General features: G+C 43.6%; 7 protein-coding genes across 18 annotated transcripts; 5 read left to right on the top strand and 2 right to left on the bottom strand.

The window, feature by feature from the left end:
- Positions 1 to 10,139: 10,139 nt before the first annotated feature.
- Positions 10,140 to 14,806, top strand: gosr2 (golgi SNAP receptor complex member 2). The gene is made up of 6 exons (XM_080857266.1): positions 10,140 to 10,265; positions 11,028 to 11,092; positions 12,140 to 12,248; positions 12,954 to 13,086; positions 13,467 to 13,607; positions 13,797 to 14,806. Exons 1-6 carry the CDS (start codon positions 10,237 to 10,239, stop codon positions 13,956 to 13,958), a joined length of 639 nt encoding a protein of 212 aa, XP_080713392.1. The 5' UTR covers positions 10,140 to 10,236; the 3' UTR covers positions 13,959 to 14,806.
- Positions 14,807 to 16,767: 1,961 nt separating this feature from the next.
- On the bottom strand, positions 16,768 to 52,588 carry gpatch8 (G patch domain containing 8). Of its 9 annotated transcripts, none has more exons than XM_080856584.1 (10): positions 52,506 to 52,570; positions 43,569 to 43,646; positions 40,578 to 40,612; positions 35,207 to 35,279; positions 30,959 to 33,211; positions 26,799 to 26,866; positions 23,835 to 23,921; positions 23,433 to 23,576; positions 23,144 to 23,274; positions 16,769 to 22,742 (listed from the first exon to the last, which is right to left on the bottom strand). In XM_080856584.1, exons 6-10 carry the CDS (start codon positions 26,823 to 26,825, stop codon positions 18,653 to 18,655), a joined length of 4,479 nt encoding a protein of 1,492 aa, XP_080712710.1. In that variant the 5' UTR covers positions 26,826 to 26,866; positions 30,959 to 33,211; positions 35,207 to 35,279; positions 40,578 to 40,612; positions 43,569 to 43,646; positions 52,506 to 52,570; the 3' UTR covers positions 16,769 to 18,652. The 9 variants fall into 9 exon arrangements, with proteins under 9 accessions (XP_080712702.1, XP_080712703.1, XP_080712710.1 ...); XM_080856583.1 differs by having other exon boundaries at positions 30,959 to 31,000; XM_080856581.1 differs by lacking the exon at positions 40,578 to 40,612 and adding an exon at positions 35,648 to 40,382 and having other exon boundaries at positions 30,959 to 31,000; positions 52,506 to 52,567.
- Positions 52,589 to 56,371: 3,783 nt separating this feature from the next.
- On the top strand, positions 56,372 to 73,696 carry map3k14a (mitogen-activated protein kinase kinase kinase 14a). Of its 3 annotated transcripts, none has more exons than XM_080856353.1 (15): positions 56,372 to 56,479; positions 62,761 to 63,032; positions 63,137 to 63,209; positions 63,568 to 63,784; positions 63,998 to 64,315; positions 65,468 to 65,599; positions 66,044 to 66,176; positions 68,079 to 68,207; positions 70,327 to 70,431; positions 70,558 to 70,715; positions 71,036 to 71,186; positions 71,493 to 71,977; positions 72,122 to 72,260; positions 72,357 to 72,457; positions 72,618 to 73,696. In XM_080856353.1, exons 2-15 carry the CDS (start codon positions 62,771 to 62,773, stop codon positions 72,810 to 72,812), a joined length of 2,598 nt encoding a protein of 865 aa, XP_080712479.1. In that variant the 5' UTR covers positions 56,372 to 56,479; positions 62,761 to 62,770; the 3' UTR covers positions 72,813 to 73,696. The 3 variants fall into 3 exon arrangements, with proteins under 3 accessions (XP_080712479.1, XP_080712481.1, XP_080712480.1); XM_080856355.1 differs by having other exon boundaries at positions 56,374 to 56,479; positions 62,758 to 63,032; XM_080856354.1 differs by lacking the exon at positions 56,372 to 56,479 and adding an exon at positions 61,355 to 61,465 and having other exon boundaries at positions 62,758 to 63,032.
- A 2,119-nt stretch (positions 73,697 to 75,815) lies between these two features.
- Positions 75,816 to 82,270, bottom strand: LOC308379456 (apoptosis regulator BAX-like; the record flags this gene model as incomplete). 2 transcript variants are annotated; one of them, XM_080856604.1, is made up of 6 exons in its annotated part: positions 75,816 to 77,067; positions 78,652 to 78,756; positions 80,422 to 80,557; positions 80,937 to 81,095; positions 81,404 to 81,452; positions 82,176 to 82,270. In XM_080856604.1, the coding sequence occupies 6 exons, from the start codon at positions 82,246 to 82,248 to the stop codon at positions 76,969 to 76,971; spliced, it is 621 nt and encodes a 206-aa protein (XP_080712730.1). In that variant the 3' UTR covers positions 75,816 to 76,968. The 2 variants fall into 2 exon arrangements, with proteins under 2 accessions (XP_080712730.1, XP_080712729.1); XM_080856603.1 differs by having other exon boundaries at positions 81,404 to 81,455; positions 82,176 to 82,248.
- A 273-nt stretch (positions 82,271 to 82,543) lies between these two features.
- On the top strand, positions 82,544 to 84,760 carry rps11 (ribosomal protein S11). Its single transcript, XM_080857155.1, has 5 exons — positions 82,544 to 82,571; positions 83,419 to 83,559; positions 83,798 to 83,873; positions 84,173 to 84,302; positions 84,571 to 84,760. Exons 1-5 carry the CDS (start codon positions 82,557 to 82,559, stop codon positions 84,692 to 84,694), a joined length of 486 nt encoding a protein of 161 aa, XP_080713281.1. The 5' UTR covers positions 82,544 to 82,556; the 3' UTR covers positions 84,695 to 84,760.
- A 19,734-nt stretch (positions 84,761 to 104,494) lies between these two features.
- snrnp70 (small nuclear ribonucleoprotein 70 (U1)) lies at positions 104,495 to 113,719 on the top strand. Its single transcript, XM_080856127.1, has 11 exons — positions 104,495 to 104,685; positions 105,392 to 105,545; positions 105,840 to 105,902; positions 106,171 to 106,225; positions 106,849 to 106,913; positions 107,151 to 107,213; positions 107,298 to 107,379; positions 111,600 to 111,701; positions 111,831 to 111,930; positions 112,029 to 112,572; positions 112,654 to 113,719. Exons 2-11 carry the CDS (start codon positions 105,399 to 105,401, stop codon positions 112,990 to 112,992), a joined length of 1,560 nt encoding a protein of 519 aa, XP_080712253.1. The 5' UTR covers positions 104,495 to 104,685; positions 105,392 to 105,398; the 3' UTR covers positions 112,993 to 113,719.
- A 416-nt stretch (positions 113,720 to 114,135) lies between these two features.
- lin7b (lin-7 homolog B (C. elegans)) lies at positions 114,136 to 117,999 on the top strand. The gene is made up of 6 exons (XM_080857130.1): positions 114,136 to 114,239; positions 114,702 to 114,820; positions 115,501 to 115,572; positions 115,757 to 115,966; positions 116,626 to 116,789; positions 117,240 to 117,999. The coding sequence occupies exons 1-6, from the start codon at positions 114,164 to 114,166 to the stop codon at positions 117,259 to 117,261; spliced, it is 663 nt and encodes a 220-aa protein (XP_080713256.1). The 5' UTR covers positions 114,136 to 114,163; the 3' UTR covers positions 117,262 to 117,999.
- The last annotated feature ends 13,220 nt before the right edge of the window (positions 118,000 to 131,219 follow it).

Raw genomic sequence — 131,219 nt, 5'->3', positions numbered from 1 at the left:
TTTTTCCCTCCAAAAATCAATGTTTAATTTTAGCCATATAACAGAAAAACAGTATTTCATGAAGCAGAAAACAAGGAATTAGGAAGGTTTTGATGAGACCCCAGTCAAGTCAATGGAAGACTTGCCTCTAAAAATATCCTTCGTGAAGTCAAACAGTGTGAAATAAACTATTATTATTATTGCATTTCTAGTGAGAAATCAATGTCAAAATTGAACAATATAACAGAAAAACAGTATTTCATGAAGCAGAAAATACGTAATTACAAACATTTTGGTACCATTGATTTAATAGGAAGCGCTCAATCCAATATGGCGGACAAAGACGGATTGAGCGCTTCAGAGTTCAGAGTTTTGTATATTCAGACTTCGTTTTGTATATATATTCAGACTTTTGTATATATATTCAGACTTTTGTATATATATATTCAGAGTTTTCTATATATATTCAGACTTTTGTATATATATTCAGTGTTTTGTATATATATTCAGACTTTTGTATATATATATCCAGACTTTTGTATATATATTCAGAGTTTTGTATATATATTCAGACTTTTGTATATATATTCAGAGTTTTGTATATATATTCAGACTTTTGTATATATATTCAGACTTTTGTATATACATATTCAAATGTTAATTTCCTGAACGGCATGCCATAATATATATATATATACAGTACTGTGCAAAAGTTTTAGGCAGGTGTGAAAAAATGCTATGAACTAAGAATGCTTTGAAAAATGTAAACGATAAATGTTTATTTTTTATCCATTTACATGGTAAGACTGAGCACAGCAACAAGACACAACGTAGTTATACTGCATCAGCAGGGTCTCTCCCAGACAAAGATTTCAAAGCAGACAGGGGTTTCAAAATGTGCAGTTCAAGCTCTTTTGAAGAAGACGTTGAGGATCGTAGACGCAGTGGTCAGCCAAGGAAACTTAATGCAGCTGATGAAAAACACATCAAGCTTGCTTACCTTCGAAATCGGAAGATTTCAAGCAGTGGCATCAGCTCAGAACTGGCAGAAACCAGTGGTACCCAGGTACAGACATTTACTGTCCGGGGAAGTCTGGCCAGAAGTGGTCTTCATGGAAGAGTTGCAGCCAAAAAGCTCTACCCTGACAAGGAAACAAGGCCAAGTGACTGAACTAAGCACGAAAACATAGAAACTGGGGTGCAGAAACATGGCAGAAGGTGCTCTGGACTGATGAGTCAAAATTAGAAATATTTGGCTGTAGAAGAAGACAGTTTGTTCGCCGAAGGGCTGGAGAGAGGTACAATAATGAGAGTCTGCAGGCAACAGTGAAGCATGGTAGAGGTTCCTTTCCAGTTTGGGGCTGCATTTCTGCAAGTGGAGTTGGAAATTTGGTCAGGATGATTGGAGTCTTCAATGCTGAGAAATACAGGCAGATACTAATCCATCATGCAATACCATCAGGGAGGCGTATGATTGGCACCAAATGTATTCTGCAGCAGGAACATAACCCCAAACATACAGCCAATGTCATTAACAACTACCTTCAGCTTTAAGAAGAACAGAAAGTCCTGCAAGTGATGGTATGACCCCCACAGAGCCCTGATCTCTACATCATCGAGTCTCTCTGGGTTTACATGAAGAGACAGAAGAATTTTAAGAAGTCTACATCCACAGAAGATCTGTGGTTAGTTCTCCAAGATGTTTGGAACAATTTACCAGCCGAGTTCCTTCAAAAACTGTGCGCAAGTGCATCTGGAAAATTGATGCTATTTTGAAGGCAAAGGGTGACACACCAAATTTTGATTTAATTTAGAATTTTCTTCTGTTCCTTCACTGCATTTTGTTAATTTATGAAGAATTGATGAAAGCATTCTTAGTTTACAGCATTTTTTCACACCTGCCTAAAACTTTTGCACAGTACTGTATATATATATATATATATACAGCCGCGGAAAAAATTAAGAGACCACTTCAAAATTATCAGTTTCTCTGGTTTTACTATTTATTGGTATGTTTTAAAGTAAAATGTACATTTTAGTTTTATTCTATAACCTACTGGCAACATTCCTACCAAATTTCAAATAAAAATATTGTCATTTAGATCATTTATTTGCAGAAAAATGACAATTGGTCAAAATAGCAAAAAAGATGCAGTGTCTTCAGATCTCGAATAATGCAAAGAAAACAAGCTCATATTCATTTTTAAACTACACAATACTAATGCTTACACTTAGGAAGAGTTCAGAAATCAATATTTGGTGGAATAACCTTGATTTAAAATCACAACTTTCACTTGTCTTGGCATGCTCTCCACCAGTCTTTCACATTGCCGTTGGGTGACTTTATGCTACTCCTGGCGCAAGAATTCAAGCAGCTCGGCTTCTTTTCATGGCTTGTGACCATCCATCTTCCTCTTGATCACATTTCAGAGGTTTTTTATGGGATTCAGGTCTCGAAATTGGGCTGGCCATGACAGGGTCCTGATCTGGTGGTACTCCATCCACACCTTTACTGGCCTGGTTGTGTGGCATGGAGCATTGCCCTGCTGGAAAAAACACTTCTCAGAGTTGGGGAACATTGTCAGAGCAAAAGGAAGCAAGTTTTTCTTCCTGGACAACGTTGTACTTTGCCTGGCTGAGGTTTGTAAAAGACCATAAGGATTGAAAAAGCGGACTGGAGGTTCTTCTAAGTTCGTCTTCTCTGATGAGTCTGATTTCACAGTAGGTGCAAGACTCTCTGGCTTGTAGGCCTCTCCAGGTCTCCGTCTAACCATCAGATGACCATGTGTTGGGCAAAGCTGAAAATTGGACTCATCAGAGAAGACGAACTAGAAGACCCTCCAGTCCGCTTTTTTCAATCCTTATGGTCTTTTACAAACCTCAGCCAGGCAAAGTACAACGTTGTCCCGGAAGAAAAACTTGCTTCCTTTTGCTCTGACAATGTTCCCCAACTCTGAGAAATGTTTTTTCCAGCAGGGCAATGCTCCATGCCACACAGCCAGGCCAGTAAAGGTGTGGATGGAGTACCACCAGATCAGGACCCTGTCATGGCCAGCCCAATTTCGAGACCTGAATCCCATAAAAAACCTCTGAAATGTGATCAAGAGGAAGATGGATGGTCACAAGCCATGAAAAGAAGCCGAGCTGCTTGAATTCTTGCGCCAGGAGTAGCATAAAGTCACCCAACGGCAATGTGAAAGACTGGTGGAGAGCATGCCAAGACACATGAAAGTTTGTGATTTTAAATCAAGGTTATTCCACCAAATATTGATTTCTGAACTCTTCCTAAGTGTAAGCATTAGTATTGTGTAGTTTAAAAATGAATATGAGCTTGTTTTCTTTGCATTATTCGAGATCTGAAGACACTGCATCTTTTTTGCTATTTTGACCAATTGTCATTTTTCTGCAAATAAATGATCTAAATGACAATATTTTTATTTGAAATTTGGTAGGAATGTTGCCAGTAGGTTATAGAATAAAACAAAAATGTACATTTTACTTTAACACATACCAATAAAAAGTAAAACCAGAGAAACTGATAATTTTGAAGTGGTCTCTTAATTTTTTCCGCGGCTGTATATATATATATATATATATATATATATATATCTCATTCATATTTTTAATCTCTTGAATTAAACTCATCATGTTGTTACCGACACACAGGCATGTGTGTGGTACTGCAGACAGAACCACTGGTTTAGTGCTGGTCCAGTCAGTGGTTTAGTGCTGGTCCAGAATCAGTGGTTTAGTGCTGGTCCAGAATCAGTGGTTTAGTGCTGGTCCAGAGTCAGTGGTTTAGTGCTGGTCCAGAGTCAGTGGTTTAGTGCTGGTCCAGAGTCAGTGGTTTAGTGCTGGTCTGAAGTCAGTGGTTTAGTGCTGGTCCAGAGTCAGTGGTTTAGTGCTGGTCCAGAGTCAGTGGTTTAGTGCTGGTCTGAAGTCAGTGGTTTAGTGCTGGTCCAGAGTCAGTGATTTAGTGCTGGTCTGAAGTCAGTGGTTTAGTGCTGGTCTGAAGTCAGTGGTTTAGTGCTGGTCTGAAGTCAGTGGTTTAGTGCTGGTCCAGAGTCAGTGGTTTAGTGCTGGTCCAGAGTCAGTGGTTTAGTGCTGGTCTGAAGTCAGTGGTTTAGTGCTGGTCCAGAGTCAGTGATTTAGTGCTGGTCTGAAGTCAGTGGTTTAGTGCTGGTCTGAAGTCAGTGGTTTAGTGCTGGTCTGAAGCAGAACCACTGGTTAAGTGCTGGTCTGTAGTCAGTCCCTGCATGAGCAGAGTGGGATGCTTAGGTACTTCAGGTCAGGAGACTTTTTCATTTCATTCTGACCTAATGAAGAAGTGCTGCTGACGGACCGGACACAAGTACAGTATATGTCTCTGATTAGGTCCTTTATTCAGGAGATGCTCTATCCGAAGTGAATTAACATACACATGAGAAAAATATTATTAATAATATTAAAGCAGCACTAAGTTACAATTCGACACTTTTTGAGGTATGGTTTTATAGGCAACTACTTTTGGTACCATCCTGAAAATCATTTTGATAGCATATGGTCATGTGAAGGACAGATAAACACCTGAGTCTTTCCAAATAGCCATCCAGGATATGCCCTATGTAGTTCTGTGTTCCGGGCTGTTACATCCTGCAAAAATTGAAGAAAACCCTTCACAGCATGACATTGCCAGTTATACTGCCATAAGTTGGCAAGGTTCTATCAGTGCCAACAGAGGTGTTGGTGGTGTTTGCAAGGTATTTGCAGTTTTGGAACCGAACTACCTATTGCTGCTTTAACGCCAGCATTAAAATCAACAATAATAATTCCAGTCATGACCATATTAGATTTGATGCTTTCCAGTGGTTGGGAGAACATGGACTCTGGGATGACTTATTTATAGTGGTCCGTCATGATGAGACAGGGGACTGGTCTTCACTAACAATGACACAACACCCCTCTATCTTGCTATGTAGAAATACTGGTCCATCACAAAAGAGGGCTGGTGTAGGGAAAGGCTGTGTCGCTGTTGGCCTTTTTTATCACCCAGAAAAGGGAAGAAAGAAAGAGATGGAGTGAAACAGAGAGAAGCAAGCAAAGAGAAAGGGAAAGAGAGAGAGAGAGAGAATGGAATGAGAGAGAGAGAGAGAGAGAGACCTGCATGTCAGAGTGATCTCTCACTCCTGTTGAGAGAAGAGATGCTGTGGGGGCCCAGATGTCATGACTTCCAGGTGGTCTGGCCATGGGCTGTGTGTGTGTGTGTGTGTGTGTGGGTGTGTGTGTGTGTGTGTGTGTGTGTGTGTGTGTGTGTGTGTGTGTGTGTGCCTGCATGCGGCAGCTGCTTTTCACAGACAGACAGACAAAAAAAGAGATTCCGTTTGTTTCTTAAGGGCAATAATTTTCCTCTTACGGTGCACACCCTTTTTTATCAACACAAACACACAGTAACATGGTTAACACACACACATGCACTTTCTCTCTCTCTCGCTTTCGTACACACGCATGCACGTGCACACGTGCACACACACACACACACACACACGCTGTGGATTTTGGTTTTTGATATAGGGACTCACGTTAAGAAAAAAGTGATGCAGAGCCACAGTAACATAGGGCAGTGTGTGTGTGTGTGTGTGAGAGTGTGTGTGTGTGTGTGTGTGTGTTTGTTTGTGTGTGTGTGTGTATGTTAGTGTGTGTGTGTGTGTATATATCTCCCTCGTAGCTTTGCAGTGCTCCTTAATATCCAGGCTGGTACCTTCATTACCAGGACATCTCATTCCGTCTGGAATGCAGCGTGCTCCAGCGCTCCAAACACAAGTGATTTAATAACATATCATTTTCTCTTCATATGGGACACAAAGAGGAGGGCAACACGTTTAATGAGCAAGGGGTCCCCAAACAGTCTCGTTGTTATGGTACCTCTCCGGAGCGAAGTAGGGAGAGAGGTAGGGATAAGAGAGACGGTGAAGCAACGTGCTTTGGAATCTTTTCTTTTTTCAGATGCACTTGGACTCCCCCTAAAGGCCTTATTGTTGTAATTACATATCACAGAAACATGGAAGCTGTGTCTCCTGATGGCAAGTGAGAACTGAAGGTTTGAGCTAAGTGGGAATGGCAAGAGATGACTCCAGTCTAAATCCTCTTTAGTGTGGAGGAGGCCTGTGTTGCCCTCAGTGATTGTTAGGCGTTCTGCAGTTGAACTCTGAAATCATTACCTCATCTCCAACAACTCCGGTAGCAATGACCTTTGTCACTCGCTGATACACACACGCACACGCACGCACACTCACACGCACAAACACACACACACACACACACACGCACACGCACAGAGACACATACGTACACATGCAGACAGTCTCTGTAGTCCAGACTAGGCATGAGGCAAGGCAAATGTGGCAATCTTTTTCATATTTATCACTTGTTTCTGAAATCACACCATCAGTGGATGTACTCTTTTATTCTTTCACTTTCTACCTCACACACAGACACACACACACGCACACAGAGAAACACACACACACACACACACACACACACACACACACACACACACACAGAAACACACACAGAAACTCACACCACACACAGTGAGAGAGGAAATGATGCTACTGGATGAAAATGATCATTATCTGACAAAGTAATGTTTGTTTGCAGACAGGAGACAGGTAGGCTGATTGAGGAAATGTTGGCAGGAACGCTAGAGTGTTGTTCCTGCGGGGCTGACGATGAACTGGGGCATTAGGGAAAATCTCTAACTCCATCTAGGGAGCTGAACTTACAGTATGTATAATTTCCCATGGTTATCAAGTGCATAAAATGAAATACACCCAGCTTTCCTACAAAGTTGTACACACACACACACACACACACACACACACACACACACACACACACACACACACACACACACACACACACACACACACACACACACACACACACACACCAAACACACACATGCAGGCACATATGCACACTCACAAGGACACACACACTCACACACACACACACACAAATACACACACACACATGCACATATGCACTCACAGACACACAGAGCGCAGGTGTAGATTGAGTTGATATGCACAGCATTGGCCAGCAGCAGATTGGCACAAATCAGCTTCTTCAGGACCACACACACTCATGTGAGACAGGACAGAACAGTTCAAGAAACCTTAGAAAAGGCACAACCAGCATTTAGCTTTCTCTCGTCTCGTTAAAAGGTCTCTCTCTCTCTCTCTCTCTCTCTCTCTTTAAGTCTTCCTCCACCCCAGTTCCATACCCTCCTTTAGACCCCTCACATTTCCCACCTGCCCCGAGGAGCTGTTATGACAGCCAGGATAGAAGGAGTGGAAGAGAGAGAGAGAGAGAGAGAGAGAGAGAAAGAGGGAGAGAGAGAGAGAGAGAGAGAGAGAGAGAGAGAGAGAGAAATGAGAAGAAATGGCTTGAACTTGAATATCATAGGGGATGGGGTGGGGTGCAGAAATGAGAGTAAACTTAAGTATGTAGGACAGTCTAACACACAGACAAATAGCGAGTGAATGTGTGTGTGTGTGTGTGTGTGTGTGTGTGTGTGTGTGTGTGTGTGTGTGTGTGTGTGTGACAGAGCGTGAAGGTGAATACAACAAGGTAAAAGTGTGTGAGAGTTGTGAATGTGTGTGGGTGGACTGATTTATAAAGGTCCTCTGTTAAAGGGGGGTAGCCTGGAGACAGACATCATCCAGCAGGCATTAGGGGGAAGAAGCTGTCAGCTACACAACATGCCAAAGGTGAACATCAACGCCAATCAAAAGACACACTCTAATGCAGGGACACCATTGTTCAGTCAAACAGAGACATAAGTCATACACATATATTCCACCACACACACAATTTTACTACAAACACAGATGAAGACACAAACACACAAACACACACACACACACACACACACACACACACACACACACACACACACACACACACACACACACACACACACACACACACACACACACACACACAAACACACATACGCAAACAAATGCGGCACAGATATGCAAACTGAACTCATGTGCCTACCCAAAATTGAATCATACATCTCTGTGAAGCTCAGAGGGGGCATTGTTCAGGAGTATGTCAAAAACAAACAAAAACAAAGAAAAACAGTGACTTATTCCTGGGAAATGTACCTGCTCAATCAAGTCATCATGAGGAAGACCTCATTGACAAACGGACCATTTTTGCAGGCAGGACAGACCTCACTCACCCCACTTTGGTTCCCGCCTGTCTGCCGTGGAAAGTTTGATAGCATTATTGTCGGTGTCTGTGACTGCAGGCACTGGAGTCGGTGAGGTGCCTGGCAGGACACCACATTCTGATACCGAGCGGCGGCGGTACTCACAGACGAAATTCCACAAAGCCGCACTGGTGAGTGAACGTGGGAGTTGACAAAACCTTGCCTGGAGACGTCTTCTCATTAAGTCTTTCCTGTCACTGACGCCACTCCATCAGGGGATGAGTCGACACACCTGACCCAGGCCCACAGGCGGCTTCACCAGGGGGAATGATAGCATGTGTTGTTACAGAGCCCAATTGTTGGTGATTCAGCTGAAGGGGAGCTATGCGGTGGAGGAACCATTTAAGGCACCTGTCAAATAAGAGATCACATTTGGGGAGTTTTCCTTTCGTGGGTGTGTGTGTGTGTGTGTGTGTGTGTGTGTGTGTGTGTGTGTGTGTGTGTGACAGGGCGGAAACGTCAGACGAAGCCAAAGGAAACACACTTTAAAGACATCACTCACATCCATCACGCTAATTTCCCACCACATCTCAACAACACAAATGCTATCAGATTAGTGCTTAAGCCATCGCGGTGTGTGTTTCTCCCCTGTGGGAACATTAGGGACATTTTGAAGGGGGAGAAAGCGGCTTTCATGGGACTTGCCCTGCATCTCTCCACGGTCACACAACAGGCCTGCTAGCTTAGCTGCTTTTGGGCAGAAGTTCGGCCACTACTCTACTAACAGAATTATGCTTTATGAAAAATAGTCCTTTTAGTTTCCAGACTATCAATTTACTATAAAAAAACAATGACTCTCTCAATGGACTTCACACAATAATTGAAACTGGAAAGTCGACAAGTCAGCAGTTACATATGACAACCATTCAACATTCAAATGGTTTCCAGGTGGTGATCATGTTGAAATCACATACTGAAGATTAATAATAAAGTTTGTATTGTTCATAACACCATAAATAATACTACATCTTCTAAACTGACAGGCCACAACTACTTTCCACATTAATGCCCATGCTTTTGTCATCAATTTGAAGGCAATGCCTGTTTATATATTTACTAATTTTGTGTAATATGGTGTCCATGTCTTTTACTCATCAAAGGTGTGCGTGCAGCCACTGGAAATATCTACTGACAGGATCACTGTCAGGAGAGCAACAGTGCTCATCTCTGGCTTCGACAGCAGCTAAACACATTTCAGCCTGGAGCAAGCAAGATGGGTGGCAGATGGCTGCTTCACTGAGATGGGGATTTAAAAAAGACATCTTGGCTAGATATATCCATTCAAGCATTAGGTGAGGTAGAGCTCTGGCAACACATTTCATAGGTCAACACCATTAAAATAATTCTACTTCCATACATTTTACAGGGGAAACGATTCTACTAGACCTTGACTGACTAGAAGACCTCTAATAGGTAAACAACCATTTTAAATTAATGATTAAGACAACAAGTCTACGGGAAGACATTTTTAAATACTATTCAGAACACCAGAGTATGCAATCATTCGTTTAGTACTACCAACATGGTAGAATGACTGACAACATGGTCATGGATGGCAGGCTCAGAAATAATCTGCTTGGTTTCAAATGGACTATTGTAGGAACCTCCTAAAGTTATGGTACACAAGGCTACTAATTTAAGTAACATTAAAGTGTCTGGCTCACTACTTTTAGTGTGGGCTTTACACCTTGGCTTATGTAATTTTAAAGACGTAAAACGTTTACTATACTTGCTTTGATGTGCTGCTGGTAGACTGTTACTATAATTACAACGGCTAGAAGCCCATTTCTGGATAGGCAGCATTCACAGGTTCTGTTACAACTAATTATGTACAGGCAGTCGGAAACGGCCTTGATTCCATGAGACGGGTCCTGCATGGGTGTGACGTGTACAACGAACGGAAGTGAAACTGCATAGTTGACGTAGCGACAAATATCTTTGAAGCTACTATATTCAAGACATTAGCACAGCTGTTTAAGAAAACAACAGAAACCATGGAGACTCTGTATCATCAGACAAACAAGTGAGTTACAAGTGGGATCATTCTGTTAGCTTAGCCATCTCGCTATAGCACGTTGTCTTTTTTTTGCCCTACTGTGATTCATTTAATTTTCGGCAGCAAGCTAACAAGCTAACACAGAATTGTGTTAGTTGTTTTATGTTAACGTTACAAGTAGCGCGAATTTCTTGAGAGTTAGGACAAGTAGATGTACACAAGTATACAACATTTAGCATGCATGAACCATACTGTCAATGTCATTAACTTCACCGTTAGAGCAGAGACGTGGCAACCCAGGAATGTGGTGTGTGGAAGTAACGGTAGCTGTCGTGACATTCGGCTCTTCTGTTTAAATAACGTTAACGTTAGCTATGACGTTAACCACATGTATAGTTGTTGTTATTGTTTTATTAACAGTGATAAATTCCTCAATTGTACTCAGAATCAGACCATGTAACTCAAGGACTTGCTGTTATCAGAAACATTAAAGGACTTAAATGTTATTGATGTATTGAATGAGCAGGGAGCGTCAAGCATCTATTAAATACTTATCTCTTCCGAGATCACCTTCTCTCCTAACACCTCTAACATGCTTAGTTTACATATGCTGTGCTCTTCCTTAGCTGATTTTGCATTTAGTCTCATTGAATAGATTCAATACTCTGTGCTTTCTCTAAGGTTTCCTACTGCACTGAAGCTTGTACTGAAGTTTTGTCCCTCACTTGTCAGTCGTTTTTAATAATGGCATCTGCCCAAGGAGTAAGTGTATGATTTTTCTGTGACCAGGCAAATCCATGACATCCAGTCTCAGATGGGGCGACTGGAGATGACGGACCGGCAGTCAGTTCACCGTAAGTCGTCCATGTTTCAGAGGGCTCATGCTTAACAGTTCCTCAAGCAGGCGTCTATAATCTCCCTGTAATCCAGGCCTGTTGTTTGTGGTCAGGCGGATTCTCCTTTGCCCCCTCGGACTTTGTCCCCCAATTACCAAGCATTGACATAATTACTTTAATCAGTTTCTCAAAGCATTAGTCATAAGATAACAATCTAATAAAACTGGTTACAGTGGCACTGCCAGGGTGTCAGGTAAGGTTTTACATTTGAAGGTATAACCCATTCCTCGGGAGGGAAGTGTAAAATCACTCCCAGTAAAGCACATCAAAGTATGTCATAAACTGGCCCTGTTCATTTCTGATACTATTTAAATCTTCGTCACCTAAACAGATTTATGTTGTCAGCTCTGTTCATAAAAATTGGAATTGTATCAGTTTAAATGGACACCATACAGAGCCTCCCATGTGAAAGATGCACAGCACTTTTACAAAACAACACAGGTTGATCTGTTTACTGAGAATAAAAACAGAAGATCATTTATTTTAGACAAAATATTAAATTGGCACTCAAAGCATATTATACCGTATAAACTTGGGTATAATATGTAGATCACGGGGTAAGACGTGACCAGCACATAAGCCCAGCATCTCAAGGCAACAACATTTTTTGAGTTGCAATCGCAAGTAACAGACCACATTACAGATTTAAAAAGAAAAGGCAGTCAGTTCTGAACTGGCAGAAACCAGTGTAAAGTGTGATTATAGACTGGAAAAGACAGCCTAAATACACAGTGGCATGTTGTCAAATAATGACCTTAAAACGTGTAAATGTATCTTGAGGTGAAATGATGCTGTTTCAAAGACAAAGGGAGGTCACAGTTACTACCCTTTGAATGTTATTTGAGTAGTAAAAACTATTGAAATTATTATTTTTGAAAGCACCCTCACATTACAGCATTTTTTGACAAGTGCCTAAACCCTTTGCCCTGTGTGTGTGTGTGTGTGTGTGTGTGTGTGTGTGTGTGTGTGTGTGTGTGTGTGTGTGTGTGTTTTTGACACGAGTAGTGCTGGAGAATGAGCTGCAGGCCCGCATCGATCAGATCTTCAGCCACCTGGAGCGATTGGAGATCCTGGCCAGCAAGGAGCCGCCCAGCCGCAGACAGAATGCCAAACTGTGAGACCTGATGCCGCTGTTGTTAGAATTACCTCCCTCCCAAAAAAAAAACATTTCTCATGGGTCTGCTCTGCTCCTGTGACGTACATCAGTGTGTCACCACAGCGGAGGGTAGTGGGGAAGGCTGGAGGGGTCGAGGCTGATTGAAAGGGAGGGGTTGAGAGATGAGATGGCACCCAGGTGAAGGGTTTTCCCTGGGGGGGTGTGTGAGTGGCTGTGTATCTGTGTGTGTGTGTTTGTGTGTGTGTGTGTTTGTGTGTGTGTGTGCGCGCGCACGTGAGTAAGAGAGAAAACATTCCCTGAGAGAAGGTGTCATTGCTGGCATTCTTGCTCCTGTGGCTGCAGAGCTGCATAAACACCCCGCAGGCCACTGCACCTGAGCGACCAGACACACACACACACACACACACACACACACACACACACACACACACACACACACACACTTACTCTCTGTCAAAACTTCAATTGCTCACCAACTCAAGCAAACACACACTCACAGACCCACATACATATACTGTGTTCATGCTCACCCTCACATACACACACATACATGAAGGCCCAGATGTTGGCTTAGCTCACTCCCAAATACACACAAGCAAGAACCAGTGGAGGATCATTAGGGGAGGACAAACAAAACTCAGAACTGAGTTAAGATTGTCCTTCCTAAAGTATGTGTCTCACTCTCTCTGTCTCTCTCTGCAGACGTGTGGACCAGCTGAAATATGACGCCCAGCATCTGCAGACGGCCCTGAGGAACTTTCAGCACAGACGCTATGCCCGCGAGGCCCAGGACCGGGACCGAGAGGAGCTGATGAGCAGAACCTTCACCACCAATGTCAGTCCGCAGTCGCAGTCGCAGTCACACACCAGAGGCATCTTTCACAAAACAGGGTTAATGAGTGATCTCAGTTTGGGAACTGCTTTAGTGCGTCTTTGAGGTTACGTCCATGTATTCCCATGACTTGGTTGGAGGATTCTAGGTTTAACTAGGCCCAGTTGCTGCTTTATGAAACGCTACCCTGGCTCCTCCTGCTGACCTACATCTAATCAAACAGCTTAGATTAGTGGAGAATCCAAATTAGTTTGAAAAGTAAGTCATCAGTAAGTCAAAGAAAACGAATTTGAAAATCTCCTGTCCTAATGCCTTGCCCCAGTTTAAGAGCCCATTGAAATGAAACTGTTTGTTTGTTTGTTTGTTTGTTTGTTTGTTTGCAGGATGCAGACACCTCCATCCCCATCGATGAGACCCTTCAGCTGAATACCAATCTGAACAACGCCCACAGAGGCATGGATGATCTTCTGGGCAGTGGCTCCGGCATCCTCAATGGCCTGCGTGACCAGCGCGGCACACTTAAGGTGTGTGTGTGTGTGTGTGTGTGTGCCTGTCTGTACCCACTGATGTGATTCAGTCGTCTCTCACCTGACCTTACACAACTTGGTTGACCTGATCAGCCACATCAATCTCTTTCCAACCTGTTTATTTAAAGTATTTGTTTTATCACCTACTTTACGTATAAAACATGGTTTTCATTGTCATTATTGTAGGGCACCCACAAGAAGATGCTGGATGTAGCAAACATGCTGGGCCTGTCCAACACCGTGATGCGCTTGATTGAGAAGAGGGCGTCGCAAGACAAGTTCATTATGGTGGGGGGAATGCTGGTGACCTGCGTGGTTATTTTCCTGGTGGTTAAATACCTGGTCTGACCTGACCTCGTGACCTCTGCCGCCTTACCTGACACTCGTTGACCTTGGATCAGGACCACAAGCTCCGAACGCTAACGCTCCTGAGGTCATGACCCCCATTCTCCCTGCTTAAAAGGCTATTGTGTCCTTTTAGCCCCCGGAACATGGATTTAAAGAGTTCAAACTTGGTTTCAATGGAACATTATTGACACAGTTCCTTCACTGTGGGACAAGAGGACCTGGGGTTTTGCGTCAGTGGCTGAATCTCTTATTTCTTAGTCTTTCTTTCATACCAATTCCCTCTTCTTTTTATCGTCCTCTCTCTGATAGTTTGTTTCCCCTCTGACGGTCTCAAGGAACAGAACCTGCCTAGCCGGCCACAGTGTGAACTAACAACTTAACTTGGACATCCTGAAGAAAAACAGAGGCCAGCCACAGTGTGAACCAACAACTTAACTTGGACATCCTGAAGAAAAATAGCCACTTGTTCACATGGACCCACACTTAGGAGCAGAAGAGGAAGTGCGAAGAAAGACTTTTAAAGGACCACATGACTTATCCTCTGTACATAACGCATAGAAACGGATTCCTTCCTGTGTGTAACAATAACAGATTTAAACTGCCATGGTTGTACTGTAACTCTTTTTGCAGGCCCTTCATGAGGACTGAAGGGAGAGTTTTTCTTTAGGGTGTAAACTTGTTCACCTGCCTTTTACTGTCTGATCAGCTCCTTGTTAGTCTGCTGCAACCCCTAGCATGGAAAGTGCTTCATCACCAAGGGTCATTTGTTTTGTTTATAATAAACAGTCTTCTCTACTCACTGGTGAGTTTTAGCCCAAAGGGGCTGGGCCAGACACACAAACCCTTCATATCCAGTGCCTTTTCTCATCTTCATGTTGTAGTTGTGATCTATTTGAACATTGAAGTTCTATACACTATATACACAGACTGGATCTTGTGGCTCCGTGGTTGTGTATGCTTGCATCTGCTTAACCAGGGGTCAGTAACGCTTAAGCCAACAGGAAATGACAACTTTTATTGACTGGCCCCAGGGAACCTGTCTGCCTGAGCGTCATCTTCCCCAAGGAGGAGATCTGCGTAGTCTGTCTTGCAATACACTGTACCTACAGTGGTATTTGGAATTCATTGAAAATGACACAAGTAACAATTACAGTTAGGATCAAAAAGGTCAATTTTGGATGTCCTTTTGAGGTTTATTTTTTTTTGTCTGGAGAGGCATGGTGGGGTCTGGTCCTGGAGCAACAATATACCTGGAGGTCAGGCTCCCGTGAAGATTTTATTTAGGTTTGGTAACGTTAGGCCTACTCATGGCCAGACTTCCAGAGACTGCCCCGCCTGAAATGGGTAACAAGCACAGACCAGAAATACCTTAAGTTGAATAAGTTCAAAGTTAACATGGAAAGCAAGGGTCTATTGGTAGAATGAGTCCTGAATTTATCCAAGGACTTAAGGGGTCATATTGAACTGAAGAATTGTTTTTTATAACAAAAAACTGAACAGCCAAAAATAAACCTGAAATGAATGAGCATTGAGGCAGAGTGGTTGTAGTGGTGGGTCGTTTTTTTGTAGTCAAGAGGCCATTAGGTTTTTGGGTTCAGATCCTCGTCCTTCCCCTCTTTATCAACCTGAACAGACTCCTTAATATGTCTGGCTTTGCTTCAATGATTTGTCGTTTGAGAAACCTTAAAGACCATGAGCATTTTGGGTTACATTGGGGAGCATTGTACAACCATCGAACAACCATAATCTACACCTAACGAACACTAGAAAACTATTTCTAAGAGAGCACAGAAAACCTCTTCTGAAGAGCAGCTCACCAGGGGCTAAGGTTGTCACTTTCCTGGTGGCAGCAAGGCACAGTCAGTATATTTAAATAAGAACAAGTCGGTGAATTTCCAGTTCATTATGAGGATGAGAGGGGGAAATGGTTTAAACGAACGACTAACCTATCTCCTTACAACCATCATGTGATCAAGTAACCCCACTTTATTTTGTTTCCAAACCTTGTGAGAAGATAATGGACAATTCATTCTGGCACTGTAAGATGAATCATGTTCAGTTTTGAACCCTGATTTATGCTGGTAATTGGACTCAGATCTGATCCCATGCTGCTGCTCTTACATACCATCTTCATACCCTACGGGAGAGTCTTACACCCTCTGGTGTTTTTCTGTGCAGGTGGGTAAGCATCAAGTCACAATCAAAATGACTTTGGCATAGAGGGAGGCAAAACACAATCAACACATCTCACCATATGTCAATAGAAATATTCTACTAACATAAATGTACACTACCCCTCACCCTTAACGGTTTTCAGGTCAATGTGGCTGAACACGTTTCTGATTCCACTGAAGCCAAACGTATCTAATCATGTGCAACAGTACTGTAAAACATGCAGACGTATCTAATCATGTGCAACAGTACTGTAAAACATGCAGACGTATCTAATCATGTGCAACAGTACTGTACAACATGCAGACGTATCTAATCATGTGCAACAGTACTGTAAAACATGCAGACGTATCTAATCATGTGCAACAGTACTGTACAACATGCAGACGTATCTAATCATGTGCAACAGTACTGTAACACATGCAGACGTATCTAATCATGTGCAACAGTACTGTACAACATGCAGACGTATCTAATCATGTGTAACAGTACTGTACAACATGCAGACGTATCTAATCATGTGCAACAGTACTGTACAACATGCAGACGTATCTAATCATGTGCAACAGTACTGTAAAACATGCAGACGTATCTAATCATGTGCAACAGTACTGTAACACATGCAGACGTATCTAATCATGTGCAACAGTACTGTACAACATGCAGACGTATCTAATCATGTGCAACAGTACTGTACAACATGCAGGCGTATCTAATCATGTGCAACAGTACTGTAAAACATGCAGGCATGTTGACATTTGTTGTAGCATTAACTGCCAGTGCCCAAACAAGGGTGTTTCTGAGCAGCAAAAGCATCCAGACATTGAGCTGATTCCCTCAAATGTTCACTAATAACCTTGGCTCTTCCTGCTCATAAGTCCCCTCAGATCCATGGTTGAAGCACTGTGTGATGGTACTGGAGTGGCTTTCATACAGTGTTTTAGTGATGTGGTTTTGATTGTTTGTCATCATAATGAATCAAAGACTAAAAGGTACATTCGTTAACAGGTCCCCTAATTCAGGTAGGTAATATATTAATTATGGAGGTCGTTATCTGAACTGGAAATGGTTTATTTTGATGACTCATTTAAGAAATTATAAAAGCAGATACCAATACTGCCCTGTACAGAGTATATTTCATATAAGCACCCTCCCCCTCCAGAGACAAAAGTGGACACCGTTTCCCCCTTTTTCTTCCCATCCCTCAGAAATACATGCCTTTTAGTATTTTTTCCATCATCTTTTATCTTGTACAGGGTTTACAAACCTCTAGAACTTTACATTTGACTTCAACTACAGCAACCTTATTTACAAGGAACTAAATTACACCAGAAAGGGAAATCCTGTTTTCTTAGGAGAAGATACATCATAAAAAAACAAAACAAAACAAAAACAAAGCTTCAGAATAGAAAATAAAATTATTGCAGTATACTACAATCATTACAATTGTTACATGATGCGGAAAAACAGCATCTCCATGTGTAGATTTCAGTGCAAGTTCGAGTAAAATAATCTGATCGTGGTGGGAGAATGACTACAAACCCAACAGTGACCTTTACGCACTTCATTCATTGCACAAGAGGGAAGTGGTTTGGTACTTCCTGCTTGTGACTGACATTCAGAACGTCATAACATTTTGAATCAGTGTAACCAGTGTGTCCCTGGGTGTCCGCTGTACTAATGGAGGACCTTGGGTCCTTAGAATTTCATGGAACCATTTGTTCAGTCAGCTGTAGAACGACATTTTAAGACTTTGAAAAAAAGAATGGCTTTTGTTAGCTAAATACTCTACATTAATATTTTTTAGAATTGACAAATTCAAGTACCACATAATGCATCTGCTGAAGTGGCCTGGCCTGATGCTTCAGCGTGTGACCGTGATTTGAGAGGAGAGACGAAGAGAGAAAATGTCGCTGACAGGGAGCAGGAGAACAGTAATATTCTTTGAAGCTTAGAAACCTTATTTTATGACAAGATATATTATCAATATGCCACACAAAAAAACAAGCTTGTTATTCTCCAAAACAACCTCTTTCCCCCCATACCTCATGGCTTTAGCCTACCAGGTTTCCTTGGGCAAAAAAACAAAAAAAAAAAAGACACAAAACAGGACACCAATGTCAACTGCAGGATTTGAAGTCAACAATAAGAAAAATACTCCAGTGGATTCCTGCTTTGTTTCATCTTGCCTCTGGGACTCAAAGGAGTCCTTACCCTGCCCACCACCACCACCACACCTCTGCCCAGCCAAAGTCCCCGTAGGTGAGGTCAGGTGATGGGGACCGCAGCTGTTCCTTTGCTTCCGCCCTGCATAGACAGTGCCCCCTAGTGGAGGATCATCAGCTGGGGAGTCGCACCCCATCATCTGTCTGAGCAGCCTGAAGGAGACAGCCCTGTTACCTGCCCTCTGCACTTGGACTGGGCGAGGTCAGGCCGCACAGGAGAAGGCAGGCGTGAAGTGGATTTGGCCTCTTCCTCCTCCTCTCCTGCTGGAGTCTATTCTCCAGTAGAGCGCCCCCCTCTTAGGAGCCGTGGTTGGGGGGATGCTGGAGGTCCTGACCGGAGAAGATGGGATGCAGGAAGGGGTGCAGCTGCAGGGCGGACGCCGCAGAGGAATGCCGCGGGGCAAACAGCGTGGGGTAGATGGCGTGGGGCATGTGGTGTAGTGCAAGGGGCGAGTGGTGCAACGCAGAGGCAGGGATGATGTGGATGGGCTGGCCAGACAGGAAAGCCGTGTGGTGGCCCTGGATTAAGCCGCTGTGGCCTAGTGAGTGGCCCAGTGAGTGGCCAAGATGTTGACCCAGGTGTTGGCCGAGGTGCTGGCCGAGGTGCTGGCCGAGAGGTGAGAGCGAGATGGGGGTCAGGTGGTGCTGGGGGATGTGGTGCACCTGCGCCAGCTGGGCGTGGGCGTGGGCCTGCAGCTGGTGGTGTGGTGTGTGTGGGTGCATGCCCATGGCAGCGGTGGCGGCGTGGTGCTGCAGGATGGCGTGCTGCACGGTTGTGATGGAGGTGGCCGAGGCGGACGACACCGCCGGCTGCTGCTGGTGGATGTGGATTTGCTGGAGAGTAGGGGGAGGGGGAGGCGCCTGTACGAGGTTGGCGGCGGCAGCAAGGTTGGCCGCTGCCTGCGCGGCCGCTGCAGAGGGGAAGGTCTTGACCTGCTTGGCCAGCAGCTGCTGCTGGATGTGCTGCTGGGCCGCCTGCTGCAACTTGCCGTACTTCTCCATCTCCTCCGGCGTGAAGGTGATCGGCTGGCTCTCCAGCGGCGCCAGTCCGTCCTCCTCAGGTTCCATGAACTCTTCCTCATCCATGTTGGGCGGGGCGTAGCCAGAGTAGGGATGCATGGTGGGCTGCGGGCCCATCAGACGCTCCATGATAGGGGAGGAGGGGTCAGGGGCCAGATCTCCTTGGAAAGGTGGAATCAGAAGACCAGGCTCCGGCTCAAACAGCTGAGGCTCGGGATGGACCTGCAGCTCTTCAGAGTTGGTTGCCAGAGGGGGATTATCTTCCTGCTGCTTCGGCTGTTGTTGTTGTTGTTGTTGATGCTGCTGCTGCTGCTTTTTCTGCACTGGAGGAAGAGCAGGTGGCGGAGGAGGGGGAAACTCTCTGATGAGCTCTACCGGGAAGACCTCGCCCCCTGCCTCCGAGCTCTTCCCAGCACTCTTGGCTGGATCTTCATGGCGGGTCAGGGAAAGCAGAGATGGCTTCTTACCTGCCTGCAACTTGCCAAACAAGGGCAACATGCCTTTACTACCTAAAATTGGGGGCAACTTTGGCCCAAAGTAGCCCTGTGGAGGGTCCTTGACCTTCCCACCGGGCTTGTTTGTGCCCGAGCCGTGGTTGTCTGAGCCCTTGCGGGATTGGATCTTCTCCAGCAGCTGCCGGGCCGTGAGGGAGTTCCTGCTCTCGCTCCCGCCTGTCCGTGTTCCCTGTGAGCTGCTGTTGCGCCCACCGCCACTGCGACCCGAGGTGCGTGGGGACTGCGAGCGGTAGATGCTGGTGCGGTTAAAGTGGCGTGTGGGGCTGTGGCTGCGTGGTGCAGGGGATCCCCGGCTGGAGACGGAGGAGCGCGAGGTTGGGCTACGGCTGTAGCTATGCCGCCATGAGCGCCCACTGCTGCTGCTCCGGCTGCGGCTCCGGCTGCTAGAGCTGCGCGAGCTGCTGCGCCTCCTGTGCCTCCTCCGGCCGTGGGAGCGTGAGCGGGAACGGGAGGATGAGGACGACGAGGAGTAACGGTGGCGGCGTGACCGGCTGCGGCGCTCGTAATCTGAGCCAGATTCGGATCGGCGCTTGGAGCGGCGACGGCTGGAGCGCGTGTGGCGTACACCTGTGCTGTAGTCACTGTAGCTGTCGGAGTAGTGGCGGCTGCGCCGGCTGTAGCTGCTGCCTGCCGAGGAGCGCTCTGAGCTGCTGGAGTACGACTGACTGCGGTGGCGTCGCCGGCCGTGGTGGTCTCCATGGCGACTGGAGCGGCTGCGGGAGCGGGCAGAGTCCTCGCTGCGTTGCCGCCGGCTCTGGCCGTGGGGGGAGCGGGAGCGTCTGCGGTGGTTATGGGACCCTTTAGAGCCCCCGCCTCCTTCCTCCTCGCTCTCGCTGCTGGGCGGCCGGCCGCGCCCTGAGCCTCCTCGCTGGGCAGAGGCTGAGCACGACGTTGGAGGAACACGAGGTTCCACCTTCAGACGCTTAGTACCGTTGTGTTCCTCCGAGGTACCAGCTTTGCTCTCCTCTCCAGCCGGGCGTTGAGAAACCTCCTTCAGTGGACGCTTCCTCTTTCCTGCCTCAGCTGCCGTGGAAACCCCAGCTGAAGCCTCAGGAGGAGTGGCTCCTTTGTCCTCCTTTTCTTTCTTCTTGTCTTTGTCTTTGTCCTTCTCCTTCTCTTTCTCCTTCTCCTTCTCCTTCTCCTTCTCCTTCTCCTTCTCCTTCTCCTTCTCCTTCTCTTTCTCCTTAGCCTTACCTTCGTCCTCGTCACCCTCCTCCTCTCCAGCCTGCTTGTTTTTGCTCTTCTTCCGTTTGTGCTTCTTCTTCTTTTTGGTCTTCTCTGCTGGTGCCTCAGCCTCTCCCTCCGCCACTGCGGTTTTCTCACGCTCTTTGTTTTTGCGTTTGGAATGCTTGCTCTTCCGATGCTTCTTTTTCTTCTTCTTCTTCTTGGATCCTCCCGCTTCTGGGTCCTGCACCTGCTGCTCACCCCCCTCTGGCTTGAGGTTGGGCTGCTCTTGTTCCGAGGGCCTCGCTGCAGTCTCTGACACCTGGCTTGTCGAGGGGGCACTGTCAGGATTATCCTGTTTAGGGTCCCGACCTTCCCCGCCAGACGCTTTGGCTGTCACCGTTACACCGTGTTTGGACTCCCCACCACCGCCCGCCGCTTTGGCATTCTTGTTGGCACCTCGGCAGCGGGACAGCTTGAAGTCGAAGTAGAGGGGGTTGCAGCTGTAAGAGAGGGCGGGCTGAGCGCGGCTGAACTCCAACAGCTCTGAGGGCCACTGCAAGGTGGTGCTTTGGTCTTTACTCAGCACTGGGAAGAAGGGGCCTGTAGGCACCCGAGGGCCCTCCTGATTGGGGTCCCCCGCTGGCGTGACAGGGGTAGGGGTGGGGGTGGATGAGGGGGCAGGGGCAGAAGGCGTAGGGGTTCCAGAACCTTGTTCACTCTTCTCCGTTTTCACTTTGGGTAAGGAAGAGGGAGTGGGCTTGGCAGGCTTGCTCTTTGTGGTTTCGCTCTCCGGTTCCTTCTCGGGTTTGCAGCTTGTGGCTGTGGGCTGTGGGGTCAAGTCTTTGTCTGCTGCTTCCTCTGTCCATTCTTTCCCTTCTGTTCGTTCCTTTTCTGCCATTTCTGATGCTGTTGCTGTTTCTGCTTTTTCTGCTGCTGCTGCTGGAATTGCTTCTGCTACTTCCCCCTTCACCACTGCTGCCTTTTCCCCATTTTCCTCTGCCCCATCCTCTTCCGCTTGGAGCAGGCACTGGTCTGAGGCCTTCATGAACAGCAGGAACTGGAAGTGGGGTTTGACCCGGCAGTGTGCAGGTGGCATGTAGTGGTAATACTGGGGCTCCTGACCCGCATAGCCTTCCTCTTTCTTCATCATCATCTTCAGTTTGTTAAGCGTGGAGGCAAGTGAAGCACCATCATCGGCTGCTGGCTGGTCGTCGTTGCCCGTCACCACGACTTCTGCCATTGCCGTGGCAACACCTGCTGTGCCATCCGCACTCCCCCCAGCCCCTGCCGTCTCCGTCTCCCCGGTTGGTTTCTCTCCAGCCTCCTCCTCCTGGCCTTCCTCTCCTTCCAGCACCTGTTCTCTCGGGTCGGTGAACAGAGCTGCAACCGTCTCCAGCTTCACAGGGGCCTTCTTGGCGAAGGAGAAGGACACACTGACTTTGGGCGCCTGCGCTGCTGCCGCCTGGGTGCTCGGAGAACCGCTGCGCTTCCCGAAGGAGAAGCTGATTGGCGGTCCAGGCCTCGGGGAGGCCTGGTTACCTTGCTCCTCAGCTGTCGATACTTCGATGCTTGTGCTGTCTGACGCCGTGGGCACACTCTCTGGATTGGAGGCTTCACTTTCATCCTCCTTCTCACCATCCACAGCCACTGTCGTGGCCTTGAACATGGGGCCACTCCCAGGAGTCCTGTTGAAAATACAGCAGTTAGTTAGGAAGAACACCTTTGTTAAAATAACATTCTTAAACTGACATGTTTGCCATTTACAAAACCTGTTCCATACATTCCACATCTCAATTAATCTTAATTCCATGATTTTATTCCAACATAATTACATGTGTTAACCATAACACATCAATTTCACTCCAAATAGATCCATCTCTTTAGTATGCAACAATTAATCTGAGACTGCGAAAAAGCTTGTTCCACTGGGGATCTGATATTCTGGGGCAGTAAAATAGGAGGTATCAGCTTGGATTGGTTGACTCAGAGAGGCCATTATGCTCTTGAAAGCTTTGGGCAAGTGTGAGTGAATGCCAGTGTTTTATGTGTGCACCGATGGTGGACACTAGGGGGCAGCACCACTTACAGGTCCTGCTGCTTTCTCTGCTCGGCCAGCTCGTGCAGCCTCCGCAGCATCTTCTCCTGCTTCTTGCCACCCTTGCGAGAGCGAGACGACACGTTCCGTGCAAACTCCCTCTGCTTCAGCTCTTTCAGCCTCTGCAAGGGACAGAGGAAAGGAGAGAGAGGAAATAAAAACAGAGATGGGGAGAGTCAGAGAACGACAGAACATAAGGAGGTGTCGCCAGGGCAGAAAGAGAGATTTTTCTACTTCATTCCCTTGACCTGCTACTTCATACTGCGTGCATATTTCTCACCTGTTTATGTGCGTGGTCATAAGAGTTGATGTGGTTGTCGAACTCTTGATGTTTTGTGTACTGCTTGTCACATAGCTCACAGTAGAAGTTAGCCCTCAGGTCCTCCAGAGCTTTGGCAATGGCCTTCTCCTTCTCTGCAAAGTCCTGTAGACAGACACAGTCATGGGTGCCGTTTTGTAACTCCATCATATTAATGATAAAAAGGTGAGAGTGTTATGTGTGTGTGTGTGTGTGTGTGCGTGTGTGGGGGGGGGGAAGGAGAGCGTGTCTCACACTTAGATGTCCAGTGACAGGTCGGTGCAAACAGACACATGGCACAGAGAGAGGCGATGACGAGCGAGAGGAAAACTTTCCCACCAAAGCACACACAAATGTGCTGAGTCATGGTAGAAGGCGACTGACCTTGTATTTCTGCCGCAGCTCCTCGGTGTCCTCTTTCTCAATCTCCAGAACCCTCCGTTTCTCTGTTGCATCCTCTGCATAATCCAACTACACACACACACACAGAGTACAGAACAGGTTAGACAGGTAAGGCTCACACACACGCAGAGGCATATACCATACTGAGGTTAACATGCACGCACACGCACACACACACACGCACACACACGCAGAGGCATAAACCACAGTGATATTAACATGTTCACACATACACAGTGACAGAATAAACATGCACACTCACAGTGACATAAACCCTACAGATATTAACATGAACACAGATACATATAGTGGCATAAACCATGTTAAGTAGGGATGGGGGAAAAAAATCGATTCAGTTACAAATCGCAATTCTTTTGTGTCACAATTTTTTAATCGCCACGCTGCCTCCAAAATCGATTTTGTTTAAAAAAAAAATATTTTATTCAAGGCGGAAAAAAACGTTGCCGCTTATAATTCTACAGATTGCGCAATGCATTCTATTTGTGATTTCCTTACTGCTAGACGCTCAGCTTCACACATAGCTAGGTAGGAATACATGTTGGACAGCAAACATGTCAGACGTTGGTCCCGAAATTCATGCTGCCCCTCAACAGTTTAAATCGCACGTCTGGAAGAACGTTGGCTTTCATAATTTACGAGGAAAAAATTAGTTAGACATGAGCAATGCTGTTTGCAAACTTTGCCACGGTAAGATAACGTAATGTGCTAATACAACCAACATACGTGCCCATGACACTCAACACCATCCAGTTATCAGACAAAACGGAGGAAGCCAAACCAAAGGAGGAAACAAACGCTGGATACAGTTTCAGTAAGCTCCCCAGCAGTTTAGAAAAAGCTAATCGCATCACAGAATCAATCTCTCATTTTATATGCAAAGACCTTCGTCCATATAGTGTGGTCAAAAATACAGGTTTTCGTAACATGATTTACACATTAGATAGGGTGACCAGACGTCCTCTTTTACCCCGACATGTCCTCTTTTTGAGACCTAAAAAATGCGTCCGGCAGGGATCCCAAAAACATCCGGGACAGTCGGATATTTGTGTTTCTCTGAGTCCTTCACAAATTAGTTGTTACACGACAAAACTAAAATTGTATGTAGCATGTGTCAAACTGAATTTAGCCATCACCTTAATACTCAGCACCTGACCGAAAGTAGTCCTAGGTTAGATTGTCGCCAACCCACACTCCTGGACTTCTCTAGGAAAATAACTAGACCAACTCTGTAGTAGTTTGGGTTGCCGGTAGTTGAAGACGGTGGGCTGACTGAGGTGATTTGAATTGCTTACCCCTCGAGGGGCACCATTGTGTCTCGCATACATTCCTTGTATGACGGTGAGATAGCATGAAAAAAGTACAATTAAACAACAGTCTAAAATACACGCTGTCTGAAGTGATTACCCGTTAATTTATAAGATTGAGTCTTGAGAAGAAGATTTCATAATGTTGCCCTAATGACAGCCCTTATTTTAAGAAAACTTGTACTGATTCTTTTTCATTTACCTTTCATTTATTGTTTAAAAGGCACCCAGTGCAACTTTCAAGGCAAAAATAAACATTCAATTTCTAGTCTTTTTTACACGTAGTAAGTTTCAATAACTCCATACCATTACATATCGACATTCAAGGAGCAAAGATGAGACGTTGTTGTGTGGTGAGAAAATCGTAAACAACAACAATCTTTATTTATTGGTGCCACCAATAAATAAAGCAGGATTCCCGTCGGCAATTCTCTGAGTTTTCCGATGAGTCCCGAACGCTTCCGGAGATTCTAACACGGAAGGCAGTGCTGTCTGTTCTAAGGTATTTGCTGAATGTTACACAATGATATTCCGCAAATGTGGCCCATGCATTGAATACAGTTGTTAGTACTTTCATGCCTGTAATTGAATACAGTTGTTAGTACTTACAAAATGAATTATTATTATTATTATTATTATTATTATTATTACTACCTGTCCAACAGCACACATGCAAGTTCGCTGTCCCTCTGCAGCCCGAGTTTCTCGCTTAGCTTCCTCCATTCGTCAAATGTGTCGCCCAAGAGCACACCAACCCATATGCTTCTTATGGAACTTCTGTTTTTTCTGTGGTGTCGTGAAAACAAGAGGTCGACCACGCTTTCTCTTCGTCTTCGTCTCAGAACAACTTAGATCATAACCATGCGCTCGCAAATAGTGAAGTCACGTGTTCGGAAAACTCAGAGAATTGCCGACGGGAATCCTGCTTTATTTATTGGTGGCAACAATAAATAAAGATTGTTGTTGTTTACGATTTTCTATCAGTTCTCACCGCACAACGACGTCTCATCTTTGCTCCTTGAATGTCGATATGTAATGGTATGGAGTTATTGAAACTTACTACGTGTAAAAAAGACTAGAAATTGAATGTTTATTTTTGCCTCGAAAGTTGCACTGGGTGCCTTTAAAAGTAGCCTAAGTGGCATTCATTTCTTAATCTGTCAGTTTGTGAGCAGTTGACAGGGGCTATACAATTAAAGGGCACATTTGTATTTATTTTCTCTATTGGCTGCCCTGCTGTCATTAAGTTAATGTTAAGATTTAGGAATTCAAACTTTAAATAAAACTTGGAAAGCTCTAAGTGAATTTGACTGTGTTGTAATTGAATGTATGATTCAACTGTTTTCCATGGTCCAGTTTAACAAAAAAAAGAAATCATAATATTGAAATCACTTGCAGAAATCGCAATACCCACAGAATCGCGATACATATCGAATCGGCACCTAAGTATCGTGATAGTATCGTATCGGGGGGTCCCTGCCGATTTCCGTCCCTAATGTTAAGGTGTACAAACACACACACACACACACACACACACACACACACACACACACACACACACACACACAGACTAAACAGGACTGGCATCCACCCACACAAACACATGAAGCACCACACTCACCTCCATCTCCATTCGTCCCATTCCCATGACATCTTGTTTGAGGCTGATGGGCACAGGGTCGGTCCGGCCTATTATTTTTATATTTTGGGGAGGGGGGGCACAGAGAGAGGGACAAGTGTTATTGTTTTGGGAAAGAGTGGGCGCACAAGGGCGCACTGCAAAGGGGGGGGGGGGGGGGGGGGGGGGGGGTAGGGGTGGGGGGACAGCCTGCGCAGGGCACAGGGTGCTGGGTTAGAGAAACTGCCTTCAAGTGCAAGAGACCAGAAAGCTACAGTGAACCAAACGCCCAGCCATTCTCACGGCTTGCTTCCACCAGGGCCCTACCATGTGGCCTGGCTACTTGAGGAGGATGTGGGCTCAATGGGAACTGGTTTGGGACTAATGTCTTATGCTCTTTCCTGTGAAAGAGTGCATACATATTCAACTGAGAACCAGATGAATGAGTAGCATGTTCCAATTCATCTTTTACTTTTACAATTTTATTTTTTTAATATTTGCATTTATGTGGCAACTGGTGATTTGCATGGGAGTATCTGGATGGCAAGACAGTTTGCAGGGAACATTACTGGCAGAATTATGTCTAGCTCTCCTCTCGTATCCCTTTCCATTCCCCTCTTCCTCCCTCCCTCCCTCCCTCCCTCTCTCACTGTTCATCTCCCTCTCCTGCCATTTTCACACAGATGACAAATCACCACTTCAGCAGACCTGCCTTCCATCTCACATTGCCTCTGCTTAAAACACTCTCTTTGCCCTCATCTCGTTACCATGACAACACTATGCAAGCTGTGAAAAGGACTGGGCCAGAGGAAAATTAATTCAGAGAACAAACAAAACGGGAAAACAAAATCAAAAAGAAAACTTAATGGATAAATCAAATAAAACAAAAAGAAAAAAAGACAATCAAAAAGAAAACACTACGGTTGGAGATTGACACATAATTGCTTAATCCACTCATAACCAGCCAAACGAAGCACAGAAAGAAGGAGGGAGAGAGGCAGAGAGAGAGAGAAGAAAATATATATATACAGAGTGAGAGGACACAAGCACTGAGCTACAGCAGCAGCAGTGACGTCACAGGTCAGAGGTCGCCATGGTGACAAGTGCAGGGGTGGGAGTTACTTACCTGAGCTAAAAGAACAGGGCAGACACACACACACACACACACACACACACACACACACTCGTTTGAGACACACACACACACACACACACACACACACACACACACACACACACACACACACACACACACACACACACACACACACACACACACAGGGCTTTTGTGGGGTAAGAGGCACAAAAACAGAGAACATACACAAAAATAAGTCATACTGAGCTGCTGCTGCAGGGACTGCCGCCATGAATACAGCCAATCACGACTCTGTTCAATCCTTTTTAGTTTGGTTTCAGTTTTTCCCTTTCCTTTTTAGTCTCAGTGGCAGGACCTTCTCCCAGGCCATTATCCCCTTGGGCTCATGCTACAGCTTTGTGTCTTTGTACAGCGCACACAAATATGTTCATTCAATAGATGTGGTCAACCAGTTACCATTGGTTCTTTGACCTTTTCATGTTTTTTCACCTGAGGTGTTGACTTTGAGGGGCTGTTAGCACAGATCCCACACCCAACTAACTCCATTTGGCCGGCCAGCCACACGCACGCACACACACACACACACACACACACACACACAAATGAAAATGATTCAAGGGCAGGGAGTGTGATAGAATATGCCTCATCAAATGAACTGATGAACTGGTTCCATTTTCTCCTCTTAACCCTTCCAGTTTCATCCAGCCCCTCACGCCCCCATAGGTACATAGGTCACATCAGTAGCTCAGCCCAATGGAATAATTACAGCCCTCAAATCCTCACAGTACTGCCTGGCACCAGGGCACCAGAGGAAGAAGTGTGTGTGTGTGTGTGTGTGTGTGTGTGTGGTGTGTGTGTGTGTTAGAGGGAGTAAAAGAGAAAGACAACGACACAGGGGGAATATGCGTAAATTATGTGGCCTGGTCATGTGAAGGAATGCAAAAGTACATTTGGAGCATGCCTGCCATTTCATTCACCATTTCAGTTTGCGCATACATGTGTGCGTGTGTGTGTGTGTCGGCCGTGGTGCTCTGGTGCTCAAGCAGTGCTACGGAGGGGGTACGTGTGTCACCCGTCAATCCTAACCCATCCCCTGGGACTTTACTTCAAGGCCCCTCTAGCGGGGAGGGCTGTGTGTGTGTGTGTGTGTGTGTGTGTGTGTGTAGTAGGGATGTCACGAGAACCGATACTTACAGTACCTTTCGGTGCTACAATAACAAAACACAAACGATACCCAATTTTTTGAAGCACCATAGGTACCGTGAGCACCGGTACCAGCTGTTAGAATCGGTGCTACGCTTCTTCTGGAACTGACGGGGGCAGTATACGCTTCGGTGTTCCAGTCGACGTTTTGACATGTTTTTCACACGCAGATCTGCCATTTACTATTGTAAACGATGAAACTAGTGGAGGCGGCCAGGTGTGAAGTGTTGCCAGACTGGAAATGGCGTATCGTATCATAGGCTCATTTTGGAGGATAATTATCATATCTGGCAAAACTGGGAAGGCGGTCGACCAATGAGAGCAGGTCAAAAAGGTGGAATGTAACGGAGATACCCTTTCCAAAAGACGTAATATTAGTTTGTGAAACACAAATATCCGACGAGGCTAAATCCCGGACGCTTTTGGAATCCCTGCTGGACGCATTTTTTAGGTCTCGAAAAGAGAACATGTTCGGGTAAAACAGGACGTCTAGTCACCCTACTTTTGAACATTATGCAAACGATGCTACCGTGTTCTTCAGACCAAGGGAGATTGTCTTTCAGGTGCTTTGCTAAATTGAAAGTACTGTCATCTGTATTTGAACTCAAGGATAGTTCTGATTCATATTAACAACATCCAAATAATGCAGTTTTTCAGTTTTTTAAATCTGTCATACTGAGATACACGTTACATGATGTTTAAAATGATGGGCACGTGTGTTACAATGGCTAATGTTATGTACGTAGTTTAGGTAAGCTATGCTGTAGTTTTAACGTTAGCCTATAGCCTACCTTGGTTAGAATTAGTTAGAGAGAGAAAGAGAGCATGTATCTGGCAAGTATCATGACTAAACTAGGGAAATTCACAGAATGTCCTACTTTAATATAGTTACACATAAATATGCAATTGGTTTGACAAAACACGATTACCCAATTTATTTATTTTTTCCGATGCCATAGACTCAATGTAGCCGATGTATAAGACTATTTGCGAGTGACAGTTGGAACCACACTGAACATTTCGATTTATTTTGTATTAAATACGTCCTTTAAGAAGCTCAAAACTCATGTTCATCTTCTTAGCTGAATGGCTGCACTGTTATATCCACTGTTTTGTTTTTGCACAGTACCTTTTGAAAAGATGCCTGGAAGTCAGGGATGTGTCTGGAGTCACTAGTTGTTGCACTTTAACCATTAATTGCATTTTATTATGTTGTGCTATGCTATATTGCACATGTTTTGTATGTCTTATGACATTTTGCTATTTTCACATATTTTAATAAAGTTCATGTTTCAAGTTCAAGTACATGGAATCTTGGAAAATCCTTTTTTTTTTTTTTTTGACCGTGGTATCGAAATTGGTATCGAGAATCGTGTTATTTTACTGGTATTGGTACAGACTACTGAATTTTTGGTATCGTGACACCCCTAGTGTGTAGGGGTGGCAGTCTAATAACCAGTGCGCACAGAAACAAAAAAGGAAAGTGAATCTGCAATGTCTGACCCCCCCCCCCCACCGAACCCCACACACACATCCAAAAACTGAAATCAAACATCATGAGGATGCTCTAGGAGAGGGGACATGACCACAGATACACAGGCAGCAGGATGAAGGCTAATTCCAGTACGAAAGAGCGAGAGAAAGGGAGAGGGAGAGGAGGGAGAGTTGAAAGCCTATTTAGAAAAAAATAAAAAAATAAAAAATAAATACAACACTGGTGCTCTGATGAAAGGAATTAGAAACCAAAATGAAAAACTAAAATGGGGGGGAGTGTAACCAAATGAAAGGGGGAAAAAAAACAAAGCAAATAAAGCAAATAAATAAACAATGAAAAGAATCAATCAGGGGGAAAAAGAACATTTACCACTAAGTTTACCATCAGCACAACATGGCCAGGATCATAATGCTGCAAAAAAGAAACACCAATTGGTTAAGCAGGAAGATTGAGGCATACAGAGGGGTCAGGGGTCAGGGGTGAGGGGTCGGGGGGGTTATAAGAGGGGTGGGGTTGAGTTTCGGGGCAGGGTACCTTCAGGAATGCCCCCACACCAGGCCGTTTGCTTCCCCCCACCTATTTCACCAACTAGGCACTTGTTTGTGGTAGGTTAAGTTGACACTGTTGTCCCTCAGAAAGGAAAGGATGGTGCCTCAGGATGTCATCTCTTCTCAATGAAGTACCCTCTGCTCAATTGTTGATTAGACCACACATGCACAATTTCAGGGGTCATACCTTAAAGATGCCAAATTATTTCTACAGATCAGAACAGTCACCCTTCTCCTCTCCTGTTCTCTCCCCTCGGTGGGCTGTGTTCTGCTGCTGCGAGGAGAGAACACACAGTGCCATGGACTGGAATCCCACTCACCACCATCACCACAACCGTCACCACCACCGTCACCATCACCTCTCGGCTTACCATGCTACCAGCAGGGGGCGCATTCTTGGGGGAGACACTCAGGGGAGCAGATCCTCCAGAGAGACTCAAGGGAGGTCCTGAGGTGAGGGGTGCACTCGGCTGAGACGCCAGTTTTAAGAAGCACCGTGGGGAGGCAAAGTAAAGTTACCTTTCTTGTACGACATGGTGTGTTCTAGCACGGTCTGATGTGGTCTGTGCTAGTGTGGTCTGATGTGGTCTGTGCTAGTGTGGTCTGATGTGGTCTGTGCTAGTGTGGTCTGATGTGGTCTGTGCTAGTGTGGTCTGATGCGGTCTGTGCTAGTGTGGTCTGATGTGGTCTGTGCTAGTGTGGTCTGATGTGGTCTGTGCTAGTGTGGTCTGATGTGGTCTGTGCTAGTGTGGTCTGATGTGGTCTGTGCTAGTGTGGTCTGATGTGGTCTGTGCTAGTGTGGTCTGATGTGGTCTGTGCTAGTGTGGTCTGATGTGGTCTGTGCTAGTGTGGTCTGATGAGGTCTGCTCTGGAGAAGTGAGGGTATGGTAAGGTGTACTCCAGATGCATAATACATTGGTGTACTCTTCATAGCATGGAGGCAAAGGAGTACTTTAACTTTGTGTAGTTCGGTGTGGCATATTCCTGTGTGCAGAAATGTCTCATGTAGTCTACGCTAGATTTGGTCCTCTGTGAACGAATGGACTGTACATGAGTCCGCTCTGGAGTGTTGTGGTGTGGTCTGATTAGAATTTTGGTTATGCATGTGGTTTCGTTTAATGCAATGCTCTGTTGTGCTCTGCTGTAATATAGACCACTGTTGTCCACCCAGGCCTGCAGTAACCTGCTCTGCTCTGTGATGATCATGTTTGATGCTCTCCTCCACTTATGTGCTGCTTAAAACTCCTAGTGGGTGGTGGGGGGGAGGGTGGGGGGGGAGGCGAGAGGGGACAGGGAGGGTGGGGCTTTAGCTGTTCTGCTCCTACTTGGTGTGAGTGGGGGACTGGGCACCGGCTGGTGTGAGGTTCTCCTGCAAGGCAAAGCACCTTGGCCCTACACCCTCAGCAGTGACCAACACAAATATACACACATACACATACACACGCACACGCCACACCCACAACACAAGCACACCGATACAGGTCACGTCACAGACAGGAGGAGGAGACAAGACACAGAATAAAAACATAGGCGAAGGGAAGGGAGTGGGCGGAGATTCAGGCTCATTCTGCAAGTCATTCACAGGAGGCGGAGTCATAACCATAGCCAATCAGAAAAGCTCTCACTCATGTACACAGCCAATCGGAAAATATATATATATGTATATATATCCCCTCCCCCGTGGCAGCCACTAGATCAAGGGACAAATTCATTAAAACCTCTATGATGATGCTTCATCTTCCCAATCAAGAGAAACTCCCCATCATCAATCAGTCAGTCATTACCGCCTCTCTAACTGCTCTCATTTAGTGTGGCATGTCAAATCACATTGCTGGCATTATTCAGCAGATAGGTTTAGTCATGTCAAGCTTACAGAGGAAAGAGCTAAGAGAAGACGTTAGGCTACATTATAAAGAAGGGTTAGCCTATTCCCGTTCACACATACACGCGCGCGCACACACACACACACACGCACACACACACACGCACACACACACACACACACACACACACACACACCACATACACACACCACATACACACACCACATAGGGGGTGGTCCTACAAACCTTACCTAAAAAAAACAAAATGATAAAAAAACAAAAACAAAAAGAAGAATGAAAACAGAGTCAATTCAACATAAAGTCAAACTCGGCGGGGGGAAACATAGCTGTACGTCTATTAACATGCAAGGTCAGCCTGTCTCCTGGACAACAGAGAGGGAAGAATGTCAGGTTAGGGTTAAGGCAAAATTACAGTCCCAAGGTGCTCCATTAAGTCATTGCCATCATGTGTTTCCTCTTAGTTACACACACACACACACACACACACACACACACACACACACACACACACACACTCTTTCTTTCTCAAACACACACACACACATATATACACACAGAGTGTTATGCAGAGCTGACGAAATACTTAGTCAGAGGGAAGAGGCAATCAGTTTTTCCCCTCTTCCTTTCTGAGATGTTCTTGAATAAGGTCATCCCTTCCTTCCTCCCTCCCTCCGTCCCTCCCTCGCTGCCTCCATCCCTCTCTGTCCCTCTTCCTACCCCCCCGACATTCCTGTCCGTTCTCTCCATTGGGAAGTGAAACTAATCCCATTTCCGGATGCAGGGAGTGTGTAGACACGCGCCCTATTTGGTGTGGATGACAAGCACACACACCAGATCACCCTTAATCCCCCGCCAAGACCTTTCTGAGGTAAGAATGAAAAGAAAGATGGATGAAAGAAAGAAAGAGAGAGAGAGAGAGAGAGAGAGAGAGAGAGAGAGAAGGAGAAGGAGAGAGAGAGAGAGAGAGAGAGAGAGAGAGAGAGAGAGAGAGAGAGAAAGAGAGCGCTTAGGTGTTTCCCATTAGAGTGGAGCTGCACACACTGTAGGAGGTATCAGCGTGGGAGTGCGGCTAGAACAACACTAAATCAACTGACCCCGCAACCTCACAATCAATTCCTCAATACTGCTCCACCAGCCAAAAATGACATCAGCTCCCAAGACATCACCTCACTGTGGACTAGTGCGCAGGCGCAGGCGCACACAAACACACACACACACACTTGTGCTGTTCTCTGTTGGGAGGGGTGGTTTTGAGAGATTCTGGGAGAGAAATAAACTGCAACTGTTGCGAGGCCTATTCTTCTCCACAGAGTGATGTTACAGACGGCACTCTGATTTGAGCTGATATACTAATTAGTTTAGCAGTTTTCAGTGGAATTCTTGAGTGAGCAGATCATGCAAGTCTATTTACCAAAACTGCCAAGAAGGGTATGGCCATGGCTCTCTTAACTGGCACTGCCCACCCCCGATGGTTTGTCAGGCACGCTGCCCATTATATCTGAATGCGGTGGTTTGACACCCAGGGCACAATAAGACAAGTGTTTCCCTGGACCGCTCTGTGTATCTGTTTGTGTGTGTGATGGAATGTGTATGACTCGGTCCTCACATACAAATGAACAGAGCTGTTTTGTTGACTATGAACAAGTGTGTGTCTTGGTCTGTGTTTGTGTGCCTGTGTATTAACTTTAGAGCTTGTTGGTCATTTTAAATCCAAATGCCAAACCTAAACGAGTCACTTTTTTGCAGGCCTCCACAAAAACAGGTTTCTGTGTGGTCATTTTCCTGCTTTATCTACCCTAACCCAAGTGAATGTTGGGACAGGATACGGCCACAGATAACATGATGTTTGCGCCCCTCCCTTCCCTTCCCTTCCCTTCCACTACGTGCTCCTCTGTTCCCCTCCACCCCTGTCCTTCTGTCCCACACACCATCAGAGAGAGCAGACGCTACACACACACACACACACTCATTGAAATGTATCAACCTCATTTGTAAATAATTTGTCTTTCAGAGCGCATCTAAAAAAGAGGGAGATGACGAGAAAGAGAGAGAGGGAGAGAGAGAGGAAGAGGGGGGGAGGGAGTGGGGGAGGCTAGTGAGATAGGAAGAGAAATAACCATTTTGAGATCAACCAGAGGCAGTGAAGAAAAGACCAGAGGGGGGTGGAGGAGAGGAGAGGAGAATAGAAGAGAGGAGAGGAGGGGAGGGGGAGAGGTGGGCCTTACCCTGCATGCTCTTGCCCAGGCCCTGTCCCAGCTTCCAGCCATGTTTCTGCAGGAGCCGGTGACCGATGTTATCCTGCCAGGGGACACAGGGGAGAGAGACCACAAATATTGCACTAATAAGAGAAGCTTTCCCTGCACACATAGATATGTTCTCACTCACACACACACACACACACACACACACACAGTCTTTCTATCTATCTATCTCTCGCTCGCTTGCTCTCTCACACTCACACACACACACATAAAGCAGCACAGCTAATATCATCCTATACATCACCAAGACCATAATCTTCCTCCTCCTCCTCCTCCTCCTCCACACCTACACTCCTGAATGATTGTTACCCTTCTTCAGAGAGGAGGAGGAGGAGGAGGAGGAGGAAGAAGAAGAAGGGTTGGAAATCAAACTGAGAGGTAACTAGTCTATCTAGGTAACTATACCTCCATCAGTAAAAGATCTGCATTAATCCATACATCCTAGCCTAGCTTCTATTACTGGGAGACAGAGTGTCTTGGGGGTACGTCTAAGACTGGAGCCCTCAACTGCCTCCTGGACAGAGGAGCTTATATACGTATGGCAGGAAACATACATATATAAACCACCACACGGACAGACACAAACAACACAGAGAGGCAGAGAGAAGGAACAACACAAGTGCATTAGCAAGGAAACCAGAAGAAAAGAAAGTGACAAAAAAAAAAGACCAGAAACGTTTTAATTGTCTATGAGCTGAAGAACAATGACAAACAGAAGACACGTTCCAAAGAGATCACAAAGGAGGAGTGGGACAGGGAGGATGAGAGAATAAGAGAGGGAGAAAGAGAGAGAGAGAGTTATGAGGGTGGGGGAGGTATGAGAAAGGCCTTGGGTTACCATACCAAGGCCCTGGTTGTGTGAAAGGAGAGAAGTGGACGGTGGGGGAAAGGGAAGGAGAGCGTGTGACACTTAGATGTCCAGTGACAGGTCGGTGCAAACAGAGACATGGAACAAAGAGAGGAGATGACAAGCGAGAGATACAAAATTAAAAAAAAGAGCAGGCTTTCCCACCAAAGCACACACATCAATCATCATCATCATTACCATCATTGTCATTCAACAAAACTCAGGACTCCAAGCTCATGTACAGCTTACCACAACAACAACAACAACAAAAAGAAAAAAACAGCAAAACCAACGCAGGTCCACACAGAGGTGAAAGAAGTCAACAAAAAGAGAGAGAGGAGAGGAGCTCAACTCAAAACTACCCAGCATGCATCTGGTGTTAATCATCAACAAAAGGGGTTGAGGGACGAGGGCGGTTTGGTGTTAGTAAACCCATGAGCACAGAAAGCCAGAGTGAGAGTGAGAGCCAATAATCTGGCTGGATGACCGACTAAGAGAGATGAGTACAGGCACACTGTGGTGATGCACAAAGGTCAAAGGTCATCTAACCAGAGAGAGGAGAAAGTCATTGACTGCCATGGACTGATTGGACGAGGGGGGGCAAGGCATTGATTGGATGGCTCCAGAGAGAGGCAGGGGTGAGAGCAAGAGGTGTTAGTGCCTGAAAGTGGTGTGGTCACCCGCATAGGACACGCCCCCCCCCCTCCTTCCTGTCATCTCCGCCCTCTTGGTGACACACCTGGTGATCGTGGAGACATTGGCCCTCCACCTGCCAAGGTTGTTTTTGGAGTCCAATAGTGGGAGGCCATCCCCTTATATCAGACCCCCGTCAGGAACATGTGGGCTAGTGCTGTACTGACTGCTGCATATTATACCGGGGAGCTATTTAATACGGGAAGAAGACAGGCAGAGAGAGAGAGAGAGAGAGAGAGAGAGAGAGAGAGAGAGAGAGAGAGAGAGAGAGAGAGAGAGAGAGAGAGAGAGAGAGAGAGAGAGAGAGAGACTCCTATGCAAATGTTTTGTTCAGATGGTTTTTGTATAAAGCATCCTTAGTTCTCCTCTTAACTACCCTCAGGGCCATGGCCTGTTTCCCTGCTTGCTTCTTCTGTGCGTGCCTGTGTCTGTGTGTGTGTGTGTGTGTGTGTGTGTGTGTGTGTGTGTGTGTGTTCTTGTTCCAGGGCTTAGAATAGGACTGATGTGTCTGCACCTTCTCTGCGGCTCCAATGCACTTCTAAATCTGCGCAGTCCCAGAAATAAAAGCACAGCACAGCCCAGCAATGTGAGCATTTTGTGTCTGTGGCTTGTGTCAGCAAACTACACTTCCCTACAGCATCCTAGGGCCATCTGCGGTCTCTCAAAGAGAGGATGCTAGTGGTGCTGCGCTGTGGGTTAAACCCCACCCACCCAGCCAGCCTGCACTGCAGTCACTCTGCAGCAGTGGACACAAGCCTCTGCAGTGCTGGGTGGAGGGGGGAGGTTGCAGCGTCCTTGCACTCGGCACGTTTCAGTCAGCAGCACACGCACTCGAATATAAAACACTTCAGGGGGGGAGGGGGGACTGGAATTTAGATTTAGGACAGCCAATCAAAACAGCACGCCTGGGGGACTGGAGGCAGACCTGCTGATGGAGACTCCAGGTGCTCTGGGCGGAGATGGACCATTCGGAGGAGAGAGAGGGGGTGGGGCTGTGGGGGTGACAGACAGGTGGCATGCAAATAAGTGAAGGGATGGAAAGATGAGTGCACTTGGAAGAAAAAAAAAAAAAACGAGAGAGAGAGAGAGAGAGAGAGAGACAGATGGAAAATAAGCGACATTGCTGAGGAGTCCGACAGCAGTGCAGGGTGAGGAGAAACATGTCCATACGAACCTGGCTTTAAAAACCTGGCCTGTCAAAAGAACAGTCAGACGTCACACAACACAAGAAAAAAAGGACCCAGAAACGGTCACCACTGCTTGTGCTCATCGGCACCAACTCTACGTTACTCTCGCAGTCTTACACACACTACTACAGCTCACAGCATTCAAGAGTGTCACATCACATCTACAGGCTATGGGGGTGAGAAGCATGGCAACATATTCACGTGGTGACTTTGACTTGTCTATTCATCAGAAAATGATTTGCGTAAAAAAATATATATATACATAAATAAACAAATAAAAAAACAAAAGGTGTTGGAACTCTTAACTCCCAGGAGAAAGTGAGATGGAAGAGAGGGGTGTGCGCAGTTCTTCCCCCAGAGAAGAGGGGGGGGGGGGGGGGGGAAAGAGTGCATGTGGGGGGGTTAGAGGATTTTCACTTATTTAACTAAAACCACAAGAAGGAGAGGCCTACAGAGAGACATACTGGACAGGGCAGTCTGGCAGGGAAGATGTATTCATGCTCGTGTGTGTGTGTGTGTGTGTGAGGGTAGGGTACATTAGGGAAATTAATATTGACTAGATGAGGCGAGACGTGTGTGGGCACTAGACAAGGGCTGATGATGACGATCAACTCCACTTACTGCAGCTGATCAGAAACCACCAGCCAGCTGTCTACCTTTCTCCACCTCAGACATTATACCAGTCTCACGTGACTTACTGCTGTCTGTGTGTGTGTGTGTGTGTGTGTGTGTGTGTGTGTGTGTGTGTGTGTGTGTGTGTATGTCTGTGCGATGGAGAGAGCTGCCCTGTGCACATCGCTCATCTCTTTTTCTTTGTGGCGTGGTTTTGGGGTGATAGAGGAACTGGTGCTACCTAGTTAAGGCATGCAAAGCAAATACCCAATGTTAGAGAAACAGATAGAGGGAAAGGGGGAGGAAGAGGAGGAGGAGGAGGAGAAGAAGAGTAAAGAACCAATTCAAACCAAACAGAAAGGGAGTAGGTCAGAACCAAAGAAAGAGAAAAGTGAACACTAGGTCCCAAAAGAAGAACCACAGACCTCTAGCTGCCTACCAGTCACACACAATGAGAGGCAGGAGGAGGGGCATGGGGGCAAGAGCGCCAAACACACTAAATGCCCAGAAGACAGACACACACGCACACAAACACACATACACACACTCCCACACAGCTGTCACAGGGAGGGGCTCAATCACACACGTGAGTGTGAGTGTGCCCTTGCAAAATACACTGTTGAAGCCAGGGATCAGATTATCCTGGACAACTGCAAGCATATATCAATGTGTGTGTGTGTATGTGTATGTGTGTGTGTGTGTGTGTGTGTGGGTGTGTGTGACAAATCAAAAATTGACAGCTGTGTAGAGTGTGCGCTGTGTGCAGTGCTCCTGCCATCCACCCCCCTCCATAGACAATAGTGCAGGAGCATGAGAAGGATTTCAGTCAGGCAGTGGCCAGGCTACCTTTCCTTGCTCTCCCTCCCCCCTGGAGCCCTCATGTTGCGGAGCAGAGGTCCTCCTGATAACCGTCCGCTGAATGAATAAATCTCTGTGTGGCGGCTATTAGCTTAAGAGGAATGCTGTTGTATCTAGAGGTAGTAGATTCATTAACTCTCAGTGTAGCATCGAGAGTGTACTACCATGTGAAACTTTATGACTGGTTTAAAATATACTGAATTATGGAAAAAAACTAAGATAAATTTAACTTTTCCTTATCTATCCACCTAAAGGAACTGCACCTAACCTTGCAGGGCTATTCATACGAGCAGAGATACTCGTTTTTGGACTATGCTGCGCTTGCATGAAAGCGAACCCATTACTGCACTATTAAACGATTTATATGAACAGCGAGTGCTATAAAAATGAATGTCCTGCTGTGCCTGTGCCCAGCATCGAGCTCCTGCTGTTGCTGCCGCAGTATCCTGCCCATCTCTCTATCTATCTATCTATCCCTCCCCCTCTCTCTTTCTCTCTCTGCTTCTGATGATTCATAGCACTGCAGAGGCCTCGTGACTCATGTCTTTAAGCGACCTCCAAGGGTCAGAGGGAAGGGCACCTCCACCTAACTGCCCCAGGTTGTCAACAGGAGGGAGCTGGCAAGCGTCGACGTCCAGCTGGAATTCTCAGCGCTTAATGCGTTTCTGTTCGCCTTTCAGTTTTTGGGTTGTGTAGAGGGCAGCTGCTAATGTGGGGGTGGCCATTGTAGCCGTTGTTGTGGGGGAGGGAGCGAGCAAAGGATAAGCCTGCCAGCCTCAGAGAGAGAGAGAGAGAGAGAGAGAGAGAGAGAGAGAGAGACAGAGAGAGAGAGAAAGAAGCTGCCTGCGATATTATCTATGTGCCTTATCAGCGAAAAATGCAGTCCCAGTTGCACAAGCACCATGCCAGCACATAATGACAGAGGGTACTGTACACCGAATCACTGTGTTGGAGAGAGAGAGAGAGAGAGAGAGAGAGAACAAGAAATAGAGTAGAGACATAGATGGAGGAGAGAAAACAGAAGGGAGGGGGTGAGAGAGAGACAGAAAGAGAGAGAAAAAGAGAAAAAAAAAGAGAGAAAGCGTTACGAAGAGCCCCTAAAGACAGTAGAAGGAAAGCAGAGCGTGCAGATACAAACCGGTCAGAGCTGCTTAGCTAATTTGGGCCAATTCGCTGCAGGAGAGAAATGTCGAACACCCCAAGTTGTGTACAATACGGAAAATATCTGACACATACTGTCCCAACACACTCACACACACACACTCTCTTACATACACAGACACAAGAACACCTAGAGTATACACTTTTTCTAACACAAACACACACACACACACACACACACACACACACATCGTTTTTCCAAACTCCATTTCAGTGTTTCTCTGTCCCCTCTGCCTATGGAGTGGATGACACACTGAGGATGATGCGTATAACCACCAGCACACTTAACATGAGGAGCTGCTGTGGGTGACTGGGACTGTGGTCAGGGGCTAGAGAGCATGATCTCTCAACTTTGTTGTTTTGTTTGTTTGTGTGTAAGTAGGGGGGGGGGCATTCTAAAAGTGTGTGTTCCCCACATGGCTTAATCTGGTAATAGGCCTCGTCCTAGTTTTATTTCTCCTCTGACTGACAGCATTGCCAGTGGACATCAGGCTATAAATAACCTTCCCTGCATTCAGCTTTTAAGCCACGGGAGAGGGGGCATGATGGGGGTGATGCTGTGTATTCATATCAGGTTTGGGACTTCCTTGTTATAACTTCCATAAATATCAGCCTCAGTTTAACTGACAAACCTTCTGGGGGGGGGGAATGGAAAGTCACACCAGTAATACGTTCCCTTGTTTCTCCTCAGTACAGGTGCGTGGGCATCCATGACTCGAGCCGGGCTCAGCCCCTCTAAAACCCACTTCAGTGGAGTGTTTGTTGGGGATGGTGCTGGATGAATGGCCCTTGGCAGCCTCTCGTGAGCAGGCTTGAGAGGATAATGGCCTTCGCCTCCACAATCGAGAGCCAAAGAGTGGCACACACCGCTGTACCTCGGTGCCACAGCCTCCGCCGGGGGGCAGAGTGGGGCGCCCAAAACTGTGCCCAGGCACTGAAGTGAGACATCAGGAATGAACTCACTCCGGCGAGAGGTGGGCATCAGGAGAAACCAGATGCCAAAGACAGCATTCAGGGTAAGCCAGAAGCTAAAGCAAACCATTATCTGCTGCTAGTGATCAGGATGAAGCAGAATCTTCAGTTAGTATTGAGGAGACTGAATTACTAGTTAGAAAGGATGGAGGGGAAATGAGAATTGATCAGCACAGTGTTGCGTTACTTTGGCAAAATACTGCTGTTTTTTTTTACAACAAATGGGCTCGGACATATTCATTCAATATCCACCCCCACCTTCACCAGTCAAGCTTAAGATCAGATCATCAGCCATTAACCAACCACTGGTTGATCTAGTGGTCAACATAATATCAGTGCCAGTAGAGTGAACAGAGGAAAGAGCCTGCAGTCAGAGGGAGACGCAAGCATTAACTAGTGGATAGGGGGAACAGCTGACCTTCACCGATGAGCTGGTAGTCATAGGAACAGGAGCCAGAGCAGCTCTGGTGGGCTCCTCTTCTGACGTCCGTGCAGCTGTGAGCTACTGCTGACGTACCTAATATAGGACTCATAATGGGCTGTTTGTGATTCAGTGTAGAGGGGGAGCTGACGCTGTGTCTATGTTTACTGCGTGATGAGGCTGCCTACACTAGAAGCAGGAGCTTCAGTCCCAAACCCAATGTCCAGACTCACAGATTTTGAGCCGCGTTGCCAAAGGCCTAGGGCTGTCGCACTGTCAAATATTTAAGTGCATGAGGAATCTCTGGCAGACATTTTGAGCCCTTTCTGCAAGCTGTCCTTAAAGTCTGCAATGTTGAGACTATTGCCTGAGGGAATAACCCACAGTTCATAGCATTGTGACGTGAAACCCAGGGTTACCAGGGGAAGCCCGGAAGCAGTGGCAGTGTGTCCCTTATGTGCCTTGGCCGTGAAAAAAGTGTTACAAGTGTCCCCCACAACATGTAAACAACAGCATGAATTTGAACTTTTTTTATGTATCTTATGTATTTCTTTATGTGTGTCTGAATCAGATAATCATGTTTATGCTGAAGATTTATTTTTTCAAGTTTGTATCTTGTCTAGCTGATCAGTTATATCATGTCCACGAATATGTACATGCATTTGCAAATTACAACGCACGTTTCACTAACTTTTAGTGCCACTCGGATGTCAGAAGTGTAAATGACTGTAAATTGTAAATTTTAAAATGTGAGCTCTGAAGCTCCAGGGGCTCTGCACAGCTACATCTGGTGGTCTGGTCCCCTTCAGGGTCACTGCTTTGGAGAGAACAGAGATCCAGGCACCGCTGAACACCCAGCTGGTGACAAGCTGCTCAGCTGGGGAACGGACACACGTGAGCAGAGGCCGCACTCTACTGCTGCTGTGTTCAAATGACGTGTGAATAGTGGGGGGTTAGTTAGCTGACGGAGGCAGTTAAGAACGTGTGAAGGTGGGAGAGTTATTACAGTGTGTGATCCACTCCACGGTTTCTGTGCAGTTTAGAATTTTGAAAGTTTAATTGTCCAAAACTGCAAACTGATCAAAAGTCGTATGATTTCATCTCTCACTGTCTCTAAAGACACTCAAACACACACACACACACACACACACACACACACACACACACACACAAACAAACAAACAAACAAACAAACACACCTAAGAACATTAAAAAAACTAAAATAAAAAAGCTGTGGTTAAATATGTTCTACATCTTAATAATAAAGTGCATGGAGGGGGGGGGGGGGGGGGGGGGGTAGGGGTTGGGAAGACATGGCATAGGGAAGGGAGGCAATGTAAAAAAAGTGGGGTTGGGAGGGAGGGAGGGAGGGACTAATGATACTTTTGGGGGATATTGATCAAGACCTAGATCTTGGGAGTGACAGGTGGGCAGGAAGCATGTTGTATTTATACCATACAAAAAGGGGGGGGGGGGGGGGGGGGGACTCCTCTATCCAATTTAACCTCATTCACTCATATAGTTGGTCTGCAGTCAGACTCGTCCAATCACACAGCACTACAGGTGTAGCCTTACCGGTTCTATGGGCTTGTCCAGGGAGGCCTGCTCCAGCTCCAGATGGCCTTCCTCATAATTGTCAAAGTGATTTCCCCCCTGTGAACACACACACACACACACACACACACACACACACACACACACACACACACACACACACACACACACAAACATAAGAACGCATATCCACAAGAACAAGAATATCCACAAGAATGCATGGAAATATGGGGGGTGGGGGTCTGTGTCTCTCTCTTGTATTCACGGCCCTTAACTGACCCGTTTTTGCTTAAATACTCTGTAGTCCACTATACCACCTATACCCAGGGCTCCCTCGCTCTCTCCAAAACAGCCAGACAGGTGGCCCACATTCTGAAACTTGATCATCATGACCTTCAGTAACCTTTAAGACCCTCTACAGAGATGCCTTGATCCCTACAGCTCCCACACCAGACACTGGGGAAGAGATGCAAGCGCTGGGCTGGAAGCCTTGTTTGCCCTTTCACACCCTTCAGATGTTTATGTCTGTAAATACCCACCACCCAGCACCATTACAGGCCCTCCACTTCATACCACTCAGACCTAACGGCCAAGCGGCACATCAAACGATTTGTCTGCAGGCTAGCCAAGACAACTGTATGGCACGTTACCACTTCTGCGCCAAACACATCTCTGCATCTCTTTTGAATCAAAGGGACAAAATCACGTTTGTTGGGAGCAGTCGGCCTGGCACAGTAACTGCATATTTGAACATCACCACAAATGACACAAGCAGCCAGGGGGACTTAGGAGGTCCTCCCACAGCCAGACACGGTCGCTCTGACCCCAGGTTTCAGGTGGAAGGCCCTCAGCACAGCCAGGCGTACCAGATGCAGCCAATCAACATTCTGTCAGAGGACAGGCGTTCAGCTGGTGCTTCAAAGGCCTGACCTTCAAAAACAGCTGAGCCGAGCGATGCTGGCACCGAGGACAAACCACCAGTGGTGATTTCTCGATTGACATTCAAACAGTCATACAGAACACAGAGACACACTAGAAAATATTAATTTAAATGTTAAAAAAGATTGGCATTTTTCCCTCATCCGCTAGTAAATAAGCATATTGCTTTTGTTGTAGTTGAGATGAAAGTGCCCTCATCACCACCAGAACCACTCCCCATCACTGCTTGCCAGAGCAGAACAAAAAAACAAGTTCATTAACCGACAAGTTCCCCTCTCCTCTAATGCCCAGTTCCTCCCTTTGATACCAGCTGAAATGGACTTAAAGAAATACAACATAGCCAGTCAGGCTTGTGTACCCAACCATTTATATGAAAACACAAACTCCAGCTTTCAGCCCATTTATACTTAATGGCAGATCATTCATTCTGGCAGCCTCTGAACAGAGAGTTCAGCTGGGCATTGGCAAAACAGATCCCCTGCTGTCCATCCACTGCCTCCCCATGGGCTCCTGCTGCTGCATATTCAGCGCTCGAAAACCCTTTTGCAATACAGCCTGGTTGGTCCAGACAGAAAAAAAATCAACGGTGTAAATGTTTTTTGTATCTTGATTAGGGATGCAAATGATTAATCGACTTTAGATTAATTGCCGATCAAGAGGTTGCTCGATCAAAATGTATTAATCACGATTAATCGCTAGAGGGCGCTAGCGCGAGAGACCGGTTGAAAACAAAATGAAGCGGGCGAAAAGAAGTGCGGTGTGGGACCACTTCAACATTGTTAATTCAGGCAAAGAAGTCAAATATTCTCTGTGTAATGCGGTATTGAAATACAATAGTTCTGTCAAGCTAAGAAGGCACCGGATGCCTAAAAGAGCCCGGGTGACGTAATGTTGACTCTTGAGTGACAGTTTCTATACCAACGTTAGCATTACGTAACCCGGTCACCGCGTACCCCGGCCGCTTATTAGCTTTAAGTCTCAAGAGTCGTTCGAAAGCCATCAGCTACTTTTTAGTCGCTTAATATTGTGCCTAAACGGACACTACGCATCTGGACACTTTTTAGCTATCAGTCAGAGAGTCTCAACAGTTGTTCGAAAGCCATCAGGTACTTTTTAGCCGCTTAATATTGGCTGCCGGTCTTTTGTAAGTAAGCACTCATCAACAGGTTTCGCCGCTAGCATCTATATTGCTAATAGCAATTCCTCCTTTTGTGCGACAATATTAAGCGACTAAAAAGTAGCTGATGGCTTTCGAACAACTCTTGAGACTCTCTGACTGATAGCCAAAAAGTGTCGGGGTACATAGTGTCCGTTTAGGCACAATATTAAGCAACTAAAAAGTTTTAGCTACACCTGCCTGATGGTATTCTGTAAGTTAGCAATGTCCGCTAGCATATCAAAGCTAGCAATCCCCCGTTGTTCTTTAGTAAAATGTTGTGCAAACAATGCCCTGTTTTGTTCAAATGTAATTGTGGGTGCCGTCAGATATGTCTAAAAATCACAACACATTAAGGAGTTTCTTAATTTAAGCACAACAACAGATGAATAGCTTCAAGCTAACAAGATAGCTCGTTACACTAGCACGAGCTAGCTAGCTGATGGAATGTGCTTACTTTGATACATACATTTGATTTATATAAACTAGCGAATCAACAACTTTCCTACCAAAGTCAAACATCAAGTACATGGTTGTTTTGGTTGGTTTATTGTAGGTCAAATACAAGCAAGCCGGTCTCAGGTAGCGAATTTCAATGCAATATGCTCTGAAGTAAATCGCGTTATGAGCGATAAAGAGCCCAGGTGACGTATTGGCGTTGGCATAGCAACTGTCACTCAAGAGTCGTTCGAAAGTCAACATTACATCACCCGGGCTCTTTTAGGCATCCGGTGCCTTTTTAGCTTGACAGTTCCACTAGCTCACTCAGTTATCATTTGAACACCGTGCATGCTGCTGTCCTGCATGGCACCACCAGTTCACCTGGTCAACCTAAAATCACAGCTACACTGTATTATACCTTCTCTCGCTTACTGCCGCGAGTTAAGGCTTAAAACTCAGGTTAGCTGTTAGCTCGTTAGCGGGCTAGCTCACCTTGCTATGAATGTGAATATCTCTGTCTACTCCCGCGCTAACGTGTGCCCGCGAGTTTGGCTCATGAGAGTTAGTAAGTAAGTAAGTAAGAGTTGAGTTGGCTATATAGCTTGATAGCGGACTAGCTCACTCAGGCTTAATGATATTATATACCTAGCTCGTTAGCGGGCTAGCTTACCTTTGCCTGATGGCTTGCCATTAAGAATGTAACTACTCTATCCCTCACTACCGTGAGCGCGAGTTAAACTTCAGAGAGTTGTGTTGGCTATTTAGCTTGTAATAGCCTAGATGCAGTTTCTTCATAATCTATAGGCTCAATAATATTCTGTTTGGCTCTCTATTTAATTTCTTCTATTCTTTTTTTTTTATGCCTGTTTCAAATGCAAGAACTGAGCCAGTCCATAATTTATTTCTTTGTTTTAAATTAAAGAATGTATTTTGTTATACCATAAAAAAACTTTTCTGCTTTCTTTTCCTAATGCATAATTACTTGAGGAATGTATAATAGAATAGAATAGAATATAATTATCATAATGTAATGTAATATAATAACTCAACTATTAAGCTGATATTTATAAAGGCCCTATTGAAGCACTGAAACTCAGGTGAAAAACGCCGCTTATCAATTAATCGAAAGTCGATCGATAAGATTATCAACTAATGATTAATGAATTAATCGATAATTTGCATCCCTAATCTTGATAACAGGGTTGCTTTAATTGTGGGAGATACGGGGAGGCATTATTGCAAGAAGAAGAATATTAGCATTACAGCTACTATTGGTAGCATTGCATTGTCATTAGTTATAGCTAATCTAAATGGTAAAGACACCAGTTATTGGTATAACAGAGGCCCAGCGGACATCCTTCCCAAATGTCTGAAGTAAACTGACCACTTCAAAACTTTTTCCATGGACTAGCCTAGAACTAAACAAAAGTGACACTGAATGGCAATTAACTTGTCAATAAAGCTTACCGCCCCACTTCAAATGAACATGCTTAAAATAAGCGAACACTGTGAAAAGACACTAAACACATATTATACATTGACATATGAGAGCCTTTATAAACAGAGAACAAAGCACAATGACTGTAAAGTAGTCAATGCCATGCCAACGCATGTTCAAACGCAAATCAACTCTACAAACGTAGTCTTAGTTTAGCCTCAAAGTATCCTCTATTCACGCACACACACACACACCATCATGGGCAGTACAGCAGTAATACTTCTATGACAAGACATGACCTATTTGCACTGAAGGCCTCAAATCAACAGTCATCTTCAGTAAACCACTACTATGGACAAATGCCTCAGGTCCTTAACTGCATTTTTGTCCAACTGTCCACATGTTTTTCTCTCTCGGAGCTAAGATTGTTTCACTCCAGGTTGGGGAAGAACTGCAAGCAGCGTGTGCCAGTTGTCCCAGTGTGCCATGTTGAGCAGGAGGCCCAGTTGTTCATCTGTTATAGAACAGTGTTACTGGGACCAAACCTTTGAAGATGCAGCTACTGCACAACCGTCTCCAAGTCACACTGGAATGTGTCTGGCTGAGCATATTTATTTATCTTATAAGATGTTAAACACACCACGCTCCCACAACCACCAAGCCCCTTATTAGGCGTAGACACTCAACCGCACAGTGGCAGTGGGAAGTCTACAAGTACGGTACCACATAACATAACACAGAATCTAAACACTGGGGTTGAACGAGCAAAAAGATAACCTTAAGGACAGTGTTGTACCAAGACTACAGAACCTTAAGGACAGTGTTCTACCAAGGCCACAGAACCTTAAGGACAGTGTTGTACCAAGACTACAGAACCTTAAGGACAGTGTTCTACCAAGGCTAAGGAACCTTAAGGACAGTGTTCTACCAAGGCTACAGAACCTTAAGGACAGTGTTCTACCAAGGCTACAGAACCTTAAGGACAGTGTTATAACAAGGCTACAGTTCCAGCGGCATGCTGTCAACTCCGCTGGCAATACAGAGCAGGTTAGAAACACCTTTTTATCACACCTTTCTTTTAGCAGTGGCTCAAAGCAAATTTGCCAAATGCCACAGGAGTTTGTTTTGTTTGGCTGCCAAACCAACATAAAAGTGGCTCAGCCTGGATATGATCTCATATCACCAGTATACTCTTCAGCCCTCTGCTGATTCAAGTGCATAGGCAACATGACAGTGATGAGAGCCCTTCACACCAACAAACACAACACTACTCCATCTAAGGACAAAGTAAAGTTTTGGAGTTGATGTGCTCCTGGTGTGGAGGTTCACTAGGCAGCCTATGTGCAAAACAAGGACAAATTTCCCCCCTGATGATATTCAATTTAACTCACTCAATCAAAATCATCCGTCCAATATAAAATGGAGCCGGGCATGGTGTACTGTCAAGTAGGGCTGTCAACGAATATTCGAAGTTCGAATATTCGTTCGAATGGTATCCAAAAACGCGAATTCGAACGTGAAAATTAATATTCGAATGTGCAAAAACACTCCCGCGGTACAAGCGCCTCTATCTGCTTTGTGAATGAGCCTCTGTCTGTTCGCGATGTCCCTCATGTAATGTTTAGTACTGATCTTATCAGGACTCTTATTGTGAAATGATGCGTGAACCGGAAACTAGTGTAACGTAGGCCTACCTGAGTGAGAGTGGAAGACGGTTGATTTAATAAAGACTCCTGAACTTGCAGTAGCCTATATGTGTAATACTTTCTATGATAAAGTACAAGTCAATACCTGGTGTCAGAAGTGGGATAATATTCGAATGTGAAAAAACACTCCCGCGGTACAAGCGCCTATCTGCTTTGTGAATGAGCCTCTGTCTGTTCGCGATGTCCCTCGTTTTAAAGTAAGGAAGCAGTGCTGCTTGCGATGATCGTTCTTATAGCCTAATGTTTTTTTTTTTCATTGAGAATAACCCAGCAGTTTAGCCACGGTTGCACTACATTACAAAATCATATAGCCTACGTTCATCATTTTTGTTCCTGGCGATTTCAATTGGTTGTCTGTGCAAGACAACAGACATGGACATTTATTCTTTCTTATTCACAACTGTTCTGAGCTGGACTTACACAGGCTATGCCATTCAATAAGCATCCGAAGTAGAGCAGGGGAGCTAGTAGTCTGGTTGGTGAAAGCTGCTGTAACGCAATGTTCTCGGCAAAGTCCGAGACAGCTTTTTTTTCGCATTATTGACGTATTGACGGCAACTGCGTAAAATAGGCAACCAGATATTCGAATAGTTCGAATTCGTGATTTTTTTCCAAACGAACATTCGAATGTAATTTTTGAGCAATTTTGACAGCCCTACTGTCAAGTCATGATCGGCCTGTTTTACATTCCAGTGTAGTACACCCTAAAGTAACTCAAACTCCTCAATGGATGGAATCTAGTATTTAAACTGGCTGCGAGATCAGGCAGCAACTAAAGCAACTGTGAAAGACTGAGAAACGTATGATCGCACTATAATGTAGGCAGCTACTAAGAAAACAACATCAGTCAGCACTATCCATTCAACTTCTGGTGACCTAAAGCAAACCCGCAATATAGCCTACTAATATGAAAGTGTGCAAAGCATTGCCTAAACGGTCAAAGGATGTGGCCATCCTTTAAATGATGTTGGTTTGCCGTAACCCAATGACCTTTCTTTTCTTCCCCATGTTTTTTTAAATCTATAGGCTTTACGACTAAAACTGTTGTGTTACATTGGGGTAAAATATTGTACTGTATATTGTACTGAAACTGCTGGCTGGGGCTTGCAGTGCTGGTTGATGCTTATTGATTAAACACTAAGGGCCTTTTCCTACCTGGACCCTCCCCACTCCATGACTGCTGCATAGGGCACTCTTCATGAAGGGGTAGGGTGTGATACAGTGGCAAACTTTGGGATGCCCTCGATAGATTGAAGTAACATTATATGAACCATAAAACATAACAAAAAAAAACATAAAATATACGTTTTGGAAACCCTGCAAGAAAATACAGAATGTCTTTTCCTCTTAACTCCTTTGATTATGTGTGTGGAACCCTGTCCATAGCCTGTAATATATAGCCCCCATGTTGTGTTACGTAGGTCTACTTCTTTTCGATCATCAGTATCTCATCACTTATGCTGCCTAATTACTCTTTATAGCAAATATAGCCATGTGGCTGGAGAAACAACTGACAGCTAGTGTTAAGGTGCTGCACAAACAGGAAAAAACTGTTGCAAATGGTTGTGAAGCCTGCATGGACAGTTTAATAACCCACTTCCACTCCCCGCTAGATGGTTTGGGATGGCACTTAATGTGGCGGACCCTCGACGTGAAGTAGGTAGGGAGAGGGTGTAGGGGCTAGTTTTGAAAAGAGGTTTTACCAGATGTTACGCGGTAAATACAGCAAAAGGAATTATACTTTACGGAGTTCAAATGTCAAGGTTATGGTCACTGAATAAACACATGCAAAATGTCAGCTGAAATATGAGCTTTAGTTAATCAACAGTGGCATGGGTATCTTCATTTATCAAGTAATTCTGCCATAAAGCCATTTAACCAAACGTTATCATCTTTCCTGCAAAATTCATCTGTCGACTCAACCTTGACGTAATCCTAGAGATGATCTGGTTTAGCAGCTTAATATTGCTCCTGGAGAAATGAATATTATTATTATTTTGTTGTGTGCAGAATTGACATTTCGATCAAAGACCATTATTAGGGAAAAGCTCAGGAGTGTCAAGGCAGTAGTTTAATTAATTTATTATCACTCCATTTTTGTTTCTCCCAGGTAGACACTGTGATTAGGACAGTCTAACCAGGTTGACGCTAAATACAGAGAGTACACAGTGGAAGTAGAATGTTGGCTTTCAAAATATGGCAGAAAAATGAAGTAGAGAGTAAAAGAGGTATATACGCAACATCTTGTTGTTGCCATTGTTCTATTTTATGAACTATATAATGCTCTCCACGTCGGATCAAGAAATCCACCTTCAATTAGTGGTTTTATTGAACCACCTTTTATCATTGCATTCAGGGTCATGCTTATCATAACGGACGGTACATATGAAACAAAGCAAGTGTCAGAAGATTATATATAAGCCTCTGGACAGATGGTCTCTACATACGCCTCTTCCTTAGATCTGGACAAAACAAACCAACATATTTTTAAGGATGGTCTGGCCTGACAGTCAGTAGGGAATTACCTTAAAGCTTTCGCGGAAGTGCAACTGCAAGTATAGAAACAAACACAAATGATAAGTTACATCATGAAATGCCCGTTTATTTATGAGCGTAAAGGACCTGTTCAAATATTACAGTTTGTGGTTTTGAGGCCACATCAACAAAAAAATTCGTCTGATCCAAATGGTGGAAGCCTGTTTACTATCAGGCCTACGCATTTCCCAATCGATGTTGCTTGAAAGACACAGCCACTTCATGTGTCACTGTTTGGGATAGCTAGCAAGCTAGCTAGCCAGACAACCATTTGGGTAACGTTGGCTAACTATCGAGCTAGCTAGGTCATTGCCCTAATAGCTAACTTGCTACCCACTAAAACTACACAGCAGTTTCTCTGATCAAGGTCACGAGACTTAATGTACCGCCGATAACAAGACAGTGCCCTCCGTTATGTTATAAAACATAGACGTGAAACTGTCAGTGGATGCACTAATAGGATGCTTTGCCTGTCTCTTATTTGAGCTGCCAACCTTCTTAGCTAGCATAATTAGTTGTCACCGGGCTCTGCAGCTAACCTGCTCTTCAGTCGTAGTGCTAGCTAACCAGTCTGCTAACATGTCATGCAGCTAGCTGCGCAAGAGAAAACAGAATCGAAAATGGACCTGAAATAATTTTCCTCCGTTGTGCAAACAAAAGCACCACATCTGCAGAGATATTACGGTGAAGGGCAAATAGAATATTTCCGAGGACCACGACCTCAATTTAAAAGACAAGTTTACCTGGAAATCACGTTCTTCGTTGAACCTAGAAAATCTGTCAGCCATTTTCAGACCGTAGCTCCTTTCGTCTTTACAGCAGCATCGGCGTTGTTGTCCCTTGCTCGTCCTAAACGCCCACTAAAGACGTCAGATGAGATAAGCAGCCAATAGTAGCACGCTTTACACCGTGATTGACGTAGTCTTCGCCCATACATTGGCATTTAGAATATCAAACGATCGAACGTTTCACTCAGCATCTGAGTTTTATTTATTAAGCGAATGTGAGCTGTCTTTCAGAGTAGTGTTAATGAACATTTTCTTTTTTCCTATCAGATATGCATTGGTGTAATGTAATTTAAAGTGTTAATATCTGCGTTAGTGTACAGCTCTTAATAAATGCATGAGTTTAGTGAATAATCTCTGCATTCACTGTTGCTATGTTAAGTCTTGGATCAAGGGAGACCTCTGGTGGCTCATTGTAGTGGAGGTAGTCTGGTGAACGTCCTCTCAGTTCAAATATATAGGCTATCCTACTTATATAGGCTATATGAATTACAGACGGAACAAAAAAACGTATTTTTACCCAATGAAAACTTCCATTGACAAATGTAAATGTTTCAAACAGTCAAGACATTTGTTAAGATACTCTCAGATGCTCTCAAAACAGTCATATATTCACTGTCAAATGTCAATCATTTCACACATGTCAAATTACTCCTCTTTGGTTACGGACAGTAGAAGCTGAAACATCTGATCTCTTTTGGCCACTCCTAGATGAAGAATTCATGGAATTTAACCAACCGTTGCAACAATAAAACCAGGATGGATGCTTGCTTGACCTTCACTGCAGTGATCACTCTGAACTTTGTCTTCAGGGACTATTTTAAAACTTGTTGCACAGTGATGTTGCTGTGTAATCATATAGGCCTAAATCAAGGATGGGCAACTGGCGGCCCGCGTGCCGCATGCGGCACGCCTCTTCATTTATTGCGGCCCGCCGATACAGTTTAAAAAAAAAAAAATGCTTCATTCTGTTGACGGACTTTTACCTTGACATCATTCAAAATGCACGTCTTGTGGTAAAGGGAACAGCTATGACAGTAATCTAGCACCATGCTAACATAGCTCCTAAGTTTCCTAAAGGCACAGAGCTATGCAAGCACAACATAAATACTTTGAATCGTCAGTCAGAGAAGCAGACTCAGCTTTTTCGGAAATAACTCTGAAAGTACTCTGAAACGGTCACGTTGGCTGGCATCGTATCAGGTGGCAGGGAATATAGTCATATAGTGATAGAAAAGTCATATAGTGAGGGAGAGTTTGTGAAGTCTTGTGTACGTGATGTCGTTGCTATCCTCAACCCCGAAAATGACGGATCATAGCGGTCTGTGTCAGACCTGCAGCTGTCAGGCACGGAAATTGAACAGATGATATCTTTAACAACTTAATCGAGACAAAGTTATGTACAGATCTTGAGAAGTGCCCTCTCAAAAGTTTCCTTGGCCCCACCAATAAAACAATTAAAAAACGTTTTATTTTGAGATCGTCAAATTCACACTTAACTGCAAATCGAGTAGCACAGGAATCCAGCCTGTTTCAGACTGCAATGGGAAGCACACGCCTCTGTTTGGTCGTGATTGAGTGAGTGAACAGACGTTGATAACGTTTAGTAAACAGACTTGGACCAACAGTCCGACCCAAGCTGGTGAAAGCTGCCATAATCAGCTGCTGGATATAAAGGTGATGAACATAAAGTTTAAAATAGTAAAATAAACTAAATGGTTAAATAATCTCGAGTTAATTCTAGATGTCATGGCTCTCTTGTATCATGCCGTTCATTGATCCTGTGGTTATGCTACCTTACTCAGTTGAACTCTAGCCTACAACATTAACCTACTCACTTGAGCTGCAAATCCCTACCATACTACAGTATAATTATCACCTATCTCAGCAGATGTCTTCAATATGTTTATTGTTGTGTCATATTTTAAATCTATATTTGTTAATTTCTCTTCCTAAAACTCACTAGAAGACACTATTTAAAAGGTTATTTTCAAAAAAAATCTTATGGGGGAGCATGCCCCCAGACCCCCCTAGTTTTGCTTGGTCACAGGAAAAATAATAGGTGTTTTCTAGGGGAAAGCCTGCCCTAGAGTGGGAATCGGCCCTCTGGTAGCGATAAAGAAAAATTGTGGCCCTCTTCAGCATTAAAGTTGCCCATCCCTGGCCTAAATGATGCCTTTGTGCCTGAAGTATACATTTGCTTCTATCAGTATTTTTACCCGGAAAAATTTCAAGCTTTTCCCTTTGCTCATATATTTTGATTCAGGGATGATTCTCTTGATTTATAGAAGATTCCTGTTGCTTCAGAAAGGCAGGGCCCAAGCATTTGAGCTCAGCAGTCAGAATTGGAGTACAAAAAGATGTTCCATGTTACATGTAAGCTATCCAAAGTAGATGTATTGTGTCAGGAATTCAGTTTTTTGCCGGTTGTATGTTTTTTTATTACTTTCAGAACGCTTACATTGAAGGATTTTAAAAATCAAAACAATATGGTAAAATCCTTTTGTTTATTTGTTATTGAACAAATTGGGTTTGCCAGACAATTGTTTAAAATATGAAGGCGAGTGATTCCAGGCTTGATCATGTCTGGACTTGATGGCTGAGGCAGACTAAGAATGGGAACAGAGATGGGAGGTCAGAACTAGTTAAAATATGCAGTCACGATTTAAATTATGAAGAAACCATATTGGTTTTGTAATTTCACTTGTCATGGATGAGAAGGTCATATTTACAACAACATTGGTTTTCTGCTAAATTTTATTTCAAAGAGTTTCACGTACAACCACTAGATGGAGACAGATACCAGTAGATAAACTGATGTCCCATTATGGCTTGGTGATTTGTATAGTCTAATCGATTGGCCTCATTAGTTCGTTTGTAATTAGTATCTTAGGTTATTCTTAACATATTGTTCAATTTAGTTTTAATTTCTCACTAACATATCCAGGATTATTTGTTTTAGCCACAATAGAACCACATTTTAACCAAAAATGCTGGTGGACTAAGTGTTAGGCTGATCAATTGACACTTTCAGTTTGTGTAAAACTGCTTAAAACAGGCCTTCTGCTGTTTGAAGAGTTGGCTTACTGCACTCCCACTGGCACTTAGAGTGGGATGGTTTGTCTCCATCACCATGTCCACTGCTCACACACTAACTCATATTACCTTCTTATTCTCAAGTGTCATGAAGAAACGCCACCTGCTATGGCAAGCAATTTCCCTTGTTGCGAAGGCAACCAAATCTTTTTGTTAGATCATGGGTAAAATGAATTGTCCTTACTGAAGTTCATAGCTCTGTCTTACTTGTCTGTGAAAAATGTGTACGATTGTCTCAGTAATCGTAGCATTTACAGCATCTTGACCAATTAACCCCCGATCAGTGATACAATTTAGAACATAGAGCATACGTTTCCATAAATGAGAGAAATCGTCCTTGATGTGAAGCCTACATGTGTGGTGGTTTGGGCCTATCCGTTTCAATAATTCAATAGAATTCAGGGTTTCATGATTGTAGAAAATCAATGTAACTTCAAGATTTTCTTGAATCCAAACACATATTTTAAAATTAACTACCGCAACATTATTCCTTTCTGAAAGGGAGTCAGTATCAGTCTACGCCTTCCTATTTACCATTACCATGTCATTCTCTACGGCATAGAGATCCACAAAGATCAGAATTGTGCACAGTCTTTCACCTGTTTTTTCATCGATTTCCTCTGACACCAGCCCGTTTTCCAACCTGCAGCTACAGTATACTGCGACACCTCGTGGCGTACAAAGAAGTCAAGTTTACTTTCGCTTTCCTGCCACTCCTACCTTTGTATTTGAAGGAGTTCGCTTGTTGAGACATTTTGAGGAGTCCCTCATCTGATGTTAAAGGGTTATCTGATCTTCAAACAGTCCAGATATTCTCTGCCAATCGATCTTACGTCGTAAGTAAACACATTGTTTTCATCTGAAATATCGAAGTATTCAGAACTGCAAGACCAGTTGCTTGACTTTTTGACTATACTTTGGTCGTATTTATATCCATGAAATGGCGGAGGGAAATGAGGAAGTGTGTGTAAAATGCGACATGAGCGATTGTGTCCTGTTTGTATCAGCTTGCATAGGCGACATTGATATTTACATATACATTTAAGTCTGTTAAAGACTTAATCATATTATTTTCACTCCGTTGAAAATGATAGACATTGCTTGACATGGATGGCAGTTTAACAACAAAAGAAGGGTGTAACATTAGTAAAGTTAGTTAACTATCTGCGTTTTTATTATAAAAACGTTTTGTGAGGCTGTCTGTGCAGTAACACTAATTTTGTTTGCTGAAGTGAAAATTGTACATAGATTTGTGAAATTTTGGAGCGCTTTTACTTGCTATTGAACATAGCATCGAACATTGCATGATAGTGTATTTCAAGGTAGTAGCTAAGGTGAGTTCTGCAGTGTTTCTCAAATAGCCCTCTATCTTGCAAGCGTCCAGCACATAAGCACACGTTTTGTGTAGATCCTGAGGTACTTTGCTTTTAGGGACCTTTCCTAATAATAATAGTTTAAATAGGATATAGTAAGATATGTTTTGGGTTGTTGTTGGTAGATATTTGTCAGTTATGCATGCAGCGCCATTTTAACATAACTCTCACAATAGGCGCTGGTAGTTAGTTTCCATCATCAGGTTGACAACTGTCATCAGAGATGCATGGCTAGACAAAGCTTGAGGGTTTACCTGGGGTTTGAAATGGGGCAAAAACTCAAGCATTATAGATAACTATTTAAATCTCTTAGTCAGTTTTGTTTATGGCTCTGCAACAATATCATGAAATAGAATTACAATTTTTTGTGTTTTCTCTAAGAGGAAATCTGCTAAATGATAGCATGACCAAAGACAAGTTTGTAGGTGATGAATAACTTAACTTTAATTGACTCTACTTGAATTACTTTAAAGCATAATATGTTTCTCTACTGTCAAGGAAACAATGCCTATTTTGCCTGGGCCCAAATTTGTATGTATTTAAAAAATCTACTTCCATTTCCTTTATAATGAATCCAGAGCAGTCTGATTCTTGCATGAAGCCCATGTACATATTTAAATAATAAGATTCAGCCAGTCATCATATTTTTAAAGGCGTAGTGTGTAGGATTACCCCTTCCTCACCCCTTCCTTTCCAAGCGTGTAAGGGTACCTTTGGTATCAGGTGCCATACAAACACAGAAGGCCCTCTCTAGAGCCAGTGTTTTGGTTTGTCCCATTTTGGCTACAGTAGAAACATGGGGGGCGCAACATGGTAGACTCCCTGGAAGATGACCCACTACCTTCTTATGGGGTCCCTCAGGGGTCCATACTGGGTCCCATACTATTCAGCCTGTATATGCTCCCACTGGGTGACATTATAAGAAAGCATAACATTTCTTTTCACCTCTATGCAGATGATTCACAGCTTTACCTGCCATTAAAATCTAGGGACTCCATCCAATCTCTCCTGGTCTGTCTTGAAGACATTAGAAACTGGATGGCCAACAACTTCCTCCAGTTAAATGGTGACAAGACAGAAGTCATCATTTTTGGCCCCCCCAAGGCAAGATGCACTACTCTAAATAATTTAGGGTACTTCACCCCATTTGGCACACCCTTCGCCAGAAACCTAGGTGTCATCCTTGACTCTGAACTCTGTCTTGACAAACAGATTAGTAATGTGGTCAAAACTAGTTTTTACCAACTTAGAGTGATTTCCCGCCTCAAAACCATCCTATCTCATAAAGACCTGGAGATAGTAATTCATGCCTTTATAACATCACGGCTGGATTATTGCAATTCCCTCTACCTCGGCCTCCCCCACTCCTCACTCAGACGTCTACAGCTGGTCCAAAATGCAGCTGCACGTCTTTTAACTGGCACCAAGAGGTGTGAGCACATCACCCCCATTCTGGCCTCATTGCACTGGCTCCCCATTCATTTTAGGATACAGTTTAAAGTTTTATTATTTGTTTTTAAGGCACTCAATGGGCTGGCCCCAGCCTACATCACTGACCTTATACAGCCACATTCAGTCCAAAGGTCCCTCAGATCCTGTACCAAAGGGTTTCTGCATGTGCCACGCTCACGGCTCAATCAGAAAGGAGACAGGGCCTTTGCTGTCGCCGCTCCACGTCTGTGGAACCAGCTCCCTCAGGACATTAGATCCGCCCCCTCTATTTCTGCCTTCAAGTCTAGGCTAAAAACCCACCTTTACTCCCTGGCCTTCCTTTCCCCCTGAACTGTTAACCCCCTGTTCTTGCCTATGTGGGCTGTTATTGTATTATTGTTATACTGTATTATTTGCCTTTTATGTCATTGTAAAGCACTTTGGTCAGTTTATGCTGTATATAAATGTGCTCTATAAATAAAGCTTACTTACTTACTACTACTTACGTATGTAGAAAGGAAGGGCTCATTGTAAACTAACAAAGACAATTCGTAGTTACAGTGTTATACACTAATAAAAACCTAATAATTAATACTTTATTTAATTTCTGCTAATAGATCATCCTAAATACACGCTTCACCTTCAAGTATTATGGACAGACCCCAAAAATGCTATTAAGTTATGTGTTCCTGTATCTGTTGTCCATTCAGGTGTGTGGCAAGGGGCAAGGGGCTTGTGTGAGTGGGAGGGTGGGAGTTGAGAGGCCTGAGAGGCGTATGGCCTCACAGAGACAAGGGAAGTGCAGTAGGGATGCAGCTCATGGCAAACCTGACTCAAGCATGAGGTATCCAGCTCTTCTGTGTGGGTGTGGATGAGTCAGTGTTTGCTTACTCTTTCTCTCTCCTTCCCTCTGTCTCTTTCCCTCTCTCTCTCTCTCAGTGTGTGTGTGTGGGGGGGGGTGTGAAATCTCTGATCTTTTGACCTGTTGCTGAGTGCAATAGAGCCTGAATCTGTAGTTTTTCTCCCCTTCCTCTTTGTGAAAGAGGTGGCTTTTGATTTATGTCTTAACAACCCTGGCCATACTTTCTTTTAAACTAATGCTGTGTGTCTCACATGAAGCATTACACCCAGAGACATCCACATAGACCTCTACATCTGTGTAAAACCTCTCTGCACAAACGTGTTTTCCTCTCTGTTCCCTGTACTCAAAGGGAAGTAATGTAATGTTGGTGTGTGGGTGGTGTAAACCAACTTATTCGTAATGATTGATCCGTGGAATTGAGCTAGGTTCCTTTAATCACGCAAGCGCACAACCACTTGTATATGTTCAAAACGGTGTTGATGGTGCTGTAAAGGCTTACAGAAAATGGCCGTCTTTGTCACACAGTTCCTTCTTTAAGCCCGCCCAGCACAGGAGGCTGGTATGACTGTACGGTTTCGCTCTACATTGATGCAAAACAAGGAAGTTGAAAGAAAAATTTGATCTTGCAATGAGATGGGGGGTAAACAGTCATGTTGCACTCAGAAGTAAATCACAACATGTCCTTCATTTTATCTGGAGGAGATTTACCCAATTTAAATTGTTTTAGTGTAGTGTTTGTAGTGTAGCCAATAGTTTTGTAGTGTTTACCAACAACCCATTTAGTGTTCTCTTAACGTCCTTGTGATTGGTGTGTGGGTTCACCCTTGACGAGGGTGTTCTGTGTTAATAGTTCTGGGAACAAGACTTAGCATGCTATTGGCATGAAGCTTTGAGGGGAGATACAATTCAAGTGGTCACCATTTAGACACGCATAGCTTGTATCTGGATGTTGATGTCTCCAGCCTATTACAAGTATGCCTATTATATCAAATATATATGACATTTCAAATGACATATCAACTTGAGGTAGTGAAGCTGTACTAACATGATTCATCGTGATTTCACCTTAAAAGTAGTGGGCTTTCTTTTGAAGGCAGATCTCTATGTGTGCTTGCAGCAGCATTTTTGCTTGCGGAAGAGAGATGAGAAATGTCATGATGGCATGTTAGGTCGTGTTACCTGTAGCAGATGCACAGAATAAGGCACACATCAGCAAAAAAAATGTCCTCCTGGGCAACCGTTAAGGAAATTTCTGATGTGTGTTGCCTTTGTTCTTTATGTCTCAACTTCTGCTTTCTAATATTTCCCTCCCTAATTACTGCCTGGAATATCATGCTGTGGCTGTATTTCAGGTTCAGCGAGGTTGATGTCAAAAAATGTTTAAGTTGTTTTCCCAGCAACTTAGTTAAGCAAGATTCTTATCTCAACAAAAAATGACACACATTTGAGCTCACATACTGTACAATGTATTAAGCCTTTCTGAAGGTATGGGATGGTGGTACCTAAAGGTTGCTTCTTGGGGCCTTAGTCACAACTATGAGCATTAAGATGTCTTCAGCCTTATCCATTTATTGAACAAACGTTGGTAATAACTTGATTTCACCCTAAGAATAGTGGCCTTCTTTTGAAGGCAGATCTCCATGCGTGCTTGGCCATTTTCTGTCTGCCTTTACAGCACTTTACGTAGTAAAGTTTTAATTTATATTAATACAGACAACATTTTAGGGCCATCCCTCTCAAACAATTGAGATTGACAAAGAGGGAAGGGTCCATTAAACAAGCATAGTTCATAAGAAAGTGCTTGGGCAGGGAATGTTGAAAGTGTGAAGAGTGTGTGCGAGATAGAGAGGGGAGAGGGAGCGACAGGCTCTCTTTGAGTCTCACTGAGAGGGAGGGGTGAATGAGGGGAAGTGGAGATGGCTTTCCCGTAAATCAGCCATAGCCAATCACAAGCTGCCTCGCTCGCCTCACTCAGCTGGACGCGAGCCAGGAAGAGAGAGAATGAGAGAGAGAGAGAGAGAGAGCCTGTAAGGCACTGCTGCAAGGTTGACGGCTGTAGAAGTGAAATGCAGACTTTTCTTCCTGCACTGGGGACAAAAAGAATCTATCCGTGACAGAGAGGAAGCAAAGGTTCCTGCCCCAGCCTGCCTCATTGGGTATGTTCACGTTCTCCCCTTTCCCTCTCTTTTGTCTTCTTCTGCGTCTTCTCTCGCCATTCCAGTGGGAAGCTAAGCGGCTGTAATTATGTGTGTCCGCTCGAGTATCTGTGTTCTGTCTCAGCAGAGGCACAGTACTGATGTTGATGTGTGCACTTCTGACGGTTACAAACAGCCTAACTCTTGTCCAGAGGCTGGGTGTGGGTTTGTACTTTGTACATGCAGGAAACAGAGGATATGTCAGACGGATGGTGCAGTTATTAGAGTATGAAGTATAGAGTATGCATGCACTGAACTCAATGCGCTTTTCTGACAATTTGCATATCATTTAGTTATAGTCATTTATTATCAATGGAAAAGGTGAGCTGTTAACCGAACTCCCATGCATTTTCACTTGGCATTTGATTGAAAGTTAGTTCACCAAGTAAACTGCCATCACCTGATATCAAATGGTTTGTGTCTTTATGCTATGGGGAATTTAGGCGAACACAGTCTGTGGTTGATACTTGTTGCTTTGACTTAGAGAAGTTTAACCTCATTCCAAAAAAAGCGCATTTGGCAGGCATGCTTTTAATGATGTCACCACACCTTATTGTAAGCTGAGGTGTGTGTGTGTGTGTGTGTGTGTGTGTGTGTGTGTGTGTGTGTGTGTGTGTGTGTGTGTGTGTGTGTGTGTGTGTGTGTGTGTGTGTGTGTGTGTGTGTGTGTTAAGTGGATTAGCTGGGGTCAACAGGAGAGAAGGCTCACTGATGCAACAGACTGAAACTCCTAGACTGGGTTGTGTTGCTAATATAGCAATGCTAATCCAAATACAGAACAGCAGTGCTAATAGCTACCTTACTAGCCACCTACAAAACATACCCGCACTGGTTCTCTGAAACAGCCCATCCTATCACAATAATTAATGTCTCTGTTTGCATTGGTTATTTATTAGCATATAGGGTACATTTAATTTCCTTAAATGAATGTTAATGTGGTTTAATGAAGCAAAGTTTATAGAGTCCTCTAAAATAGTGCACTTAATTAAAAACATGAAGTGGTGGACCCAATGCGAGGCTTGACACTGAAATTCCTAATTCATCCAAGAAGATAGGCCTGCTAGCCTGGTACATTTCTGTCACATTTGCAAATTGCACAAATGGATTTGATCAAGGATTTCACTGGGATGTCTGCAAAATATTTCACTTGCATCCTTGTGTGTCCTTGATGTTCTCTGATACTGATGGTTCACGCTCCAAAGGGGTCTGATCGCGTTCCGTTCATTTGAAATACATCTCTGTTGTCTTTCTCAGCAGCAGCTGAAAAATGGCGGTGACCGGGAGGTTTCTGAACTCCACCATGCCCTTTAGAGGGCCACCACTGAAGGGATCCTTCGACAAGAGCATCCACACCAATCCCCCCCCAACAGAGCAGGACTTCAAGCAGGAGGTCAAGGTGGGGAAGGAGCCAAGTGTGGCCCCTTATAGCGCTCTTGCCAGAGTCATCACCCATGGTACCGCAGAGCAGGTCGGAACCCAATCATTCAGCTCGCCCAAGCACACATGCCAGTTTATCGCCCAAGCCCAATGTGAGTATTATGCAATGTATAATTATACTTCTATAACTATAGGAGGTTGGCCTGTAGCAGAAACCTCAGGGAAAGACTCTTACCCATGTTCTCCATCCCTGTAGGTGAATCTCCGGAGTCGCAGGAGTTCTCTCCCACATGCACATCTCCCCCGCATTCTTACAGGCAGTATTCCAGGTATGATGCTACATTCTTCATTCTACCTACTGTGTCAAACTTGCTTTATCCACAGGCATACCTCGAGTCAAGAAACAGGTTAGTCTACCAGGTGGTCACATTACCTCATCCCCATTTGCGGGAATTGCATTCACATGCGGCTGTCACAATGACAAATAGCAAACACGACAGTAAATTCTTGTGAAGGAGCTTATAACTGGGAATAGCGTTGCACTAAGCCAGAGGGCTCTACTCTGTAAAAGCCTATTGCTAAGAAATTGTAATCAGTCTTTGCAGCTTGTGCTGCATCTTCTCTTCTACCTGCCCTGAATCCCCCCTTCTCTCTCCATGTCTCACTGCTTGTCTTTATCGCCTCCAGACCCAGCCCTCTCCAGAGCAGCCACCTGTCCCATGCTGAGCCCCCTGTGACAGCGCCCCCTGTGGAAACCCAGCAGCAAGTTAGTAAGAGTAGGCATAGGAGGAAGCATCGGCGTCGGTGGAGGAGCAAGAAGGAGGATGCAGTGCCCGGGGTCCCCGAACAGGAGACTGGAGAGATTCCCCCGGAGTTGCATCCTTTACACGCAGTTCTGACAGAAGTAAGGACTCGCCCTTTCACTCACACTCATGCCAACACACCCCAAATACACATATACCCATTAGCAAAACTTGTGGGTAAATTTGTAGGGACAGCACCTGGACACTGAAAGTTTTTTATATCCAGGCCACACACACACACACACACACACACACACACACACACACACAGACTTCAGTCTGACCCTTGTCCTCTGTGTGGGTTGACCATCCAGCAGGAGGTGTTTTCAGAGTTCAGCAGCAGCAGCAGTGAGAGTGGTTGGGTCCAGGAGACTGGAGGCTGGGAGACCCCGTCATCCAACCTCTATTGCCACCCCTTCGGGCATCAGAGCCTGGATGTTGCAGGACCAGGTGCCCCAGACTCTGCCTCGGAGCTAGCTGTCAAAGCATTCAGAGCCGTGGTAACCTATGAGGATAAGAGGGATGGGAGGGAGTATATCACCCCCTTCGTCGAGGCAGTGGTGAGAGACTTCAGGGAGAAGGAGGACCAGCCGCAGGAGGATGACATCAACGAGGGTTTACTCCTCCATGAGGTAAGACTCTCTGTCTCCAACACACCCATACACATAAACACAAACATTCATAGGCTCACACTGGCACATGATGCTATTAGAGCATTTTCTATGCCTTGAGTCTTTGCTCATATGTTGCATGCGTGCTGGCAGTCAACACGGAATCAGATGCCTGGATTGCTCACTGCCTGAAAGTGAGGAGTGCTGATAAACACTCACATGCACGCGCTGTGTGAGCACTTCCCTTTGATGTGGTGCTACTCGTCTTGTTTTCTGCATGTCAAGGCTTTCCTGTTTGCTTGTGTGGGCCAGTTCCTCTGTACTAAGAATTTCCCCTGGACTCACATGATCAAGAGAAGCCACAGTCCTCTCATTTTAGTAAATCTTTACTTTGACTTTACTCCACCCTAAGCTTCCTGTCAATGGCTCACACGTTATATACAAACGGCATGATGTGATCACCAGTCGTGTGTTGTTTTTATCAGCATAATGATATGATTGGCCAGTGGCTTCACATTTTTCATCCTGGTTGGTCTTCTGGCCTAATGAGTGCCGTGCCAATGAACCCTTGTTGACTGTGATTTGTGTAACCCTGTGCAGTGTATTGCCTGTGATTTGTGTAACCCTGTGCGGTAGGTGTGGGAATCTCTTGGCACCTTACGATTCGATTCGAATACGATTCAGAGGTCAACGATTTGATTCTAAACCGATTATCAATTCTAAACCGATTATCGATTATCAATTCTAAACTGATAAAACGATTATCGATGCATCTCAATTTTTAAAACATTTGAGTTTGCTACTCAGAGTCTCAAATCACTTCCTACTTTGTGTTTGATAATTAAAGAAAATCAACAGATGAATTACCTTCTCTATTTTTTTATTAGAGAAAAAGCTTTTCCTTGTCACAATTATGACTTTCTATGAACAATGCAATAACCGATGCAGCTTGCATTTCAACATAAAATGGATGTGTGAAAATAATGAATTAATGAATTAATTTATTAATTAAAAAAATCTAGACAGAATCGTTCTATAGAGAATCGAGAGAAATCGAAGAATCGATTTTTTTTCCCACCCCTACTGTGCGGTGTATTGCCTGTGATTTGTGTAACCCTGTGCGGTGTATTGACTGTGACCTTCTGTAATGCTACTTGTCTCGTGTGTGAACAGAGTCTGAAGCCAGTGGATTCTGAGTACCTGGATGGCCGCGATTATAGTAGCAGCCTGATCAAAAGTGGTTCCTATGGAGATGTGTGCCGCATCCGGGACAACAACACAGGTTTTGAGTGCGCTGCCAAAAAGGTTGGTGTGTGTGGAAGGATGTTTGAAGAACTGGGTGTGTCCTATGAATATGTGTGTGTGTGTGTGTGTGTTTGTGTGTGTGTGTGTGTGTGTGTGTGTGTGTGTATGTATGTATGTGTGAGTGTGTGTGTGTGTGTGTGTGTGTGTGTGTGTGTTTGTGTGTGTGTGTGTGTGTGTGTGTGTGAGTGTGTATGTATGTGTTCACTCAAGTGTGTTATTTACAAGGAAGTTTCCTTTTGTGGTTTCTACCTCTTTTGAGATTACTCAAAATGGTTACAGTTCAGCCCTCAAAGGGTGTACATGCAAGTGTATGTGTGTGTGTGTGTGTGTGTGTGTGTGTGTGTGTGTGTGTGTGTGTGTGGTTGTGTGTGTGTTGTGTGTGTGTGGGTGTGTGTTTGTGTGTGTGTGTGTGTCTGTTTAACAGCTTTAGCTCTGTGTCCTCAGGTGCCCCTAGATCGGTTCAAAAGTATGGAGGTAGGTGCGTGGAGCTGCCTGCTTCCCCTGCCCTGTGTCGTGGAGCTGTTCGGTGCTGTCCGGGAGGGACCTAACATCATCCTCTTCATGGAACTCAAGTCTGGTGAGGACACACACACACACACACACACACACACACTATCACACACACATACAAACACACACTATCACACACACATACAAACACACACACACACACTATCACACAAACATACATACATACACACACAAACATACACACACACAGACAGAGGGCCCTTATGTAATAGATACACTCTGCGGGCTCTGACACACAACAAATAAGGGCATGAAGCTGTTTTGATTACTAGGGCACATTCATTTGGTGATTTGACATAACGCACAGACTGAAGGGCATTCAACCGGCGTCTCATTTGGGTGTGTCTGATCTTAAAGATAGGCATTTAATGGAAATGCTTTTCAGGAAGGCCTTCTGCCACTGTTTCTTTGAAATGTTACCTGCATCTCGGATTTCAATGTCTGGCAGACACATCTAATCTTATCTCTGCACAGTTTGTGGCCTACCAAACCTAACATGACAGTTGACATTTCACAGCAGGTCTGTACGAATTCAGTGTGGTTTCTTGAATTAGTAGCACCAACCACATAAATCTGTTTGTAAAACACAACTCCAGTCATTGTAATAATGATAGTGTCATTTAGAAGGCCAGAAACATAGAAAGCCTCATCAGATGCTCAGTGTACATTACATGTAAATCATCTCATAATCAAATCCATCTATGCGTTTTGTATAAAAATGTATTGGAAATTTACACTGCAAACTAATTATTACAGAGAGATGAGCTAAGGTAGCTAGGCGCCTAAACAAGTCATCTGGGTTTCCAAAGTTCCTTAATATTTGAATCTTGGAACCTGGTTTATTGGGATTATTCACTTCACTCTGGGTATTACTTGTGTTTCATGGATGTCTTGGCTGTTTCCTGGAAGTGATTAAATTATCGCGAGTCACTTCATTTAAAGAATTGTCGTTCAATACTATTCTCTAATTTTTCTGTTGACGAGGACTGTTTTGCCATTTCATTATGTAGTGTGGAAATGCTTTAAAGACGACCTTGATGTTTTTGGTTTATCAGTTGATAAGAGCATATACAGCGCTTTTTTTTTCTCCAACACATAAGCAGTTGCGGGACTTTTCTACCCTTAAGATATTAAGACTTAAGTAGCTTGCTTTCATGTGTGTTTATACGGCCCATAGGCCTGTATGTTAAATAATGTGAAGACCACGTCAAAACAAATGATAAGTGGGGGGGCACTGTGGCTCAAACAGTAGCCCCGACAACATTCGGGCTTGACGCTTAAGGAGGTCACGGGTTGGAATCCGGCCCGATTCCATTTCTCCTGCCCACCCCACCTCTTCTCCCTCTCATTTGCTATCACAATCTTCACTGCTCTGTCAATTAAAGGCATAAAAAGCCCAAAAATCAAATCTTAAAAAAAAAAAAAATGATACGTGTCTTGACATCTCAGCACATGTTGGTATGAGTTACTGTTGATATGACTGGCTCAAAAGACACAAATTCATCGGGATACCCGCAATGGCTGTTAATATGCTGTTTCATGTGTCTCTCAAAGGACTACCCTAGCATCTTATGAGTGCATTCATGTCAATAACAATCCTTCTCCACTCCTCCCTTTGATGTCATTACGTCACACACACACACACACAGCTTGCAGCTTTTTGCCCAAGAAATTAGGGGCCCACAATCTCTCGCTCTCTTCCTCTCTCTCTCTTCCTCTCTCACACAGGCACACATTATCTCTCACACGTGCGCTGTCTGGCACTCACACACAGGGGCTGTTTATCCAGAAACAGAGCCATGCAGCGCTCACAGATACATGTGTACTTAAACAGGCTAGACCTCTAGCAGTGTTCTTGACAAATGTAGCAAGTCACATTAACATCCAGTACTCTTAGCACCCAAGCTCACCCGGCCTCCTGTTCTAACCCCTGACCTTTGACCCCTAGGCTCACTGGGGCAGCTGCTGGAGCAGCGGGGGCGGCTGCCGGAGGACCTGGCCCTGTACTACTTCTCCCAAGTGCTGGGGGCGCTGGAGCACCTCCACCAGAGGCAGATCCTGCATCTGGATGTCAAAGGTAAACCACAGCCAAACCTCGACCAAACAAACATGTCTAGAACATTCCCTGTGTACATCCTCACTCACTGTTTGAGACAATGTTTGGCTGCATATGGCTGTGTTAAGTGGATATATCATGTTTTGATTAGGGCTGGGCAACGATTAAATTTTTTAATCGAGATTAATCGCATGATTTCCCTGATTAATCGCGATTAATCGCATTTCTATACACAAAATCCAATAATCAATTCAAAAGTAGTGTATTGCGCACTTTTATTTTAAATGAACAAAAGTGCCACAACATTTGTTGTGCAAACACTTAACATCAGCATTTTTATATAGTAGCAGTTTAATAAAATAAATACTTTGTGTAATTCTCAACTTAAACAATGTTATCAAAACAAATACAAAACTGAAGCTTATTGCCACTGCCAGGGCATTGATGTTTAGAGTGTGGTGAAGCACCAGAAAGTTGTGTTGGCAATATTACAACTCAATTCCATGTAGGCCTACTTGATGGCTGGTTTCCCTGTAATGTTACTAACCAGCCTGGTTATGACGTTGTTTCTGCCATAGCCCTCTGACGTTTGTAGCTCGCTAGTGAATGGCTACTCCCCATGCTAGCTAGCGACAGCTAGCACGTTCAAATTAGTTAGCTTAACTTATCGGGAGCTGGGAGGACAGGGGATATCATTGCACAACAAGCTCAAAATCATATTTTCGATAGTTGATTTTCTTGTCATCCTGAGTTGATCTTAATGGTCGATCCAGTAGGGTGACAGGCTAGGCTAGCCAGCTGCTTAGCTGCTGCTTGCTTCATTCAGAGACAACGAACTTATAGATTCTAGCTAAACAGCTGACCGGTTAACGCCCACTGACGTTAACCTTTGCTGGAGGTGATGCACAGGCAATGAATCGCCACATTATTTCGAGAAGTTTAGCTTTCGTGTATGTTAACTTGCGTGTGGTCAACTTTTCAATGATATATGTCTGTGCCCTACTTAACTCCAGGTTTGTTTATCCGCCCTTTCTTTTCCGGTTGCGCAGCAGTCAAAATAAAAGCCTATTGGCAACAGACTTTTACAATAATAAAATAAATAATAAAACCTGCGTTAACGCGCAATAAAATAATTGTCGGCGTTAATTAATTGATGAATTAACGCAAGATTAACGCGTTAACTTGCCCAGCCCTAGTTTTGATATCTTTGGACTCTTTGGAACATTGATGTATACAGGCTTAACATTCATGATGTTTGTGGGGGAAAACATTCAAACTGATGAGTCAGACAACGTCAAATAGCAGCCACTAAGCTGTAAAGCAGTAAGCCTGCTCATTCATTCAGGGTACAGCCTACTTAATTAGCATTACTGCGCACTAGACGAGGACAAAGTCACTTGCTGTAGGAGCAGCCAAGTAACTGAATTCCTGGTGCCGGTGACATCAGACTATGTGTTGTTTGAATCAGCTCACATTTATCTCTGCCAGAGTGTGTCATTTCTGACCTACAGTTTTTCTCCCCCGAGTGTGTTCACCTCTCTGATAGAGTCTTTGGAAGCCGACTCTGTCGTTTGTTTCTGAGGCCTGTGTGTGTTTTCTGTGTATTTATGGCCAAACACGCAGGGATGAAGTGTCTCACACACACACACACACACACACACTCAGGCTGCGGCACCTGTGGCCTCTAGCAGCCGGCTGGCGGGGAAATTCCCACTGCGTGACTCATGAAAGGAGGGGGAAGGGAGGCAGAGTGAGAGAAAGACAGAAAGAGAGGAAATCTAAAAGATTGACAGAGAGCGGAACAAAGTTGGTAGAGTTCAGAAAGACCAGATGATAGAGAAGAAAATCTGATAGAGAGATGGAGGCAGACACTTACAGAGGCAGAAAAGAAGAAGATTGCTTAAATCTGAAACAGGAACAAAGACTGAGGAAGTGGGTGGAGGACAAATTATGGAGCTGAGAATGTGTTTGCAGCGCCCCCTGTTGTTTGGTGTGGAATAACATGTAAAAATAACACGTAAAAATCAGTATACTGGTTTCAAGGTCCTGAATATAATGTGTTTTGTGTGTGTATGTGGTTGTGTGTGTGTGTGTGTGTGTGTGTGTGTGTGTGTGTGTGTGTGTGTGTGTGTGTGTATAGCTGATAACGTGCTGCTATCAGAAGATGGGAAGAACACCTTTCTGTGTGACTTTGGACACTCAGAGAAACTTAATACACATGGCCAGTGCGTCAGAGTAAATACAGGTAGCGTGAAATACACACCATCACAAAGCATTTCATTCAGTGTTTTCCATTCTCCATTCATGTGATGAAAATAACCTTATCGTTGATCATCTGTGTGTTTGTCGGTGTGTGTTAATGTGTGTGTAGATATGAAAGGCACAGAGACACACATGGCCCCTGAGGTGGTGAAAGCCGAGCGCTGCGGCACCAAGGCAGACGTGTGGAGCTGCAGCTGCATGCTCCTGCACATGCGCACGGGCTGCCACCCATGGACACGCCTCTACTCCCGCCCACTCTACCTCACGGTGAGTCCCCATTGGCTGAACCAGACGTAGCACTAGTCAGGAACCTACTTGTTGCAAAACAGACAGCTCAGCTTTTGGGAGAGCCACTGAGGGGAGATGGCAGCAGGTTGGAGTCAGGGGGGTTTTAGTGAATTTGATCCCCAAGTTATGAAGGGTATTCCCAGTCACTATATACCGGCGATCCAGTACTTAACATTAAATGGGCGCTAGTGAGGCATGAGCGAGGCTAATATTGCCTCTTCCACCGTGGTAGTGTAACTGCTGCTTATGCATAACCAGATGAAACATGAGTTGTGACAGAACCGTTTCCATGGTTACAGATAGCCAATGAGCCACCACCCTTGAGGGAGATTCCTCCTGACTGCAGCCCCCTTGTCAGTGACATCTTGAAGGCGGGACTTCAGAAAGAGCCAATGAGGAGAGCATCACCGTCAGAGCTGAGGGTACAGGCAACACAAGCCCTCGAAGCAGGTGAGAAGGAAGGAAGTGTCTGCCATCACACCAGTCATATATATGGAGAAGGAGAGAGGAGAGTGGTCATCTAGTTCCAAGTAGAGAAAGGGATATCATTGGTAACTACTTGTCACTGATGAAGGGGCATTTTCAGTCAAACAGAGGAACAACAGCGCATTACAATGGAGAATCCCAATAAAACGTGTTTTAATGTCCCTTAATATCACGTTTCCAACACTGAGATATCTGTGTGTGTGTGTGTGTGTGTGTGTGTGTGTGTGTGTGTGTGTGTGTGTGTGTGTGTGTGTGTGTGTTGTTTTCTAGTGGGTGGACTCAACAGCCCTGTTAAAGGACCGTACGTAAAACCATTGAAGAAGTTAGACAGGCATATCCCTGCCGCGACTGATGCCACCAAACCCGCACCCACAGCCACAGCCACACCCACAGCCTCACCCACACCCCACCCCACCCCGCCAGCCTCCTCAGCCAGTCTGTCCCCGGTGCTGGGGCGAAAGAGAACCACCTCCAGGTGGAAGACTTGCACTCAGCTGGAGGAGCAGGAGGGGGAGACACAAGATGAGGAGGGAGAGCATTCGCCACTGTCTCCAGCTCCGCTGCACACAGTCAACGTGACCAGCGCCACCACTGCCTCCGAGCAGGAGCCATGCAAGCTGGAGAGGGGTGAGAGGGTCATCATAGACTTCTTCCTCAGTAGTCTCTCTCTGCCCCACACTGCTGAGATCCAGGAGCAGCTCCTCTCCTGCCTGAGCAGTGAGGGGCCCTCACACTTGGACTTATGGGACAAAAAGGTCAGTCCCAATCCCACTGCCTTCCTCCCTTTAGGGCCTGACCCTAACACCTCAGTTGTTATTCACTCATTGTCAAATTCATTCTATCTGTAGCGTTGTCGACTGTTTCTAAACCTGTCCTTCTTCTCTGGCCTGACTTACCAGGACTCAGGCCGCTGGTCTCTCAGCCCAGGTGAAGACCTGAGCTCAGGTGTGTTCTCCAGCAACAGCCAATCAGAGAGCCAACGCTTCAGCATGGACTGGCTGGGAACTCCCCACCTGCAGCCTCCACTTTGCCTTGGAGGTAAGTGATTGACAGACAGACTGACCAATCCCATTCATGTTTGCCAGACCCTTACATTACGGCCTGGTTTTCAACACGCTGCATTTGGCTTGGCAGGAGTGGATGTTTGCATCCAGGACTTCGATGGCCGATGTATTCGCATCCGTGAGAAACCCAAAGTCAGTGTGGGCCACATCGCCCGTGGAATCAGTGAGCAGGTATGGCATGTGTCAGCATCATTTTGTGTTTTTTGTATGTTTCTGCACATTCTGTGCTTTTCATCAACATGTGTGTACGAGCATATACCTGCGTGTCACTTTTTAGCAGATCTCTATTTTTGAAGAGTGAGTGTGTGTGTGTGTGTTTTCTTTCTGTTAGATCTCAGAGCCGGTGTTTAGCCTGCAGAGTAAGGATGGCCGTCCTGTGTCACACAACGAGGAAGTGCAAGAGTCCGGCCTCCTCCTGCGCTGTGTCCCCGCCCCTGACTGTAACCACTCTGGCCACACTCCCTCCTCCTGCAGGCTATCCTGGAGGTGGAGGATCAAAGATGGCTGCCTGGAGGCCAAAAACTGAATTCTTCTACTTGTCTAGCCGTATCCACATCCCTTCATCCTTCTTTTGTGATCCTGTTGCTGTCCATGAGAACATCCAGGTTTTATTCTTGTAGATAGGGGGAGCAAGCAGAAAGTTTTTGCTATCATTTGGTACCCTAAGCTTTGCTAGAACATTTGCAGTATGAGTTTTATCAGCTGACCTTGTCTTTGCATTTCACAGTATCCATGCTCAATTTTTAAGTCCTTGCTGTGAGTATATATGTTGTATTCAATTGCATTTTCAAGTTTTATGTTACGGTTTATGTTACTCTTTATGTTACTGTTTACTTTAAAAGCTGTATTGAACTTGCAGGAAGAAAGAGAGAAAATGGTGGAATTGTTCTGCACTTTGTAATCAGCATCTAAAATGTAACCATGACTGGACTGCATCAACCAATCAGGAAAGCCTCACACTGCCAGGACACACTGCCTTCAAATGATCTTGAATGTACTGTACATTGCACATTTAAGGGATGAGTTTAACAAGTAAAAAACTAAAAAGATTAAAACCACTTTGAGCAGCATTAAAATTCAAATATTTTACCTCAACTGGCATTTTTTTAATTCAGTGTGGCATGGGATATATCCTTATGACTGTGGCTGACTAGTTTTTATGAAGGCAGAATAGTTTACATCCTTCAGAAGGAGAGCAGTAAGAGTCATGTCCCTAACTTAACCACTCATGTCACTCCATGTTCTCTCTTCTTGCTGTTTTATCTCTTCACTAGTACACAGGATATAACTTGTCTGCTTACTGGTAACAGTTTGAAATTGTATCCCCTGGCTCTCATGCCTTAAGCTGAAGTGTTGTGTAAGACAAATCATTCAGCTCAACGTTGATGTAGATTGTGCAGTTAAGCTAGTACGAGTTGTTGCATTTCAATGAATGCATCATACTGTATATATACAGTGCCCTCTGCAATTATTGGCATCCTGTGAAAAAATATTTGTTTGCTGTTTATCATCTTGGTCTTTCACTCAAAATATTCACAAAAATCTTACCTTTTCATTGAAATAAAATGATTGAAAGAAAAAAAAAATTTCGTTAAATAAATACTATTCTCCTAAACAGGTGTGCCACAATTATTGGCACCCCTTAATTTAATGTTTTGAGCAGCCTCCCTTTGCCAAGATAACAGCTCCAAGTCTTCTCCTATAATGCGTGATGAGGTTGGGTTTAGGTCTGGGGACTGTGATGGCCATGGCAAAACCTTTATTTTGCTGTCGGTGAACCATTTTTGTGTTGATTTTGAGGTGTGCTTCGGATCATTGTCCTGCTGCGAGGTCCAACCACGGCCCATTTTAAGCTTCCTAGAGAGGGGCTGTTAGGTTTTTATTTAACATCTGCTGGTATTTGATGGAGTACATGATACCATGTATCCTAACAAGATGTCCAAGGCCTTTGGAAGAAAAACAGCCCCACAACACCAGAGATCCGCCACCATACTTCAAAGTGGGTATGGGGTGCTCTTCTGTATGGCTATCTTTCTGTCTACGCCAAACCAACCTTTGCTGTGGTTGCCAAGAAGCCTTATTTTGGTCTCAGCTGACCATATAACTAATATAAAAGTCTGACTTACATTTGGCAAACTGTAGGCACTTTAGTTTGTTGTTGATTGACAGCAGAGGCTTTTTTATGATAACCCTCAAAAACAACTTGTGGTGATGTAGGTGCAGTCTGATGGTAGTTCTGGAGACCTTCTGACCCCAGGACTTAACTAACCTCTGCAATTATCCAGCTGTGATCCTTGGAGATTCTTTTACCAGTCGAACCATCCTCCTCACGGTGCGTGGGGTCAATTTACAGATAGGTCCTCTTCCAGGCTGATTCCTTACATCTCCTGTCGCTTTTAACTTCTCAACTATTACCCTGATTGTGGAAGTGGGTATTTCCAACTGTTTAGATATTTTCTTATTTCCCTAAATCCGGATTACAGCAGCTCAACATCTTTTTGTCGCACTTTGACATTGAGTTCTTTTGTCTTTCCCATCTTGATGAATGACTTAGGGTATTTGGCCTGTGTCACCTCATATTTATACCTCTGTGAAGCAGGAAGCCATGGTTGACCACTTAAGAGTTCCTAATGAAACAGGTGAACTCAAAAATATAAAATATGACTGGTAATATACTTCAGTTAGATTTTAATTATAGGATTTTCTAGGGGTGCCAATAATTGTGGCACCCATGTTTTGGAGAAAAATATTTTATGTAATGTCAAAAAAATTAATTCTTTCAAGAATTTTACTTCGATGAAAAGGTAAGATTTTTGTGAATATGTTGAGGGAAAGACCAATACGATAAACAGCAAAGATATATTTTTTCATAGCCTGTTTTGGTCACATTCACTAAGGGTGCCAATAATTGTGGAGGGCACTGTATATATTATCATATAATCCAATGTGCTGTCGTTAGCTGGGTTTTCTTCACATCTGGAAAACATGAGTCACTATCAGTCATCTGATCATCTGAATGTATGTCTGCCAAATGCTTAAATGTATGAAATGAAAGGAGACATGAGCCTTTCCATTGTGTTTTGTCTCAATTGTGCTTGTTCTAACGACTAAAAAAAGGGGGATCAGGCCCTGGGCTGGGTAAAGCATTTGGAGACATTGTATTGCTTTGGCGCTATAGAAATCAAATGTAATTGAATTTCTTTGTTATCATTAACTTCTACCAGACCACCCCATGCTAGTGCCACTTCTGTTCTCTTTGTATGGAGATGCTGTGTCCTCCATAGGGACTCACTTTATCTCACCTAGGTCATTACTGATGTCCTTGTGATGATCTTGACTATCTTATCTAAATAAAGTTACTTCAGAAAGGGTCCACCGAATTAATAAATGTGAATAAATTCAGATTAAAGTTCGTCTGATAAAATACTAGACCACGTGATCTCTGAACCAGACAAAGAATGAGCCAAACATTATTTTAATGTAGATTTTGATATTTTCTCCCCATCCCAATCAAACTCTTAACTCCATGTTAAAGTTGGTAAAAACATGTTTGACTGTTTTTTAATCTTATAACAACATACAAAAGAAACAACCCGAGTCCCTGCTAAAAGACTTTTTTTTGGGCGACAGGGTCACAAAATGGTTCAATTCGTGTATTTTTGTACAAATTGTACAGAAGTGTAGAAAAAGTTGACAAAAGAAGTCTTATCAAAGTGATTTCATAGTTGTAAAAAACAAAACAAACAAAAACACCACCCCCCCCAAAAAAAGAAACAAGGCACTGACAACTGAAAAGGGATTGTTTAAAAAGAAGTCTAGAACTCCAACAGTAGACACAGGATGGAAAGGGAGAGGAGCAACAAGCAGAGTATGAGACAGTGAGTCGAGTATAAATAACCAGGATTGAAAAAATACAGTACATTAAACACTATACTGTCAGAGGTAAGTCTCCACGGGTCTGTTAGCTCCTCACAATCAGTCATGTGCATGTCTGTACACACACATATGTAAACACTCAGTGCTCCGCCTGTCCCTCTCTACCCCACAATACAGCCCTTTAAAGTGCACTCGAACAAGACCTCTGTTACTCAGGAGTTCTGCAAGACCGTATGGTGTCTGTTGAGCATGAACGGAGATGGAGAGAGAGAGAGAGAGGTGAGGAGAGGGAGAATTGGAGTGCAAAAGGTGAGAAACGTATTGAGTGGTAGCGATCCTTAATGAAGACCCTGCCCTTCACATCCAGTGGGTTGGAAGCTTTTCAGATCACCTTGTTCCAGAAGTCTCAGGTTTAAATGCAGTGACCATTTGTTTGCTTAGAGTGGAAATAAATAAATAAGCTAAATGAATTTGGGGAAATGATTCTGCCCTCCCTCACTCTCTTCCTTCCTTCCTTTCTTTAGCTTCGTTATGTGTGTGTACAGCATACAGCCGTGAGGGAGGTGGAAGTACTGAAGTTCCTCCCATCGCCCCCAAGCTCTACACCCCCTCACTCATGTCAGCCAACTTGGATCTCTGTCTTCCAGCTATTCATCACCAGAATCTCTTCTGAGGTTTGCTCTGCTCTGCCTGTCTTTCAACTATCCTTTCCTTCACACCGTCTTCCTGTAATTCATTCTATTCTCTTTCTCTCTCTCTTTCTCTCTCTCTCTCACTTGCTTGCTCACTCTCCTTTCTCCTCCCGTTCACATTTTGCGGATGACCAGCACAGTGGTGAGAACTCCTGCCAGGAAGACTCCGACGGTCTGCCATGTTGGCGTGCCGAAGTAGGAGCGAATGCCCTCCTGAAAGACACAAAACCCTCAGGGTTACTGGAGATAGCCATGGCATCAATTACGCACTTACATTTACATTTATGGGGACAGCTGGTTGGGGCTAGAGTCGAAAGTGGATATTAAATCCAACACTGACAGTTTTACGTAAACATCATAAAGCAGTGGAACTTTTTCAGGCGATGTGTTCTTCATTGGCAGGGCTATTTGCTATGCTGTACTGTACTGTGCTGTACTGTGCTGTACTGTACTGTTTGATCATGACTCGCTTCAGCCTCTCCTGCACTGGAGCCTCCTGTATCACCCTTCACAGTCGCAGGTGTCTTTCACTGCATTCAGCTGTGAGATACTTAAATCTTGTTCGATTACGATAGAGTTTTAGCACAGACCATAATGTTACTACTAGATCAGTTACGAGAGCCATTGCCATCCCATTCTATTAAATATTGTTGACTTTGTTAAGACATAATGAAATTAAAAACGCTTAGGGTGTGGCTTAGCTGTATTTACAAATCAGTGCCTCTCACACTACACTGGAGCAACTTGTTTGTTAACTCTCGCATCTCTGTGTTAAGTTCAAAAGAAGTGAAAACATTGCCACCCTGAAGTCAACAGCTCAAGTCAAAACAGAGAAGTAAACCCTGGAACCAGGCCCTTTTCTGTGAGTAAAGTTAGGTGAGCTCCAGGTATGGGATGTCCAGACTGCTGATTGAGATAGGAATGGTTAGTTTTATCTGACTATTCTGTAATTCACCCTAAGACTAAGTCATTCACATATACTGTATGTTGTGCTGCCAACCTACATGCAGCAATACATAAATAATTTGCCTTGTTAATTAGCTAGCTAGCCAGGCCTGGCTAACCTTGAAAACAAGCAACTCCCAAAAACCTCTGTCATATTCCTTACAACACATTTTCATAACATGTGGCATGTTTTGCTGCATAAAATGCCCTACAAATTCATCTCATATTTTAAATACACCCAGTGCAACTTTCGAGGCTTAAAAATAAACATTCAATTTCTAGTCTTTTTTACACGTAGTAAGTTTCAATACCTCCATACCATTACATATCGACATACAAGGAGCAAAGATGAGACGTCGTTGTGTGGTGAGAACTGATAGAAAACCGTAAACAACAACAATCACCGCCATTTTCCCCCAAAATCTTTATTTATTGGTGCCACCAATAAGTAAAGCAGGATTCCAGTCAATGGAAAAATGGCCTCTCCCCACCAGCGATTGTTGTTTATTACGATTTTCTATCAGTTCTCACCACACAACGACGTCTCATCTTTGCTCCTTGAATGTCGATATGTAATGGTATGGAGTTATTGAAACTTACTACGTGTAAAAAAAGACTAGAAATTGAATGTTTATTTTTCGAGTCTCAAGCCTATAAAGTTGCACTGGGTGCCTTTAAACTATCATGAAATGGATGAAATTGAAGTACACATACAAACTTCTACAAGTGGGGACCTGGTTAGATAAGGAGGCATCACATAAACCTTATGTACAATATCACAGTCATCATCATGTCCGCCGTCACCTGTTGAAGTGACAGGATGGCTGAGAGAAACCAAGGTTATATCCTTACCCATCCGCCTTGCTCACGGATCCAGTTTACCAAATGATCACGCAGGTAGTCTACAGTCCAATTTATGATGGTGCGTATGATGTCAGGCACCCTTGTCAGTAAAGCCTGATGTACAAGAGAAAGAAGATGATTGGTTGAAAGGAAGGAGGAAGCAAGGACACACCAAAGAGATTATGATTTGTTGAGGCAGTCTAGCATTCATAAAGAGGGCGTTAAGTGTGAGTTAGATACCTTGATGCATAAAAGTAAAACCAATATGAACGTAGAGAGTAACAGGTCAGTGAATGTGAGAGTAAAAGAACAGTGGATGTAGAGCAGGGGTGCCCAAATTCTTTCTTGCCAGGGGCCAAATATTTATTTCGGAGTGGAGGGCCGAGGGCCAAAACCAGAGTTTCATGTTAGGTCATGCCCCATTATATTGAAGTGTATTGCATATATGTACCCAATTAATATTACTATTAATATACATACCTGCAAAGAAGAAGGGCTAAAAAAGATGACAAACCAATGGCACCCCCCCCCAGATTTTTTTGTGATTTTAACATGTAAATTAAGCATTCTGTTATACTCCAAAAAGAAAATAATGGGGAAAGATAACATTTGCTTCAGGTAAAAAAAGAAACATTTATTAACATATCATACTAATTTAATATAATCTGGATTAAGGACATACACAGGGTAGATTTAGGGGTTAAAATCCCTGTGCCGTAGGTAGGGGATTTATATAATGGCCAATCAACTAACAGCGAGTAAAAGATTAATTAACGTGATGGCAGGCAACAATAGTGACTACTGATGTTTCGATGGAAATACTCCCATTATTTTCTATTTGTAACCGTCACAAGAGAAAAATATAACAGTTACGTGTAAGCTGTGCCGTGGAAACAAGCGCCTCTCGACTGCACTTCACTCCACAAGCTACCTCCACAAACATTTGTAAAGCCAACACGAACAGGTGAAACTTGTAGCGACAGAGCATCATGCCTCGACCTCAACTGAAGGACAGACTGCCCCAACTCAGATAGAGAGAGAGAGCTTGCACATTGACTACTGGTTGTTTTCATATTTCATATCAACATTCTTTACACACGCATAGGTAAGGTACTTACAGTTGGCAGCTGCTAAACTCGTGTTGACATCGTGTGTGAATTTGAACTCATGAATATGAACTTGTTCATACGAAGTTGCACAGGCACCCTGAGGGTTTCTACCTTTTCCCATTTTAAATGTATTAGTTAAGTCGAGAAGACTATAACATCAGCTAGATAACTAGCTATCATTTCATGCAAACGGAGCTCTTCCATTTAAATCGTTTAAGGTTAAGATAAAAGTTTCTTTAGCTAGCTAGTTAGCTAGCATAGCAACTAGATAATCATAGATATGGATCTGTATCGACAAAAGGTCAATAGCGCCCCCCCTTGACCCATCTGAAACAATGTTAAAACTGTGGCCAAGCAGTAAACTGCAACCAGTCTGAGTTAAATATGACGTTGAAACAGAGACGTTAAAATGCCGTCTAACGTAACGAATGACGTTCTAACTTTGACCGGAGCGCGGGCCAAAATAAATCCAGCGGGCCCCAAATTGGGCAGCCCTGATGTAGAGAGTGAAAGAACAGTGGATGTGAGAGTGAAAGAACAGTGGATGAACACAGTAAAAGAACAGTGGATGAGCACAGTAAAAGAACAGTGGATGTAGAGAGTAAAAGATCAGTGGATGTGGAGAGTGAAAGAACAGAGGATGCAGAGAGTAAAAGAACAGCCATCTCACCTTGATGACTAGTCGGCAGGCAAAGTAGAAGAGTGCCACTACCCTGCCCCAGTTGAACTTCCCATCGGAGAAGATCTCGCGGGCCACCTTCACAAACACCTCCTTGGTGGGCTGCAGAGCCGAGTCATCGATCAAGCTGAGAAGAAGAATTGGTGCATGAGAGAAGAGAGAGAGGACGTAAGAAACAACCACCATCTGGAGATCCATCCCTGAGATGTATATGCGTGTTTTGCTGAGGTGTCTGAATGCATCCCACATCGCCATGCATTGAATCCCCAGTCGAGTGCTGCGAAACACTTGCCTGGTATGACCAGGGACACATTCGCAGAATGCACCATCGCAATGGTCACAATCGATGGGGAAACCAGGACAGAACCAGGCTAGCAAAACACCTCTCTCTCCACCTGCTGCTAAGTGAGTGTACCAGTACCCCATCATGGCACGGATTCCTTCACAGACTCTGGGGCCTGTTGACGCTGCCCCCTTCTGGCCACAGTGAGAAAACACAGGCATACCTCTTCAGCTGCATGTTGTTGTCCAGTTCGTCTCCGATCTGCTGTAGACACTGCGCTAGTTTCTTGTGGTTGGGGTTGCTCAGCTCGCTTCCCCCCAGCTGGCTTCGAGTCACCTCTGCCCCTGGGTCACCATGACGACGCACCCGCTCATATATAAAGCTTAGGACAGCAATGAATGAAGCATTACAGTTTGGATGAGGGTGACCGACAGACAGAAAGAGACAGACAGAGTGAGAGAGGGAGAGAAAAAGAGAGAAGGGGATGTGAGAAGATGGACTACATTTGAAAAACTAAACACATTCACTTAGAGAGCACAGACTCAATTTTAGTGCAGCTGTTTACAGGTCTATCTAAACTGAAAGCCAAGCAATCAAAGCAGCATGGCTGCATAACGAAGGCTCTCTTCATCAGATTCAGTTCTGTGTAATTAAGTCATATTTTAGACACATTGACATTAGGGCACGTACTCTTTCAATAAATCAGCTCCCACCTCCAGGACGTTATCATTGGGATTACCTGCTGAGACAAAAACAAGTAGTTCATATGAGAAAGTATCAACCCAAACCCTAAGGCCTACTGCCCATAAACTGGCCAACCTTTGCACAATCCCTTGTTTTATAGCCTCTTCTAACAAAGAGAAACTAAAAACAAAACCGTGATTACGTCATACTTACGCAATCACATTAATTAAGTTACAGTAGGAAACAAAAAATGTACTTTTTACACAACAGGGCTCACTTGCTTTATATTTTAACAACGAACCTAAGTATCACTAACGTCACTGTAACAGCATTGATTTGACTCAATAGCCTGGTATGAAAACGTCGTAAAGCTTTGAGTGCCCCGCAACCAGTGCTCCGAATCGTTACATTTTCCTTCTAAATTTGATCTTTCCAAATGGAACCAAAACTACTTCAAACGTCGACTGACAGCGTTGAACTAATATGTGAACGACGGCTACGGTGCCACCACTCCTAAGCGTTGTATGAGTATGATAGCGTAGAAGTGTTGTTGGGTAGGGAGCTAGCGCACTAGCAGAGTAGCCTCTCAAAATTAAACAGCTTGATGTCATCATAGCCTCGTTCATACGTTAGTGTTTGTTGGTTATAGCGTTGTAACAATGTCGACCCGTCAATGAGCGCATGTTGCAGTAAACGGACCATGTCTAACAGGCAACTTGACTTAACCGAACCAGATATATTCCAAATATTGTCATATTTTCATATAAATGTTTCTTACCCGCATCGCCTCCTCCGGGCAGGGAAGCCATGTTCCGATGAAAATATTGTCCTTTGCTTCCGTCTGTCGTCATCTGACAGAGGAAAGGAAGTTTGTGGTTTCAAAAAGTGATACGGTCCTGGGTGTTCGCTTTGTGTTAATTAGTAATACTGACACAAATTCGACCAAGAATGAAATTAGGTTTGACAAATATTTGGTTTAATATAGAGTTAAACGTCCGGTCAAAAATAAACGCGGTCTGTGTTGTTTTAGCTAAAACAATCAGAAAAACAACAACAGATCACAGAAAAATAAAGCGCCCCAACTACATCACATCCGGTCGATGAATACTTTGGGCCTCCGTGCGCATGTGTAGTTCTCTTTACGACTCGGTTGGCGAAGATGGCGGACGCCCAGGTATGCTCGGGGCTAACGCGTGGCTAAAAAAAAATGCTTTGAAAGACGTTTAATTCGAGTCTTTTATAGTGTGTTTCTACGTATGTGGCAAAGTATGACACTGGGAAGGTATTAATACATGTTTTGACCGAATGCGCCGTTAGAAAGCCGAATTATTACCAGTGGCGAGAACACGCTGGTGTACAATGTGGGCTCAGCCATCAGGCCTCTGTTGTATTAACGGTGACTAGGAACGAGAGCTGCCGTGCTAGATAATCTTTCATGTCGAGAACTTAACATATTTGCCATGCGCGCTGAGTTAAATATTTATAACGCACCGAGATAATGTCTCGCTTTTAATAGCTATTATCTGCCTTTGAGTCGACGCTACATAATTGGCTAAAATCAGGCACTAGAAAGCAGCTAGCCACGATGCTAATGTTAGCAGGAAGTCTTGGTCCTCCTTTTATATGGGGAATTTGCCTTAAGAAAATTTGAGTTAGTTAATTAATGAGACTTTGTCACTGTTGAAATTAGTAGCTATGAATCGCATTTGGAAGCTGGTGTATGAAGTCCGAAGAGCGACCTCTACTAGTTTTTGACTCGGAAGACACATTTTTTTATTATTCTATAAGTAGTTTTATACAAAATGTTGCATTTTGCACATGTAATGAACAAGTTGCTAAAGCTGCAAATGATGTCTTTCTCACGATGGTCTTCCAAGTCTATGACTTTGACGATAACGCCTACAGGCATTACTGATGCAGTTGGTCAAAACTTGAGCTTTAACAAGTGATCTGAAGTAAAACGTCTTGCCATCACTGACCAGTGTTTACAGCAGAAAAATAAACATGTGTTTCTTCTTCAGAACGAGAGGGCCTATCAGAAGCAGCCCACCATCTTCCAGAACAAGAAGCGTGTTCTGGTTGCAGATGGCAAAGATGTGACCAAGGAGAAACTCAAGCGCTATCACAGAAATGTAGGCTTGGGCTTCAAGACCCCAAGAGAGGTGAGCAGGACATTGTGGTTTTGATGGATTTGCATGAGATGTGCACAGGTAATGTGTTGTGCTGAAAACTACACTAGTATGTGACTAATTGCAGCTGCATATGATTTTTCTCACGATGGTCTTCCAAGCCCCAAGGGCTCTGACGATAATGCCTTATGGCTTTGCTGATGCAGCCCCATCTGTTGAAATTGAGACTTTTGTGTGAAGGATTGCAATAAAGTCTTAATATTCTTTGCAGGCAATGGAAGGCACTTACATTGACAAGAAATGCCCCTTTACTGGAAATGTGTCCATCCGTGGTCGTATTCTTTCAGGTAAGGTCCTATAAAAAAAAATTGCTGATGGTTTGTGACATGTCGGGCCTAACTCTGTAAGAGTATCAACTTTGAGTTTTTGTGCCAAGTTCTGCTCCTGGATAGGTAACGTAACATGTTAAATTGCCATACATTTTTACAGGGCAGCAAGTGATGTTTTCTCACGATGGTCTTCCAAGTCCTAAGACTTTGACGAAATTGCCTTTTGGCAACACTGATGCAGCCAGTTAAATATTACCCAATCAAGTGCCACATTTTCTTTTCTTTAAATACCTCTGCTGTTCTGTCCTCTCCTACAGGTGTTGTGACCAAGATGAAGATGCAGAAGACCATCGTCATCAGACGGGACTACCTGCATTACATCCGCAAGTACAACAGGTTTGAGAAGAGGCACAAGAACATGTCTGTCCATCTTTCACCTTGTTTTAGGTAAGTCAAAACAACCTCTGTACTAGCTTTTGACTCTTAAGTCACTTGGTTTTTGGATTCTGAAGTACTGTTTTCTGCAAAATGTTGGTTTTTGCACATGGAATGAACAGTTGGCTAAAGCTGCAAATGATGTCTTTCTCACGATGGTCTTCCAAGTCTATGGCATTGACGATAACGCCTATAGGCATTACTGATGCATTTGGTCAAAATGTAATCAAATGAACCCAGTTGAGTGAATCATCTTAAGTAAGCATTTTTGTTTTCCCAGGGATGTTTCTCCGGGTGACATCGTCACAGTTGGAGAGTGCAGACCCCTCAGCAAAACCGTGAGGTTCAACGTCCTGAAAGTCACCAAGGCAGCCGGTGCCAAGAAACAGTTCCAGAAGTTTTAAATGGAATTGTCAAGAAACCTAATGGGTTGTATTCTGGAGAGTAATAAAACATCTGTTGTCTACAAAGACTGAGCATTTTGCCTTTTTATAAACCGTTTACAATGTCACAACTCATCAATTGGACGTTACTTAAGACCAGTTGAATGGGTACAAAATGTCTCATTAGTAATGGCATGACCATTTGATGTGTCTTTTTGCAGACTGCATGCACCTTTCTTTGCTAAATATTAGTGACTTGTGATATGTAGGCAAAGATGTCAAATCACACTAAAATATAGCTCCAAGCAACGGTATAGTTGCCATGGAAAGTTGATGGCAAGTGGCATGCCCACTGTCTAAAGATTAGCAGTGATAGGCTGAAAAGCAGGAAGTGAGCTAATTAGAAAATCTAAATCTGTCTGACCACTGTCGTAAGTCTTTGTTTGAATATCATCTTTCAAAGGTTTTAAAGCGCCAATAATAAATTCTGTTCCAAAACTAGCAAGTTAATTATCTAAAAGATGTGCAAACACCACCAACAGCCCAGTTGACACTGATGGAAGCTTGCCAACACACTTAACTGGTGTCTCTTGGAAGTATAGCTGGCATGTCATGCTGTGAAGGTCTTCTATTTTTGCAAGTTCCAGCCCGGAACACAGAACTACATTGGGCATACCCTGGATTGCTAGTGGGAAAGACGAGTGTTTAGATGTCCTTCACATGACCATATGCTATCATGAACGTGAGGATGGTACCAAACTATGCCTATAACCCATACCTCAAAAAGTGTAATTGTTGCATAGTGTTATTTTAAATCCAATACAACAGCCACATTTGGTTGACCTGAAATGGTCATGGCCCATCTTGGGATGTCACCAGGCATAATCACTTTTGTTAGGAACAAAAAGTTTTTTTGTGGCTTTTTTCTTTTTGCATAACCTCTGGAGGGGGTCCCAAAGGTGATGCACCAGGTGTGATGTTTCATCAAGGAGTTGCTGAGATGGGACCTCATTTTCTGTTTGGTGTCTGCAGCCATTTTTGACTAGCTGGGACGAACGCTTTCATATATAAATTCATTTCACATTTGTGAGGCCTAGTCTTTGAATCATCATTCCCACTTTTGGTGAGTATTGGAACAGATTGTGGTGTCTGTAAAAAAAAAACGAATACGACAGAAACTGGCATCAAAGGGCATAGCATTCAAAATTTCTCTACTTTTCACCATATGGTTTTAGGACTCTTTTGACAGAAGAAAGAAGATGAGTAAGAAATCACTGCTTTACCCCAAATAATATGTAACAACAGATTCAGCTGTGGCATTCTGAAATGAGATTTGCTTATAGTTGACATGTACAGAGCCCCCTTGGACAGGTGGTGTGTTTTTTTGCGTTCCATGCATCCTGCAGATCACTGTAATGCTTTCTTTTAGTGAGCCCTCACATTCTAAGTATTTGTTTGTTTACTTTCGCTGATAACAGTCATGCTTATCATTAAGCAGTACAACTAAACTCCTCAAAAAAAGTTCGGAAACATTTCTTCAGTCGATTATCCCTCCCCTTTAACAATACCAATTGGTATTGTATTGTATATCGTTGGAAAGCCTGATTACTCACCTTTACAACGAGGTACAACTTGTATCGATCCTTACAAGTTGTACCTCGTTGTAAAGGTGACTAATCAGGCTTTCCAACGATATACAATACAATACCAATTGGTATTATTAAAGGGGAGGGATAATCGACTGAAGAAATGTTTCCGAACTTTTTTTGAGGAGTTTATATCAACATATTTAATGCCAAGTTCAAGGTGCAGATCTCTAAGCTGATCCATGTCGTGGGGTTGCATGTTAGACGCAAACAGACCAAGAGTAGTGGGATCACAAAAGGATTGTGAGGTAATGCAAAATATAGGCTTTTGTGTGGCAACACAAAACGTATTGCAAGGGAATGTAATACTATTGAGAGGGAATGCAAAGGTTGCTTAATAAAAATCGTGCATAAAGTTATTTGCAGTAGAAAAGCACAATGGATAAATACAGCCGCGGAAAAAATTAAGAGACCACTTCAAAATTATCAGTTTCTCTGGTTTTACTATTTATTGGTATGTGTTAAAGTAAAATGTACATTTTTGTTTTATTCTATAACCTACTGGCAACATTCCTATCAAATTTCAAATAAAAATATTGTCATTTAGATCATTTATTTGCAGAAAAATGACAATTGGTCAAAATAGCAAAAAAGATGCAGTGTCTTCAGATCTCGAATAATGCAAAGAAAACAAGCTCATATTCATTTTTAAACTACACAATACTAATGCTTTAACTTAGGAAGAGTTCAGAAATCAATATTTGGTGGAATAACCTTGATTTAAAATCACAACTTTCATGTGTCTTGGCATGCTCTCCACCAGTCTTTCACATTGCCGTTGGGTGACTTTATGCTACTCCTGGCGCAAGAATTCAAGCAGCTCGGCTTCTTTTCATGGCTTGTGACCATCCATCTTCCTCTTGATCACATTTCAGAGGTTTTTTTATGGGATTCAGGTCTCGAAATTGGGCTGGCCATGACAGGGCCCTGATCTGGTGATACTCCATCCACACCTTTACTGGCCTGGCTGTGTGACATGGAGCATTGCCCTGCTGGAAAAAACACTTCTCAGAGTTGGGGAACATTGTCAGAGCAAAAGGAAGCAAGTTTTTCTTCCGGGACAACGTTGTACTTTGCCTGGCTGAGGTTTGTAAAAGACCATAAGGATTGAAAAAAGCGGACTGGAGGGTCTTCTAGTTCGTCTTCTCTGATGAGTCCAATTTTCAGCTTTGCCCAACACATGGTCGTCTGATGGTTAGACGGGGACCTGGAGAGGCCTACAAGCCAGAGAGTCTTGCACCTACTGTGAAATCGGACTCATCAGAGAAGACGAACTTAGAAGAACCTCCAGTCCGCTTTTTCAATCCTTATGGTCTTTTACAAACCTCAGCCAGGCAAAGCACAACGTTGTCCCGGAAGAAAAACTTGCTTCCTTTTGCTCTGACAATGTTCCCCAACTCTGAGAAGTGTTTTTTCCACTGCAAATAAATGATCTAAATGACAATATTTTTATTTGAAATTTGGTAGGAATGTTGCCAGTAGGTTATAGAATAAAACAAAAATGTACATTTTACTTTAACACATACCAATAAATAGTAAAACCAGAGAAACTGATAATTTTGAAGTGGTCTCTTAATTTTTTCCGCGGCTGTATAATATGGGTATAGCCAAGGCGTTCACAGACTACTTGAGGGCATGTGAATTAAGTTAACCTGTATTACTTGAAGAAGCCTGTCATGGCAAGATGTTCTCAGAATCAGCTTTTATTGGCCAAGTTAGTTTGCACAAAAGAGGAATTTGTCTTGGTGTAGTGGCTCTCACAAAATATACATCACAACACAAAACAATACAACAGTGCAATGGTCAACACTCCAAGAAGTCTAAAAAAGTATATACAAGGAGTATACAATAGTGCAAAGTGGAGAGTCCAGGAAGAGCAGGCATAAATAAATGCTATGCGATATGTGTATGACGGTTATACAGTAAGGGTGAAATAAATAAATATGGTGGCGGGGGTAATTGTACATTGGTTATTTTTTACAGTGCCACAGAGGGTTAGCTTTTCAGAAGAGAGACAGCAAGAGGGAAGAAACTGTTTTTGTTTCTGGAGGTTTTGGCGAGCAGAGATCTGTAGCGCCTACCAGAAGGGAGGAGTTGGAACATGTTGTGTCCATGGTGCAGTGATTTTTCCTGCCAGCTTCCTGACTTTGTCTTTTCTGCAGTCCTGACAGTCAGTTGAAGTCTGTTCTTATCCAGTTTGGTGGCCGATCCAAACCAGACATGGTGGATGTGCAAAGAACAGACTCAATGTCTGCGGTGTACTGTAGAATAGGATCAGCAGCTCCTGAGGCAGGTTGTACTTCCTAAGCTGGCACAGGAAGTACATCCTCTGCTGGGCCTTCTTGATGATGGTGTTGATGTTGATTTACCACTCTCGGAACATTGAGGATCCCAGGAACCTGAAGGATTCCACAGCCAACAAAGTACTGTTGAGTTTGGTGAGGGGAAGCAGTGCTGGGGGGCTCCTCCTGAAGTCCACTGTCATCTCTACAGTTTGAAGCGTGTTAAGCTCCAGATTGATGTGACCGCACCACAGGGCCAGCTGTTCAACTTCCTGTCTATATGCAGGAAGTTAACATTATTAAGTTATCATCTGGACAAAGATATAGCTGAAGATGGCATACCAGAGCCACCAGCAAATGGACCTAATTATAGCTGAACAATCCTGTGAGTCTGGGGGTTTGGGGGTCTCATTCAACAAAACTTGACAAAGAAAAGTGTCCACTTCACAACCCCAGTGAAAGGATCACCAAGGTGCCTCTGTTGTTAAAGGCACCCAGTGCAACTTTATAGGCTTGAGACTCGAAAAAGAAAGATTTAGCCAGTCAAGTAGCCCATCTTATCCATCTTGATAACAGTCCATCAACCCAAAGCTCCAAATATCATTAAATGCTAAGCATCTCATGCGCACAACATACAAATATCACCTTACAGACTATAAACAACGGATACTTCAAATAACTTTATTTTATTTTTGTTTTCTTTCTCCCGATTAACCCATCTCACAGTTTGTCTTTAACTATCTAGCTAACTAACCGTCATATACGCCAACAACTAAAGGACTGATGATCAAATATTCTGGAATAGGCCTATAGCCTACTCCTCGAAAACGAGGTAACTCCACGATATGTCTGTAGACCTAGCATCCAACCACCAAAACATTGAGGCTACTACCGAAATATTAGGCTACCGTAGACTGGCCGCTATATCCATACAATACAGCCGGCGCTGAGCGATGCACAGCAGGATCAAGGGACATGCAAAGAGTGCGATTAATATGCGCAATTTTTCAATTTTATTTATGTATTTCAATGTTTTAATGCATTCACTATAAACAATATTTAAAATATAATACGTAATTTTGACAACTCTAGTTAATGTAGGCCTAATTTTTGCGACTTTTAATATCAATTGACATGCTTGCTTCCATATTCAGAGAAGGGCTGAAGTAAGAGTTTACATATTTATGATAGGCTATATTACATATTACTAAAATACTTCATGCTGGGAGAAGTTTTTGTCTGATGCATAGCTTACACTTCTGGCTTTAATGACGTCGCAAGTATCATAGACGCAACAATGACAAATCTGCGACGTATGCCATCGGCCTTCAGGGGTGTAAAAACGCACCATTTCGTAATATAATGCAGGCTACAGTGCGACTAGTTCATCTCACGAACACGCCTGCGGTACACCTTCGGTAAGGCAGTCTTGAAAAGGAGTTTGTTATTAGAGGAATAGCTAGCGCCTATTTAAAATTTAAAACAAAATCCAATTTGCCCTTAGCTGACCTGATAGTCATATTTAACATTTAAGCACTTTGCACATTAGCCCTTTGTAGTTATTTACTAAATGTGTCTGTGATCTACAGTTCAGCTGAATTTAAGTTCGGTAGATGAGGAAGGGTAGCCTATCTTTCACAAGTACAGTGGACAGGCAGGGAGGTCTTTGGCTGCATTTACCATAACCAGACCCAAAGATTAACAGAGTTCTTTAGTTTTCAAGCGAAGAACTTACCCCCCTGTTAAGGTTTTTTTTTTAGGTGGAAAAAGTAAGGGGTTTTGATTACAGTGCTAATAAAACAAAATTTCATCCTGTTCTCATCATAAGTAACCGGAGGACTTTGCCCCAAGCCAGCCAGTTGATTCAGCCAATAACAGAGACACTGACTAAGTTTAGCATCACCCTCAAGTTTGTCTGTTTAGTTTGTTAGTCTGTGCCATTTCAGATTCGTCAACAGTCACATGTTCTAATGAGTTCATGCAAAGGTGTGTCATTGCTCTAATAGCTACATGTATACTTTTGGTCTGTGCTGAAATTGTACTGACAGTATTTCTGCTTTCCATGCATTTTGCAGACATAACTGTCTAACAAGTAGTGGTGAACATGGAGGACTCTGACCATTCCTCCCAAGCAACTGAAACTCCATGTCTGCCAGACACCTCATCAGAGATAGACAGAAATTACCTCTTGTTTGATATTATGAGACTACCCATGATGTAAGCCCTGATAAATATTTATAATAAATATCACTGCAGACATAGATCACCTTTACATTGTGTTTTCTGAAAGATTGGCATTAAGCACACTGATTTCTCTTCCAGGCAGTTCCAGGCAATTTGTAGTGGAATACGCAACAGTGTGAGTATGAATACTAAGTAAACATATGGCATTCATTTGGAATAGGAAATATCCCATGGTTGTTAATCTTAAGGCCCATTGCTAAAATCAAACAGATTTCATTGCTTCCTAAAAACGAATGTCTCATTTTGTAAAATGTTTTTAAATCTCATAAAAGATGTCACCTGAGGAGCTTGCAAAGATGTTCTCCTCATTAACTGAGGATCGAGTCAGGAAAAACATCCTCCACACCATGGCAGAACTAGAGGAAAAAGCTAACATCCTCTCTTCTAGCTTTCATGCTCGGTCAGATATACATATTACCATCAAATTATTATTTATGAATAAATAACTATTTATTATGGCTGACTTACCTACACTTTACGTGCATTCATAGTGTTACCTCATTCAGAATGTACTAAAGAACACCCGTATGACTGAAATGTGTATACCAGTTATAGAAATGGGTGTGTAACCTCTCAAACTGTAAACCACACTAACTGAATAGAGTAACATTTTCCAGCAACTTCCTTCAAGTAACCCTTATATTTCGCCTGTATTTGACTCGTCACAGAATGCAGGATAACAATGATGAAGACCAGAAGAAAAAGGAGGAAATGACTGGAGAAGTATCTGATGTCCAGCTGGCTCCGGTGACAAAAGAAGTCTTTGTCACTGTTCTTGACTCCTTGAAGGGGCAGTCTTGTGACGAAAACAAAGCTGGAAGTAAACATCATTTTATAAGCTACATTCATGGGATGACTGACAAAATGAAGGACTTCCCAAAACTCTTTAAGGTAGCTCACAAGCAGTCCAAGCAGCTGAATATCACACCAGCCCTTTGTGAGAGTATCTCTGAGCTTCTGGCCCTTCCAGATCCAGAGAGGAGGACAAACTACATGCACTCCACCACAGGTGTCCATGACAATACGGCTAGACTCTGCACTGAAGATGGCCACAGTAGAGCTTCAGAGGGTGTGAGTAGCATTCTGCTGACACCAGGGGGCTCTTCAAGCCAACATGATGCCAATGAAACCCTAAAGCTACACAGCAGTTCTTCCTCATTGGCCTCTGTCAGGTCTGTATATGCACGTGAAATTGTTGACACTATTGTCACTTATTTAGAAGATCTATATGAAGGCCTCGAGCCAAAAGAAGTTGAAATGCTCCAAAGCCAAAGTTTGCTTACCCAAAAAGAGCCCACTGTAAATTATGCCACCCAAAAGAATTTCCACAACAAAGTTTACAGCATTCTGTGTAGCACACAGGTAAAGCTCAGGATGTTTTTCACTGTTCACCGTTCACAAGACATCATGCCCAGCTCAAAGACAAATCTACCAACCAAGGACACGTGCCATGGTGCCATCCAACCTGAGGATGGCTGTGAATGGCCAAACCAGTCTGATGCTGAAGGTCAGCCTGATGTTGTACTACAGGAGCATGAGGAACTCATACTCTCCTCTGCCGATGAACAAGCCATTGTTGAATGTGCAGGCCTCAGTGTTAGCAATATTTTTGATGAATCTACAGACAAGCCTTCAATTCAAGCATCAACAAACTTAGAACAACAAGCCGTCATGGAAATGCCTGACTCTGAGACATTTAAGGACAAGTCTTTGTCTTGTAAGAAGGATGGAGGTGTACCTCCACCAGCAAGCCAACATGAGGCAAAAGATAAGAAACGTGGAATGGGGAAAGGACTGAAAATATTTTTTGCAGAACATAGGGTTTTGCGCCACAAAGCAAAATCCCAGGAAGCAGCCTCTTCCCTTGAGGAGAGGACAGTTGACAACAGTGACAACAGTGATGAAACTGTGTTATGCATAGCCGAGCAGGAACTAGAATTCATGAGTACTTCTTCCATAGCATCTCAGGAGACCACAGTAAAAGAAGGAGCACAGCATTCTGTGGCGTCTTCACAGGCACCTCCCCAGCGTGTGGATATTTGTCTGGGGAATGAAACAACATTGAGCTCTCTTAGCAAAGACCAGGGAAATGACGTTGCTGTTACTACAGAAAGCTCTGACAGACAAGATAATCCTCTCAGTTTAGGGAAGAAATTGAAAAATGTCCTTGTAAGATTTCCAGTGTTTCCTGCTCTGACAATTGACTCACTAAAAACAGTTTCCTTCCCTGAGGAGGACAAGGCCTGTGAGCCTCTGGAAAAATCCGTAAGCATGTCCTCCCCAAATGCTCACCAGCGTGAGGAGTTTTCCCTGATGTCGGACAGGACAGACATTGAGAAGACAAGTGAATGGGCCGACCTTGACCTTGAGAGCTCCATATGTCCTGAGTTCAGTCAGGACCCTCCCGGATTGACATCTCCACCTACTGCTGAAATTGCGAAAGATGTAATCTTCAATGGCAACCAACACACCATGGGAAGAAAATTTAAAAGATTATTTTCCAAAAGCTCAAGCTCAGCAAGAACCCCTTTGACCCTTGAACCCACTCAAGACAAACTTTCCTCCTCTGAGGAGATAACAATTGAGACCTGTGTTCCAGAGCCAGAATCATACTCCTATACGGCAGCTCTACAGCCATCTTTGGCCACATTGCAAGAAACATCTCCATCTGATGACATCTGTGAGGAAGGTGGAACGTCTTTGACAGGCATGAAGCAGGACAAGGAACCTGACCCTACTAAAACCACCCCAGATAGTAAAGAAAATCATGTTAGTGTGGGTAAAAGACTGAAAACATTGTTTTGGTCCTCTAAGCCCTTAGACGTAGGGCTTGCCATGCAGGCAGATGACGCAGTCCCTGAGGTAGCCCCCTCCCTTACCAAGACTCTAGATAACAACTGTGCTCCTGATGCTGAGGCAGGCCTACAGCAACCCATGAGTGTATCCTGCCAGCATCAGCTCCTCACTGTACCCTCTAACATAGCAGAAACTACGAGTGGATGTTCTGAGCTTAGCCATGCTGTCCTTGGCACAATTGCCGAGAGGTCTCAAAGTCCAGAGATGAGTCACTCCCAAGAAATGATTCAAGCATCTCCCATCTTGGAAGCAGTGACTTGTGTAACAGTAGTTGATGATGGGATGACTGCTGGCAACAGTCGCAGCATGGGCAATAAATTGAAACAGTTCTTTGTCAAAAATCCAAACAACACAAGCGATGTCCCAACAGTGCCGATAGTCTCACAGGAAGCAGTTGAAGAGTGTGCAGATGACAGCAGAACTCCTGAAGATGTGTCATGGGCCCTTGAGGCAGCTGTACAGAAATCTGACAACATATCCTCTCAAGAATCTCCCCAACGCGAGGACATTTTTGAGATTGATGGAACTGTATCACCTATAAGACATGAGAGGGGACCTTCCTCTGACATGACCAGCCAAACCTCAAAAGCTGACCATCTCAGTATTGGTGAGAAGCTGAAACAATTTTTACGTCCAAAGCACCCAGAAGGTAGCCTTGTTGACACCCAGGAGGAAGCTTGTGCAGTCTCTACTGAGCATTCTAGTTGCCCTGCTGTGGCTGAGGGATTCCCCAGTATTTCTGAAGCTACATTGGCTTTGAAAGATGTAACAGAGAGAATGCTCCTTCACCTGGATGATACTTCCACTTCAACTGCCAGGCTACAACATCTGGTATCACGTGGAGTTCTCCGTCCATTCACAGATGACCTTGTGAATCAAGTGTACAGCTTCTTAAATGCCATTGGTAGCTCAGCATCCTGCATTGAGCCCTCTAGGTTTGCCTCTGAATCAGGGATCCTAAAAACAAAGACAAGTGGCCAGCACAGAAGAGAACTTGTTTTGGACTGCAAGTCAGAAATGACTCATGCCTTCACAGAAAGATCTGTTCAAATTCTCCTTAGGCAACTGCTTGAGACGCTTCTTCCCCTTTCAAAGGGTGCTGACACCTCTGGAAGTCACGTGCTTGATGTGGTTACTGACATTATGGCCAAAGAATTTGTCAGCACAATCTCACTGGACCATCTCACTCTGCAGAAGACAGACTCAGAAGTAAGTAAGGTTTAATCTTTTTTTGCAAAGAAGAGGACATTAGGACTGTTCCTTAATTTTGGTAAATATCAGAGTTCAACCATGTTTAAGTTTTGCCACCACTTTGGAGAGGAAGTGTATGCCTGAACAGCAAATTGTACATTTCAATACATTTGACATAACTGTTAATCAGGGCAGTGACAGTGACAGTGACAGTGACAGTGGCAGTGGCAGTGGCAGTGAAAGTGTTGAAAGCAGCATGGATATTGGGGGAGCCAGTACCCCTGTTTTGGATGCCACCACCCTCAGTAAGTCAGAATTTCTTTAAAGGTTTATGAAACACTATCAGGTGTATGGATGCACGACTCACAGGTTGTGTTACTTGAGTTTATTTGGAATCTGTTTTTTCCCCCCAGTTTTTGGCAGAGATGACAGCGCCCAGAAAAAAACCTTTTTATCTGGGATGCGTCAGACTTTCTCCAATGTCTTCAAGTCTAGCAACGTAACTCTTACCATGAAACAGGAATGATGGCACTTCCCCTGCGCTTCAAACACAAAAACAATTAGTAAAAACATTGAGCATCCATTTTGGTGTTAATTTGACCTTTGTTTTGAAAATAAAGTACTGTGAGATGGAAGTGTACTGCAAAGAAATTTGGGATGCAGGAAATGTTGCTCGCACTAACTAGTGAATCTTGAAACAGATGAAAGGTGCAACACTGATGAAGTTTTATAGATAGATAAATAGATACATTTGTATTAATCCCGTGAGGGAAATTCAATTGTAAAAGCAGTAGGGTAGTGGGAATAGGAATCCAGTATCTATATACATTATCATCAAAAATAAATTAATACAAATTTGAATAAGAAATAAAATAAATAGACAACATAGCACAACTCCACTGGCATACATTATATAAAACTTATGTCTGATTGTGTTGGTTGTGGAGTCTGATGGCTACTGGCACCAAGGACTGGCTTAGGAGGGATCAGTCTGTGGCTGAACGTGCTCCCCATCTGCAGTAGCTCGTCATAGAGGGGTGTGAGGGACCGGACGGTCACCCCACGTTGTTTGGGGATGTGGCGACTGGACTTGATGGTGAAGTGTGGAAGAACCGTGCAGGAGAGGGTGGTTTTCATGAAAAAAATATATATATTTATTTACACAGGGACTTACCCCAACACAGTGCCCATGAAATAAAACAAACAAACAAATCAAACATTACCGGCCGTACTCACAGGTACTGCAGTACTCTGCACCCTGGGCACCTGCTTGTCTTACTTAGGCCCAATCACAGGCACCTGTTCAGCCCAAGCCAGGCCCAAATCCTAGGCACAGAGACTAACCTGACACAGAGTACATTACCTGGCCATCGAAAACAAATACCTACATACACTTAGCACACAAACTTGGCACAGAGACAAGGCACAGAGACAAGGCACACAGAAAAGGCACACCAAACAAGGCATACAAAACAAGGGAACAAAACAAATCTAAAAGTGTCCACGCATCTAGACACGCACAGTTTCACCTTACTCCGGTAAACAGGGAAAGCAGTGCACCTGTTTCTCCCCAAAGTTCTGTAGCTGACTGCCGTATGCCCCTCTTGGCAAAGTCTCTCTCTCAGCCGGTCTCTCGTTTAAAAATGAGGCACCTTTTAAATAGGGCAAAGCCACGTTGGCTTGATTGGCTCCAACATTAGAAGCAGGTTAGCCCAGCCACAACCATGATGGGGGTGGAGTTCAACAGTCTTAAAGGGCCCCATCCCTTTTTGCCACGGTGAGGGGGAGAATTCACCTTCTCACATTTCCCTCCCCTTCTGGAGTCTCGGCACCAGGTGGCGGGACATGCCGGCCCAAATGCTCTGCGCCGCTGCGGGGTGGATCCTCCTCCGGTGCTGTTCCTGGCTGGCCACAGGTAGGTCATCTCCTGCCAATGCTGGTCTTGTGCTCCCATTCACCTCCAGTGTCTCGATCAGTGCACAATCCCACCGCTGCCAGTAAATGTGAGAAGATTGCGCCTCGCGCTAACTCCCACACCAGGATGGTGGCCCTAGGACTTCCAGAGATCTTGGGTGAGTGTGTGAGAAACACGGCAAAACAAGGTGAAATCCAGTGAACTTTAGTGACAATTTATTTACAGTGCAAAAACAATGATGACAAAACAGTGCAGTGACAAAACACCAACAAACACACTTTAAACAAACAAACAAACAAAAAACAATTACAAACACAGTCCGTTTACATACCACTAAACATGATACACCATTATCCCAACACAAATCATTGCCTTTCCCCCATCCCAATTCCACAATTAACTCAGCATTTAATCCTACAATTGTCCAGGGCTCAGGTTTCTTGGGGGACGGAAAGTAAGCAGGACCGGGAAGTGTGTGTGATGTCAGTGCTTGTTTGTGTGGTGCGAAAATGTATGGATAAACTGCTTGAAATGAGTTATGGGCTAACTGATCGCTATGATGGTGAATGGTAACTGGGTGAGTAACAGAGGGATTTGTGAATTATCATCGTGGGGTGTTGGAACGGAGACAGTGTGTGTGTCACTTCCCTGGATGGGTTAAATGCAGAGGTGGATTTCAGAGTGTGTGTGTCTACACCACCTCTGCCATAGAGAGGACTTTCACTTCACTTTCACTTTCTAATGTTAGCATGCTACCACTCACAGGTTAAACAGCTTGCTAGTGGCGTGAGTGGTTTATTGACCTGTCAATCTCACTATAACGTCTCTGGTATCAACAGAACCCCACGCGCCAGACTCCTCCTCCGCCATCCGTTGGATCAACGCATTCTAACGCATAGGTGTGAGTGTGACTGCACCGTCAGGATAGCATCCAGCTTCCTCCTCGTCCTCTCCTCCGCAACTGCCTCAAGGTTTTCCAGTTTTACTACCACCACGGAGCCAGCCTTCTTTACCAGCTTGTTTAACTTACGACATGGTGACAAGTCTGGGCCTATTTTTTATGGACTAATTACATGGTTTTAAGGACTGTATTTTATCAGTGTGTCCACTGGCACTACTATATCTTAGTCTATGATCCTGTTTTGCAAACAATATCCAGAATTTACATTGTTACGTTACGTCTACAATGAGTTCACCTTACAAAGAAGTCTACAGTAAGCAATCAAAAGTCCATGAGTGCGGTTCAATGTTTGTCTGCCTGTGTGCATTGTAGGAGAAGCTTTGGAAGTTTACTGACAAAGATCTTGCTTTGCATCTGTGAAGGTTTCCCTAACCCAACCGTAGGGTGGCCGGTTCGATCCCCTGCCAGTACGTGGGCGGGGGATGTGGTAGACCACTGCTCTCCCATGCCCGCATCCACGGCTGAAGTGCCCTTGAGCAAGGCACCTAACCCCGATCACTGCTCCCCGATTACTGCTCCCCGGACACCGCCAAAGGCAGCTCACTGCTCCGGGTAAGTGTGTAACCTCACTTCCCTAACCCTTTGGAGAAGAGGGAATGGAATAGATCTAGAGAGAAGGGGTGAAAGTCATAAGCTTATCAAAAATGTCAGATACTCTATGTTGCATGTCATGGGTTTGGTTATGCCTCTGAGTGAGGATTGTGATTTGAAGATCGTGATTCACCAATGTTTCGCATGACTCAATTTACCATAGGGATATGCTAGCTTAATTATTGATACAACGGACATGCGCTGAAACGTGAACTGATCTAAGGAAATCAACGACACATAACCCATCATAAAATCGTATTTGATCCGTTTTCAACAATAAAATATTAAGTTTAACTGATTGATGAAATGTAATTGAAAAGGGTTGCAACAGCTGATGGATTTCTTTTTTATTAAAAGTTTAACTGATTGATGACATGAAATTGAAAAGTTTCATCGCCAATCATTGTTTAATCAGGGTAAGTTTTTCCCCCCTGTGTCCCAGAGGTGACCAACCAACATTTAAGGTGCCATTAAGCTACTCAAACGGTCACGTCGGATAGTCGGGTGGTGGGCGGGTGGCCGGATAGAACGTACTAATTAGCATTTGTGTCCCGTTATGGTGCTCCAATAGCCTGACGATGTCATACTCATAATTCTAGTCAGAATATGAGTCTGATGCTGAGCCATTGGGCTGTGATTATGGGTCGTGTTTCAACGAACCAGGAAAAAAAATGCCTCTTCGCTCAATTGGATACCTACAACTAATCAGAGCAACATAGTATGACCATCTGATACATTCAAACTTTTACCGGATCCCGTAAGAAGGACGGCAAAAACATATTTTCGATCAACAAATGCCTTGATTGCGTTTCTCTTTTCCTCTTTCAAAATTAATGCGCTGTCAATATCTGTGAGATATGCCTGCTCACGTACTTTTAGCAGCAAGGCTAGCTAGCTACTATGTGTTTCAATGGATTTTTTGTCTAAGCGTTAGCAATAACCACGGAATCAATAATGGTCTAGAGCGCTTCAGTTAAGACCTAAAATCCTCGGCAACATTCGTGTTGCACCTACACAACTAACCGAGTCAATGTAGACATAAAAAAGTCGTGTAGATAGCTTAAATCATATAAAATATGTCCCACTAAGCTCCCGAGACGGGCTCTCGTTCGATTTATCTATCTATCTAATCAACTCAAGCGTTGGTTGGTCATCTGTCCATCAACGTATAAAGCCCGCCCTTACAATTTGATTAGTCAGATTGCTTTTCCGAAAACTTGAATCTCTCCCAACTTGCTCAAAGCCAGACTGAATCTCCCAGACCAAAAATTTTGTGGGCGGACTTCAGGCTGGTATCCACGGCCTTGGGTGCTGAAAACAATTCACTGCCACAACAGCAGACGGTGTAGCGGTTTACCTGCCGAAGATAAGCTACTTCACAACGTTTTTCTGCGATTGAACTCGTTGGCCTTGCCTCACCACCATAACTGTCACTTACTTACTGGAACTGCTGCTCAATTGCAGCAGGTGTCAGCAGACACATAATATTCTGGTCCTGTCTAATGTTAAATATACACCTGAAAGGGCAAACTTACTCTATTGTGGTGGGTATTTTTTGTGGGAGAAACAGTAGCAATCTACAACAAAATGATATGCTTATCTTACACTGAAGAAACTATTAAAAAACGATTCAATTAAATGAATACGTTCTTATTTTCTTCTGTATTTTCGTCATATTCAGATTTTCAATTATGATTTTTGGGTAATTTTTTTGTGTTTTGTTGTCCAATGTCAAATCTCTATTTGATCATGTGACGAGACGATACGATGTGTAGCCTAATGTTTAGGAAGGGGCAACTGCTATCGTGAATTATACAATAAACAAGTTGTGAAATGAAAGGAAAACACATCACAGTTAAAGTTGTATGAGAATTGATTGATTCACATCGATATGAATGGATAACATGCCTAACAAGTGGTTTTAAGTGGAGATTTCGAAAAATGATCGTAACATATTGAAAAATCCTGTGCTTGCGTTGTATGGACTTCAAGTTTACAAGAAAAAAAAAATATCTTCAATGGTAAGACCCTTTTGTTGGGTCTCTTCTGGTGTAGCATACAATGTGAGTTTTATTTGGGCATAGCAGATGCCTATCATGTGTAATGAGTAGGCTATTTAGGTTTCCTCCGGTAGGAGGTAACCTATTGTATCTGTTAGTATTATTCTTGTTCCATGGGAGTCAATGGCAGCCCCTAGAACCATATGGTAACTTTTTGTGAAATTTGGCACACTCATTAAGGACAGTCCCTTCTTCAATAACACCAAGTTTCATGGCTCTCAATAGACCACTCTAGCGCCACCAACAGGTCAAAGTTGGACTTTTGTAACACACACAACTTTTGAACCGTATGACCGATTTTCAAAAATGAGGTACCATTGGATTCCCTGGATCAAGACGAATTAAACACACCCTATGGCGTAATCTTTGCATGTGGTGTTGGGGGGCAGGGGTTCTCATAGACAAAGGGGGGCCTGCCATGAAAAGTTTGGGACGTAGGCTACTGCATTAAAGTATACCATTTTATCATGTATCCCATGTTGTTGCGTTTTGTTTCAAATTTACTCAAATATTTTTGTACTGATGCCCTCTTAGAGGGTGGGCCGACGCTCCGTATCTGTTCAATTTGGAAAAAGGAGCCATGGAAAACTACTCTTTTCTCCATTCCGTACAATCAATTTATTTTAAGTGACTTGTTGCCACTGATATTTCTGTTGCATATACTTCAAATAATAGTTTTATTAACTCCTACTGGTACAGGCAAACACTGCGGTTACCAATGTCAATCTAGCCAATAGCGTAGTAAGATACTGATGTAGGAATATGACATGCCTATCATATTTGGCTATAAGAATCAGCTGTTGGACCACAACAAACTTTTTGGAGCAGCCGAGCTGAACATCGCAGAGGAGGGTGACTCGTTTTGTGGGGGTATGTATATTTAAAATAACGTTATTGCTATATACCATGTTGGTTACGTAGACAGCGTTGGTCATTGAGTGTTGTCAATGTAACGGTAATCTTAATTAATTGAGGTAGAAACATGTATTCGTCTTTCGGGAATGATGCTTGCAGCTAGCGTGTAGCTAAAACTGTCTTTAGGTACATTTAGTTTGAACAACAACCCCGTGTACAAAACTTCTGAGATTAAGTTATAATGCAGTTGTTTAAAAGGGAGGATTCATGGTGCCACCTGCTAACTTAGATTTGAAATAGTAATATATTGATTATCCGGCTATACTCTGGCACACGTGCGGCATACGTAAGTCACATAGTAGCTATAGCCGTAAATTAAGGAAACCTCGTGTCAGTGTTGCATGCAAGAAGAGACATTACATTTATAATAAAACATTCAATGAGCAGAATTTCTTAAGCAGAAAGAATAAGAGCTCAATATGAACATGTGTGAAATGTTTGAGGCTACAGGAGAAAACCTGCCACCCTAGTCATCGCTAGATGACCTGTTTTCACAGTCTGTGCACAGGCATAGGTCAGTACATGGCAGATCATGCTGTTTGCATGTACATTTGCCCTTCTTACACTGTTTTTTTTTTTTTTTGCAGGCACAGTGTACCAGTGCCAGTACAACCTCTGCAGCTGGTGGCAGGGACATCCACTCCACTAGCTACTCCAGACATCTTCCACCCATGGTTCACTGATGGTGGGATATCCGGCATACACTCAAGGCTTCGTCGGTGCACTGCAGCCTGATAGCTTGCCCGCTGAATGTGCTTATACAAGCAGTCTTTATTTGGAGGTAAGTCCCTTTCTGAACATTTCCCTGCCTTAAAAAGTTTGGCCCCTGCAACATTCACTTCCCTACAGTCTCCCTGTTCATATAGGTGACATGTGAAGCCCTCCAGTGCTTCACAAAGGTCTGAGGCTAAGTGCAGCATGATAAAAGGCGATAATCATCGGTGATCTCTGTGGTGGCATTGTCAGGCTCCCCTCTCTCCATCTCCAGACTAATTTCTCCATCACTTTCCTCACATGAGGAGGAAGAGGGCATGGCGGCATCCTGGATAATCTCCTCAGTAGACATATTGTCCACATATACCAGGTTTGTTTTGGAGGCTTTGTGGAATTTTAGGAAGGGATGGGATTTGTGAAGCCTCTGTTTCAACGGGTGTTCCTTATACGCTCCTATGTCTACTCCCTCTACTTCTTTCACAGTATCTTTGAAAAGGGTATTGAGCCTTGCCAAGCGAAACACCTCTAGCCTTTTTATCAGCCTCTTCTCAATGACTCTCTCACAAAATGTTTTGTAGCCAGTTTCATTGAGGTTGCTCTCTGTCTTCTCTGTTTTTAAATACAGGTACCTGGTGTAATCCCTGAAACAGGTGAAGTGGTAATGTGCTTTGCTGGCAACCAAGTCCCTGTCTCTAATATGTAGGAGGAGAGCCTCATCCTTCCTGCCTTTAGCTGCAACAACCAGTTTCCCTGCATGCAGTGTTTGACACTGAGTTAGTTTCTCCTTTAACCCTTTCCTGCTGTTTTTTTCCTGCTTGTATTTTTCTCTTCTGCAGATAATGCACTGCAAAGGTAGTAGGTGTGGTGCTCGTTTGGATGCACAAAAACTACTATGTGACCTTAGAGCCCGAGTTTTTGATGGACCTTCCTCACCATCCTCTATCTCTGCCTCTACCTCTAGCCCTACACAACAAACAGAAGAACAGATTCAGACTGTCAGCCTACTCTGAACAATAGTGCTTATGAAAACTAAAGTAGTGCTCCTTTTCATTTTAACAGAATCCACTGCAGAATGACTGTGCGTCCCTGTCATTAACACAAAGGCTGCAGGTGGGTGGGAATGCAGCTACTGAGGGCTATTTTGCAAATACTATCATTCAAATTGAACAAAAACCGGTTCCTTAATATGTACCCTTATATGAGACTTGCCACTAAATGTCATTTATTTTCTCATTTACAGGTCCAAGTTGAGTTCAACATTAACACGGCATTCATCTTTTGATACCAACCTTTTGTGACGTTTTGTTGAACTAAAGCTGCTTTCTCTCTCCTCTCTTGGGCTCTTTTGATCTTAGTGATATTTGTGAAATGGCAGTAGCATTCTCGGTGGTAGCCACTGTTATCTGGTATCAAAAATTCCTCCTGGCCGTTCAAATTTAATCTTTGCACTGCCTCTTCTGCCACAAGACTCTCTACATTCAAGTTCTCTCCAGAGAAACAGATTCACAGAATTTAAAGGGGCTTATTGGGCCATCAACTTCTACTACATGCATGCGGCAGGTCTTTGTAGCTGATACAGGTAGGTACCATGTGTCAGAAGAAGCTCCTGCCTTGCTCTTTTTTTACGACGTGATAGATGTGTGTAAAACTTGAATGAAATACAGTGGCTCAATGTATCAAAAACGTTTATTAGTGTTTGCCAAGAAACAGAATCCTAAACACAATTGATGTAACAGTCAGAAACAAACCATCATAAAATGTTGCTATGTAAAAGCAAAAGTATGTACCCTAAGGAATAGGGTTAGTGATTCCACCTTACAAACACAGCTTTAAAAAACAACAAAAAAAGCATCTCGATCGTAGTTAGCTATTGATTCAGGCTGCTTTAACGTTACCTCTACATTCATAGTTGTTCTATTTATAGTTGAGTAAAGATTTCATCACCTCGATTTGAGAACTGAATCAAAAACGTCTAAAAATGACCCATATATTGCACAATTCACACTACATGGACAAAGATGTAAACAGTGTTGTTGGACTGCTCATTAACTTCACTGGCACAATTCCAAGAACGCGATTGGATAACAACGACAAAACGTCACGAGTATCGGACCCAAAGTGTAGCTGCCCTCTCTATTTGCCTCGGGAATAATGGGGAATACAGTTATCCATAACGACTTAATAAGCAATAACTGCAAGTGGCAACAATTTTTGTCTAACGTGAATACAAACGTAGAACATATTTACAAAAACGTGGCTTCTCCATATCCAGGGAACGTTAAAATGCACGAAATCGCACCTCGGCCCACCACCTATCCGGTGTCCGTAATAACCAAAACTGAGACACGCCTCTATCGTTCACTGGTATAATGTACTGAAAACTGTCGCAAAACCATGGTTAAATTTGATTTTACGGCATGGCGCCCGCCATTTTAAGGCTAGGCAGCACAAGCGATAGCCAAACATACCTTAAGACAAGAGAAGCACGCTTTAGACACTTTGAGAAAGACTGTTGAATGCTGAAGATCGCTGTTGGGACTTAACCGTGTGCGCTTATTGTTCCTTGTGTTTTCACACAAACGGTGTTCTTTCGCTGTATTGGAGAATTTTCGTGCGAAAATTGAATGCAGTACTGAGGTAAGTGAGTCGATTGATGGCACGAGGCCTATACGGGAGGCTTGGTACTAGCTAGTCTCAGTTTTGGCCAGAGACGTATTACGTTACTGAAGCTAATAACCTAGCTGGCGAAAATATTGTACTCATAGTGTGACTTTATTATGTGCAGTTCTATACAATTATATCTACGCTAACAACATTTGCAAGTAAAGGAATGGCCTAGTAACGTTGGCTGGGTAACGAGTAAGTTAATACAAGTAAGCTAACTGGAATCTTTGTGACGAGCTAATATTAGCATAGAACTACAGTGTCACATTTGGTGAAATTAGCCGAATTTCTAATAACAATTGATTGATGAACAATTTGGAGTTGAAAGATTTGTCGACTTACGGTTGGTAGCAGCTGCATTTATTTCTTATATCGAAGTTATTGACATTGTTCAATTCCTCGGCACACTAGCTTGCTCGGATCTCTTGTGTGGCGTTTCAGGTAATTTGGCTAGCCCACGTCCTCCTTTACGTCGTGCTGGGTTGTTGTAAATGTAAATGTTACCTTTTTGTCAAGTCAGCCAAAAATGATCAGAACAACAGAAGCTAGCTTTTGCTTAAGATTGTTACAAATTTTAGAATATATATATATATATATATATATATTTTTTTACATCGCACGGTTTGGGTAGTAACTTTAAATGTAAACCTTTAACTCTTGAATTTCTTACAATCCTTAGGTAAACCATGACGCAGTTTCTCCCCCCAAACCTATTGGCATTGTTTGCCCCCCGAGACCCCATTCCCTTTCTGACTCAATTGGAAAAGCTTCCTCACGAGAAACACCACAATCAGCCATACTGTGGCATTGCGCCCTTCATCCAGCAATTTGAGGTAATTCGATCAGCGCACTTGATCTAAAAAGGAAAGATAGCATTTTGAGTTCCTGTTTGTAAGTAGCCATGTAGTGCCTTATTGGAGAGTCGGTGTTATATTTTTTAGATGTCTATATTTAGATATTTAGATATCTATGCATTATGATTTTAGAAGTTTAATTTTAGATGGCTTGTTGTGTTATTAACTGTACTCAATAGTAGTAGGCCTACCACAGAAATGTTGTCTATCATTTTAGGCAATTGGTCATTTGTCACACTTGTGTCGCTAAAATTCAGCTTGTTTACTCCTCAGGACCCCAGAGATGCTCCACCACCCACCAGAGCAGAAACTAGAGATGAGCGCCTGGAAAGAAAAGTAAGGAGCCAGAAATCAATCGCCTGTGAACGACTGATTTGTTTTTGGACCAGTTTCTGTAAAGACCACAATAGTTAGGGTGCTTTCTGCATGTGTGAAAAGACAATCATTATATACATATTTAGGGTGGCATCAGCTTTTTGGTAGTGGCAAATCTGTCTATTTAGTTCTTAAGGAGTCTGTATGAGAGGAGTCTGAGACATCAAATTGTTGTATTAAAAGATGTGGCCATATTTTCTGATGACAAATTTGTCTTTTCCCTTTACAGAGGCGAGAGAAGATTGAAAGAAGACAGACTGTGGTGGAAGATGAGCTGAAGTTATGTAAGTGACTGTGCTGACACTTTTGGTTTGAAGACCTGTTATACATTATTATACAAAAGAATGTTATACATACGTTTTTACTTCCCTTAAGTGTGTTGTATAGCTTTTTGTAAACAGTCTTTAAAGTTACAAGGCCCAAAGTACACGTCAGAGGGTGTGGCACTCTCCCACAGAAACCACTTTTTTTCAATTGCCTAAAACGCCTTGTTGGGTTTCCAGCCCTTTTCCTTTATTACAAGATGATTCAATCTTGCAACACAATCCTAATTGCCTGCCTAGTGGGCCAATCAGAGCATGCTGGACTCATCGGGGGGGGGGGGGGGCTTACATTTACCCGATCTCAAAGGGCTGAAAAGCTATACAGTATAATAAAAGTAATGCGTTCTTGGAACTTTGAAGCATGCAAATCTATTATGGTGGACTGCACAAATAAAATCATGAATGCAGTAGGTTCCCTTTAAGCCAGGAATAGTGCTTGAGTTTAGGGAGTATGGTTTCCTTTAAGCCAGGAATAGTGCTTTTGTTTAGGCCATCTTAATGAGTCATGTGAAGCTTGTATGGAGCAACTAATTGTTGCAGAACCACAACCTTGTTTACCATATTTTTCTAACATGTTTTCGCAGGGGATCCTCACAATGACGCAAATGCACAAGGGGATGCCTTCAAAACGCTGTTTGTGGCCCGAATTGTAAGTGCCTTTTTGATTTGGTGACCTTGTGAAATCTCTAGTCTATTTCTCTGCTGTTTTGAATATAGATTTGTTTCCATTTACTGTGTGCACCCTAGCTATAATGTTTTGTGAGACGCATTTTCCTCTACAGGATTATTTTAAGATATTGAAAGACTTGTTTACATATTTGCCTATCTCACTTGAAGCTGTATGATGCTGTGAAAGTTGAACCATGCTTTTGCCTCATTTCTACAGAACTACGACACCACAGAATCCAAGCTGAGAAGGGAATTTGAGGTCTATGGACCCATCAAAAGGGTGCGTTGGCTTCTATGGAATGATTTTCTCAACCTTGCATACTTGGCTACAGCCGTGGCTAACTATTGCTTTCTCCCTGCACAGATTTACATAGTCTTCAACAAGAAGACACAGAAGCCACGCGGATATGCCTTCATCGAGTATGAGCACGAGAGGGACATGCACTGTGAGTACCTTTGTGACCTTTCAACCCTGACCCCTCACCCTTATTGTATAACAGCAGGGCTCCTGTAGACAGCTTGCTGTAACAGAGCAGCTGAACTCATAAAGTAGGATATCTAAAAAGAATACCTTTACCTTACAAGAGTTGTCATGACTGACTTAATGCATTAAGACAGTCCCCCTTAAATAGCTTGCAAATGAGTCTAAGGAAACCATGTGTGTGTGAGGTGCCACCACTGCCAACACCAATCAAGTGTTATTGGGCACCTTATGTTCCCTGTGTGTGTGTGTGTGTGTGTGTGTGTGCGTGCTTTAGCTCTCGGGATCTAAGGTCCACCATTGGCACCTTACCTGTGTGTGTGTGTGTGTGTGTGTGTGTGTGCGCACTCCCATGCCGGAGAAGGGGGAGGGAGGGGGGCGATTTTTATGTCTAAGGTAGGGCTCTCATTTAAACGACAACGTTTTGACTCAGTTTTGACCCCTGTGTCCTTCACCCATGCCATCAGGCCGGTTGTGAAATGTTAGGGGCATGCCTTGGGGGGGGCGCCCGGGTGAGTTCTGACTGGAGCGGCGACGGTAAGCTAAAGGTGACCCTGTGGTTTGTCTGAAGCGTTGTGATTCCTTGTTTTTAAAAGTTCAGGTGAGGTTAGGATGAGTGGTGCAAGAGGCAATGGCTCTGTATTAACTCTGTGTTGTTCTCATTGCCACTGCAGCCGCCTATCTCTGATGGCTATTGGCCAGAGCTGGCTTGCAGATCATGCTGATGGTTTTGATACAGCTACACCCTACTACCACAGCTCATTATATGGTTGGTATGATGGGTTTGTATGATGGGTAAGATTTCTTTACACCCTCATGTCCCATTAGGGTTAAGTTTGGGGCCACGTTCAATGGGCAAGATGTGATTTTGAGTCATCGATGTGCCAGTTACGTCCGTCTAGGACCGTTTTTATTAAGCAGTGATATGAGGCATTTTGGGCATTGAACGTGCCTCAGGACAGAGTTGAGTGTATGGGCCTCCTCTCAGTCTGACTGTTCTTTTAAAGCCATGGTTTTATCAGAATTGTTGGCCCAATGAGAGGAGTTATACTCTCCAAGATTTTGGTTGCGTTTTTTATTGCCATTTTAAAATCAGGATGTCTTTACATCAGCGCTGTAAACTCCCCGAGATGAAGACTAAACTCCGAGAGGTGAAATTAGTCACTTCAGAAGCATCGTCATAGGTCAGAGTGGAGGGATAAATTCAGAATGCTTGTATTGATAGTGCAAAGTGAAGTCTGCTCCTAAATCTTGTGGAGTGTAACTCGTTTCTGTAATTTAGGATAATCAAAAGGGCTTTAACTGAATATGCCAGTTGGGGGAATCTCATACAGCATAGTATACAGCACATTCAGGAACACATAGGAGAGGAACAGCTTTTACAAAACTGATTCGGACCTCACAAGAATAGTATCATTTTAGTTAATTTATTGAACACCATTTCACCAGGATGTTTAAAACGATTTGTTACCAACATCTGATAGGTAAGAATATAACATTGACACATTAGAAAGACCTCTGATTCCAAGATGGTGCCTGGTTTTAATATGTAGGTACTTTAGTACTTTCACCTGTCCAACCAGATGCATCTAGTTAAGGTTGGCACTATATATATTTATGCTAGCAGCATCAGCTTAGTTTAGACTTTTACCTCTTTTGCAGATGTAGTTGGTAAATTCACTTATGAAGCAAGAGTACCTAGTTCAAATTTAAAGTATCTTGCTTGACCTTGGGACAAGAGGGTTTTTGGTAAGGCCCTCTGATAGGTCAATTGCATGAGGGTTTGTGGTAAGGCCCTCTGGTTAGATTAATGAGGGTGCGTGGTAAGGCCCTCTGATTGGGTAGGTGAGGGTGTATGGTAAGGCCCTCTTCATCGGTTAGAGAGGTGGGGGTTGGTGGTAAGGCCCTCTGATTGGTTGAAAAACGATCTCTGTGCCCTCGCCACTGGATCTTCACCTCATCTGCAGTGCAGACCCAGAGTAGCAAGATGGATCACGCCCAATCCTCTAAAGAACTGGATACCAGATCTTTTCGTGTCAAGGGACTGGACTTTATTTAGCCTTCATGAGTAAGTTATGAGAACTATGAGGCGACTGTAAGCTGCGTTTCCCGAAGGTTCCTCCAGGGAGCTTGAGGCCCATGTCCAAGCTGGTGAAATAGCCGTCCTGGCTGCAGTTGGTAAGATACTCAATGCAGGTACTAGTATGTGGTGACAAGTATGTGGTCCCCTCATGTTAAGATAAAATTTTCTTTATTTTATCAGTTACTTTTTAAACATTTATTTAATGTTTTACCAATTCACCTGGACGTAGGTTTTCTGGTGATCTTCAGAATACTTTGACTCAGCCCTTCTGCACGGTCGGCAAACTTTTTTTTTCCTCTGTTACATTTTTGAGTTGTATTTTATGTAGATCACAATAGTAAAATTCAGAAGCACAATCACTTTTGTGTATTTGTTTGTGTGAGTATGTGATGTGTACTGGTGGTGATGTGTGTGTGTGATGGAGAAAAGGGAGGTGGCAGGTAAGATGTAACCTCCTTAATGGGATGAATGTGGCGCATGGTTATGTTGTCTGTGACTTTCTTCTCGACGTGAAGTTGACAACTCTCTTGAAGTGTCATGGATGTTGTGGTTGAGAATATGGATGCAAATCTCCAGCCCGGCGTTTTGTGGACAGACGTGTGTTAATGAATCAACAAACTCCGAGTATGCAGAATCTTGCACACAAGACACCTCGTTTGGGTAGAAAAGTTGTAAGTGATTTTGGTGAACTACACATGCAATCTTACAGTGGATGTCCACTTAATTACTGCACACAATCTTGGCTTCTAAGCTTGCATTGAACCGTGTAGATGGAGTCACGTAGAAGGATATGAAGGAACCCTAACTACATTCAGTTCGAGGGAGATTAATAAAGACGCACTTGGGCCATGGTTCATAGTCGGTTCGGCATTGATGATGTGCATTTATATATTTTATCTGTGTATAAATATATTTAATTTTTAACGCAATGTCGGAGATGTCCTTATTTTATTCGCCCACTAAAATATATATATATTTTTATATACTCTTCAGGTATTATATAAATCGGGTGTATAGAGGTCATAATTCAGTCTCCCATTGAATTCAGTCAAATCCTTAAAAGTCTAATGTCAATGGGCACAGAGCACAATCTCTTTTAGGTTGAACTTTGTATTTGTAAATGGGAGCACAAGAAAGCCTGGGGAATCTACCACTGGTTTAACTTTGCTGCCAAAGTAGTGTATTTACTTTAATTATACTTTTTCAAACCTTAGGTGGAGAAGCTAATTGTGTGTGAATAAATGTATCAACTTAATAGTACATACAAAGTTCTTCTAATAACTCCTTTCCACTGAGCAGCTCCTTGGTCATTAAGTCATGAAGATGAACTTGAATGAAATCTGTTCCACTGTTAAAGCAGGTTGGAAAGATAACTGGATCAACAGTGCGCTACATAATACTGGGCTGTCTGAAAAATGAGACACACAAGCTACTATAGAGATTAACATGAGATTGATGCAAAGGTAATTTGGACATTTAAAAAAGAAACACATCTACCTCAACTGAATGCATCTGTCTCAAATGTAAGAGGGGCATCAACTTTCATAGGATTATTTTAGTGATAGACCAGGAGTTGTGCCAAATCAGAAATACGTAAGTATACCAAAAGATATATTTTATTTAAAAATCATTGCCACACAGACTTAATTGCTTGGCTTCCATAGACTCAATGAATACTGGAGAGATAAGTGTGAATGGCCAAAAGAGCCTTTAGTCAGGGAAGAAACCAGTGGAATGAGGCAAATAAACTGATCTAGAGACAGCTGTGTATCCATCTGAAGCACTGCACTCATAACCTTTTAAAGTGCAAGTGGTGTAGGATTCCGCTGTTCTCCTAGGTTTCTTTTGGATTATTAGAGGGAGCTGTTTAAAATCAAGTTTGCTTGTCAAGGCCAAGCAGAAACCAGTGGAGCTCGACTTTTTTTTTTCTTTTCTTTTGTGTGTGACGCCCCCCTGCGTCCTTTTTCTCCTCTTGGTTCTTACTAAGGTAAGCGGTATCCAGGTGTCCTCTGTGGGGACTGCAGAAATGTGCTGACCAGGACAGTCCTCCATTTGTGTGCAGCCTTCTCTTCTCTTATCCTGCTCTTATTCCTCACCTCTAGCTGCCTATAAGCATGCCGATGGGAAGAAGATAGATGGCAGGAGGGTGCTTGTAGACGTGGAAAGGGGGCGCACGGTGAAAGGATGGCATCCACGTAGGCTGGGTAAGACGCCAATGTACACATCGACTGTCTGGGCTTCCTCCTGTGTTAATGCACATGTGGGTGTGTCGATGCATACTAGTGGTGGTTTCTGTGCCGTTGGAGGTATAATATTCCTTTTCTCTTGGTCAGGTGGTGGTCTGGGTGGGACCAGGAGAGGTGGGGCAGATGTCAACATTAAGCACTCTGGGAGAGATGACACCTCCCGCTACGATGACCGTCCAATTGGGGGGTGAGTACCAGTGACATGTTTGCCTGGACGGGCTTTTGGGTTGTTTGTGTGTGAGGGCGTTTCCATCAAAATTGAAGTCGTCCTGTGTCTCCTTTCAGCGACCGGGACCGCGATCGGCGGGAAAGAAGTCGGGAGCCTCGCGATCGCGGGGACCGTGGCGAACGCGGCGAAAAGGACCGGGGAGAGCGCCGTAGGTCACGCTCCAGAGAGAGACGCAGGCGCTCACGCTCCCGGGAAAGGGGTGGAGGAGAGGAAGTCAGGCCGAGGAGAGGGGAGAGAGAGCGTGGGGAGCGGGGAGGAGCAGCCGTTGGAGGAGTGCCGGCAACTCCAGAAGGCCGCAGTAGAGAGCGGAGTAGAGACCGCAGCGAGCGCAAGAGGAGAAGCAGGAGCAGAGACAGGAAGAGGGACAGGGAGAGGGGGAAGGGAGCAGAGGGAGGTGAAGAGGGCTCCGGCATGGATGGCATGATGGGAGATGAAGGAGAGCGTGATGGGGAGCGAGGAGAGCGTGATGGGGAGCGTGGGATGGACGAGATGGGCGGTGGTGACATGGGCCGTGGGGAAGAACCAGGGATGGAAGGAGAGGAGAGGGGAGTAGGTAGAGAGAGGGACAGAGACAGACGGAGGAGCCACCGGGACAAAGATCGAGAGGGAAGGGAGGGGAGAGAGGGGCGGGAGGGCAGAGAGGGGAGAGAGGGCAGAGAGCCAAGGGAGGGTAGAGAGGGTAGAGAACCGAGGGAGGGCAGAGAGGGGAGAGAAGGCAGGGGCGAGAGGGGAGAGAGGAGGAGGGACCGAGATAGGGATCGCGAACACAAGAGAGATCGGGGTGACCGTGAGCGGGGAGGTGAGCGCAGAGAGGACCGCCACTCTCTGCTGCCTCCCTCCGGTGAAATGGAGGGACTGGGCAACGGAGGGGAGGAGGGAGCTGACTCCATGCCCCCCAAGTCTGAGGAGGGCTCACAGGATGGCATGCGGATGATGGACCAGGAGTCCATGCAGTCAGGCGAAGGCTATGGCTCCAATGAGAATGGCTACAAAATGGAGGCCCAGGAGGATGAATACTGAGCCAAGTTCTGAGACCTCCCTTATTTTGTTTTTGTTCCTGTCCTTTGACATGTAGGTTTGGGGCAAGGGCTCGACCACATGGCCCTCCCTCATGCTCACTTGGAGTATGCCCATTTATACATAGGAATAGGAAGCTGTGATGTAAAAGCTACTGTTAACAAATGCGGTTGAGGCCAGGCAGTTGTGTCAGGACTTAAAGCATCTAGAGGAACTTCTACAATTGAATCTACTCGTCCAACGGGGCTTCTAAGCCTCCTCTCTGTCCAAGAAAGGACACCCACCCCCATCTCTCTTCTTTCATTAATTGACTAACACATCCTTATCTATGACAACTGTAGTTTGAGACTTCACGTCTCTGTCAGCTGTAGCATCTAAATTGTTTCGTGTGAGATGCCAAGCTTCTCATATGCTTCACCTTCGTCCTTTTTGCAAAACAAATATTGTTGGTTTATTTTTTGAAAATGTTGTCTCCCCATGCCAGCTCTTTACCTCAGTGCACGAGGGATAATTTAATAGTAACCTGATTCTGCATTAGCTTCAATGCACCCCCCAAACAGATTGCGTTTTAATCTAAAGAGAATGTTGCCATAGGTTCACACTTTTTGTTTTTGTTTTGTAATTATTGGTGTTAATTTGATTATTTTGAAAGCCTTTGTGAACTGCTCCCTTGGTGTTTGATTCTGTACTGCATCTTCATTCTCTTTAATAAATACTTTTTTTACGTAGACTGTGTTCTCTTTATTTAACCTCTAAAAGGCAAATATTCACTGGGTGGAATTATGTACAGATGCAGTTTTGTATATGTAACATTTCAATTCTATGCCAAAATAGAAGAGGCATTTGTATTATGCTATGATAATTTGAAGATGAGCTCTCATCTCTGAGAAAGTGTTACGTAGCGGATTACGTAGTTCAGTCAAGTGTTCCTCCTCTCCCTTGAGTCTCCACTGGCGGTCATCTTCTCTGGCGGTGTCACGCTGATAAGGTCTTCCCCAGCCCTAGGAACCGGCTACCGTGACATCTTGAGCAACGTTTCGTTAACTTTCACCTTCATACTGTGCGCGGGGGGAGGTCTGCTGAACGCTTTTAGGATTTAATTTCCCTGCTGGCATTCTGCCGCGCGCATATACGCACTCCCATCGCACCGCAGAGGCAAGAAGCGAATTACTCCATGATGTCGTCATATTATCATACGGGGAAGGAATCGGACATGGCGACTATGGCGGAACCGCTATGTCTAGAGCGAGGTAACCAATATTGCAGACTACGATTGAAGACTCATTGCTTATTACTCATTAATTACTTGAATGTTAAGTGTGAAGCATTCCCGTTGCCTTGCCAGTGCAAGTGTAGCACAAACCCTTGCGTTTACGACGAGTGGGATTAGTGGTCACTAATGACCAGCTCACGTAGGGGGAGCTGTTGAGTGAAAATAGCCGCTTTGATGATGTAGAGATGCGGGGATGTGAAGGTACAAATCTGTCTCCACAACCATTTGAGCATTCTCTCCCTGCACTAGCCACAGCTAACTTCAAGCTGTAATGCTATTCAATTTCAACTAGCAAATAAACGGGCACGGTACTGCATTTGCTCTGCATCTGCATTGTTTTGAATTTGCATTTGTTTACACATTCTCTTATTAGATCCGTACACCCCCAACCCCTCTGATGTTCTGTGCCCCTCCTTTGACTCTCCAACCCTTTACCCAGATATCTGCCGGGTGATTGAGCTGTTGGACAGGCTGCAGAGGAGTGGGGAGCTGCCTCCACCCAAACTACAAGCCCTTCAGCGGGTTCTCCAGAGCAAGTTCTGTGCTGCAATCAGAGAGGTGAGGCAGTCCTCCTGTCTTTGCTGATGTGGTGGTCTGTGTGGTAAACTGATCACTGAACTGTTCACTGATTTGTCCATTAATATCTTTCTGCAAGTTTTTTTTTAGAGTCAGCATTAGTAGCTTTCCAGGAAGCAATGGCTGATCATCCTAAGAGGTTAACTGATGATTCGTTGTTGCCTGCCACTCCCTCCCTCCCTTTTGTACTCCCAAACCAATATCCACTGAAAGTATCTGCACTACCACCACACCCCACTTGAATTCAACACTCTTTGCTTGATGACAGATTCACAATGCACAGTATTCTCACTAAGATAATTTGGCACTGCCTGCCTCCAACCTATAAGATGGTTTGTGCTTGATACTTTGATTACCCTGTTGGTTCCTCACTGCTTGCAAAAGGCTCTGTTTCTGCAAATTAATCTTATTGTTGCCCGTAAGTTTGACTGAAGCTCATGTTTTTGCTATGAACTTCACAATTTAGCCCTCACCTCAATTTCATTTGAATTTTTGTATTTTCTTCTTGTATCTTAATGTTGTTGCTGTCCAGGAGTTGTCAGAATGATTGGGGTTGATGTCATTTTAAAAACACTTCATTGTCTGTGGATTTGGAAGTGCTGATTCATGTCTCTTAGTGTGGGTTGGAGCGGCTCCTAACAGTGTCCTTTCCTCACCGGCAGGTATATGAGCAGCTCTACGACACTTTAGACATTGTAGGAGGGCCTGAAGTGCGGGCCCAGGCCACAGCCAAAGTAAGCATTCTCGGTCTAATAACTATACATATATTTAAATAATCAAGCATGCGAAGTATGTTACGGAAACAGTGTTTGTCGATGGTGTGTGATAATGTCATGTGACTAACATAAGTAGCTGATCCCTCCTTACATAGTGTTCTCCGATGGTGTGTGATATAAATGATCCCTATTCCTTACACAGGCCACTGTAGCTGCATTTGCGGCCAGTGAAGGCCATGCCCATCCTCGAGTGGTGGAGCTGCCAAAGACGGACGAGGGGCTGGGCTTCAACATCATGGGGGGCAAGGAGCAGAACTCCCCTATCTACATCTCCCGGGTGATCCCTGGGGGGGTGGCAGACCGGCAGGGAGGACTGAAGCGGGGTGACCAGCTCCTGTCAGTGAATGGCGTGGTGAGTGTGTGTGTGTATGTGTGTGTCTGTGTGTGTGTGTGGGGGGGGTTGGGTGTCTGACTGGGATTATTACTACGGGGTCAGAGAGGGTCAACTGTAGGGAGCGTTTGGATGACTGGATCGGCCCGAGAAGGCTTTGGGGTGGGGGCAGTTCAGTGGGAGCCCAAGGGGCCATTTACTGGAGTGATTTACCTGATTATGGTTGGGAGAACAGATGGTCCTCTGAGCCCCCCTGCTTGCAAATCCCTGGTTTATTTTGTCGTGTGAAAATGGTCCTGGTAATCCTGGAACGATGCCTGTCAAAACATTTTCATGCGCTGGTTGGTGAGAAATAACAGTCAGTATGCATGGATGTCTAATCGTCTCTATATCGTATTTTTTAAAAGAGAAATTAGAGTATATAGTTGCCAGGATTAGGTGATAGAACTGTCACTGAACCACTAACTTTATATTGTGTTTGTGTGTGTGTGTGTGTGTGTGTGTGTGTGTGTGTGTGTGTGTGTGTGTGTGTGTGTGTGTGTGTGTGTGTGTGTGTGTGTGTGTGCATGCGTACGTGCGTTTGTGTGTGCTTGTGTGCGTGCGTGCGTGTGTGTGCATGCGTACGTGCGTTTGTGTGTGCTTGTGTGCGTGCGTGCGTGCGTGTGTGTGTGTGTGTGTAGAGTGTTGAGGGGGAGCACCACGAGAAAGCAGTGGAGCTGCTGAAGGCAGCACAGGGTTCAGTGAAGCTGGTCGTCAGATACACCCCAAAGGTCCTGGAGGAGATGGAGGCTCGCTTTGAGAAGCTGAGGAGTGCAAGGAGACGTCAGCAACACACCAGTTATTCGTGAGCATCACACACACAGATATATACAACATACACATATATACACTGTATATATACACACAAACACACTATTGCCCTGCTGTTGTAAATAAAGCGATATATGTATGTATAAGGCTTTGATAGTAGCTAGGACTAGTCAGATGTTTCCAGGCACCATATGCCACTATGTTATTGGGGTGTGGATATCATCATATTCAGTTTGATAATGGGCATCCTAAATGAACAAGTAGATATTTGTCAGACTGAGCTCTTCCATTCTGTGAGATTTTCCACACAATACTCTACGTCAAAAATAACATAACGCCAGACAAGCTTGGACATTACCACACAGAGATATAGCTGTCATCACTGACACAAACATTTTCTCTACAAACATACAAAAAATGAGTTTCGGATTCTGTGTAGCCTGTTTGTCTGTTATTCACTTGCCTCTCTGTGCCCATCCTCCAGGTCTTTGGAGTCCCGTGGTTAGCCGGCCTCCTCCTTACTCGGTTCCAAAGAGCTGCTCCGACCTCAGTCCGCCAGGAAGGCATGTGGTTGTCATGTGAGAGGAAGTCAGCGTGGGGTTGACCTAGCTGTGTTGTTTGTATGTTGCTCTAGTATCTCCATCTAAAAAGTAAGCCTTTATTATACGCATAGTCGTGTGTTGGAGCATATCTCCCTGTCAGAGGACCCTTTTTTCTAATTTTCTATGTGAATTCAGTACCTAGAGTATGGTGTTAGTGCTGATCTGAGAGAAGAGCTGACTTGCTGTAGCTGCTGAACCTGTATATATAAATACATAGTGCGTACCTCCTGGCAGACTAGTGCATGCAGGTATGTAGTGCACTTCCCAGACCAGCTGGAAAGATAGATCTTATCTTTCCTCAATTCCTTATAGACTGTGGGTGTCAGAGGGAACTCCCTGAGACATATCTGCCCTTTCAACAGTACTAATGGCCGAGCTTCATTTTCACATACTTGTTTTTTTTGCACTGCATACTACATATGATCAATCATGTCCAGTAACTCTAAGGTTCTTGTACCGGCTGGAACTTGATTGGATTTATGTCCTGCGTGTCTTATTCCCGTCGGTCTGGCCTATACCAGCCAAGCAGTAGAGAGACCACTAGATGGTGGTCTGTCATAGTTAGGGGTGGGGGTGGGAAGGTCACGGCTGCCCCTGTCTACAGAGTGTCCGTCACGCACACACACTATGCCCTCACCTAGACTGTCTTTATGTTGTATGTATGTATGTATGTATACTAATTCATTCGTAACAATAAAGCAAAGTTCTTTAGTTCACAGTGAGTGATATTTCTTGTGTTACATCATTTGACATTGTAAAGCATTTTCACCTGGTCAGTCATAAATTCATTATCTACACAATAACTCGGCATCAGAACCTAGAAAGTAGACATGTAATTAGTATACAATCACTTAAACAACATGGTTGAAGGATAAATGTTGTTTGGGGCATTTTCACAACTAAAACAACCCATTGGGTAACAGTAAGTTGGTTACTTAAACAGTTAAACTGGCTAAAATAAATTTCTAGTGACTGCTTTTGTATACCTTCAGAAGTTTGAGCCACGTTAATAGATGCCTTCGTTAAGGACCAGTTTCCTTAGCCATTTATGTAGATATGCATTTCTATTTTGTGTTATAGCCAACTGTAAACGTGTAGTGGGGACTTTTAAATGTATTCATAGTGTTAAAAGACTTTTACTTTGACAACTGTTGATGTGCCACAGCCGGAAAGTCTTGGGGCACTTCAGCTGTCTGGAAATAAATAGAGAGGTATGTTCTTCAGGTGAAGTAACCTTGGCTTGAGATTAAAAAAACAGTAACCAGGAGACCTTTCCGTGTAGATGATTTAAGAAGGGTCGAGATAATGTATTAAACTTCTGACCTCATGTAATGAGGTTTAGAGAATGCCTCAGAAATATCCATGCCAGAAACAAGCCTGTGAAATTCAGAAATGTTTACAAGGTAACGTGACCCAAGTAAACGTTAGATTTAGCATGTGTTTTCAATTTTTTGCTGTCATTACATGGGTGTAGGTAATGCAATGATGTTTTTCATTACAGCAAACAAATATATCGAGAGCCGCTGCGCCCATAGACATGTAGACGCCGCCTCCACTGCTTCAGCCCGTTGCCTCGGCGAAACGCGTCGCCGCCATTTTGGGAAAGGAGCTCTCTGTCGTCAGAGGTCTGTCAGACGTGTCAAACAAGCGCAAGTTGCCAGGAACTGCGGTTTATCTGGATAAAAATCACGATAACCTTTTACATTTCGCAACCAATTTCATTGAGTATTCAAGGGTTTATGCTCTACGTGAAGTGTGTGAAAAAGATTTGCCTCTACGTTACTTTGAATCTCGCTAGTTAAATCGCCAGTCATACATGTGCATGGGTCTATGATAAACGCTCACTTTTCTTGAAAAGCTCGTGCATTTTGAAAATACTAAGATCTATAAACTATCGAAATAGTGCTTCTTTAGTTACTAGTATTGACCATCATTAAGAGAAAGAGCATACATCAAATAGTGAGAAACTGGCAGTCAGTGTGTTTTTCATAGTTAAATAGTTCCTTTTCAAGTATGTGCATTAAGAAACCTTGAACAGTGCAATTGGCAATACACAGTTAGAGAGGTAGATATCAAAGTTTACATAGGGGCCTCTAGGGGTAAAGATGGGAAATACACACACACACAAACACTCAGAATCACAGAGAAAGAGGTTAAGAAGGAATAAGAAATAAACAAGGCGCATGAAGGCTTTCGGGGGAAAATCACTAATCGCATCTTCATTGTTTACTGCAAGGGAGTAGAACCCTTTACAATCCTGCACTGTGCAATCAGGACCATGATGCCCTGTTCTCATGCAGAACCTTAACACACCCACTAATAGACTAAATACTTAACTCTGAACGTCCTGACAGCCCATCTTTTCTTCTCCATTTTCAGCGCTGGCAAAACCTCTGTCCATGCCTGAAGCATTAGGGACATTACCAAGTCTTTGGTCCTAATTCATTGAGTTGTCGTCTTGATCCAAACAACTGGAAATAGTGGTTTCTGATGGCAAGAGATCATAGTCAGCGCATGAAATGTTCATTAAAAAAGCTGGTTTGGACTTGTTTGGGTGATGGTTTCAAGATCACTCCATCAAAATGCATAAACTGTGTGGATGAGAGCTGGCGTGGTCACAGAGATCAACATCTGATGGTAATTTTGATGTCATTACCGAAGGACGGAAAATCTAAATGTGACCAGACATCATGGCAAGGATGTTGAATGTTTGCATGTATGCCTTGGCAGATGTCTGTTGTTCAAAACAAATTAAGTGACTAGTTTAAGTGAGTATAGTTAAGGCACACCTTCAGCAGATGAAAAAAAAAACTATTTCACAAGCGGCCAAAAGTCTTCAATAGTTACAATAGATACAAACATTTTACCAACATCAAAAACATTGGTAAGAATAATCAAAAAGGTGCTATGTGTACATAGTGTGCCAACAACTTTTCTGATATGGAGAGTTCACAGTGACTATCACAGCGATGTATGGCTCAGTGACTCTTACCTTAACACACCCACACCATGGAGACTTCACAGTGACTAACACAGCGATGTATGGAGACTTCACAGTGACTCTCACAGTGATGTGAAGCACTTATCAGTCAGGGCATGTGGATCTGCACTTATGATGAAGGTGATGGGGGGATTTCACAGAGGGCACACATGAAGTGGTAAACAACACGTCAAGAGTTTGGGCTTTGAGTCGCAGACACACATCATTGTTTTCTATCGGGAAGGGGGGGGGGGGGGGATGCAAGGCTGGGGGGAACACAAGAAGAACATACTTCAGCGCTTGACAGACAGGTGACAGACAGGACGCCTCAAGTGATCTCAATGTGCTGCGAAGGGGGAAAGTCACGAGCTGAGCGGGAAACACAGAAGCTGGATGTGGCAAGCTGTTCTCAGTTCAGTGCCTGAGGACACATGACATCAACCCCAAACATGGAGGAGAGAGAGAGAAAGTGTGAACCTTCCTCAATGCATGTACATAACCATCTCTCTATCTATCTAATCAAAACAAAACAGACAAAATAAATAAACAAAACACATTATACAACATAAAGTAAAAAATGTCTTCTAGAGGGGACCAACCAACATGAGTGGGAATAAACTGTTGTCAGGAGGTTTTTGCAAACAGAGATCTGTAGCGCCTACATACATACATACATACATACATACATACATACATTGCAGACCTATAGATCCCCTTGTCTCACCCCACTGATAGCCCCCACCAAATGCACGTTGGGCATAATTGCAACCGTTAACCTTTAAGTTGTAAACGTAAACGCCATCGACAACCTGCCACGTTCCATTAGGCCCACCGAATGCGGCACGTTGCGTAATGCCTCCCTCCTACACCTTTCCCTCCGACTCACTAACTTGCGGCCACATTAAAACCACACCTCTTACTCTCTCCCTCAATTAATCATGCGCGTGCGGGTTGGTCGTAAAAGTGTGTGTTTCCAGAAGTTTCTGATGAGGGTTTAAGGTCGTGAGAGGTTATCGTTGCAGTTGAAATATTAAGCACCTCTCTCACTTTGATGGTGACCCCACAGTGGTGGCGCTGCCGTCTGGAGGAGGTGAGAGAGGTCAGAACACGTGTGCTCCTGCTGCATGGGCCAGCATCTGCGCTCACAGGAGAAAAGACTGCACTGTGTTCTGGAAGGTATGTGTGTGTGTGATTTAGTGTGTGTGTGTTTGTGTGTGGGTGTGTGTGCGTTGTGAACTTCATACACACACCCACACACACATGCCGCCGCATGCACACAATCACACACACACGCACACGCACATGCTGACAGTGGGATGACTTATTGTGATTCTGCAGGCGTGTGTATGGCGTGTTCTCTCTGAGGTAACCTTGTGTGTTACTGCTATGTGTGAGTGTGTCATGGGCTGCTGAATGTTTGCACATGATTTAATACTGGTGATGAGCACTGCCTTTGATGAGGACGAGGCAGCATACAAGGCAGCCCTGCTAGATTCATCACTTTTACATGTGGTCAAACAAAGGATTTTCTATAATCCCCGCGTTAAAATGGCACATGTCCACCATGCTGATAGTAATTCCATTTCTTTGATCTGGACCTCGTTTCTAGACACTAATATCTGAATTATGCTCTTCATTGATTCTAGAGTCAAAGGGGAATGTCAAAACAGGAAATGTCTCCTTCAGATGACATAGGTGCCAATAAAGAAAAACCAAATAGAATGGAGGTGATGTTCAATAATATGTACTCATCATTAAGCCACAGTCAGCAGTAGCTTTTGCGCAATCATTAATGTGCAAAAGACATTGTGTGACCTGTATTAAAATAACATTGTATTTCATATTCATTGATAAACCTTTCACCCATATTAGCCAAGTATGACTCAACAGCCACCACTGCAGCACATTTGAATGCATGTATTTGAAAACAGAAAAGTAGCCTTGCAAATCCATGGCAACACAATGGTTATTAATGGCTAGTTGTGCAGGTAATGACCATGTTTCTTGTCTAAATATCTGTCAGTCTGTCTGTCTGTCTTTCAACCTTGAGGCTTGCAGCTTAGCTGAGGCTGACCAACCTCTCACACTCTCCACCTTGCTCTAACCGCTGACCAACCTCTCACACTCTCCACCTTGCTCTAACCGCTGACCAACCTCTCACACTCTCCACCTTGCTCTAACCGCTGACCAACCTCTCACACTCTCCACCTTGCTCTAACCACTGACCAACCTCTCACACTCTCCACCTTGCTCTAACCACTGACCAACCTCTCACACTCTCCACCTTGCTCTAACCACTGACCAACCTCTCACACCCTCCACCTTGCTCTAACCGCTGACCAACCTCTCACACCCTCCGCCTTGCTCCACCCTGAGGAAGGTAAATGCACAGAAGGCAGCAGCTGGCCCTGATGGAGTACCTGCCTGAGCAGCTGACCGGGGTCTCTACGGCCATTTTCAATCTGTCCCTGGTCCAGGCAGTTTTACCCAATTAGTTTCTAGGCCGTATCCATCATGCCAGTCCTAAAGCACCCCACCACTACAGCCCTTACTGACTACATCCTGCCTCACTCACCCCTATCATTGCCAAGTTGTTTGAGAGAGTTTCTGTCAGACTGTTTCTTTCTGTGTTTTTGAGCGCTACTGAGGGACGATAACGTTAATGAATCTCAAGTAAAAGCAGCGCGTTTAACACTTAAACTGTTAATATCGAAGGTAAACTCTAACAGTCTTTTGTGTTGGTGCCATTTGTTTCATTGTGTAAACCAGCTTTCACTAGTTTTCTATGTCAGTTTTATTTTTAGTTCAAGGTGAATACACTTTTTTTAAAACAGCACTGTAATTGGCATGTTGAAATATTATTTAGCACAAACTGCACCAAATTAGACCAGGGAGGGATCCCTATTTCATAAGATTCCTTTCCAAGCTCCCCCATCTGAAGAGATTTTTGAGTTTAGATGTTTTATTACAAAAATTGTATGAAACCCATTACCAAATCAGTCTTACATTCTGTTACTTATGGTTGGAATAAGGCCTTAAGTTATAGCTTAGTAATGAAGAAACTGTATGATTGTAATAAAGCACATTGCTAGAGAGCCCTACAGTTATTTTATTAAACATTGATCTGAAACTCAAATCTGAGGCTGTTCTCTTATTTTCTAATAGACAAAATTTAGCAAGGAGCACATTTTGGTCAACCCATACCAATCTCAGGCTTGAAATACCAATTTCCAACTCAGCCAATCCATTTTTTATGTTTCAAATGAATTGCCAAAATAAAACAACTCCCGCTTCTGATCTAAGGTCCACCCACCTCTGATCTAAGACCTGCCCATTCCATGTCTAAACCCTGTCCCTGCAAGGGTATTGTACATTGTACTTTCTTTGTAAAGTGGTTTACTTGCCACACACAGAGCAATTCAACAAGCAGTGTCAGTCTTATTCAGTTTAAAAATGATGGTTTTGTATCTGTTTAATGATCTTTTAAATCAATTGAGAACCGTTTTTAATTAATATGTGAAAACCTGTGCTATAGCAATACTGTATTAAAACAGAATTGTGATCTTTGACCTTTGCCAGCTTGCAATAGGGGCATTGGTTAGAGGTTCACTCAAACAGTACTGTTCAGTTTGACGAGAACCAGAAAATATCTTACAGGAACCAAGTTTTTGTTCTACGTGAAACAGCTGCCCTGCATTACTGTACTAACCCGTCAGGACCTACTTGGGAAACAGACAAACACTGCCATGTTTACATTTTGAAGTAGATGCATCAGGTTCCCCACTGGCCAATGGCAGAGCCACTGAAGAGGGAAATGAGAACGCACACACACACACACACAAAGTTTGAAATTGTATTCATATTTATTTCCCAAAACTCTTAATGCTGTGCTAGAGAATGCATTTGTTTAATGTACAGTACTTGTCACATGTATGTTATGTTACGTCATTATAGCCTATAGAAGTCATTTGTGTGGTTATGTACACATAAATTAAGAAAGTATTAATAAAGAATACACCACCATATAATGGTTTATTATTTTTTTATTAACTTTTATGAATGCTTTGCAGGAGGGGATTGGTAGAGATGGGAAGTGACGAGGGAGATAAAGATGGGACTGAGAGCAGCCATATCATATTTTGTTCTTCATTTCACACACAAATATTCAAGTTCATAAAAGTGTCCCATTATGTACTCAAGGAAATCTGCCAACTTTATCTTCACTTCATATATTTTTCATATATTTTTTCTGCAGCACTGAAATCATAATGTATGTAAATTAGCTTTGCATGGATACATTGAGCTCCCTCCAATTTGGAGTATCTTAATTATAATGACTAATTATTAGAAACATGATATTAGACATGATAATACATTGAAGGCTATTGTTTCTACCTATGTACCTACACACATCTACAGTCTTTATGATATATACTTTCTGAAATCATCCCAAGCAATACCTCCAGTCCCCACTTTTTCTAAGAGAAAAATTGCAAGGATGAATGTATGCTGCGCACCGTACTTACGAGGATTGAGGTAAAGCTCTGGTTCATGCTCAACGTCACATTGGTTACTTCCATTGTAATTCTTTTCAGGATTCATTCCACTCAGTCTTATGACCTTATTGCTAACATACTCCTAGATAAAGATATGAGACCTTTATTGTAAATTAATTATCAAAATTTCACACACAAAATTAATGATGTAATATCACCTGCTATCATTGTGTCACATAAAGGTGGACTGACAGTTAAGGGTATGTGTATCTAAGTGTTTCATAATTTCACATAACTGTGATATAATGTCCTTTTTAAGAATTATTTATGTTTCAGTTGTCCTGACTGAACAATACTAATTCAATCTGGCATCATTGGGACCGTGGCAAACGCAATGCTGGTTGTGCTGAAAAGTATCAATCATTCAGCCATTAGTGAAATGTTACCTGAATCTTGGAGAGGTCACTAAAGGATTTGAATTGTTCCTCAGGACGTGGGTCTGTCCAAGCAGGTGATGCACCAGGCTTTTGGGGATAGATACCCTGAAGGATCTCCCAGCAGAGTTTAAATTTATCCTTCAGACAAGAGGGCACATTTTTTTTTGTTAATGTGGTATTATTTTGAAAATGGCTTATGTTGTCTGGAAAACTGACTTAATCACTTTCGTTTTAACCATATTTTCACCCTTTTATACAGTACACCTAGAGGCCGAACCTTGAGGTAGCTGTGCCTGTCACTTGGCTCGATGTGATTCGCACATGTTAAGGTTTGCATAAAGAATATAGATGGACTCGGTGTAGGTATTCCCGATAAAACCTTTGGGCCTTCTCCAAGGTCATATATCTTCCATAGCTCCTTGACCACAGTGTAAACCAGGTTTTGCAGTTGAAGATGAGGCTCTTTCACAGTCTCTTTCACAGTCTCTTTATGGCCTTGGTGCTTATTCACTTTTTGTCGCTTTGGTGTTTCAAGATGAGGCACATTCTGCTGCTTTGGCCCTTCAAGAAGAGGCAATAGTGAGTATCTTGATTATACTGACTAATTATTAGAAACATAATATTATATATGATAATATATTATAATAAATGATAATATATATTGTTGGCTATTGTTTCTACCTATGTACATACACACATCTACAGTCTTTATGATATATACTTTCTGAAATCATCCCCAGCAATCCCTCCAACTCTGAAAGAAAAGTTGCAGAGATGAATGAATGCTGGGCACTATACTTACGAGGATTGGGGTAAAGCTCTCGTTCATGCACAAGGTGACATTGGGGTCCAATATCCTCAGGATTAATTTCACTCAGTCTTAAGACCGTTTTGCTTACGAACTCCTAGAAAAAGAAATGAGACCTTTATTGTAAATTAATTATCAAAGTTTCACACACAAAATGAATGAGGGAATACCACCTGCTACCACTGTGTTTCCCCCCTTCATTGAGTCACATAAAGGTGGATTGACAGTTTAAGGTATGTGTATCTTAGTGTTTAATAACTTCATATAACTATGATATAATGTCCTTTATAATAGTTATGTATATTTCAGTTGTCCTTTAATACAAATTAAATCTGGCATCAGTGGCAAATGCAATGCTGGTTGCGCTGAAAAGCATCAATCATTCAGCTATTCGTTACCTGAATCTTGGGGAGGTGGTCACTAAAGGGTTTTAATTTGTCCTCAGGTCGTGGATCTGACCAAGCAGACCAATCTTCTTTGGTATACATATCCTGAATGATCTCCCAGCAGAGTTTAAATGTATACTTCACACAGAAGACAAAACAAGTGTAAATGTTAAAGTGGTATTATTTTGTAAATGGCTTATGTTGTCTAGAAAACTGACTTAATCACTTTCGTTTTATCCATATTTTCACCCTTTTATACAGTACACCTAGTAGCCGAACCTTGAGGTAGCTGTGCCTGTCGCTTGGCTTGATGTGATTCGCACATGTTAAGGTTTGCATAAAGAGTATAGATGGACTCGGTGTAGGTATTCCCGATAAAACCTTCGGGCCTTCTCCAAGGTCATATATTTCCTTGACCACAGAGTACACCAGATTTTGCAGTTGAAGATAAGGCTCTTTCACAGTCTCTTCATGCCCTTGTTGCTTTTTCACATTTTGTTGCTTTGGTGTTTCAAGATGAGGCACCTTCTGCAGCTTTGACCCTTTAAGAAGAGGCACCTTCACAGCTTCTTCATGCCCTTGCTGTTTCTGTTGATTGGATGCTACCTTCTGCTCTGCTAGTGACCGAATAAACATCTAGTAGAAAAGGGGAGAAAAAGGAATAAACAACAGATGGTTAATTAAACACTGCTTCATCAAGTGAAGTTTATTGTATAAATGGATGCAGCATATGACCCTGAATGTTTAATAAGGGCTATATCAACTGATATGTTGCGTTCATTATGCCACACATATAAGAAGTTAAATCAGGTATATGAGGTGAGTCCCACTCTATAAGTCAGGCAGACTGAGAGCAATATGATATCTAGCTGAGCTGTCAGTGGAGCAAAGGGCGACCAGATACTCAAAATGTACTACAATGTTTGGTATAGTATTTGAGTATTTTTCTTCAAAATACATAAAAGAATTTACTGAGATATGTTTATACTCATCACAAGTTATGATGAGTATAAGTTATCTGTGCTTTGGATTTGAATTACCAATACAAACAAATGATCTATACAGTATGAACACTCAATTGTGGAATTATAGGAGTTGCATTAATTCTGTAAAGACACAGTAATGAGTGTGTGAATAATAAGCTATTGTGCCTCGTAAAAAAATAATTAAAATGATAGTTGCAGGAACAACAATTTTACCTGTATGGCTGGCGGATACAATCTAGCAGCAGCTTCAAACCTCTTGACAGGTGAATCACTCTCAAACGTCTTGAAATGCTTTATATTCTGATTACACATCTTGATGTTTCCATGTTTAAACTGCACTTCTGACACTCCAGGTTGGAGTTTCTCAAAGCTAGGAGGTGGCTGTGAAGTCTGCATGTGATTCACTTTCACCTCAGGGCCATTCACCTTTGGAGTTGTTTTAATGCCCAAATCAGTGGCCTGCTGAATAGAGAATAAACAATCACTATTTCATCAAATACTGAAGCTAATTCCTTTGATGTTTAGCAATCCATTTCACATTTTGGCTTTCGCCATTCTATGTTAGAGGCCATCTTACTGTTGCTGGAGTAGAGGTGAACATTTCAGAAGCAGAGAAAAGCTGTACAGCCTTTGGCGTCAATTCTCCCACTCTCTTCTGAGCACCTGGGAACTTCAGCTCAGGACCATCTTTAGGACATTCATTATGATCAACAGCCACCTCATGGTTTGGCTTAATTAGGTTATCATGTATCTGCAAAATGTGTTGTTACAATGATCACATCAGTCATTATTAATGATACAGCTTTCAGCTAAAAGTATTTGCTTTCACACTAATGACATATGTATCATTTGTAATATGTCATATGTATTTTGTAATGATGCAATATACAGCTAGGTCTTCAGATCTTGGTAAAGCTCTAAGGCGCTTCACTAACCTGTGCAGCCGCATCTTGGCCCCTAAGAATCAGGCCATCACAAATGTTTGTGTTTCCCTCAGAGTAACTTCCCTCAGATGAAGGCATTTCTAAAACCAGACATGCAGGAAGGCTTGAGTCAACATGTGTCTTTATTCTATGATTCACCCAAATAAATACATTTAAATCTCTTTGGAAATGCTTTTAAAACATAAAACAATCACACCTGATGAGCTGCTCCATGAGGTCACAGCTTTGATATTCTGAGGTTGAGTCCAGACAGGAATGCGACACAAGGGGGTGTTAGTCTCATGATGACCGTCTATTTCCTTTGGTTTGTTATTCAAAGGCACATCCTCAAGGTTGTCAAATGGCTGGTCAGCCTCCATAGTTGGCTGTGGGCAATCATTATGATCCTAGCAAAGAAGAAAGGAATTTTCCTCATTTCATGAAGGTTCCAAATGAATGTTTGTCCAACGTTTAGACAAGCAAAATGAGGCACTTCACATCTAAAAATAAAATGGTTGCCAAAAGGTAAGTCCTACCAGTAGGACTGCAGAGGACAGGTTGGCATCAGTTAACAGCACTGTTGACACCGCTGCATCCATCAGTGCAAATTTGCACATTTTTACCGGTATAGCTGGTGGATAAAGTTGAGGTGAAGCACTCTCACAGTTCTTGAGAAGGTCCTCATTTTCAACTGTGTCAATATTCTGATGATATAGCTTGATGTTTCCATGCTTAAACTGCACTTCTGATACTCCATGTTGGAGTGTCTCAAAGGTAGGAAGTGGCTGTGAAGTCTGCATGTGATTTACTTTTACCCCAGGGCCATTTACCTTTGGAGTTGTTTTAATGCCCAAATCAGTGGCCTGATGAATAGAGAGAAATACATAATTATTTCATCAAATAATTAAGTTAATTCCTTTGCTGCTTAGCCATCTAATTTATATTTTAGCTTTTGCCACTCTAAGTAAGTGGCCCTCTTACTGTTGCTGGAGTAGGGTTTAGCATTACAGAAGCAGAGAAAAGCTGTACAGCCTTTGGGGTCAATTCTCCCACTCTCTTCTGAGCACCTGGGAACTTCAGCTCAGGACCATCATTAGGACATTCATTATGACCAACTGACACCTCATGGTTTTGCTTAATTAGGTTATAATGTATCTGCAAAATATGTTGTTACAATGATCACATCAGTCATTATAAAAAATGTAGCTTTCAGCTAAAAAAGTATTTGCTTTCACACTTATAACATATGTATCATGTGTAATATGTAATATGTGTATTTATATCACTTTACACTATCCCCACACACACAAGCACAGGACTCTTTGCGCTATCCACACATGCACATGAACACTTTTGCACTACTTTCCACTACTTGCAGCTCTGTCACAAGTAAAGCACAATGTTATATGTGTTATATGTTATCACCCCGCCCCCATGTGAACATGTTCTCCCTATGTGTATTGTTTTTGTTTTTGTATTTATTGTGATTCATGTTTGTTTGTAAGTGTAAGCTACTGGATGACCTTAATTTCCCTCGGGATCAATAAAGTATCCATCTATCTATCATCTTTCTATATGTATTTTGTAATAATGCAAAATACTCTGCTAGGTTTTCTGATCTTGGTAAAGCTCTAAGAAGCTTAATATCCGCAAGCATGTTGTCACGTAATGAATTACAAGCCATGTCCATTGGCTGATGTGCATTTTAAATTAAGATGTAAGCAAACATATCATTCCAGCAATTATGTTTGTTTCTGAACAATGTAGTCTCTTCTACCTCCTTCAGCTCCGATTTGGGGCCACTCTCAGCAACATCAAGGTGTTCACAGACATCTTCTGTTTTAACCACAATGCCAGTGTCTTCACAAAAAAGCACTTCACAAAAAAAACATTCCTACCAGTATAGCTGCTGAATTTGGTAGAGCTTCATTTGATAGCAGTGCCCTTGCATCACTCATCTCAACTTTAGTGCCATTGCCAACACTCTCAAGATGCTCAAGCACATCTTCACTTTCATCAGAAGTGCCATCGCCTGTATACTGATGATGGGTTGGCTATGAAGAGAGGAAACAATCCGTGAATAAAACGCTGACATATAGGCACCTCACAAGCATAGGTAAAACATCAGAATCAAAGTGACATATATCTCTTGGAAGATGATTTACCAGTCATGTCCATGAAGTGCTTTGCACATAAAATACAGCTATGGAAAGTGCATACTCACCAGTATGGCTACTAGGGGCAGTTGGGTATCAGGTGAAGGCTCCTTCCATTCAACGTTTTCCTCAGCATATTGTTTTATGACCTCATCAGTCTGATGAACAGAGAATGAATGTGGTCAAATTGAAAAGTGATACAGTAGCCTACTTAAATACTATGTGGCTGCCATGACGCACCAACATTTTGTCAGAAAACAAATTTTAATGTACATTAACCTCACAAACCTGCACTGCAGAATCTCTGTATCTTGTGACATGATCACCATTGATGTTTGTGCACCTTTCTGTGTCACTGCCCTCCAGTGAAAACATTCCTATTACAAAAATATGCATTCAAATGTCATGACTATACTTCTGCTTGCTGACCACCACAAAGAGATGCTTACATCTTATAGCTTAGAGCTACCTCTTATTGTTTCCCTTCCCCTTCTGCCACACAACCCCCCCCCCCCCCCCCCCCTTCCTATCTCTTTCAGCTTGACCTCAAGCAGGTGGGTCCTCCCCTTATGTGCCATTGTTCTGCTTAAGGTTACTTCTTAATTTACAGGGAGTTTTTCCTTGCCCTTGTTGCCATTGTGCTTGCTCTAAGGGGGTCCAGGCACTGGGCTATCTACGTAAAGCGCCTTG

This window comes from Sprattus sprattus (genome assembly GCF_963457725.1).
Source record: "Sprattus sprattus genome assembly, chromosome: 18".
In the NCBI taxonomy this organism is placed as follows: Eukaryota; Metazoa; Chordata; class Actinopteri; order Clupeiformes; family Clupeidae; genus Sprattus; species Sprattus sprattus.
The sequence above is the reverse complement of the archived record's forward strand: the minus strand, read 5'-3'. Positions and strand labels throughout refer to the sequence as shown.

Bases quoted from the DNA above. Each gene is read 5' to 3' on its own strand.
- gpatch8 (XM_080856576.1), bottom strand. From the start codon at position 52,550: ATGGCTGACAGATTTTCTAGGTTCAACGAAGAACGTGATTTCCAG. The intron at 43,647-51,752 runs GTAATTCCCTAC...GTGTGTTCACAG, and splicing joins ACTTCCGCGAAAGCTTTAAG to GGGGGAAATCACTTTGACAA. The intron at 22,743-23,143 runs GTAAGTGGTGCT...TATTTTCAACAG, and splicing joins CAGAGAAAGCAGCAGGACCT to GACTCCTGGGAGTGGCCCCA.
- gosr2 (XM_080857266.1), top strand. From the start codon at position 10,237: ATGGAGACTCTGTATCATCAGACAAACAA. The intron at 10,266-11,027 runs GTGAGTTACAAG...TTCTGTGACCAG, and splicing joins CTGTATCATCAGACAAACAA to GCAAATCCATGACATCCAGT. The intron at 11,093-12,139 runs GTAAGTCGTCCA...TGACACGAGTAG, and splicing joins GGACCGGCAGTCAGTTCACC to TGCTGGAGAATGAGCTGCAG.
- snrnp70 (XM_080856127.1), top strand. From the start codon at position 105,399: ATGACGCAGTTTCTCCCCCCAAACCTATTGGCATTGTTTGCCCCCCGA. The intron at 105,546-105,839 runs GTAATTCGATCA...TTTACTCCTCAG, and splicing joins CCTTCATCCAGCAATTTGAG to GACCCCAGAGATGCTCCACC. The intron at 111,931-112,028 runs GTGAGTACCAGT...GTCTCCTTTCAG, and splicing joins GATGACCGTCCAATTGGGGG to CGACCGGGACCGCGATCGGC.
- map3k14a (XM_080856353.1), top strand. From the start codon at position 62,771: ATGGCGGTGACCGGGAGGTTTCTGAACTCCACCATGCCCTTTAGAGGG. The intron at 63,785-63,997 runs GTAAGGACTCGC...TTGACCATCCAG, and splicing joins TACACGCAGTTCTGACAGAA to CAGGAGGTGTTTTCAGAGTT. The intron at 70,432-70,557 runs GTAGCGTGAAAT...ATGTGTGTGTAG, and splicing joins GTGCGTCAGAGTAAATACAG to ATATGAAAGGCACAGAGACA.
- rps11 (XM_080857155.1), top strand. The intron at 83,874-84,172 runs GTAAGGTCCTAT...CCTCTCCTACAG, and splicing joins CCGTGGTCGTATTCTTTCAG to GTGTTGTGACCAAGATGAAG. The intron at 84,303-84,570 runs GTAAGTCAAAAC...TTGTTTTCCCAG, and splicing joins CATCTTTCACCTTGTTTTAG to GGATGTTTCTCCGGGTGACA.
- lin7b (XM_080857130.1), top strand. From the start codon at position 114,164: ATGATGTCGTCATATTATCATACGGGGAAGGAATCGGACATGGCGACT. The intron at 115,967-116,625 runs GTGAGTGTGTGT...GTGTGTGTGTAG, and splicing joins TCCTGTCAGTGAATGGCGTG to AGTGTTGAGGGGGAGCACCA. The intron at 116,790-117,239 runs GTGAGCATCACA...CCCATCCTCCAG, and splicing joins CAGCAACACACCAGTTATTC to GTCTTTGGAGTCCCGTGGTT.